Source organism: Anolis sagrei, chromosome X (assembly GCF_037176765.1).
Source record: "Anolis sagrei isolate rAnoSag1 chromosome X, rAnoSag1.mat, whole genome shotgun sequence".
NCBI classification, from domain to species: domain Eukaryota; kingdom Metazoa; phylum Chordata; class Lepidosauria; order Squamata; family Dactyloidae; genus Anolis; species Anolis sagrei.
In genome coordinates, this window is record NC_090034.1 from 27,154,574 (window position 1) to 27,276,469 (window position 121,896).

At 42.7% G+C, this 121,896-nt stretch overlaps 1 protein-coding gene across 5 annotated transcripts; it reads left to right on the top strand.

Moving 5' to 3' along the window:
- Positions 1–8,539: 8,539 nt before the first annotated feature.
- RAB11FIP3 (RAB11 family interacting protein 3) lies at positions 8,540–121,317 on the top strand. 5 transcript variants are annotated; one of them, XM_060786226.2, is made up of 17 exons: positions 8,540–8,712; positions 8,940–12,057; positions 39,464–39,557; positions 53,133–53,230; positions 77,366–77,553; positions 84,761–84,937; positions 91,231–91,365; positions 93,472–93,540; positions 96,668–96,703; positions 101,242–101,335; positions 105,113–105,216; positions 107,122–107,262; positions 109,730–109,811; positions 112,693–112,830; positions 114,479–114,634; positions 115,532–115,672; positions 117,623–121,317. In XM_060786226.2, exons 2-17 carry the CDS (start codon positions 9,472–9,474, stop codon positions 117,734–117,736), a joined length of 4,353 nt encoding a protein of 1,450 aa, XP_060642209.2. In that variant the 5' UTR covers positions 8,540–8,712; positions 8,940–9,471; the 3' UTR covers positions 117,737–121,317. The 5 variants fall into 5 exon arrangements, with proteins under 5 accessions (XP_060642209.2, XP_060642210.2, XP_060642211.2 ...); XM_060786227.2 differs by lacking the exon at positions 93,472–93,540 and having other exon boundaries at positions 8,541–8,712; XM_060786228.2 differs by lacking the exon at positions 91,231–91,365 and having other exon boundaries at positions 8,541–8,712.
- The last annotated feature ends 579 nt before the right edge of the window (positions 121,318–121,896 follow it).

Consider the following 121,896-nt stretch of genomic DNA (forward strand, 5'->3'; position numbering starts at 1 on the left):
TCTGAGTCGTAATTCACAGCTCAATCTCTCAACCACTATGTTACATCTTTAACCACAGGCTTTGGAGGAGTTGCTTTCTTGACTAGATTCCACCAAACATTCGAAGAGATGCCGTTGCTATAAGAACAGATAGACACTGGAATACAAATTTAATAGGCTTCCCTTCTCCAGGGGTCTTGTAACAGAGGATGGATGGGCATCTTTCCAAAGGGTTGCAATTCTGTATTGCATGGCAGAATAAGGGTTGGACTACATGGCCCTTGTAACCCCTTCCAGCATCATGATACTGTGACTATAGTCCCCAGGATCCTTTGCACAGCATGATTAGTCACCAGGTGAGCCACAGAATCCTTGATGTTTGGATGCAAATGTCCAAAACAATAACGCAAGTGTATTACTAAATCAGGCAATTTTGCACCAAGCAATTTAAAATCTGCAGATGTACAAATAGGATGATGACTCTTACAAAAAGCCACGTTTTGCCATTGCAGTGTGTTTGGGATGGGAAGGATGCTTGCTTCCCTAGAATGAAAGGTTGTCAAGGGAACTGTTGCTAGGCAACTAATCCTCCCTCCTCTGGGTAACCAAAGAGATCCCTGATGCTGGGAGGAGAGGGGAGGAGAGGGGAGGAGGGGTCTTCCTTGTTGCTATAGCAACCAACAGGTGAGCAGAGAGCATCATTGCCTGCCACTGGAAGGACCCACGCCCAAGTCATAGCCTTCGAGAGCATGAAAGTCAATGGAGGGCCAAGATTTAGCCATTTACATGGCTGCACACCTATGTAGGCTTGGGTCTCTGCAGAATTTGGAAAGCTTCAACCTTCATCTGGATATATAGCTATATATAGATCTAGACTGTGTCTATGTGTGCATATGAATTCTGAAAACTCTCTGTGTGCATATGAATTCTGAAAACCTCAACTTTTATAGATAAATAGATTGATAGACAGATGGACAGAGGTTTGGATGGATGGACGGACAGATAGATATCCAGACAGACAGACCAGTTTGGATAGATAGATATAAGCAGACAGCGTACGGATGGATGAATAGATAGAGGTTTGGATGGATAGACACAGACATACAAAGGTTGGTTTGGATGGATGAATAGATATACAGATAGAAGTTTGGATGGATAGACAAGTTTGGATGACTGTATGGATGGATAGACAGATGTTTGGATGGATAGGCAGAGAAGTTGGGATGGATAGACGCAGGTTTTCAGAATTCCTCAATCATCTTCATTTTTTAATTTTGAGAATTTTGAAAAACCTCAACCTGAATCTACAGATACTATACAGAGATATAGAATTATAGGCTGACATTTTCAAAAGTGTGTGTGTGTGTGTAAACCACAACCTCTCATTCATGCACACACATATCTTCTCTCTCTCTCTCTCTCTCTCTCTCTCTCTCTATATATATATATATATATATATATACATATACATATATAATAGTATTTGTATCCCTCTCTCTCTCTCTCAAGGAGACTCAAAGTGGCTAACCATTGAAATGACACAATGTATATATTAAAACCTAGCAGATGTGAATATAATAAAATTAAATATGAGAGTTATCTAAATACATAACTGACACCAACAGAATCATTAAAACGAATATATATGTGTGTATTGTGTATATGTATAAATATGTATACGATATGTGTGTACATATATGTGTGTGTCTGTGTGTATATATACACACACATATGCAAACATACTGAGATTTTCAGTGTTTATGAATGCACACACAAAAACTTCAACCTTTACATACATACACACACACACACATTCTGAAAACCTCATAAATATCAATAGAAAGGCTAACGTTTTCAGAATCCATATATTTTATATATCCTCAAACACTCTGCTTCATTCGGAAGAATGCTCTGCTCGCAGAGCTCAAACAGTATTGTATTTCAGTGTTGATGTTGACTTTTGTGGAGAGGTGGCCGCCAAGAGAGCGGAAATGGTCAACGTGTTCTAATGTTTCACCATTAAGCTATATTTCTAGCCTTGCAGAGGGCTTGGCTGGTGACTGCTGGAAGAGCACTTTGGTTTTCTTGATGTTCAATGAGAGGCCAAGCTTTTCATATGCTTCTGCAAAGGCATTTAGAGTGGCTTGTAGGTCTTTCTGAATGCGCATAGGCTACATTATCATCAACATATAACAGATGTTGTTGTGACCTTGGTTTTAGCTTTCAGTCTGCTTAGGATAAACAGCTTGCCGTCTGTCCGACAGATTATTTCCACACTGGCGAGTATGCAGAATATCCTAATTTAGAGGCAGTATACTATAGATCACCAATTTTTCACAGAACAGAATAGCTGCCTTTGGGCGCGGGGATGGGTGGGGGGGGGGGGGGAGAGAGAGAAATCAATTTTAGAACCACTCAAGCAGTCAAACCAACTTCTTTAGGTGTTGATGCACCATCGGTTTGGTTGCCAGGACTGTTCTGTAATTGTGTTTGGGAATGTGCATTCAACATTTGGGATTAGAAATTATGAAGATATTTATTTATACCCTGCTTTTTCTTTCCACAAAGGAGACGGACAGCAGCTTGCATTAGAATAAAATAGCTTTATTTGTCATTGTGCTATCGTACAATAAAATTAAATGCCTTCCACAGCACACACCACAAAACACACCCATTCCTCTGCACTCCAGCCACCACTGCACAGCCCCCAATGCCACATTAATACGAAGCCATGGAATTCAACATCGCCACAGATCTAGGATTAAAGCTATCCTTCAGTCTGTTGGTCCTTGCCTTTGTCACCCTGGACTGCCTGCCAGATGGTAATGATTCAAAGAAAGAATGATCTCCCAAGATCTCCAAGAATGCTCTGAGCTTTCTTAAGGCTGTGGGATTATAGAGTTCTTTCAAAGAGAACTCTATCTATTTATCTACCATTTTATCTACTATTCATTTTCCCTCCCTCCTAATCCATCCATCTATCAGCCTTTCTTTCTATCTATCGACCTTCCTACCTGTCTACTACTCCATCCATCCATCCATCCATCCATCCATCCATCCCTACCTATCAATGTACCTATTTATTTATTTAGGGCTTTCTCAACCTCTGCAGAGAGACTCAGGGCGGCTAACAAAGCGGGACCCCATTGCAACCACATCAAAACATAAAATATACAATTAACAGCAATGTAATAATAACAACAGTATAAAACAGTATAAACAGTATAAAACCGTAAAAACAATATAAAAACAGACAACAAATAGTCAGCGGTCACTGATTTAAATCATTATCCAAGGGCAGTCCATCAGTTCTAAATAACAACACGTCAGTAGGTCAGCCTATTCTCCAAAGGCCTGATCCCATAGTCAGGATTTTACTTGTTTCTGGAAGGTCAAGAGGGATGCAGCAGATCTAATTTCACTCGGGAGGGAGTTCCATAGCTGGGGGGGCCACCACAGAAAAGGCCCTGTCCATTGTGCCCGCCAGATGCAATAGCGACAATGGGATAATGAGCAGGGTCTCCTCAGATGATCTTACCTATCGACCTATCTATCTACCCATTTATCTACCTATCTATCCATCCAACCACCTATCGACCTATCTACTAATCCATCAATCAATTTACCTATTGACCTACCTATCCGTCCATCCATCCATCCATTTCTCTACCTTTCTATCCATCCATCTACCTATCTATTGACCTATCTTTCTACTAATCCATCCACCCACCTTTCTATCCATTCATCCATCTATCGACCTATCTACAAATCCGTCAATCTACCTATCGACCTACCTATCTATCCATCCATCCATCTACCTTTCTATCCATCCATCCACCTATTGACCTATCTTATCTGTTAATCCAACTATCCATCCATTTATCTCACTTTCTATTCATCCATCCATCTACCTACCTACCTACCTATCCATCCATCCACCTATCTATTGATCTATCTATCTACCCATCCATCCATCCATTTATCTACCTTTCTATTCATCCACCTATCTATCTACTAATCCATCCATCCATCTACCTATCTATCAAGCTTTCTCTCTAGCTACTAAACTATCCACCCATCTACCAATTGATCTTTCTTTCTTTCTTTTCTTTCTTTTCACCTCATTCCTTCAGAGATAGGCAGACTCATCCCTTCAGAGATAAGAAGCCCCACCACATTTGTATCATTTGCAGATTTGGTAATGATATTGCTATGATGGAGACATACATTCGTACACCATAAAAGCATTCAAAAGCTATCCCTGATTTACGAAAGTTGGAGGAAGGTTTTAGGGAAGGCAATACACATACACATACATACATACATACATACATACATACATACACACATACACACACACACACACACACACACACGTATATATTTTTCTTGCTTCCTTTCCTGGTTTGTTTTTGTTCTGTTTTTTCCCTCCCCTTTGAATATATGGGGGTGTGAGTCGGGTTACATAATAAATCCTTGGGAGAGCGGAGGAGAAATAAGCAAAACCCTGGCATTTGCAAGCTGCAGAGGCAGCCCACGCAACAGTGGGGCCTGAGGCAGGAAGAAAACCATATATCATTTTGCTAGGAATGAATGGGTGGTCTATGGGGCATCTCAACCAGACAATAAGAGGCACTGCTTGCTTTCAACCTTCAGACTCCTCAGCCTTTGCTTTGACCACTCAGGTTGTTTACTAGCAGGACTAGAGAATTAACTCCTCTCTGGCCCCATCTACACTGCCATATACAATCCAGATTATCTGTTTTGAACTGGATTATATGAGTCTACACTGCCATATAATCCAGTTCAAAACAGATCATCTGGATTTTGTATGGCAGTGGAAAGCCAAGTGGGAAGCTGGGTTAGATGTTTAGCTTTTAAATGTATTTTTTATTGTATTTTAGTTTTGCATTCTGACACAAATATTTAATTGTTTTTATACAAAAATTATGTAATTTGTCTTATTTAAAATTTCTATGATTATTCTATTATTGTTATCTGCCTTGAGTCCCTGTGGAGAGAGAGGAAGGATAGAAATAAAGTTACCGTAGTAGTAGTAATAGTAATAACAATAATAAATATAAAATAAAACAAGAATGGCAACAAAATAATAATATAATGGTGATAAAATAAAAACAAAAAAATAAAAACATTATAACACATAGTAAGAGCAATAAAATAATAAAAGCAATATAATATAACAATAATATCAGCAAATAGAATAAAAATAGCAGCATAACAATAACAGCAACCAAATATTAATGAAATATAAAATAACATTAAATAATAGCAATATAATTTAAAATGATAGCAATACAGGAATAAAATAAAATATAAATGATTAATAATAGCACTATAATACAATAATAACAATAAAATAATAAAAATATAAAATAATAATAGCAATATAATAACAACAACAGCAATCAAATAATAATAAAATAATAGTTGCATTAGTAAAGGTAAAGGTTTTCCCTTCACATTAAGTCTAGTTGTGTCTGACTCTGGAGGGTGCTACATATCTCCATTTCTAAGCCAAAAAGCTGGTGTTGTCTGCAGACGCCTCCTAGGTCATGTGGCCAGCATGATTACATGGAGCCCCATTACCTTCTTGCAGAAGCGGTATCTATTGATCTCACATTTACATGTTTTCGAACTGCTAGGTTGACAGAAGCTGGAGCTAACAGCGGGAGTTCACCCTGCTCCTCAGATCTGAACTGCCAATCTTTCAGTCAGCAAGTTCAGCAGCTTAGTGGGTTAACCCACTGTGCCCTAAATTAATAATAGTCACATTATAATAATAATAGCAATGAAATAATAAAATAAAATAAATGATAGCAATATAATATAATAGCAATAACAGCATGATATACTAACCATAAGAGCAACAAAATAATAATAAAATAATAGTTGTATTATAATATAACAATAGCAATGAAATAATAAAATAAAATATACAATAATAGAAATATAATACAATAACAATAACGATAGCATAACGTAATAACAATAAGAACAATAAAAAGTCATAAAATAATAGTCTCATTGCAATATAATAACAATAATAGCAATGAAATAATAATAAAATAAAATAAAAGATATAATAATAATAGCAGTACAATAACAATAACAGCATGATATAACAAGAGCAAAAATAGTAATAAAATAGTAGTTACATTATAATAACAATACTAGCAATGAAATAATAATACAGTAAAATATATTATAGCAGTAATTACTCTCAGCTTTCCCTGGGCAGCTTCAAATGCAAGGCAATTGTTGGGCTGCTATGATTTTTCCAGTCTGTATGGCCATGTTCTTGTCTTCGTCATGTATGACCTTGAAGGAGATGGGGGTGGTGATGGCCGACAGTGAACTCTAGCCTGGTCCATGAGCTCACTAAGAGTTGGAAGCGACTGGACGAACAAACAACATGGGCATGTTCCAGAAGCATTCTCTCCTGACGTTTTGCCCACATCTATGGCAGGCATCCTCAGAGGTTGGCAACCCCACTAGGCAAGTGGGGTTTATATGTCTGTAGAATAATGTCCAGGGTGGGAGAAAGAACTCTTGTCTGCTTGAGGCATGTGTGTATGTTTGCAATTAGCCACCTTGATTAGCATTGAATGGCCTTGCAGCTTCAAAGCCTGGCTGCTTCCTGCCCGGGGGGGGTCCTTTGTTGGGAGGTGTTAGCTGGCCTTGACTGATTCTTGTCTGGAGTTCCCCTGTTTTTTGAGTGTTGCTCTTTATTTACTGTCCTGATTTTAGAGGGTTTTTTAAAAAAATATTGGTCGCCAGATTTTGTTCATTTTCATGGTTTCCTCCTTTCTGTTGAAGTTTGTCCACATGCTTCTTGTGGATTTCAGTGGCTTCTCTGTGTAGTCTGACATGGTGGTTGTCAGCGTGGTCCAGAAAGAACTCTTGTCTGCTTGAGGTAGTGTGAATGTTGAAATTGGCCAGGTTGATTAGCATTGAATGGCCTTGTAGCTTCAAAGCCTGGCTGCTTCCTGCCAGGGGGGGGCAATCCTTTGTTGGGAGGTGTTAGCTGGAGTTCCCCTGTTTTTTGGGGGGGTTTTTTTTAGTGTTGCTCTTTATCTACTGTCCTGATTTTAGAGGGTTTTTTAAAAAATACTGGTCGCCAGATTTTGTTCATTTTCATGGTTTCCTCCTTTCTGTTGAAGTTTGTCCACATGCTTCTTGTGGATTTTTGCTAGCATTGGGGTGGGATTCTGACTTTAGTGCAACTCAAGGTTTAGGTTGTAGTAGGTTTTTCAGGCTACATGGCCATGTTCTAGAACAGTGTTTCTCAACCTTCCTAATGCCACGACCCCATAATACACTTCCTCGTGTTATGATGACCCCCCAACCATAAAATTAGTTCTGTTGATACTTCATAACTGTCATTTTGCTGCTGTTATGAATCATAATGTAAATATCTGATATGCAGGATGTATTTTCATTCACTGGACCAAATTTGGCACAAATACCCAATACACCCAAATTTGAATACTAGTGGGATTGGGGGAGGGTATTGATTTTGTCTTGTGGGAGTTGCAGTTGCTGGGATTTATAGTTAACCTACAATCAAAAAGCATTCCGAACTCCACCAACAATGGAATTGAGTCAAACTTGGTATACAGAACTCCCATGACCAACAGAAATTACTGTGATGGGCATTAACCTTGAGTTTTGGAGTTGTAGTTCACCTACATCAAAAGAGCACTGTGGACTCAAACAATGATGGATCTGGACCAAACTTGGCATGAATTCTCAATATGCCCAAATGTGAATACTGATGGAGTTTGGGGAAAATACACCTTGACATTTGGGAGTTGTAGTTGCTGAGATTTATAGTTCACCTATAAAGAGCATTCTGAACCCTACCAACGACTGAATTGGGCCAAACTTCCCATACAGAACATCCACGACCAACAGAAAATACTGTGGTTTCTGATGGTCTTTGGAGTCTCCTCTGCTACCCCCTTGCGACCCCTCCAGGGGTCCCGACCCCCAGGTTGAGAAACACTGTTCTAGAAGCATTCTCTCCTGACGTTTCGCCTGCATCTATGGCAAGCATCTTCAGAGGTTGTGTGGATGCCTGCCATAGATGCAGACGAAACGTCAGGAGAGAATGCTTCTAGAACATGGCCATAAAGCCCGAAAAACCTACAACAACCCAGTGATTCCAGCCATGAAAGCCTTCGACATTAAACTCAAGGTTTGTTTGACCAGCAGAGGCATCATTTGGCCTTTGCTGTTTTGCCTTTTTACTGAGGCCACTCAATGGGTGGGATTCGAACCCAGGCCCTCCAAGAAATGGATCCATTCCTTGCAATGCCAAGCAGAGCCTTTGCTGCCTGGGCCACAGTGCGAGCCTGTAGGGAAAGCGCCTGAAAGGTGATGTCCTGACCAAAGGCGGGGAAGAGTTCCTTTGCAGCCTCCCCTGCCCGCTGGTGGGAGCTGTTGCCCCAGGATCGTCGCGCATCAGAGGCGGGACCATCCAAGAGAGAACAAGAGGGCCGAGCCTTCCCTTTCGTCGTCGTCGTCGCCCTCCTCCTCCTCCTCCTCCTCTTCGTCTCGGGCGGAGCTTGTGGCCAGAGCACCAGAAAGGAGGGAACGCGCAAGGAAGAAAGGAGAAAGAGAGGAAGGAAGGAAGGAAGGAAGGAAGGAAAGAAGGAAGGAAGAAAGGCAGACGGAAAGAAAGAGCCTGCCGTTGGATCTCCAGCCCCGCCGGTAAGCGAAGGAGAGGAGGGCAAAAGGGAGGGAAAGGAGGAGAGGGAGAAGGAGGGAGGAGAAAGAGAGGAAAAGGAGGAGAGGAGGAGGAAGGAAGAGGAGGCGGCACTTTGCAGAGGCCGGCGCGGCGTGGCTTTCTTCTTCTCCTCCTCCTCCTCTTTCTCTTCTTCTTTCCGTGATCTCATCCCTTTCCTCCCTTTTCCCTTTCCTTCCTTCCTTCTCTGCAGCTTTTTGGAAGGCTTTTCTTTCCCAAGAGGAAGAAGGAGAAGGGATGCGTGGCCGATGGGTCGGAAGCTCAAGCCAGGAGGCCCAGCGGATGCTCCAGTAGCCTTGCTTCCTCATCACCTTCCTCACCATCACCATTTGGGATTTCTTCTGGAAGGAAAGGCCCATGGGATGCTCCAGTCGCAAGACCGCCACTGCTTTCCGCTGTCAACAATGGCTTCTTTTTTAAGGAAAGGAGGATAGATTGGATGTCCACCGAGACCGCCTTTGCATCTCCACCACCATCACGTTCATCGGGGATTCAAAGGCCTGTGGGATTCCCCGGTGAGATCACCTTTCACCATCATCACCAACATCATCATCCTTCTTCGTGATTGATTGAAAACAAAGGGGATCCCAAACCTAGTACCTCCCTTCCCCAATGCAAAGGCCCCCTCTGCAGCGTCACCACCATCCCTTCTTCATTGTGATTCTTATCTAAGGGAGGGGGGCCCCCAAGGGCCCGCCGGTGCCTCTCTGCCTCCCACCTCTCTGATGAAAATGGAGCCAGATCTTCTCAGGACTCTGGCCGGTCCCGGGATGGTCCCGCATCCAGACCCTTTGCTGGGTTTGGAGGCCAAGCGGCACCTCCTCCTGCTCCAAGAGCCCGGGCCGGACCTGGTGCATATCCTGCGCCCGAGGAAGAGGAAGGTGGGCGAGGAGGAGGAAGGCCTACGATGCAGGGAAGAGGAGGAGGAGGAGGAGGAGGAAGGCTTGGAGGCCCAGAAGCCAAGTGCTGAGCATCAGAGGAAGGACTCTTTAGTTGTGGATTGGAGCCTTGGCCCGGCCTTGTTGCAAAGCCCCGAGAAAGGCTCAGAGGCCCAGGAGCCAGATGCCGAGCATCAACAGGGAGACCTGCATCCCTCTTCAGCTGGGGATTGGAAACTGGGCTCAGCCTTGAAGCAAAAGCTTAAGGAAGAAGAGGAGGAGGAAGGATTGGAGGCCCAAGAGTCAAGTGTTGAGCATCAGAGGAAGGACTCTTTGGCTGTAGATTGGAGCCTTGGCCCAGCTTTGTTGCAAAGCCCAGAGAATTGCTTGAAGGCCCAGGAGCTAGATGCCGAGCATCAACAGGAAGACCTGCATCCCTCTTTAGCTATGGATTGGAAGCTGAGCTCAGCCTTGAAGCAGAAGCCTAAGGAAGAAGAGGAGGAGGAGGAAGGCTTGAAGGCCCAGGAGCCAGGTGCTGAGCATCAACAGAAGAACTCTTTGGCTGGGGACTGGAGCCACAGCCTCGGCCCAGCCTTGTTGCAAAGTCTAGAGGAATGCTCAGAGGCCCAGGAGCCAGATGCCAAGCATCAACAGGAAGACTTGCATCCCTCTTTAGCTGTGGATTGGAAGCTGAGCTCAGTCTTGAAGCAAAAGCCTAAGGAAGAAGAAGAAGAAGAAGAAGAAGAAGAAGAAGAAGAGGAAGGCTTGAAGGCCCAGGAGCCAGGTGCTGAGCATCAGCAGAAGGACTCTTTGGCTGGGGACTGGAGCCACAGCCTCGGCCCAGCCTTGTTGCAAAGTCTAGAGGAATGCTCAGAGGCCCAGGAGCCAGATGTCAAGCATCAACAGGAAGACCTGAATCCCTCTTTAGCTGTGGATTGGAAGCTGAACTCAGCCTTGAAGCAAAAGCCTAAAGAAGAAGAGGAAGAGGAAGGCTTGGAGGCCCAGAAGCCTAGTGCTGAGCATCAGCAAGACTTTTTGGCTGTGGATCGGAGGCTTGGCCTAGCCTTGTTGCAAAGTCCAGAGGAAGAGGAGGAGGAAGAAGAAGGGGAGGAAGGCTCAGAGGCTCAAGAGCCAAGTGCTGAGCCTCAACAGGAAGACCTGCATCCCTCTTTGGCTGTGGATTGGAGGCTGAGCTCAGCCTTGAAGCAAAAGCCAGAGGAAGAAGAAGAAGAGCAGGAGGAAGGCTCAGAGACCCAGGAGCCAGGTGTTGAGCATCAACAGGAAGAGCTGCATCCAACTTTGGCTGTGGATTGGAAGCTGGGCCCGACCCTGCTGCAAAGCCCAGAGAAAGAAGAAGAAGATGAGGAGGAAGACCAGGAGCCAGGTGCTGAGCATCAGCAGGATGACACCTTGTCTATGGATTGGAGACTGGGCCCGGCCTTGAAGCAAAGGCCTGAGGAAAAAGAAGAGGAGGAGGCCCAGGGGCTAGGTGCTGAGCACCAACAGAAGTACCTGCAACCCTCCTTGGCTGTGGATTGGAGGCTGAGCTCAGCTTTGAAGGAAAAGCGAGAGGAGGAGGAGGAGGAGGAGGAAGGCTCAGAGAGCCAGGAGCCAGGTGCTGAGCATCAGCAGGATGACACCTTGGCTGTGGATTGGAGACTGGGCCCGGCCTTGAAACAAAGGCCTCAGGAAGAACGGGAGGAAGAAGAGGAGGAGGAGGAGACACAGGAGCCAGGTGCTGAGCACCAACAGAAAGACCTGCAACCCTCCTTGGATTGGAGGCTGACCTCAGCCTTGAAGCAAAAGCCAGAGGAAGGAGAGAAGGAGAAGAAGGAATGCTCCGAGGCCCAGGAGCCAAATGTCCAGCATCAGCAAAAGGACTCCTTTTCTGTGGATTGGAGGCTGGGCCTGGCCTTGAAGCAAAGCCCTGAAGAAGAGGAGGAAGAGGAGCTGCAGGTGGTGGCCTCCTTCTTCCGCTTGGTGGATGCTCAGAGTTTGCAACTGGTTGAAGGAGGCCTTGAAGAGGATGTTGAGGAGGAGGAGCAGGACTTGAGCCAAGCCTCTCTCCCAGCCCCTTCCCCAGACTCCCCTTGGACAGAAGCGATGGATCCCCCAAACTGCCAAGAGAGGCGGCGGCGGAGGGGCCGCCGGAGGCGAAAGAGCAGCAGCAGCCCCTCTTTGCTGGACTTGGCTCTGGCGGACCCCCAGTCAGGCTCTGCAATGGACCTCTTCCCCGCTGGCCCACTGTCCAACCCTAGCCTTGAGTTTGGTCAGGAAGAGGACCAGTGCTTGGCGGAGGAAGGCAAGGACTCCCCTTCCCCGGAGGAGGCCCCTCGGCTGCGGGCTGTCTTCGAGGCCCTGGACCAGGACGGGGATGGCTTTGTGCGTATCGAGGAGTTCGTCCAGTTTGCTACCGTCTACGGGGCAGAGCAGGTAAGGCTCCAAAGCACATGGCTCTGAGGTTGCAGTTGGCAAATTGGGTGTATTATCATCCTTCTGGATATGGATCTGCCTGTTCAGTGGTCGGGGATTCTGGGAGTTGGAGGGTCAATCAGCTGGAGGGTTGCTGCAGGTTGCGGAGGCTTGGTCAATGGCAGGGTGGGCCAACTTCGGCCCTCCCTCCAGATCTTTTGGACTCCAACTCCCACAATTCCCAACAGCCAGTAGGCTGTTAGGAATTGTGGGAGTTGGAGTCCAAAACAACTGGAGGAAGGGCCAAAGTTGGCCCAGACCTGTGATAAAATATTCTGTACCCACAGCTCCATTCTCAGCTTTGTTGAGGTCCTCCGGTGCAACTCTATCCTATTCTTGAACCAGAAGTCCTTCCTTTCAATAAGATTTGCTATTATTGGCTGTTTTGCCTATCCATGCAAAGTCTAGGAATGTGTATCTCTCTCTCACCCTACCCACAGATGTGGTACCATACAGGGAGACCCCAGGTTATGAACAAGAGAGGTTTCTTCTTCAGTTTAATTTATTTGTAAGTCAGGACAGGGACATTTTTAAAGTGTAACTACAGCCAAAATGCATATCCTTTAGTTTTGGATGGCATGGAGAAGGGTCAATACCCTTTTGGGATTTACTTTGCTGCCTGTGGCCCGGTTTGGAAGATTTCACTTCACTTTCTCTTCCTGTGAGAATGGGATTTTGAGAAATATGGCTTTTTGTGGAAACAAGGATTGGGATAAAGCTTCAGTGGAGACCCTGTTTCCCCTTGAACATAGCTCTCCCAGGAATGGATTTCCCTTCCTTCCAAGGGATAGATTTTTCTCACTTTGTCTCCCCTGTGTTCTTAACTAGGAGTTGTTTGTAAGTCGGAGATTTGTAACTCAGGGACTGCCTGTATATAATTTATATGCACACAAAGGCACACATGTGTCATATTGTTTTATATACATAGTCCCGTGTATCGTAAATGAGCGCATATCTTGTGTGTTCTGCGCAGTGATGCGTTTCTTATGTGCATGCTGGAAATTTGGGGCTGGGAGCTATTTCTGTAATTAGCAATGTTCTACTTTTGCTGTTGTGGTGCAATTGTGGTCCTCTTTCGACCATCGTTTCTATTGAGGTCAATGAGATTTGCATTTTTGGGGCTTTGCTTCCTGGAGCACAGAGTGCCAGTCCCCTGGTCTACAAATTGGGCTAGTTTTCTATATGCAAAGAATTCGGGGCCTGCTTTTATTTTTCTAAATAAAGAGGAACAATTCAGATATGCTGTCTTTCACCTGCAGGTTGAAGCACGTATCGTTCTCGCCTTGTTGTTATCATCATTACGGGTTGATACTTGTATTTAGATACAAGGTATGGGCAAATTTGGGCCCTCCAGGTGTTTTGGACTTCTACAATTCCTAACAGCCTCAGGCCCTTTCCTTTCCCCCCTCAGCCTCTTAAAAGGAAAGGGAAAAGGAAGAGGCCTGAGGTTGTTAGGAATTGTGGAAGTTGAAGTCCAAAACACCTGGCGCAAGGGGCAAAATTTTCCCATGCCTGACTTAGATGGTAAAAAATGGATGTTAATTTGCATTAGACACTTGAAGGACTTTCCTATCTTGTAGTCTTCACCCTTGTCTGTGTTTGCATGCATGCAGTGGTGCGGCTCCCCGTGGCTCCAAATTATATGGTAGCAATAGTAACATCTGCTTGGAAATTGATAGCTACTGTTGGGTTTCACCCCCTAGCTAACCTCAGTGTCATCTGAGCAAGAGAAATTGTGGAAAGCGAGGAAGCAGATGAGCTATTTTGGGATGACAGCGCCCAGAATCTCTCAGGCGGGGTTAGATCGGGAGGATTGTGTGAGTTGTAGTCCCCAAAACTCTTCCAAGCAGTGGAAGATTGACCCAGATTGGCTTCTTCCATCAAGGCTACTCTACCAATTAAATTATTGCCCAGAAAGGCTAACAGAGTCAGTTTAGCTGTGATTTGGCTTGATTGAGATCACCTGCTGTTTCTATTTGGCTGCCCAAAAGTTTGCTTTCTAGCAGCAAGGCCCAGCATTCTGCCACAGCTCCAAAGCACATTGCATTGTTGTGGTATTCATTCCAAAACATTTCTGAAAGGTTACTTTAAGGCAAACATTTCCTTTTTCAACCAAGCTTGTTTACCTACATTTGGGAACTTTCCTTTTTGTTGATACAAAACAAAACACAGCACGAATAGGTGCAGATTGGATGTGACCGCATATCTTTAAACCGCCCATTCACTTATGACTACCCCATGAAATTCATAGAGTTTTCTTAGGCAACAAAGAGATTTCATAGGGTTGTTGTGAGTTTTCCAGGCTGCCTGGCCATGTTCCAGAAGCATTCTCTCCTGCCATTTCACCTGCATCTATGGCAGGCATTCTCAGAGGTCTGTTGGAAACTTGGAAAAAGGGGTTTACATTCACACCTACCTCAAACAGATACGAGTTCTTTCTCCCACCCTGGACATCATTCCACAGATATATAAACCCCACTTGCCTAGTTTCCAACAGACCTCATAACCTCTGAGGATGCCTGCCATAGATGCAGGTGAAACGTCAGCAGAGAATGCTTCTGGAACATGGCCATACAGCCTGGAAGACTCACAAAAACCCAGTGATTCTGGCCATGAAAGCCTCTGACAATCATTTTCATTGGGTTGTTTTAAGTGGTGATTTGACATTTCCTTCCTCTGCAATATTCTCCTACGGCATATTCATTGGTAGTCTTCCATCCAAGTACTGACCAAGGCTTACCCTGCTTAGCTTTCAAGATCAGATGTGATCTGGTGCCCCTTTAGGGTATTTAGACTTTACTAAAAGTTATGTTTGTGGGTGACCCTTCGTAATAATAATAGCAATAATTGATTTATTACCTGCCTTTCCCAATGTCAAAAACATGCAAACATTATACAAAAAATTACACAGATTAAAAAAAAACACACAATATATATATATATAAAACTTTTTGCACCATATATATTTCACAGATACAGATTTGACATATGCTAGCAATAGAAGGTAACATGTAATATATAAAAGTAACACGTAGAAGAACACGTTTCATAGTGTCTCATTTCTTTTTCCATTAATCCATCCAAATCAAATGAGGAGGACCTTAAGGAGATTCCATCTGAACATTAGGAAGAACTTCCTGACTGTGAGAGCCGTTCAGCAGTGGAACTCTCTGCCCCGGAGTGTGGTGGAGCCTCCTTCTTTGGAGGCTTTTAAACAGAGGCTGGATGGCCATCTGTCAGGGGTGCTTTGAATTCAATATTCCTGCTTCTTGGCAGGGGGTTGGACTGGATGGCCCATGAGGTCTCTTCCAACTCTATGATTAAGATGTAAACGTACTATTAGCTTCATCAATTGTACCAGAAAATGTGTAGACCAGGTGTGGGCCAACTTCAGCCTTCCCTCCTGGTGTTTTGGATTCCAGCTCCCACAATTCCTAAAGCTTACCGACTGTTGGAGTCCAAAACACCTGGAGGGAAGGCCAAAGTTGGCCCTCACCTGGTCTACAACTTCCAAGAATATGTAGTCTCTCTTGTGTTTCTGACCGCACTTCCTGTCGCTGTAGCCAATGTTGGGGATGATAGAAGGTGCTGCTTTAAATGTTAGGAAGGCTCTGTGTTTCCCATGCATATTAAAGGTGACGTGATGGAATTGCAACCCATTACATTCTGCAGTTTCAGCTGCTCCCTATGGCCCTGAATCAGAGAAGAATGTGTTTCTCCAGCCGGATTGGCTCCCGAATGTGCTTACTTGCCTCTTTCCTTTGTGGCTCTTCTGCACGGACGGCTGGCCAGGAGATATGTGCCCAGAAAACTTGCTCCTTTGTGTCTCTGTTATCTTAACCCAAAATCATCCTGATCAAAGCAGCACAGAGTTTCCCCACTGGCATCTTTAGTGTAACATGAAAGGGAGACATTGTTTGATGGTTGACAGGCAGGGAAATGTTTAATATCTTTTCCCGTCTGGTCATTCTCCCTTGGATACACCTCAAACCATGCCTGTTTCTTCCCAGTCTGATTAGCTGTACACTGGGGGTGTTATATTCACCACGTGGTTATGCATAAATCTCTTCCCTTATCTCTACTTAAGTAAACTCCCCTTGCGGCTGTTTTAAAGCCCACATTTGTATTTCTTTCCATGTATCCAAATGCCAGCCTTCCTTTTAAAACAAATTTTTCATTATTTCCTTCCCAGATACCATTCAATAACTTGGCCATTTGAAAATATTTTAATAACTTTTTTCTCTCTCTCTTTTTTTAAATAGATCTTTTTCACTTTTCCATGATTTTGCTGTTGTCAATCTAGCTCAGGTTTGGGCAGACCCTTGATCATCTTTCTCTGGACACATTCCAGCTCAGAGTCAGCATCTCTGAATATAATATATAATATAAATACAGTGAATAAATAAATAAATAAATAACAAAACTGCCCCCCCCCCCATATATTTGCTATACCTGTATTTGCATGTACATCATAATGAGATATCTTGGAGATGGGACCCAGGTCTAAACAATACATTTGTTTTGTAAACACCTTATACACAAAGCCTGCAATGTTAAATAAATACATTCACGAAATGACACTATATACATTGAAGTACTGCTATCTCAGGCACCTATGTGGGCAGTTTTGGATTTTGGAGTATTTGGTAATTCAGTGTTCTGGAGAAGGGTGCTGGGTTTGCTTTTCCTGCATGAAGGCAGAAGGGGGTTGGACTGGATGACCTTTGGCGTCCTCTTCCCACTCTAAGATTCTATGATTCTGTGTTTGCTTCCTGAAGCCCCACAGCTGCAGGTGCCCATTTGGATCCATTTTTGCTACATTGACAATTTTACTAATATTTTGAACCATTGGTGTGACCTTTGCAGAAAGTCACTTTGTTGCAGGTTAAACCTGCTGTGCCGTGTGATGTAATCCAAATGCGGAGTAAAAAAAGAACACAGGGAGGAGTTCTGGCTTATATTAGCACAGATGCCACTTTGTAAGCTGTGTGAGAGATCATTATTACCTGGTCTGTGCACCGGTGTGCAATGCATTGCTGCAGGTTCGTTGCCCTTATTCTCTAGAAATCTCTGTGATTGGTTGCTTTAAAATCTGAATTAAAGTTGCTCTGTCTCCAGTATTAAAGTTTCAGTGAGATTGTGAAGAAATAACTACAACAACAACAGCAAGTCTACAACCTGCCACCATCTCCCCGAGGGGACTCCCCAAAGGGGAGGCTTACACATGTGACAAAATGCCCACAAGACTCAAAACAATAAAGCAAAAACACAATTAAAATAAAAACACAGCAAAACAAACACAACGGCTCCATTCCCCTTTCGTATCCCCTAAAACTGACAGTCTTCAATTAGCCTGATGCATAACCTACTCAACATGTCTATTGTTATTCTTCTTTCCTATGTATTATGATTTATCTTTGTTTATTCAATTCTCTCGTATTGTTATGTGCCTAGTTTATTTGTAAGCCACTCAGGGTGCCCCAGATGTTTTCCTTGCAATTCCACATCCCAGATGCAGTGCTTAATGGTGGATTTGGCGTTGTCATATCCAAGCGTTGCCATTAAGTCTGAATGGACTTGATGACAGATAATAACAACACCACATTATCTAATAGTATAGCAAATCATTGGTCTTTTAGTGGTAAGCTGTTAGGATTTGTGGAAGTTGAAGGCCAAAGTTGTCCCATTCGTAGTTCTACAAGGTCTTTAGCCTTCTCTGCTCAAGAGTACTGGTGTTTCGCTATACTCCAAATCCCACAATTCTATTGCATTGAGCCACAATAGTTAATGTGGTGCCAAACTGCATTAATTCTAGTGTAGACACACCATTGATTGGTGGTGAATGTAGGAGGTGCCAGAGTCATGTCCCAGGGAATCTGTATTACTTGTATCAATATGACAGGCATTAGAGCCATGCGTCTGAGGAGTACTAGGCTGGAAAAGGCCGGTAAAGGAGAGGAGAACACCTTAGAACTTCATGGATTTGGAGAATTCGACTCCTTTCCACGGTTGGCTGAACCGAAGGCCGGAGAGTGAAATTTCAGCCTGCTGCTAAGTGAGCTGTTGTTTGGCCCTGGTTGGGGTTGGCTTTCAGGAAATTCCCTGAGCTCTCCTTGTTTCAGAAGAATTTCGTAGGTTTCTGCCAAGAGCCCTACCCTTGTGAGAAAGGAGAAAAGAAACTGGCAAGGCTAAATAAGGAGGTAGCGCCTCTGTGTTTAACTAGGTTGCATGAAAGAAGCTGAATCCCCAGATGAGACAGTTTTGGCTGGAGAATGTTGCTGGCATCACAGGTCACCCAACTCATTCTTCTTAGGCCTTTGTTATGTAATTTGGTGCCACCCCCGCCACCCCCCAAAAATGGCATAGGATAATGGTTTGACATCATGGAGAGGAAACATGATGCTTAATAGAGTTTCACCATTTTTTCCCAGCCTCACCAAATGTCCAAAGACTGCAGAAGCACAGTTATTCTTGGCTCATCCTATTGGTAATATCAAAAACTGGAGTGAGGAACTTTGAGCTCTACAGATGTTTTGGACTACAGCTCCCAGAAGCCCCATAGAGCATGACTATGGATAAGGAATATGGGACTTGCTGCCCAAAATATGGGGTGCCAAGGATCCTTGCACTGGGCAAACCATGGTCTGTGCTACAACATCATTTGTGGAGACAACCATATTACACTTTGTGTTCATGCTTGAGTTTTAAATCTCCCTATTAAACATTAGTTTAAACATTATCCATGGCTATGGGAGAGAATTTGCACAGAGTGCAATGAATATGGGCTGATTTTTATGCTTCACTGTCAACAGCTGAGTTTTTGGACAGTTTTTGGAAACAGTCATCTGAGAATAAATATCTCCATTCTCTACCAGCTGAGTGACTGTCCTTATATTCTACAACTGGTGCTGATTACAATTTAGGAACTCTTTGTACACGCCCAGCAATTACAAGTTGCAAATTCTTCATGAAGGACTTGCGGTTTTTTATGCCGTTGCAAAAAGAAATTTGGCCACCTGCCCTTTACCCTTCTGTCAAGATCAGAAGTAGTTAATTAAGGTACCAGTTTAAAGTTCTTCCTTGGCTCTTGATGAGTTAGGTGGATCTGTAATTGGTTAAGTGAATGGATCCAAAGGGTGATTCTCCCCAATGCTTCCTCTTCATCCTGGAAAGAAGTGACGAGTGGAGTGCCACAATCAGGGTTCCATCCTGGGCCCAGTTCTGTTCAACATCTTTATTAATGACTTAGATGAAGGCACGATCATCAAGTTTGCAGACGGGAACTAATAGGTACAGAGAGCCAATATTCCAGAAGACAGGAGCAGAATCCAAAACTGTCTTAACAGATTAGAAAGATGATTGGGCAAAACTCACAAAATGAAGTTCAACAGAGACAATCCTAGTAGTAGGGTTATGTGCCTATCTCAGGGTACATGTTAAAACTCCAAAGAACATTATGCACCTTCCTTTCTTCTCTAGAGCAAAGCGATCAGGAAAAACACCATCTTGGAAATATGAGTTTGCTGCATAGTTCAGGGAAGAGGAAACTGGGTCGAAGCTATTCATTTTTGTGGTTGCGGTTTTAGCCAGAACAGTAGTTTGCTCAAGCCTCAGTCTGAAGTGTGTGTGTGTGACATTTGTGTGTGTAAGTATAAGCAGCCGCTGCCTTCCTCCTCTTTTTGAGTGCCCTCCTCCTCCTTGTAAAGTCAACAGTAGCATTGTGTTATCCTTGCCATTAGATTCTGGCAGTGAAAGCCTCGACTTGAAAGGACAACAAATTAACAAGACTTTCCAGTTCAATTCAGTCCTGTTTTTAGAAAATAAAAACAAAGGGGACCAGTGTTCAGGGCTGGTCGGATTGTAGAAGCAATCCAGAAAGCCATAAGGACCAATTTGGGGTGGCAACACCATTGACTGTGATGCTCACCTAGAGGGTCCCCATGCAAAGTTGCAAGAACAGAATGCAAGGTATATGTTTTGCTCTGTTGTGTGCACACAAGATGTCCAATAAAGTCATGAAAAAGGAGGCGGGGGGAGGGGGGGCAATGAAATAGAAATATTGAGACTCTTAAACCAATGGAAAAGTACTAAAGAGGCTTTTAGACATTAGATTTAGGGCTGCTATTTGCTCAGTATGACTTCTGCCTCTGCAAAACCAGTCCCTATGGTTTCACTTTCCCACATCAAAACAAAAAAAAAGTTCTTTCTAAGGACCTCCAGCAGGATTCAGCGGTTTCCTTCCACCAGATGTGGCTCCTTTGCACACTGATTCTTGCTGCAATCTGTGTTTGTTGTTATTGTTATTGTTATTTATAACCTGCTTTATCTCTGCTGAAGGAGACTCAAAGCGATTTAACATAAAAGCATAAACATACAATTCAATGTTCAGTGTTATTGTTGGGCTTTTATATCTTTTTGCTCTTAAAATAGGAGAACATCTAAATCAGTGGCTCCCAACCTTTTTTTTTCCTTGTTTGTTTTTTTTTTTTTTTTTACCAGGGATCACTTTAACCAAGGACCACTCTCCAACATTAGTACCAAAGGGGTTACAAATCAGTTTTTGGTCAACTTTAGATTCAGTTTGGGACGCTGATTCAGAAAATTGCATTGGATAGACCACATCAGCTCTAGTTTCTGATACAGGAGATATGCCATGGTCAGCAACAGGGAAGGAGTGGCAGGCTGTGTGAAAAGAGCAATAGTAAATAAAATAAAATAAATAAAGAGGAAGGAGGCTCACGGACCAGATTTCCGTCCTTGCAGCCCACTGGTGGTCCACAGCCCACAGGTTAAGTACCACTAATCTAAACAGAGTTGTGCCATCCTCCAAATTGAATGTATATATCTATCCTTCCTTCCTGGATGGATATCAAAGCTGAACAATAAAAAACACAGTATGCAGTAATGTAACTAAATGTCAACAAGTCAACAAGTGACTTGAAGGCACACATTACACAATCTGTATTCAAGTGTTTTGGTCACTACAGAGTATGATCCTGGTGCTTGGATACAAGGACAGAGAACACATGTGTTCAGTCCCCATTAGTTTTGTTCTTTTTATTTTCAAAGAAGGTTTAAATTTAGTAAATGACTTGCTGTAGCAATGTGGGAAAGATCAGTCATGAGTGTAAAATGTGTGTAGGGGTGGGTGGATGAATGCACAGCCATGGTTTGTTATGACTCATTAGAGGTCCCTCGCCAACGGTTCTGCAATAGTATTATACAGTCATAACACGGACCCTCGCTTTCTCTCTTCTCTGCCTGGGAACTGGGACAGCTTGAGAACCGGCTACCGAATTAGTCGAGGAGCTTCAGCGTGGCTCCTCAGAGAAGGGCGGTTGAAACAAAAATATTTTCATCCAAATGCATGCCAAAAGTTCTCCACCTCCTCCTGATGAGCAGCAATTACTCATTCTCAGATCAGTATTAAGCAGAACAAAAGGAAAAGGCTTTTCTCAGCTATGTTGGTTGGTAGTCCACCTGCATTACAGCTGTTTGGTGAAATAGAAAGCTTAAGCCTTCCTACTTGTTCACAGGCTGCACTCTGGGGTCCTAGCCCAGAGTGCAGCCCAGCCACTTACGTGACACCTTTTCATCCAAGTTGAAGATCTAGTTCAGGGGTCCTCAAACTAAGGCCTGGGGGCCGGATACGGCCCTCTGAGGTTATTTACCCGGCCCTTCCTCAACCTAAGTCTGAAAGCACACAACAACAACAACAATCCTATCTCATCAGCCAAAAACAGGCCCACACTTCCCATTAAAATATGGATAAGTTTATATTTGTTAAAATTGTTTTCATTTTAATTATTGTATTGTTTTAAGTGTTTTTTACACTTCAAAGAAGACTTGTGCAGTGTGCATAGGAATTCATTCATGTGTTTTTCAAATTATAATCCGGCCCTTCAACAGTTTGAGTGACTGTGACCTGGCCCTCTGTTTAAAAAGTCTGAGGACCCCTGATCTAGTTAGTCCAAATATAGCTCATCCAACAGTGTTCCTTGATTTGTGTTTGGGCTTTGCTGCATTTGGGGTTCCCTAAGTAGACCTGTTCAAGCTGGGTTTAGAAAAGGCAGAGGAACGAGAGACCAGATTGCCAATATCCGCTGGATAATGGAGAAAGGCAGGGAGTTTCAGAAAAACATCTACTTCTGCTTCATTGACTATTCTAAAGCCTTTGACTGTGTGGATCATAATAAATTGTGGCAAGTTCTTGGTGGGATGGGCATCCCAAGCCACCTTGTCTCTCTCCTGAGGAACCTGTACAAGGACCAAGTCGCAACAGTAAGAACTGACCACGGAACAACAGACTGGTTTAAGATTGGGAAAGGCGTACGGCAAGGCTGCATCCTCTCACCCAACCTTTTTAACTTGTATGCAGAACACATCATGCGATGTGCGGGGCTGGATGAATGCAAAGTTGGGGTGAAAATTGCTGGAAGAAACATTAACAACCTCAGATATGCAGATGACACCACTCTGATGGCCGAAAGCGAGGAGGAGCTGAGGAGCCTTCTAATCAAGGTGAAAGAAGAAAGCGCAAAAGCCGGGTTGCAGCTAAACGTCAAAAAAACCAAGATTATGGCAACAAGAATGATTGACAACTGGAAAATAGAGGGAGAAACCGTGGAGGCCGTGACAGACTTTGTATTTCTAGGTGCAAAGATTACTGCAGATGCAGACTGTGGCCAGGAAATCAGAAGACGCTTACTTCTTGGGAGGAGAGCAATGTCCAGTCTCGATAAAATAGTGAAGAGTAGAGACATCAGACTGGCAACAAAGATCCGCCTAGTCAAAGCCATGGTATTCCCTGTAGTAACCTACGGATGTGAGAGCTGGACCTTAGGGAAGGCTGAGCGAAGGAAGATCGATGCTTTTGAGCTGTGGTGTTGGAGGAAAGTGCTGAGAGTGCCTTGGACTGCGAGAAGATCCAACCAGTCCATCCTCCAGGAAATAAAGCCCGACTGCTCACTGGAGGGAAGGATACTAGAGACAAAGTTGAAGTACTTTGGCCACATCATGAGGAGACAGGAAAGCTTAGAGAAGACAATTATGCTGGGGAAAGTGGAAGGCAAAAGGAAGAGGGGCCGACCAAGGGCAAGATGGATGGATGGCATCCTTGAAGTGACTGGACTGACTTTGAGGGAGCTGGGGGTGGTAACGGCCGACAGGGAGCTCTGGCGTAGGCTGGTCCATGAGGTCACGAAGAGTCGGAGACGACTGAACGAATGAACAACAACAACAAAGTAGACCTCTGCATGGTAGCTGGAGGATCCCTCTTGTCATTTGTTGAAGGTAGCATTTGTTGGATTTTCTTGGTGGGTCTGTAAGTGGTTTGTATGTTGTGTTTCCTCATCATTTTCCCTATGCGGTCGGTGGTTCCCTTGATGTCTGGCAAGAACACTTTTGCTCTGGGTGGATCTTTGTCTTCACTCTCATGGCTTGTTCTAGGTCTTGCAACTCTTTTGATATCTGAGTCTCCATTGGCCTGTAGAGCCCGGTTTAGGTGGTTCTGTTCACCTTGGAAGAGGTGGGGTTCACAGACACCCACCTCTTCATAGACACTTGGGAAATGTCTGACATGTTATCCAATATGATAGCCAGCAGAGTAACCTTGTTTGCTGTGTACTAATTTTCTTGTGTTTCTAATAATGATGATAATAATAATAATAATAATAATAATAATAATAATAATAGATTAAGGGCTCCTTTACACAATGGGAAGGGGCAACTTGAGTGTTCAGAAACATCATTAGAGAAAACTCCTTGGTACAACTTGGATGGGGCCTGTGAATGGACCTAATTCATGTATTCAGCTGCCTTAAAGCACATGATATTATCTGTTTACCAACCAGCCTGAAAGATCCATGGGATTATGTTTTCATTTTCTTCTTGGTCTTTCCCCCCTTGCATGAAACTGGGGGACAAGAGTTTGTTGTATGAGTCAAGGTTAAATCTTACTGAGCTTTAGGAAATTTGGGAAGATTAATATATTTTGTCTCAGGGCACACCCGTTCGTTTGGAGCACCCAGCTTTGGTTTCCCAATATTGCGGGAAAGAAACTAAGAATGTTGTTCTTGGACTTAGTAAGGTGGCAGTTTCCTCTCTTTCAGACCCAACCTGCTTTAGGTTTTCTGGGCATCCTTTCCCCACCCTTTTGGAATCCACCCAACTAGTGATTTATATATAGAGAGAGAGAGATTTGTAGCTTTCTATAAGGAAAGCTCAATATGTAGAGTAAAATCCTCTCTGTGTTGCATTGGAATGTGAGTAACAACGCAGGACTTGTTTCCAAGGTACCGTAGCTTAAGGATCGTATGGGCTTTTCAGTGCCTCTATTCCAACTCAGATTTTGCCTGGTTTAAAATGTTCCTGTGTAAGGTGATGTTTTGTGGAAAATCTCAACAAGGCGGCTCCCCAGTGTGGCTATCCGAACCCACCCATCATGGAGAGAGAAAAACAAATAATATACTAATAATACGGAGATATGATTACCATATCATATCTCGGGGAGATGGGAGTTTTTATTTTAAGCTGATTCTATGCGCATCCTAAAGGGATTGTATTTAGGTTTGGGAACAAATGTTAGACCTTTGTTGATAACATCTTTCTCCTGGGTGGTTAATACTCTATTGGACCAATTCACTACTAGGTCTTCCATTTCACATTCGGAGCCTCTTGAAAAAAACTAGAATTCATGAATAAGTAGAATGTTGCCGAAAGTAGACGTGTGATGACACTATGTCATAAAGTCTCAACCCATTCAACAGTTTGTGAAAGCAACAAAAACATTCAAAGTAAGGGCTACACAATAAAACAGGAAATAACACTTTCAAACCAGGAGCAGATTTCCCCCCCAAATTTTGTTACATCATGTTGTTACAACAGTTGTTGAACCCACAGCTTTCCAAAAATTTCATGTTGGTTAATATGTTTTTAGACTTGCTTCACTTTGCAACTCAGTCATTCAGTCCTACTAGTAAACCAGCGGTTAAACCAACACCTTATAAGAGATAAGGACACAGATATAAATAGTGACAGTGAAATATATGGGGGCACAGCATATCCGAGAACATTGGTTGCTCCCCGAGAAGCTGTCATGCAAGAGAATGCTGTGCATCAAATCATTGTTTATTTGTTATTATGTTAAAGTATACCCCACTTTTTCTCTCTGCAAGAAGACATAAAGCAGCTGTTTGTTGCTTTTATTGCTTGTTTGTTGTGACGTGTGCCTGTGGCTGCATCTTCCTGTGTTTCAGTGCCTTTCTACTGAATTGGTGATGCACAGACTAAATTTCTAGGAATGTTAATTTTTTGAGATTGTAGCCCCTTCTATGTTGCCTTATATTCTACGATCTGATCCCAGACTATCTGACAATGGAGACTTGTATAACCCAGTTCAAAGCAGATAATCTGGGACCAGATCCTGGGATAGAGTAACCAACAGTGTATCTCCCAAAACAAGCTTTCCCTAGCTGTGGCACAGCTCCAGCCCAAATCCTTTTTGATGTCTCAGTGCCAACGGAAGGGATATACAGTCGGCTTTTTCAGTGCGGGGAGTTGGCCTCGGTCTTTATACGGCTTGCTTGTCTACTTTGGCTCCCGTTCCACCCATTCCTTCCTGTTTCGACTTTGACGGAAAGCGTACCATTGCTTTCTTAAGGGCCAAGCCAAATCCATATGGTGAAGCCCTCCATTTAGGACGGGGATGTTTGCTTTACTTCATAAGATGCCCATTCTCAAATGCATCTTTGTCCACCACCTTTATTTCTCCTTTATTTTTTAATTTATTTTAATCTTAGAAAAATCTAGAATCCCCTTTCAGTTTGCTTAGGCCCAGACAGAATAATGGAAGCCTTCACCTAAAGACAAAAAAATGCTTTAATGATTCTATGGAATAGAGGTAGATGTTTAGTTGTCTTTCTGATGAATGCTTACAGTTCTCTTTAAAAAACACTAGGCTTTGTATGGGAATTTTTGTGGTTCCCTAAGAGTGGCTGGTTCAAATTACAAGAGAAGCAATTCCGTTTAAACATCGTGAAGACCTTAACTGCTCAACATTGACATGGATTGGCTCAAAGGATGGAGAATTCTCCTTCTTTGGTTATATGTGAATTATTCTTCTTTAGTGTTGTGTGTGTGTGTTACCTCTGAAGTTTTAAAAATACAGTTCATATTTAATTCTGTTTTAATGTTTGCATATTTGTATATTTTAAATTGTATGTTGACGGTTTTATACTAAGCCGCTTTGAGTCTTCTGGGGGGGGGGGGGGGGGGAATAAAGCCAAAAATAATAAGAAGAATAAGAATAAGGCATAATACTGTTGCTCAGATGATTCATTTGAACTTGTACCACAAATACCATCTGCCTGTGACAAAGAAGTGGTGGGATCACAAGCCTGAAAAAATTACGAAAAAGGAACATATCAAACTATTCTGGGACTTCCTAATTCAGACTGACAGAGTTTTGGAGCACAATACTCCTGACCTCACAATCATGTTAAAAAATCAAGTATGGACCGTCGATGTTGCGATCCCAGACGACAGCAGGATTGAAGAGAAACAACTGGAAAAGCTGACACAATATGAGGATTTAAAGATCGAACTGCAAAGACTCTGGCACAAGTCAGTAAAAGTGATCCCATTGGTGATGGGCACACTGGGTACAGTGCCTAAAGATCTTGTCCTGCACTTAAACACAATCGGCGCTGACAAAATTACCATCTGTCAGCTGCAAAAGGCCACCCTACTCGGATGTGCATGCATTATTCGCCGATACATCACACAGTCCTAGACACTTGGGAAGTATCCAATGTGTGATCCAATACAACAGCCAGCATAGTGATCTTCTTTGCTGTGTACTAATCTTGCTGTGTTTCTAATAATAACAATAATAATCACCATCACCACCATCATCATCTCTACACATAATAAAAGTGAAAATATGTATGTGTGTGGCTGGAGTGCCCACTTACACAGACAAGATCCTGCCTCCACAAATGGCTATTGCACACACAGGGATTGTGGTCCAAAATCATCAAGCTGTGAGACGGATAGAAGTTGAGGTGGCGGTTTGGAAGATTTCATTGTATGGAAGTGCTAACTGCAAAGAAGGCAAGGCCGTGTCATTCACAGCGTAAGAAGAAGTACCACAATGCCTTCTTTGCACCTTTTTCCACTTTGGGGAGGTAGTAGGCAGCGGGCCGCATGGGGTTGGCTATGTTTTGGTGGCATGTTGAGTATTTGGGCAGCTGTATTTTGTTGGAGAATGCAATTTTTAAAAAAAATACGTGAAATGCTCCTCTTGGGCTTTGTGATCTATGGGATACACCACCTCTACCCCATTTTACAAGGATGCTTGGATAGTATTTTAACTACATAGAATTATAGAATCATAGAATCAAAGAGTTGGAAGAGACCTCATGGGCCATCCAGCCCAATCCCCTGCCAAGAAGCAGGAATATTGCATTCAAATCACCCCTGACAGATGGCCATCCAGCCTCTGTTTAAAAGCTTCCAGAGAAGGAGCCTCCACCACACTCCGGGGCAGAGAGTTCCACTGCTGAACGGCTCTCACAGTCAGGAAGTTCTTCCTCATGTTCAGATGGAATCTCCTCTCTTGTAGTTTGAAGCCATTGTTCCGCGTCCTAGTCTCCTAGTCTACAGAAGCAGCCTATTGTGCAAAACCACACAGGAAGGAATAGAACCCAGATTTTGATCGGCTGTTCTAGTGTTGGATGGTGAACACTTCAAAGGGGATGGGCATCTGCTTTTGCTGCTTGTCTAACTAGCCATTACTGTAACTGGATAGGACCTCTGGAGGCCATTTTTAATGATTAATTAATTGGTTGTGATTGGAGTAGAACAGACACTTGCTCGTGGCTAAACGCGGTGGTGCATAATAACTGACTTTTGTCCCTGGCTTCTCGGCTGTGCTAGTCAACAGGATGGATGAAACCTCTGTTGCTATGGCACCTTTTTCAATGAACTGTGCCATGGATACCTTCTCCAGTTCTTGTACCTTTGCTGTTGTTTTCATGGAGATCTTTGTGGAAATGTATTATCCAGCCACTAACTGTATAATTTGTAAAGCTTTTCCCCATAACAGAATGAAAACAGTTGTTGACCTGTATTAGGAGACTTCAATCCCATCCAAAGTACACCCGTTCTCAGCAGGAGCCCATCCTAAACTTAGCTATTTTGTGGTTGGTGTAAAGTAGAACAATCAGCAGACAAACCTGGGGCTATCATTTAGTTCAGAGATATCAAACTCGTTTTCACTGAGGGCCACATCAGCTTTATGGTGGCCATCAAAGGGCCCTTGGATGGGGAATCCATGAATACAGAGGACCAGTTTTTTTGATGTAGTGGTTCGTGCTCCTTAGTTTTTACCCAACCTTTGAGTCCCCAGATTTTATTGAATGCCAATTCCCATCTCTTTTGATTATCCACCATACACACTGGATAATAGGAATGGCAACCCAACAGCACTTTGGGCTCTGAGGTTGGGGAAAGGTTAAATGACATTTTGAAGCCAGACAAACCTTGTATCTCAATCCAAACCCAAGTATCCTGACAAACAGGACAAAGTGCGGCTTTCCAGATTTTCTTGTATCCCAACTCCCATCAGCTCTTGTTGTTGCTACTCTGCTGCTGAGTATGCATGCCCAGTGTGGAACACATCCCACCACGCTAAAACAGTGGATGTGGCTCTTAATGAGACATGCCGCATTATCACGGGGTATCTGCGCCCTACACCACTGGAGAAATTACACTGTATAGCCGTAATTGCACCACCTGACATCCGCCGGGAAGTAGCAGCCAATAGTGAAAGGATCAAGGCAGTGACATCTCCAGCTCATCGCTTGTTTGGGTATCAGCCAACACGTTAATGACTTAAATCAAGACATAGTTTTCTAAGATCTACAGAAACACTCGCTGGAACACCTCAGCAAGCGAGAGTCCAAAAGTGGCAGGCTCAAACCCAGAACCTCAATCAATGGCTGATACCAAATGAGAGACTCCCCCCTGGGCACACAGAAAACTGGGCGACTTGGAAGGTGCTGAACAGACTGTGCTCTGGAACCACGAGATGCAGAGCCAACCTTAAGAAATGGGGCTACAAAGTGGAATCCACGTCATGTGAGTGTGGAGAAGAGCAAACCACTGACCACCTGCTGCAATTCAACCTGAGCCCTGCCACATGCACAATGGAGGACCTCCTTGCAGCAACACCAGAGGCACTCCAAGTGGCCAGACACTGGTCAAAGGACATTTAATCAACTACCAAGTTTGCAAACTTTGTGTTTTGTCTGTCTGTCTGTTTGTTTGTTTGTTTTGTTAAAAATGTAATACAACTGTCAGGTTGCTCCTGATACGATCAATAAATAAATAAATAAATAAATAAATAAATAAATAAATAAATAGTTGTGATATCTACTGAGGAGGAAGACAAGAGTTGTAATTCAACATCTGGATGAGGGCCACATAGAATGAGAGGGAGGGCCAGATTTGGCCTAAGGGACTTGTGTTTTATATATGTGCTTTAGCTGAACCAGCAGTAACAGGCATCTGCAGGAAGTTCCTTCTGGAAGTCTCTGTGGATTATGTCCATCCATCTATTGGGAAATAGGCTCAGGACCTTAGAGCAGCAGTATCCAACCTTGGGTCCTCCAGGTGTTTAGGACTTCATCTCCTAGAAGCCCTGCCCAGATTGTCCAATGTTCAGGAATTCTGGGAGCAGAAGTCCAAAACATCTGAAGGACCAAAGGTTGGACACTACTACTACTACTACTAGCAATCAGTGCATATCAAGAATAGGCCATCGATAGCCTTCCAAGATATGGTTAAGGCATAATTTTGTAAGTGGGCAATACTGAACCAGATAAATCAGTCTTGTTTGGTATACTAAACCAATATTGGTTATTTTATTATTATTATTATTATTATTATTATTATTATTGACACAAAAACACAGTATGTCACAGCAAACGTGATATATATGCTGGATTTCGTATCACAAAATCACAAGTTGAACACTTCCCAAGCGTATAGGACTGTGTGATGTATTTTTGAATGATGCGTGCAGATCCAAGTAAGGTTACCTTTGTAGTTGACAGATTGTGATTTTGTCAATGTTTATTGTTTCCAAATGCCGGCTGAGGTCTTTTGGCATGGCACTCAGTGTGCTGATGACAACTGTTATTGTTACTATTATTATTAGTTTTCATGGAAATGTACACCGTATAAAGCGTGTAAGCTTCTCAGTACCCACCTGCAAGTTAGAGTAAGTATCTAATTTATCTAGTTTTGTCCCTTAAAAGCTCAGTAAACAGTTATGTAGTGCGGAGGGAAGCAAAACCTAGGGAAAGTACGCACAATGTTATACAACCGTTAGACAACATTTTGAAGAGGCTTTTCTTTTCAGTCTTTAATTCCATTTCCCCTTCTACGGGCGACAGAAGTAAAAGTTATCAAGAACAAAAGAATATTTCTAACTTGTGATTTGGTTTTCTCCTTTATTTGAGGAACTTTATTGCATTCTATTTGCTGCCTGGTGGATGAAAATACTGAAGGCCCTTGAAGTACAAGATTTACAAGATGTACTGATATGAATAAAAAAGCTTGTGGGTCCAAAGAGAAGCAGAAGCCAGTTTTAGGTTTGCAGAGCAAACCAGAGCAGTAATAATGGCAATCTTGTTCTCTGTTTAGGGAAGTAATTTTCTTTACTAAATTGGCTTTTTGTGTTGAAAGTGTTTTGTTCCATGTTCATGCTGTGTCATGATCAAAAAACTGAATTCACCCAGAACATTCCTCCTCAAATAACGCTTGCCTGCAGCCAGCAACCCAACTAGATTTTCCAGAAACAAGTATTTATTTACAGTATATATATTCTGCCCTTCTCACCCCGAAGAGGACTCAGAGCGGATCACAGAACACATATACAGCAAACATTCAATACCGATTATACAATGGCAAGACAAACAAAGATATACGTGTGTGTGTGTGTGTGTGTGTGTGTGTGTGTAGGCTTTCCCATCATCGGCATCTTGGAGGCTGTGCTTGGTTCCAGCCACGAACCAGGGAGGTGGGAGGTGCTGTTGCTCCACCTCTGCCGAAGAGCTTTGTTTATAAACTTCCTCCTTTGATCAAATCTCCAGCATTTTTCTGGCATTTCCTTATGGATGCCTTAATACCTCCCCACTTTTAAAAGTGGTACCTATTAATCTACTCACATTTCTTTTTGATCTGATAGGTGGGCAGAAGCTGGGACTAAAAGGCTCACCCTGACCCGGGCTACAAACTGTCAACCTTCTCATTGACAAGATTTACTGCATCTCGCAGTTAGCCTGCTGTGCTAAAGCCCGGCCCAGTAACTAGGATAGTTCATTCCTGGCGTCTGTAATCATACTGATATCTGACAAATTTCCAGTTTTCTCATAAGTCCTTGTCTTCTTTAATTTTATTCTCACAGCAGCCCTATGTGGTTGGTCACATTGTAGATAACATTCATTCAAAGGGGACTAAACCTCCCCATTCCCAGTTTACTTTGCAATCTTGCGTTCTATCCACAGAGTCCATGAAATGTTGTAACTGCAAAGCTATTGTTGTATTATCAGTATCCTCCCCCTGGATGATGGTGATGTATATCATGTTTGTTTTGCGGTGTCAAGAGTTCAAGTTCATCATGTTTATTCCCCATGCTCTGGATTAGTGGAGAGCAGCCAGGGGCAAACTTTGGCCCTCCAGGTGTTTTGGACTTCAACTCCCACAATTCCTAACAGCCGGGTTATGCTGAGTTGAGAGATATCTAAGATCATGAACTATTCTCCATAGCTTCTTATGTAAGGTTTCTCCCCTCTGACTGCTGAGTTCTTGAATTTTTAACCCAATTCTGATAGGGATCACATCTATGCCATGGCTTCCCCCCAGCAAAGCCTGGAGAATGCACTGAAAGTGAGAAAGAAACTTCCAAATTGGCCAAATGGTAATGCCAATCAGATCTGCATGGTCGGACTTTCTGGGATCTGCATTTCCATTCCTGCCTGTCATTTGTGGCATTATTCCTTAGTGTGATATTTGCCATCTTAGGCAACTTACAATGCCAGGAAAGAGATTATATTTTTTTTCCATCTGGAGAGAAAACAGCAGTTTAATATGTAGCCCGTATAAGCTTAACACTATCCGATTATGGGCCGCACTGCCATATGGGTGCCGGCAGCATGTACCTGCAAGATATTAAGCTTGCTAGTTGGCCCGCTTTTTGCAGGCATAACTGTATTATCTCAATAAAATCTCATTTAAAACCTGGCACAAGCTGGCTGGCAATGATCCCCCACCCTCAATCACATACAAGCATGTCATTGAAAGCCATTGCTGAGGACACATCTTCTTTTCTTCCTTTTCTCCTCCTTGGTCCTTCACAGATCTAGTTAAAGGCAGGATCTGGGCAGACTGGACATGACAGACCCAAAGGCAGCATCTCCACAGGGAATCTGAAAAATGCAAGTGGCGATGCATAAACACCATTGTTTTCTAGTAGGACTTTTGTGAAATGAGTGGGTCATGGTGCTTAATGTATAATAAGTTTCCTTGATCAACACAAATGGTGGAGTCTCTTGAGTCTGGGACATTTAGCCCAGTGAATCACTCTCAGTAACACAATTTTTGTTCCTGGGTTATCAATGTCATTTCCTAACTGGTTCTATGATAAAAATATGGGGAAGGTTTATTAAACTGCCAAAACTTTGTCTTTTTTGAGGGGGACATCATCCTGTGATGACACATTTTGCTCTAGTTTTTCAGTAAATGCCTCATCAAATCTCAACCAATTCAGCCTAGTTTGTGCCACAAAAACCAAGTAAAGTTCGCCCAGTTAAACAGAAAATAACACTTTCAACCCAGGAACAGGATTTTTTTTTCAAATTCTGTTACATAGTGTAAAATGTCCTGGAATCCCTAAATGTATTTATTTTGAACAATCCCCAGAAATGTCATTTCAGTTGTCATCGGCTGGTGCACAGAAAAATAGGAAAATAGTCAATTAAAACATTGTAGCACAGGTATTACATTATTTTTCCACATAATCGCCATTCAGTTGTATACATTTTGTCATCCATGGGATGAGTTTTTGATGCCTGTGTCATAGAAGTTTTCCTCTGCCGTTTTCAGTCAGTTAGTCACTCTGATTTTCATCTTGTCATCATCAGAAAAAAAAAATTCCACCCAGGTGTTCCTTCGATTTAGTGAACAGATGATAGTCACTGGGTGCAAGATCAGGGCTGTGAGAGGGGTGGCTTAAAACATCCCAACCAAATGAAGTCAACAACTCTTATGTTGCATGAGCGGTGTGCGGAAACGCATTGACATGGAGGAGACTGACTCTTGCTGTCGGCTTCCCACAACATTTGTTTTGGATGGCTCTGCAAAGTCTTTTCATGGTCTCACAATATAATCCATACCCATTTTGTCACATGCTGTCTTCACATTTTGTCCTTTCCATAAAATAAACTGATTTTGTGATGAATCGCAGCAGCGTTCATGCCCTTAGCATTTAGGTAGCATATAATAGCGTGAACTTCCACTTGGAGGGAATGAGGGCACTCACCTCTAAAGTTCACCACAACGCCAGTCAATGAGCTACTGATGACTGGCTTCCTGCTACATTGCCGTGATACCAACTTCTCTCTAAAAAATTCCCTGTGAGAGCTACGTGTCTTGTAACTTTACTTTCCAGATAACCCTTGTAATGATGATGATGATGACGATGATGATGATGATGATAATTTTTTTCGTGTCAGGAGCGACTTGAGAAACTGCAAGTTGCTACTGGTTTGAGAGAATTGGCCATCTGCAAGGACGTTGCCCAGGGGACGCCAGGATGTTTTGATGTTTATCATCCTTGTGGGAGGCTTCTCTCATGTCCCCACATGGGGAGCTGGAGCTGACAGAGGGAGCTCATCCTCACTCTCCCCAGATTTGAACCTGCGACCTGTCTGTCTTCAGTCCTACCGGCACAAGGGTTTTTAAATAATAATAATAATAATAATAATAATAATAATAATAATAATAATTTATTTGTGCCCCGCCCCATCTCCCCAAGGGTTCTCAAACTAAACAAAAAATACATAATTGAACTTAAATAAACATAGTAGAACTCATCACACACCATTTCCATAAGCTGAAGTAGGCATCCAACATCTAGGATTGTAATTGTATGGTCCTCCCAGTGCAAATCTATTGAAGAAATCTGCAAACAATCAAATGGATAAAATGTAAACACACGAATGTGGAGGGCCAGTTGTAGGTGTTTCCAAGTAGAATAATAGTCAAGCCCGGAGATGCTGTGTGGGAGTTTTAAAACAAACTGTTTCTAAACAACAGTTTAATTGTCAGCGAACACATTCTAGGGTTTTGTTTTTGCGTCCTGATCTTAAACTGTAGTCATCACCTTCTCGTTTTGGGAGTTTTTCTTCTGTATGGGAACAGTGCGTTTTTAATACCATAATTTTCCATAGGAAAACGCAAGCGCTACAAACGTTTCTGTGGTTTGCATTTTGCCTGTTTATGCTTTAAATTGCACATGTTTTGAATGCCACAGAAAGGAAGCTGTGACTGACACCTTCTGTGTGCGCAGTTGGAGATTTTTGCTCACCAAGTCACAAAGCTACTGCAATAAAAGGTCAAAGTGTCGGGAGTTTTTCGTGTATATAAATAACAACCACCCTCAAGCCTTAAAAAAAAAGGTGAAATTCTTATTTGGAACTGAGATCTGGATGTGCATCATTGGACACATGCAGGGGATTTGTTCAGTACTCCTGTACATGGGAATTCACTTTTATAACTTCCTCTTATTATGGCCTGGGTGTGAAACAGGACCACCCTGAAAGAAGGAAATGATTTTATAAAGACTTGTCTCTAAATCACAGCAAGCTGCAGAAAATCATACTGACCAGAAGGTTGGTGGTTCAAGCCGCGGGTCATGGTGAACTCCCACCTTTAGTCCTAGCTCCTGCCTACCTAGCTATTCAAAAACAATAATGTGAGTAGATCAATAGATACCACTTCAGCGGGGAGGTAAAAGATGCCCATGCAGACATGCTGGCAATTTGATCAAGAAGGCATCCACAGACAACAGGTTCCTTGGCGTGCAAAATGGAACAAGAGCACCTCCCCATGGCCAGTCGAGCACAGCCTCCAGATGCTGGAGATGGAAAGGGGGAAGCCTTTGCCTTTGTCTGTGTACTGTCTGTCTTTGTTGTTAGTTGTGTAATTGCATTTTATTTATTTATTTATCATGTCAGGAGCAAACCAAAACAGTTGTGTTGCATTAAAAACAAACAAACAAAACACAAAGTTTGCAGACTTGGTATTCTATTAAATGTCCTTTGACCAGGCCACTTGGAGTGCCTCTGGTGTCGCTGCAAGAAGGTCCTCCATTGTGCATGTGGCAGGGCTCAGGTTGCATTGCAGCAGGTGGTCTGTGGTTTGCTTTTCTCTACACACACATGTCGTGGATTCCACTTTGTAGCCCCATTTCTTAAGGTTGACTTTGCATCTCGTGGTGCCAAAGCACAGTCTGTACAATGCCTTCCAAGTCACCCAGTCTTCCTTATGCCCAGAAGGGAGTTTCTCATTTGGTATCAGCCATTGATTGAAGTTCTGGGATTGATCTTGCCACTTTTGGACTCTCGCTTGCTGAGGTGTTCCAGCGAGTGTCTCTGTAGATCTTAGAAAACTATTTCTTGATTTAAGTTGTTGGCATGCTGGCTGATACCCAAACAGCGGGTGGGCCAAAGATATCACTGCCTTGGTCCTTTCACTATTGGCTGCTACTTCCCAGCAGATGTCAGGTGGTACAATACCGGCTAAACAGTGTAATTTCTCCAGTGGTGTAGGGCGTAGACACCCCGTGATAATGCGGCATGTCTCATTAAGAGCCACATCCACTGCTTTAGCATGGTGAGATGTGTTCCACACTGGGCATGCTTACTCAGAAGCAGAGTAGCATAGCGCAAGGGCAGATGTCTTCACTGTATCTGGTTGTGATCCCCAGGTTGTGCTAGTCAGCTTTCGTATGATATTGTTTCTAGCGCCCACTTTCTGCTTGATATTCAGGCTGTGCTTCTTGTAGGTCAGAGCATGGTCCAGGGTAACTCCCAAGTATTTGGGTGTGCTGCAATGCTCCAGTGGGATTCCTTCCCAGGTAATCCTCAGAGCTCGGGATGCTTGTCTGTTCTTATGATGAAAAGCACATGTCTGTGTTTTAGATGGATTAGGAATCAGCTGGTTTTCCCTGTAATGGGCAGTAAGAGCACTAAGAGCTTCGGAGAGCTTCTGTTCAATCATCTCAAAGCTCCCTGCTTGAGCAGCAATGGCATGACCATCAGCATAGATGAAGCTCTCCGTCCCTTCTGGCAGTGGCTGGTCATTTGTGTAAATGTTGAACATGGAAGGAGCAAGCATGCTCCCCTGAGGTAGGCTGTTCTTCTGTTTTCGCCATCTGCTTCTCTGGCCCTGGAACTCAACAAAAAAGCTCCTGTTTTGTAGCAGGTTTCCTATGAGGCGGGTGAGATGGTAGTCCTTTGTGATATTATACATTTTTCTCAGGAGGAGGCGGTGGTTTACAGTATCATAAGCCGCTGACAGTTCTATGAAGACAGCTCCTGTGATCTGCTGCCTTTCAAAGCAATCTTCTATGTGCTGAGTCAGGTTCAGCACTTGCGATGTGCAGCTTTTGCCTTTCCTGAAACCAGCTTGCTGTGGAATCAGAGATGGGTCTATTTTTTCCATAATTCTATGGAAAATAAGTCTCTCCAGAACTTTGTAAAGATGGCATAACAAGGAGATTGGTCTGTAGCTTTCTGGATCATTATGGTTTTTGCCTGGCTTCAAGATGGCTATGACTTTTGCTTTCCTCCAGATTTTGGGGATCTGACAGGATGCAGTGCAGTTGTTCATCAGCTCCAGCAGCCAGCACCTTGCTTTTGGACCAAAGTTCTTAATTTGTTCCATCCATAGATCATCCAGACAAGCTGCTTTGCCATTTTTACATTTATTAAGAGCCATGTCCAATTCAGTAGACGTAAAGGGTTCATGAAGGTTGTTGTTCTCAATCCCTGGTTGTCTGGCTATTGGTTTCTTTCCTACTTTGGTGGCAAGGTTGGGTTTCCCATTCTTCAAGAGCTGGTGTGCTACCTGATCTGCTTTTATGTTGGTATGGGTATTAGTTTGTGAGGGGTCATCGCTCAGCCGTCTTAGCAGCCTCCACGCCTTCTGGCTGTTCCTGCTCATGTCGACCTCTGTGATCAGCTTTATCCACTGTTCTTTCTTGGCTTCAGAGATGGAGGACACAATGCTCTGCGCTGCCTAAAGAGTTTGTTCGCTGAATGGGTCTTCGTTGTGGAGCCTGTAAGAGATTTCCAACAAGGCAGCTGTTTCGGGAGTAATGCCCTGAAGGAAGTTGGTTCTGCAGACTCTCGGTCTAGAGGCCCATGAGAAGGTTTTTACTATTTCGATAAAATGCTCACATTCCTCAGGAATTGGTGCAACTGATATGATCATGTCATCTAACATGCCTGAGAATTTAGTCCAGTTTGCCTTTCTGAAGTTGAATCTTCGTTTAAATCGAACTTCCTGAGGCCTTATAGTTGGGAACAGTTGACATACTATTGGTTGGTGCTGTGTGTTTGGTATTGGTGGTCCCACTGATTTAGTGCATTGCTGCACAATGCTGTCACTCACTAATAAGAGGTCTGGGTTATATCCTCGGTGCCATCTCCCACTGTTGTAGGATGGTGGGAGCTTACTATCATGAATGAGTGATAGTTTGTGCAGTTCAGACCAGGAGAGGACAGCCTCTCCATTTTTATCCTCGTGAGCATAGCCCCATACACGGCTATGGCTGTTAAAGGCACCAATTATTACCGCCCTTTGGTGCCTGTCAAAGTTCTCGGGGGAGGAGAAACAAAACTCTTCATTTGGAGGCTTGTATACAGAGGTAATTGAGATGTTATTAAGCTCTACTGTTATAACCTCTATATTGTTTTCTTCAGTGTTGTGGGCACTGCTGACTTGGAGGCCTGGTTTGACAAAGACGGCGCTTCCAATCTGCGCATGTGGTCTTTCTGCTACTAAGACCATTCCTGGAACTTTTGGTCATTTCTGTTGTTTATCCCTCTGTGTTTCTTGGACACACAGCACATCACATTTCTTATTTCAGCACAGTTCATAGAGCAGTTGTTCTTTGGCAGCTGACATGCCTTCAATGTTGATTGAGTTTATTGTCATGGTTGGTCCTGAAAAGGTCTGTTGGTTGGTTTGCTTGTTTGGTTGCATGCTGCAAGTTGCTTCTGGTCGCTTCTGGAGTAAGAAAATCAGCCGAGTACAAAGACGTTGCCCAGGGGACGCCCGGATGTCTTGCAATCCTGCAAGGAGGCTTCTCTCATGTCCCCCAATAATTGCACTTAATCTTTGTCATATATGTATTCTGTAATCCGCTCTGAGTCCCCTCAGGGAGATAGAGCAGAATATAAATAAAGCATATTATTGTTATCATCATCATCATCATCATCATCATTATAGCGAAGGAAGAAGGGGTAGGTGGCTCCTTACGCATGCTTGTATCAGAGAAAACTTTGAGACAAAACTTGTGTGTGCTTTCCAAATTGTGTGTCACGACACATCAGTGTGTTGTCTGTAGTGAGTAGGTGCAATATATAGCTGTTACCAGAAACTTCCTGAGTCTATGTAAAATGAGCAACAAATCTTATATGTTACAATATATAAATGAAAGGTTTTCATGAGATATGCCGTATCCCCATATTGTTAATTATTATCATTTGTGGATGTGTCCGTATCTCTCATAAAAGGTTGGTTTAACCCCTGGTTTGCTAGTAAAACTGAATGACTATGGCAGAACAATGCATAAGCGGCTGAAGGGGAAAAGGAAGGGGCCTGAGGCTGACCGACAGTTAGGAATTGTGGGAGTTGCAGTCCAAAACACCTGGAGGCCCGAAGTTTGCCCATGGCTGTTCTAACAGGTTTGACTGATTCATCTGAGGTCAGGGAGGAGCCAGGTTGGGAAATGTTGTGCCCTGTGGTTGCGTGGATATTTCAGGAGGAAAAGAGGTGAAAAGTGAGCTTCTGGCATGGTTTTCTTGTTGGAGGGCAAAAGTGTGGTGGTAGCTCGTTCCTTGGAGGCTTTAAAACTATGAAATGGAGGAGCAATGGAGGCTGCAAATGTTAATGCAAACACGGATCCTTGGGTCAAATCCATCCCATGTGATTTCCCCCCTCCAACATGAAAACAAAGGGACAGGTTTGTTTTGGCTGTGCAAAACTCTAATGTTAATTTGTTTTGTGATTCCAGGTGAAAGACCTGACCAGATTTTTGGACCCTTCTGGCCTTGGCGTAATCAGCTTTGAAGACTTCTATCGAGGCATCTCTGCCATCAAAAATGGAGGTTAGTTTATTTATTTTTATTTTTTTACTAGCTACAACTCCCATCATGCCAGGTTAACCCTGAAAAACACAGTCAGTACATAAAGTTTGTTATGTTGGCCAAGTTTGCTCTAACTGCATCATCGGTGGGGTTCTGTGTGCTCTCTGGCTGTAGGGTAAACTACAACTCCCACTATGGTGAGTCAGTCCCCTCAAACTCCTCCAGAAAGTTGAGTTATTCATGGGGGTTCTGTGTGCCAAGTTTGGTCCAGGTCCATCTTTGATGGAGGTCGCTGTTTCTCTTGTTGTGGGTGAACTACAGAAAGGAAGGCCAGTACCTCCCCCTCCCCAAACCACTTCAGTAATCGAATTTCAGCATATTATGTATGTGTGCCAAGTTTAGGTTCACAGTCCTCTCTGGATGTAGGTGAACTACAACTCCCCCAAATCAAGGTGAATTTCCCCTAAAGACCGCCAGTATTTTTTGCTGGTGATGGGGACTTTGGTGAAGTTCAGAGTGCTCATTGATTGCAGGTGAATTATAAATCCCAGTACCTACAACTCCAAAATGTCTAGGCCAACTCCCTGCAAAATCCTTCAGTATTCAAATTTGGGCATATCAAGTATGCATGTCAAGTTTGGTCCAGATCCATCATTGTTTAGGTTCATAGTATGCTCTGGATGTAGGTGAACCACAACTCCTATAAATCCTCCAAAAGATCTCTAGTATATTTTGTTGGTCAGGAGGCTTCTGTGTGCCAAGTTAGTTCCAGATCCATTGTTGATGGATTTCAGAGAGCTCTTAGATTGCAGGTGAACCATACATCCCAGTACCTACAACTCCTATAAATCATGGTGAATTCTTCCCCAAACCTCTCTAGTATGTTCAGTTGTTGAGCAATTCCTCTATTTTCTGTGTGTCATATAAAAGAATAGGAAAGGGTTACGGGAGAGGCAGTGGACGGGGTCATGCAAATTCCACACCAATGGAGAGAATAAGAAACAACGGGATGTTTGTGGTGGAGGAAACACATAAAATCTAGTATTATATTGTCGCCAAATGAAAGCCCTTCACTTGGGTGGTGGGCAGTATGGTGTTTGTGGAGGACATTGGCAGGCCTCTTGTACATGTTCATGGCACTCTTTATAAGCTGCAATGTCATTGGGGGGAGGGCTGTTGGTGTCTCCTGAGTAATGGGCGCTACAGCTATTTGTGGAGGCAGGTGCTTGTCTTTGTAAGTGGACACCCCAGCCACACACACATACATATTTTCACTTTTATTATGTGTATATATAGATGTATGTGGATACAAGAGAACCTCTGTGGGTCAGCAAATTGGATGGAAGTCCTTCCTCTACTTCTTCAGTCCTTTGCAGTGAGACTCATCCTGACTCATTCCTCCTGGGATATTCTCAACCTTTTATTCTTCTTTTATAAAAGAGGTGGACCAAAATAAACCAAAAGGGAAAAAAAGAAAGCATGTAGGCAGTCGTTTCCTATTGAGGAGGAAATTTGTTCCCTATTTTCAGTGAGTTTGGCTAATATTGGCTTGGTGAAACTATGGTTTAGTGCAGTCTGTCGCAACTCAGGATAATCTAGAAGTTTAGAATTTCCCATACAAATATAGATTACACCCGGTAATATAATTTTTATTCTTGGGTTATAAGTATCATTTCCTAACTCATATTGCTAAAACATGGGAAAAGCAAATTAAACATCCCAAACTTTGTTTGTGCGAGAGGGATATCTTGCAGCATCTTTCGCTATAGTTTCCCAATGAATATATCACTGAGTCTCAACCAGTTCAACATGGTTTGTGTCAGCCACAGAAACAAAGTTTCTGGAGTAGAACAACTACTTTCACAGTAAGTGCCACGCAGTGAAACAGGAAAATAATACTTTCAAACCAGGAACAAAAAATGTTTCAAATTGTGTTACACAGTGTTATTTGCGAATCTCTATTTACACCATTTTCCTGATCACAGATTGTGGCTAATAACAAACTCTACTTAGTAAGCCCACTTTAAACTTGTAGAAGTTTGTTATGCTGAGCTTTGCTTGGAAGTAGGTGGTATTGTGGGAAGAAGTGCAATGCCTTGTATAGTTTCTTATCCAAAATAAGCAAAGAGCAGCATTGCTAGGATTGCTGTTGTGTGACCAGCGAAGAGTTCCTGATACTTTTCTGATCAATTTGGGTTCTTTGCCCACTTTTCCATCATGCAAATGCACCCAGAAGCCCCAGCCAGCAAATGATAAGGGCAAAGGGAATATTCATTCAGAACATCAGGAGCATATTCTGCCTCCTTTATGTGTTGGACTTCAACTCCCATCACCTCTCATTACAAGTTAACACTGACACCAAAAAAAGTGCAATTCCTGGTGATTTGGGTCTCTGACTCCTTTCAGTTTGATGCTTACAGGTCGCATGAAGCACCCAGGGTTTGCTGACTAACGTTGTGCCAGGAAGTGCCAGGTGCCATTGACAACAAATAAAACACCTTTTAAGAAACACCTGCCTTTTCTTGAGAATCTAGTGACATACATTCTCATCACCTTTCACTGCACAGTGTATCTGCATTGCAGTTTGCTTTCTCTCTCTACTGAACAAAAACTGGAAGTTGCTCTTTGGCACAGAGAGTGCATGGATGTAGCTATATTTTATAATACTATATAGTATGAAAGCTCCTTTGATGGGTGGTTGGGTGGAAACGACAACTGCAAGGGGGTGCAGATTTCTTTCTGAAGTGCATACAGCTAAATGTCTTGCACCTTGTTAAACTGCATTGTTATGAGTCTACACTGCATTTTATGAAAGTGTAGATAGGGGCAGAGAGGGTGTCTGCCTGATTTTTCTGGAATGGGAGATCCACAATGGGGATCTTTCATCCATAATTCAGTCATTCTGCAAATAGTGGAAGTGAGAGATCTCAAAGCCTGGGGCAGATTCGCACGTGGCAACGTGTTCTTCCAAGGACTTCGACTAAATTGCTTTTCAGCTTTCATGCGGAATGCAAGTGATCTTTTCAATGAATCAACTTCGCAAATTTCCAAATCCCGTGCTGGTAAAACATTTCCTGTGATAAAACAGTGCGGCCTCTCCTGGGACCAAGCCAGGCACCCCTTTCCACACTGCCAACCCCTTGGAAGGCCCTCCCCAGCCGTGTTCCTGGGGCGCCTCCTCGAGCAGCAACATGCTGGGGCCCTTGGCCCAGAACAGCAGTGGTGTGTTGTCGGCTTGCTCGCCCATGACCGGCTGCAACGCACGGCAAAGAGGAGGAGGGCGGTGCTTGGCTGACGGTGAAGGATGACAACGCCACTCCTACCTTTTTGGCGGAGGCCTCCCAGAGACAACCCCCAGGACTCCAAGGAAGAGGAAGAGGAGAAGGAAGGGAGCCAGGTACTGGGCCTTAACCCAGCCCAGAGACAAGCCCCAGTGTAAGGCCCCCCAGCGCCTGGCTCCCCTCCTCGTCCCTACATCGAGATTTTTCACTTATCGTGGAGGTTTCTGGAATGGAACCCCCGCAATAAATGAGGTAACACTGTAATAATAATAATAATAATAATAATAATAATAATAATAGTAATTGCAACATGCCACATATACCATCTGTCTGTGAGAAAGAACTGGTGGGATCACAAGCCTCAAAAAGTTACAGAAAACAAACACGTCAAACTACTATGAGACTTCTGAATTCAGACTGACAGAGTTTTGGAGCACGATACTCTTGACCTCACGATCGGAGGGAAAAAAAACAAAATATGGATCGTCGATGTTGCAGTCCCAAGTGACACCAGAATGGACAAGAAGGAACTGGAAAAGGATTTAAAGATCAAACTGCGAAGACACTGGCACAAGCCAGTCAAGATGGTCCCAGTGGGGATTGGCACACTGGGTGCAGTTCCTAAAGACCTTGGCCTGCACTTGAAAACAATCAGTGCTGACAAAATTACCATTTGTCAGCTGCAAAAGGCCACCCTATTCGGATCTGCATGCATTATTCACTGATGCATCACACAGTCCTAGACACTTGGAAAGTGTCCAACATGCAATCCAATACAAAAATAGTTTGCAACATGCTAATCTTTCTTTGTATCAGATATTATTTATTTATTTATTTGTAGACTGCCCTATCTCCCCAAAGGGAATCATGGGAAATGTTAAAAGTGTGAAAAATGCTTTAGGAATCGCACCGTTTTGCAGGGCATAAATATCAACGGTTCAGCAGGGAATTAAGTCTTTCGGTTTCCTTTGATTCCTTTTTTTTTTTTTTTGACATTTTCTAAAGTCCCCAGCAGATAAAATGCTTGACATGCTTGAAAATGTATTGGCATTGCCTGCGCAAATCCCTTCCATCTCCTCCTTTGCATACTGAAATTTTTGTTTTTGCCTTTGTAGCATGGGACTTGTGCTTTTACGTCACTCATCTCCTGATTAAGGACTGTGCAGCATAACGTTTTAGGATATTATACAAACCAAGCAAATTTGCATAATGTGCCCATCCTGTAGCATCACATTTTATTGTTGGTGTCAGTACTGAGTACAGACGGTACGCTTTTTTAAAAGACTGAAATAATGTTCCTTCCTTGCTATATCATTTTCTGCCATATGGGCTTCCATATATTCTGTCGCAGGCACAAGGATGGAAATGCATGCCTGGAAAGCTAAGCTATGCCTGAATCTCAGGACTCCCTTTGCTGGTAAAGAACTATAGCATTCATTCTGTTGAAAGCACTGCAGCAAAATATGTATGCCCAAAGAAATGCATGCATGCTTTAAAAAAAAAAAAGCTAATCTTTTACATAATTTAGGTTCTCAGTTTTACATACACTGCACTTTCTTGGATCTCTGGCAACAACAACTCAGTAAGTGCATCAAAATGTTCTTTTTACAGCGATTACCAAAAGGATTTATTTCTTTATCGTGTCAGAAGCAAATTGAGAATATAGTTATAATGTATTAAAAAAAACAAAGTTAAAAACTTGGCATTGTACTAAATGTCCTTTGACCAGAAGCTGGCCACTTGGAGTGCCTCTGGTGTTGCTGTGAGAAGGTCCTCCGTTGGGCATGTGGCGGGGCTCAGGCTGCATTGTAGTCAGTGGTCTGTGGTTCGCTCTTCTCCACACTCACATGTCATGGGCTCCACTTTGAAGCCCTGTTTCTTGAGACTGGCTCTGCATCATGATGCCAGAGTGCAGCCTGTTCAGTGCCTTCCAAGTTGCCCCATCTTCTGTGTGCCCAGGAGGGACTCTCTCATCCAGTCTCAGCCACTGATTGAGGTTCTGGATTTTAGCCTGCCACTTTTCGACTCTTGCTTGCTGAGGTGTTCCTACGAGTATCTCAGTAGATCTTGGGAAGCTATTTCTTGATTTAAGGTGCTGGCGTGCTGGCTGATACCTGAATAGAGGATGGGCCGGAGATGTTACTGCCTTGGTCCTTTCATTGCTAGCTACTGTTTCCTGACAGATGTCAGCTGGTGCAATACCAGCTAAACAATATATTTTCTCGGGTGGTGTTGGGCATCGACATCTTGTGATAATGTGGCATGTCTCATTAAGAGCCACATCCATTGTTTTGACGTAATGAGATTTATTCCACACTTGGCATGTATATTCAGCAGCAGAGTAGCAAAGTGCAAGGGCAGATGTCTTCACGGTGTCTGGTTGTGATCCCCAGGTTGTACGAAATTATTTCTAGCACCCACTTTTTTCCTGATAGTCAAGCAATTCTTCTTGTAAGTCAGAACACAGTCCAGAGTGACTCCCAGATCTTTTGGTGTGCTGCAATACTCCAGTGGAATTCTTTCCCAGGTGATCCTCAGAGGTCAAGATGCTTGTCTGTTCTTAAGATGAAAAACACACGCCTGCATTTTAGATGGATTAGGAGTCAGCTGGTTTTCCCTGTAATAGGCAGTAAGAGCACCTAAAGCTTTGGAGAGCTTCTGTTCAATGATTTCAAAGCTCCTTGCTTGAGCGGTGATGGCACAATTATCAGCATAGATGAATCTCTCTGTCCCTTCTGGCAGTGGTTGATCATTTGTGTAAATGTTAAACATTGATGATGGAGCCCCTGGTGGTGCAGCGGGTTAAACCGCTGAGGTGCTGAACTTGCTGACTGAAAGGTTGGTGGTTCGAATCCGGGGAGTGGGGTGAGCTGCTGCTGTTAGCCCCAACTTCTGCCACCCTAGCAGTTCAAAAACATGCAAATGTGTAGATCAGTAGGTACCCCTCCAGCGGGAAGGCAACGGCGCTCCTGCAGTCATTCTAGCCACACAACCTTGGAGGCCTCTACAGACAACGTCGGCTCTTCAGCTTAGAAATGGAGATGAGCACTACCTCCCAGAGTCAGACACGTCTAGACAATATCAAGGGGAAACCTTTACCTAAACATTGATGGAGCAAGCATGCTCCCCTAAGGCAGGCCATTCTTCTGTTTTCTCCATCTGCTTCTCTGACCAAAAAGATAGCTTCATAGCTCACAGACATTTCAGTGCAGTTCCTAAGGAGAAGTCGAAGCCATCCCGTATACATGTAAACCACATAAATAAACAGACTTCCTTTTTCACACTAAGTTTAGACATTAAAATCATGGTGCACTATTTCAGCAACTGTCTTGGAAGACAACTTTTTGGAAGCATTTTAAGGCTTCTTGAGCGTTGTTAGACATTGTTTGAAAGGAAAGTCTAGGGGTTGCGTATCTGGAAGCAGTCATGCATTGCATATACAAACGTCTTGTTCCCTATATGTTGTACTTCTGGTACATGTATGAAGCAACCCAATGAGAAAGCATTGTGTATTGAGGTGAAGAAACACAGCACTTGCATGTTTAGCAAATGGTCTTTGGCCCTTCTGTTCATACAAGGCATGGCACTCATCAAGCATCATACATAGGGCTCCTCTTAAGTATGAAAACAGACCTGTGTGAGTGTGTTTTGTTGCTGTACAAGGCAGAATATCAACCTATGCTCATTTTCTTTGGCTTCATACCCGCAGCTAGCTAGCTAGCGTAGAAATACCCATGCATGTCTAAGCTAATGTTGCAGATGATCTTGTGCATTGACCTAGTTATTTTTTCCAAGAGGAGAAATAGCAAGTTTGGGCGATGATGTCGGCTTTCTTTTATCATGGCAAACTCAAAATGAGAATGGCAGGAACTACATGAGATTGTGTTGCTTTGACACTGAAGCCCAGAGGCTCCATGGGGACAAGGAAATCGAAGACACACTTGCTCTCCCTTTTGATCCCTCCCTTTTCTCCTTTTGCTTCTCTACTCCACTAACTAGTCAGCAGCAGTAGCAACAAGCCATAGTTATGGAAGAAAGACTAGGGTTGGTTGCTTCTGGGTGATCCAGTGCGACAAGTATTAATAATATCTCATTAGGTAGATTCTGTTCTTAATAGCTCAAGGCTGAATTTCATTAGCTTCGGTGATGGATGGGACTGAACTTATTTAGCTTTGGTTATGCAGTCGTCCTTCCACATTTTCAGGTTAAGCATTCAAGGATTTGACTACACTATGTCACACGATTTTTGTTCCTGAGTTATCAATGCCATTTTCTAATTGGTTCTACAGGGTGAGGCAGCATAACTTCCTTTTTTAAAATGCGCGCCATTCAGTCGGTTGAAGTCGTAGTGGAGCGCTAGTGGTCTCGTTCAAGAGGCGGGAGTATAAAGTTTTGTCCTGACACAGTACAGTCGTCATCATGCATTGGAACAGTGAGGAGCGTGCTTTTGCCGTTGAGGCCTACTTTTCGAGTGGATTTGGAGTGGCCGCCCCACTCTCCAGATTTGGCCCCTTGTGATTTTTTTCTATGGGGTTTTTTGAAATCCCGTGTTTATGTGAACCGTCCAAGGACCCTTCAAGATTTGAAGACCAACATCCAGGAAGAAATTGCCAACATAACACCTGCTATGCTGGCAAGAGTCATGACAAACGTCAGAAATCGGTTTACTCAGTGTATGGAGAATGGGGGACGTCACCTACCTAATTTGATCTTCAAAACTACGTAAAACAAAAATTTAGGTATGCGCCTACATTATAAAAAAAAATCTGATTCATACAATGGGTTTTATTAAGTTTTGAAAAAAAGGAAGTTATGCTGCCTCACCCTGTATCATAAAAACATGGGGAAAGTTTATTAAGCTGCAAAAACTTTGTTTCTGCAGGAGGGAGATTATCCCACAGCACATTTTGCTCTAGTTTTTCAAATAATATCTGATAAGAATCTCAACCACTTAAATGAATGAATGAATGAAGCTTTATTTATATCCTGCCCCATCTCTCAAAGGAACTTGAAGCAGTGTACAACAAAACAATAACATAACATAAATAATAAAACACATAACAAGTCAAATAATTTAAAATCACCAGAATTAAAAGGTGTCATAATTAGTAAGATGGAATATAACTGAGGATTGTTACACCATTAATATAAAACTATGTTAAACTTAAGCATAGTGAAGGTAAGGTAAAGGTTTCCCCCTGACATTAAGTCCAGTCATGTCTGACTCTGGGGATTGGTGCTCACCTCCATTTCTACGCTGAAGAACTGGCATTGTCCATAGACACCTCCAAGGTCATGTGCCCAGCATGACTGCATGGAGCACCATTACCTTCCTGTTGGAGAGGTACCTATTGATCTACTCACAATTGCATGTTTTCAAACTGCTAGGTTGGCGAAAGCTGGGGCTAACCACGGGAGCTCACCCCACTCCCCGGTTTTGAACCGGCGACCTTTCAGTCAGCAAGTTCAGCAGCTCAGTGGTTTAACCCACTGCATCACCGGGTGCTCCATTAAGCATATAAAACACAAAACATAATTCATCCTGGTTTGAGGCAGCCTCAAAACAACCAAGTTTCCAGAGTATATCAACTACTTTCAAAGTAAGTACCACACAGTTAAAATGGAATATCACGTTCAAACCAGAAACAGACTTTTTTTCCCAAATTTTGTTACATAGTGTAATTACAAGAGTTTAAAGCAGGCCCTGCGAGTTCGTGGGATAAACGTGAGGAAGAAAAAGGGTGTAAATAAAAGTTTGTTGTTGTTTTCTGGAAGTGCATACTGCAGACAATTGCACTCAGACTAGAAAATGCCAAGAAAATGATTAAACGTTTAGTAAGTCTCAAATGCATACACAATATATACTGTACTTTCCTGATGTTAGCAATAGTTAGCAAGGTTTAGGGGGACACTTGTAGAGGTCATGCACCCTTAATCCCAACATACAGTGTATTTGGCGAAAGCACTCTCAACGCTGATTTGTAGGAAGCTCTCCAGAATTTCAGACAGAGAATGTGACGACGTTTTCAAAAAAACAAGAGCAGTGGGAAACAATGCACTGGTTGGGACTGGAGCCGTACTCTCCCTCCCCGCTTCATATAGGAACTGCCTAGAACAATAGATGCTTTCAGGAGTGCAAAATCAGCTGGGAGAGCATTCCCATCGCTGGCCCCTGGGAACCACATCGCATAGTTGAGAGGGTTTTGTCTAGGGGAGCCTATGGCCTGGGCAGGAAAACAGGCGAACCCACAGGGTGGCCTGTAGAGTCTCGGATAGGAAGCCTTGATGGGTTTCTGCCACTAATGAGAAAGGAGGCTTTGTGGGGAAGGCACCTTGTGCTCCTTTGGGTAGAGAATCCAGGAGCTTAGCCTATTGTGTCACAGGGACGAGCCGGCGAGGTCTCCACGGCAACCTGGAGTGTACACAATGCGCCATATGTGCCTAGGGATGGGGATGGGAGCTGCGTCGAGGAAAAATGCGATAATGAGTTGAGTGGATCACTCAACCTATGCCGAGCTTGTCTGCTCGGTATGGTTTGTGTTGGTGCACATGGGGCTTGGCGGTTCAGGACCCCTGCCGTCACCAAGGTGGAGGGCCACTGAAATGCTTTGCAGAAGAATGGCAGTTGCGGAGGGTGGATAGAGCTTTCTGGAAATTTCATGTTGACTACACACTTTTAAGACCTGTACCGTTCCGTGACACAGTAATTAGGTTTTACTCGCAAACCGTAGCCCCTTTTAAGAGATATGGGCACATACATAATTCGTAATAACAAAATGTTTGGAAACACAACGTATCTAAAGAAAAACTTTCATTTGCATATATATTTAGATATATGATTTATTGCTTATTTTGCATAAACTCATTATATTCATGTGACATGTCGACACACTGCAGCTGACACATGAATGTGTCACGACATACAGTTTGGAAAGCTCTGATTGAAAAGAACAGAAAGTGGTGTTTCTCCCTATAGCTTTTGTGACATTGAGGGTGGTAGCTTGAAAACTACTTCCTTCTCGGTTCTTAGATTTGGAAGATTTGGAATTTGCCACTGGAGATAATTTTGTACAAAACAAAAGTGGAAAGGGGCCACGTCCCAAATGCAGCCAGACCACTATTTCGGTGTGGTTTGTGTTGCTGCACATGGGGCTTTATCACTGCATCTTGTTGGTGCCGATTCACATCTACTGATAGCATTGCCTTTGTGCATCTAAACACCCATTTGTGTATTTCTTTTTCTCTCGACCACATCCAAAACCAAAATAGAGTCGCATTGTCTGCCAGCTACTTAACAGTTGTTTACAAACTCAGTTCTCTATCTGCATCTGGTGCAAACAAAGGGAGACACAGTGATGGCTGTCTTTGTTTTCAATTGCAGGGCACAAGGGCAATCCTGAGTTAGGGGCTCTATCCTAGAGTTGGAAGAGACCCCAAGGGCCATCCAGTCCAACCCCATTCTGCCGTGCAGGAAAGGCACAATCAAAGCACTCCCAACACATGTCCATCTGGATGCTTAAAAACCTCCAGAGAAGGAGATTCCACTAGACTCCCACAGAGCACAATCCACTGTCTGATCGCTGTTACCATGAGGACATTTTCCCTAGCATTTAGATGGAATTGGTTTTCCATATTTAGGGGGAATGTCTTTTCCACCCAAATATTGAAAACAGGGTGACGCCATCATTGGGTTTTCTTTAGGCGAGGAATACTCAGGTACTTTCTCTGAAATACAAGTTCCTAGTATTGATTGGATTGATCCTGCTCAGCTTCCAAGATCAGATGGGATCTCATGCCTTCTGCAGAGAAAAATGTGGTACGAATAATAATAATAATAATAATAATAATAATAATAATAATAATTCCCTATACTGTGCACACGTGTATTTCCAAAAATTGGAGGACTATGGCAAAAGAGAACAACAGCGGTAACAATAGTGTTTGGTGCTCTTGGAGGCATTCAAAGAAACCTCGAAAAACACTGAAAAAAGCCTTAATTTGGACAGAACCTCAATCCAGAAAGAAGGCAGCCCTTCTTGGAACGATGCACATTCTGTGAAAATACCTCTAATGTCCTAGACCCTTGGGAAGAGCTCAGTATTCAGAGACGAACCCTAGACACTTGAACCTAATGTGCACGTGTGCTGTATTGTTATGTACATGGAAATATGATAATATATATTGTAATGTAATAATATATGATAATATAATCATATATGCTAATATATATATAATACAATAATAATATATAATAATATACCTCTAATATCCCAGGCCCATGGAAAGAGCCCGATATTCAGAGACAAAACCCAGACACTTGGACCTAATGTGCATGTGTGCTGTGCTGCTATGTACATGTAAATTAATAATAATAATAATCAAGTCATATGAGTCCAACACAAGGACCGCAGGCTAAATCTGGCCATCTAAGACATTTCATGTGGATTGCGAGGCTTTTGCTGGCAGGGCAGTATGCAGGCAGAGGCAGTCCCCAAGTTATGAGCAAGATAGGTTCTATAGGTTTGTTCTTAAGCTGAATTTATATGAAAGCTGAAACAGGGACATTTTTAAAGTGTAGCTCCACACACACACACACACACACACACACACACACACACACTCATGCATGCTTTGGATTGCATAGGAAAGGATGAACAGCCCTGTTGGGTTTCCTTTGCTTTCTGTGCTCCTATTTTGAAGATTTCACTTCACTTTCTGTCCCTGTGATCATTGAATAATTTGTCTTGTTGAAACAAGGATTGGAGATAAAGCTTCATTGGAAACCCCTTTTCCCTGTGATAATAATAACTCTTTCAGGAGTGAATTTCCCTTCCTTCCTAGGGAGAGAAACTTCTCACTTCCTGTTGTCTCAGCTCTGTTCTTAATTAGGAGTCATTTGTAAGTCGGATCTTTGTAACTCGGGGATGGCCAGTAGTTATATTCATCCAGTCTTACAATTACAAACATCCCCTTCAAAGCAAGCATAAGGCTGATGTGGCCTTGGTGAAACTGCCTTTTGACTTTAGGGTATTTTGGCCCTTAAACAAGCAATAGGGACGTGTCATTCATCTTGTTCCAGATTAGCATGATAGCAGTAGCAACAGAACCCTGTTTCTCGCAATTTTGGTGCCAACATTTGCAAGCCCTCTAAGGAGAAGTTATTGTACCCCAGTTTGCAGAACCAGCAATATATATAAAGAAAGATGCCGGTGAGAAATCGGCTGTTTGCATGCTCGTGTTTTCAGCATGACTTATAGTGCTGCCCTCTGCCGTCACGCATCCTGGTTACGAGATCCCATTTGTCAGGACGCCATGTGTTCCACTTTGCCCATGGAAAGAAGGCTAATTCTGATAGACGAGGCATCCTTTTTTCTTTTGCAGGGAAGGGCAGTGCTGATAAGAGACAGCAACCTTCAAATGTGGAATCCTAGTTTTCACCATGACCTTTGTTTTTTGCAAGAGCATTCCTTTTTGTGGAAGAAAATCTGTTGGCTGAACCGATTCATCTCCTGGGGCAGAAAAGAGCTAATCTAGGCAGAATTAAACCAATATGACCAAGATGGTAGTGGTGGGGATGGAGAAGGGTTTTCAGATAATATACTGCCTGAGAAATCGATTTCCTATATTCTCTCTTGAATTTTTACCTAATGTCTAATTATTAGGAAACAGTTTAGATATTCCTGGCATCTGTTTCATAGAATCCTAGAGTTGGAAGAGACCTCGTGGGCCATCCAGTCCAACCCCCTGCCAAGAAGCAGGAAAATCATATTCAAAGCACCCCTGACAGATGGTCATCCACTCGGGGACAGAGAGTTCCACTGATGAACTGCTCTCACAATTAGGAAGTTCTTCCTCATGTTCAGGTGGAATCTCCTTTCTTTCCTGTAGTTTGAAGCCATTGTTTCGTGTCCTAGTCTCCAGGGCAGCAGTTTCAGTTGCTATTTTTTCCTTACTTCAAGTCCATTTTTTCTAGGGCTGTATGAATTTTTTATATCTGCTTGCATACACCCCATACCTTCCCTCGTCTGACATTAGTAATAATCTGTAGGTATAAATATAATTTGGCCTAACAAAATGTAGCAAGGAATGAATGGTAAAGCAGGACCCTGTCATTGGCAAAAGGCATGGCAGGTGGGGATGGTTCTGTGCGCATCATGCATCCAACATGGGCTTCAATGTATCTGGTTGAGCCAGCTGAAGGATGGACGCCTGAAAGAATCCCTCATTGGGAAAGGCAGTGTTTCTTTCCTGCTAGATACTATATTCAACCCTAGCCATGGTTTAATCCATTGCGTTTGCGTCCCCTTTCTTGCAGTGGATCCAGACAACCCGCTCTGCGCCATGGGCTATGATGCGCATGAAGAGGCACCTTCGGCTTGTCCAGATGAGTTTGATGACTTTGTAGCATTTGAGGTAAGTGGGGCCATGCCCCTCCGCACACTGCCAGCTCAGAGAGAGAGGTGGAGATCACACTCACATTGAGGCTTGTTTTGAAGGACCCAGGGGTACATAAGCTTAAGGTGTTTAAACACACACTTTAACTTCTTGCTATATGCTGATGACCTGATTTTATTGTCATATTCGCAAGTTGGGCTATGGAGGCTGCTGAAAAAATCTTATTCTGTTGTCATAAGAACTACCTAATTATTAATAAATTGAAGTAAAAAAATGGTATTTGGCTAATGACATAATAGACATAGATGGCTTCTGGACAGTGAACCAATTGAGCAAGTTTGCATTTTTATGTACCTAGGAGTTGTTTTTTTCTGAGTCTGGTTCCTGGCTGCCACATCATCAAAGAGCTCAGACAGAGTGAGAGTACGTTCAAATGTCCTGCTTAAATTAAAAAATCATAACCAACCAAGATCTTTAGACCCACTTCTTAAAGTATATAAGGCTTACATGGAGCTGAAGTTTGGGGCCTCAACCAGGTAGTACCATTATTAGAGCAATCTCAATCACAGTACTTACAAAGTTTTCTGGAAGTGGATAAAAGGACCCAAGCGGCCGCAATAAGAGCAGAACTGGGAGTATATACAGTTGATGCAGATATCATCATTGCAGATGTGATCAAGGTGTGTGATGCCAGTTGAAAGTCGTAGCATCCTCATCTCCATAACACCAAGGCGGCGTTCTGCCTCCTTTGTTGCCGGCCAACATTTGGCTCCATATATTGCAGCAGGCTTTACAACAGTTCAGTAGATTTTTGATTTCAGGCAATCGGGCATCTTCTTCTTGTGGAGTACACCTGCTACTGAGCGCCATTTTATCCAAGCCGTGTTAATCGGTGTGGTGACTTCATCAAAAACATTGCCATCTGAAGTGATCATTGATCCAAGATACTTGAAGGTGTTGACTTCAAGTATCTAACCTTCTCAAACTGCATTTCCCAGAATTTGGCTTACCGCCTTGTGCCGCCGCCGCCTCCTTCTCCGCATTTGTTCTCTAAAGAGATTGTGAAATAAAAAGGGATTGTTGGGAGTTGAGTCAACCCTGTGAGGTAGGCAAAATTGAGAGGAAGTAACTCCAAAGTTTACATAGTACGTTTCCTGTTATTGTTGTGGTTGCTGTTATTATTTCAAAGGCTGGATAGGTATATGTTGGATGTGTTTTGACTGTGCTTTTCTTGCCTGGCAGAATAAAAGAGGTTGGGCTCCCTCTGCCTTGTGCAAGTACTTAACGAAAAGTAACAAAGAATTCATTATATCGTTATAGTTACAATACAGACTACTAACAATTTTTTAGAAACACTTTCGAAACAATTATCCGTGCCCCCCTTATTAAATCGATTTTGGCTTAAAAATGCATATTTGCATCAACGTATATCCCTGCATTCAAGGAAACCATATGCTGGTGTGGACCGCTCCGGCGCATGCTTGGGAGTTCTGGACTCATCGCCAAACCTGGAACCCCAGATATCACTTCACTTCACTTCACTTTATTTCTTAATTAGTCTCTCTCCACCAAGGTGCTCCGAGCGACTTACAATCTAAAATAGCATTTACACAATATAAAAACATTCAACATAAAAAAATTCAACAGTGACTGTTTGGCAAATTAGATCTGATTACTTAAATGCACAACCAAACAGCCAAGTCTTGAGTGCCTTTACAAAAGGTTGCAACTCCGACATTGCTCTAATGTATGGAGGCAATGAGTTCCACAGAATTGGAGCATAAGTCAAAAAAGCTCTACGCCTTGTAGCTTCCAGGTGTACCTCCCTAGGGCCCGGTATGTATAGGAGATTTTCCTGGGTGGATCGAGGTGACCACTGATGGAGAAAAGGAATGAGGCGGTCCCTAAGATATAAAGGTCCTTGGCCATTTTGAGCTCTAAATGTCAGGATCAGTATCTTGTAAGAGATCCGATGTTCTATTGGTAGCCAATGCAGTTGTTGCAGAATCGGTGTAATATGGGATCTTATAGATGATCCCGCTAGCAGCCTGGCCACTGCATTTTGGACCATCCGAATCTTCTGGGTTGTTGACTTCGGAAGGCCGGCATATAAGGGCGTTGCAATAGTCCAGCCTCGTGGTGACTGTTGCATGGATTACTGTTGCCAATGCTTCTACCAAAAGGTAGGATGCCAATTTCCTTGCCTGACGAAGATGAAGAAAGGCCTGCTTACTTATGGTAGTGATCTGGGCCTCCATCATCAGCGATGAGTCCAACACAACCCCAAGGCTTTTAACAGTGGCAGACGGAACCAGAGCTTCCCCATCGAAATCAGGCAGAGACTGGGTTAATTCTGGTGGCTGGCCGGGCCAGAGTATCTCAGTTTTTGCAGGATTGACTTTTAGTCTGCTTGCTCGTAGCCAACTCATCACTGCTTCCAAACACAGCCTAAAGTTCTCAGGAATCGCGGTTGTTCCAGGTTCGAGACGCAAGAGTAGCTGGGTATCATCTGCATACTGGTAACACTCTATGCCAAAGCTCCGCACCAGTCCAGCAAGTGGCCGGACGTAGATGTTAAATAACGGGCGAGAGGATAGCACCCTGGGGAACTCCACAGCAAAGGCCGGAGCTCTCAGAGCTTTGGCCTAACCACTCCACCCTCTGTCTCCGGTCCCGGAGGAATGAATTGAACCATTTCAGGGCTAAACCTCGTACACCAGACATAGCCAATCGAAGAATCAGCAAGTCATGGTCCACGGTATCGAATGAAGCTGTGAGGTCCAAGAGTACCAATAGCGCTGATCTCCCTCGGTCTAACTGATGACGAATTTCGTCAGTAATAGCTACCAAGACAGTCTCTGTCCCATGACCTGGTGGCCAGGGGAGCATTTGCACAATTAAAACGTGTGTCAGCTGCACCTATACCTTGGGAAATCAGACTTGGCCACTGTAGTCCATGCTCTGGTTACATCCCGTATAGACTACTGCAATGTGCTCTATGTCGGGTTGCCTTCGAAGACTGTTCGGAAGCTTTGAATAGTCCAATGGACAGCAGCCAGGTTGATCACCGAAGCGGTGTACAGGGAGCATACATCTGTTGTCTAAAAGCATCAAATAGTTGTCATATGTAAAGCCACCTTGAGTTATTAGTTACCAAAAAGTAAATATTTTATTTACTTTATTTATTTTATTTGGGCCTCAGCAGCACTGTTGGTTGGGAGTATTTTTAAAACCCTTCATTTCCCTGCTCTCCACTACTTGTATTACATACTGTGTATGTGCAAATTAGCATCATGGTCCTTTGATTTGGGAAAAGAATAAGAATTGAGCGATCAATGCTGCCCTCTGCCGAACAATCAGTGCAATGCACACGAGCAATGAATGTATGCAGATATAATATATACACCTTCAAGTTACAGGTTGATTTATGGCAATTTTGTGAATTTCATAAGGCTTTCTCAGGCAAGGAATACTCAGGCCCCATCAACACTACCATATAATGCAATCTGAACTGCATGATGTGGTCAGTGGAGACTCATACGATGCAGATTGAACTAGATTGTTTGGGTCTACCTACACTGCCATGTAATCCAGTTCAATGCATTCTGAAACAACATTATATGGCCGTGTAGATGGGGTCTCAGAGATGGTGTTGGCATTTCTTTCCTCTGAAATAGAGCATACAGCACTTGGTATCCATTGACTGTCTCCCATCCAATTACTAACCAGCACAGTATCCAAGTCCTGGTGCTTCTAGGTACAAGAAGAAGGTTTCAATAATACTGTTTAACACGATTTCTGTTTCTGGGTTCTAAATGTCATTTCCTAATTGGTTATATCATATGAAAAATATTTATTAAACTGCAAGGACTTTGCTTTTGCAGGAGGGGCTTCCTGCAGAACATTTTGCAATAGTTTCCCAACAACTCTCATCGAGTCTCAACCCATTCAACCTAATTTTTGACAACCACAAAAACAAAGTTTCTGGAGTAGAACAACTGCTTTCAAAGTAAGGACCACACAATTAAACAGGAAATAACAGTTTCAAACCAGGAACAGAATTATTTTCAAATTTTGTTACATAGTATAATTTATGACATATAAAGGGGCCGCAGTAGCACAGCGGGTTAAATCTCCAGCTGTAGAAAATCTTGCCAACTGGAAGTTTGGCAGTTCAAAGCCATAGGTCAGGGTGAGTTCCTGCTGTTAGCCCTAGCTTCTGCCTACCTAGCAGTTCGAAAACAATAATGTGAGTAGATCATAGATACAGCTCTGGCGGGGATGAAAAAGGTGCCCAAGCAGACATGCTGGCAATTTGATCAGGAAGGCGTCCATGGACAACAGGCTCCTCGGCATGGAAAATGGAACAAGAGCACCTCCTCATGGCCGGTGTTGAGCATAGCCTCTAGATGCCAGGGATTAAAAAGAGGGAAGCCTTGCCTCTTCCTATGTACTGGTTTGCAAATTTTCAGTTCTGCATGCTTTACCCATCCACTCATGATTTTTTAAAATTGCAGCATTTGAATTCCTTTTCTCTGTTCAGCTGTTAAAATGCTGGTCCATATTTTAATTGTCCATCATACAATTAATTTGTTGTTAATTGTATAATGGCATTCAATGTTTAAAGGTTAGGTAAAGGTTTTCCCCTGACATTAAGTCCAATCATGTCTGACTCTGGGGGTTGGTGCACATCTCCATTTCTAAGCCGAAAAGCCGGCATTGTCTGTAGAAACCCCCCAAGGTCACGTAACCGGCATGATTGCATAGAGTGCCGTTACCTTATTGCCGGAGTGTTACCTATTGATCTTACATGTTTTCGAACTGCTAGGTTGGCAGAAGCTGGGGCTAACAGCGGGAGCTCATCCCACTCCTCGGATTCAAACCTGCGGCCTTTTGGCTAGCAAGTTTAGCAGCTCAGTGGTTTAACCCACTGCACCACCGGGCAATGTTTGCCATATATGCAGTCTACAATAGGCTCTGAGTCCCCTCGGGTAGATAGAGAGGAATATAAATAAAGTTTATTATTATTATTATTATTACTACTACTACTACTACTACTACTACTAGCTGTACTCGGCCACATGTTGCTGTGGCCCATTGTGGAGAGATGGGAAAGAAAGAAAAGGGGAAGAGCTGGTTTCTAAGCTATCAATACACAACTGAAGTGGCAAAGTGTCAACCTAATACAGGCCCCTTTCAGTCTCCTCGAGCCCAAAGGGTTATATGGATGTGTGGAAGGGCCCTGGGTTACCTACACTGCCATATAACCCAGTTCAAAGATATTATACAGGTGTTGTTGTTATAGACATATATATATATTTTATAGGCATATAGATATTATTATTATTTCTGGATCCCAGTAGCAGTGTGTTTGCCCTCTTTGGTTTTCCTGCCTCATAGATCTCGGCAATAGTGACTCAGATAACCTTCCCGGGTTGACATTTCGTCTTGAAATTGGCCAACCATCAAGAACACCATGTGATTCTGAGCTATGTCCCACAGTGTCCACCTTGAATTATAGTTGCTACAGACATGGAGGCATACTCTTTTATTATGAGAGATTATTATTTGTGAGTTGTATTTGTGTCCTTCTCAAGGACATCATAAGAACTATACGGATCAGACTGAAGGACTATCTAGATCTGCATTTTTTGGGGACAGTGACCAATCAGTTGTCTGATTTCCATCTGGAGGTGACTTCTCCTACGTTTTGTTCTCCATCTATTATAATCCTTGTTGCCCCTTTTCAAACCTGCACCAACTTGCCTATATCCCTTTCAAAATAATTGCACTATTTTTGTTCCTAGGTTATCACTATCATTTCCTAATTGGGTCTATCATAAAAACATGGGAAAAGTTTATTAAAGTGCAAAAATAGCAGGAGGGACATCCTGCTATAGCACTTTTTTCCCTAGTTTTCCAATGAATATGGGCCAGGTTTTAGTACAGCAGGTTAACCACCAGCTGTAGTAAATTTTGCCAATTGAAAGGTTGACAGTTCGAAGCTTGGGTTAGGGTGAGCTCCTGGCCTTTAGCCCAGCTTCTGCCTAAGCAAAATGTGAGTAGATAAATAGGTCCCGCTTAAAAGCGGGGAGGTATTTAACACCCCCATAAGGAAATGCCGGCAATTCGATCAAGGAGGAAGTTTACAACAGCACCCCCCACCACCACCACCACCACCACCACAACCACACACACACACAGTGGCTGGAACCGAGCACAAGCCTCCAAGATGCCGATGATGGGAAAAGCCTATATATCCTCTATCTATATACAATTGTCTGTCTTGTCAGTGTATAAACAGCATTGAATGTTTCCCGTATATGTGTTCTGTGATCTGTCCTGAGTCCCTTTTGGGGTGAGAAGAGCGGAATATAAATACTGTAAATAAATAAATAAATGTATATCTCATCATTGAGTCTCGACCACTTCAACAGAGTTTGTGCCACAAAGACAAAGTTTCTGGAGTAGAACAATGACTTTCAAAGTAAGTAGCACACAGTTAAACAGGAAATGACACTTTCAAACCAGGAACAGAAAATATTTCACATGTTGTTACATAGGTAAAGGTAAAGGTTGTTCCCTGACATAAAGTCCAGTCGTTTCCAACTCTTGGGGTTGGTGCTCATCTCCATTTCTAAGCCGAAGAGCCAGCATTGTCCATAGACACCTCCAAGGCCATGTGGCCGGCATGACTGCATGGAGTGCCATTACATGGTGTTATCCAAGGTTGTTTCAATGTGTAGGGCAGTATTTCTTGGCATTTTGTCTCTTACTGGATATCATTTTGTATTTTGCCTAGCTTGTTTTTCTTTCAAGGTCCTTTGGAATTATTTTCCAATGTGTTTGATACCCTCCCCAGCTTCCCTGCTTCCTGTAAAGTACACATGTGCCTTCAGGTCCCTTGTTGACTTATGGCAACCCTATGGATTTTTCATAAGGCTTTTCTTAGGCAAATGATACCCAACAGTGGTTTTTCTGTTCCTTCCTCCAAAGGACAACCGACGTGATCCATTGGTGTCTTGTCCAAATGCTAAATACTAATCAGGGCTGGCCCTGCTTCTGAGATTAGTCAGGATCAAATGCCTTTAGATACATTCAGTATAAATATTGGACATAACATACAGCTGTCCCATAAGGCTAGCTTACATGCTTTTCTTATTGCCTCCTTCTTTATCCTCATCACAACAATCCTGCAAAATAGGAAAGACAGAAAGTGACTAATTTAATGTTGCCTAATGATTTCCATGGCTCATTGGAGACTTCATTCTGAGTCTCCCAAGTTTGAATCAAAACATTCTCACTATTATGTCATGCTGACTTGGTAGCCCTGTGTAACACTGGGGGTTGATGCTCATCTCCATTTCTAAGCCAAAGAGCCAGCATTGTCCATAGATGCCTCAAAGGTCATGTTGCCCGCATGACTGCATGGAGCACTGTTACCTTCCCGCAGAAGCGGTACCTATTGATCTACTCACATTTGCATGTTTTTGAACTGCTAAGTTGGCAGAAGCTGGGGCTAACAGTGGGAGATTGCCCCACTCCCTGGATTCAAACTGCTAACCTTTCAGTCAGCAAGTTCAGCAGCTCAGCGGTTTAACCCATTGTGCCACCAGGCATTATTATTGGAAATATTGTTTCCTGTTTAACTGTACAGTCCTTACTTTGAAAGTAGTTGTTCTACTCCAGAAACTTCGTTGTTTTTGTGGCACAAACTAGGTTGAATTGGTTGAGGCCCGATGGTGAGATACTCATTGCAAAACTATCACAAAATGTACTATAGCAGGGTGTCCTTTAAAAACAAAGTTTTTGCAATTCAATAAAAAATGTCAATGTTTTTGTGATGGAACCAATTAGGAAATGGCAGTTATAACCCAGGAAATAATTCTTGTTATACGTAGTCCTCCCAGACAAACAAGACTCTTCAGCCTAGGGATGGATTACGATGGCTATTAGATCTTGGAAAATAAGGTACCGTAGTCATTTCCATACATGAACTACAAGTGTTTAATTCTCAGTAGCCCCAACCAGTATGGTTGGAGGCTGTGGAAGTTGTGGTGAAACAATGTCTGGGGATCTGCTCTTGTTTTGCTTCTGAGCTTGCAGAGATGCCGAGCTGGCCATCTTGCTGCTCTTATCGTGTCAATGTTTTATTTTCTAACAAAGTGGCAGGTACTTAATGTTCTGCTTTTGGGGCAGAAATATGTGTGTGCATGTGTATGTGTGTGTATGTATGGGGGGAAGTCAATGTTTTACAAAGTCAAACATTTGTTTTCTTAAAACAAGACAGTTAAGTACTTGGCACAGATCACAAGGATTAAGTGGACCTGGAAAGTAAAGTCCAAGCTTTCTCGGATGACTTGCTGTGCAGATGCAGAAATGTCAGATACTGTGGATTGTCTAGATCACAACTTTCCAAACCTTTCCATGCTGATGACACACTTTTTAGAGATGCATCCTTTTGTGACACAATCATTTAGTTTTACTAGCAAACTGGAGGTTAAACCAACCAATTATAAGAGTATCATGCAATATAGTATTTAATATATTGCATGACACTGGCCATCTGTCAGGGGTGCTTTGATTGTGCTTTTCCTGCCTGGCAGGGGGTTGGACTGGATGGCCCATGTGGTCCCTTCCAACTCTATTATTTTATGATTCGGTATTATATTGTATATTATATCATTAAATACGATATTTTATATATGTGTGTGTGTGTGTGTGTGTGTTCCATATATATCCTCGACATTTCTTATGCCCAGCACTTGATTCTTGTGTAATTTCCTGTATCGCATGCAATTCATCACAAACATCATTGTCAACAGATTTTCTTTTCTTAATTATAAATGTCCCCATTTTAGTGTTAATTGCTGCAACCCTTTCCACAAATTGTGCAAATTATACATTCTATAGCAGTACCAACACCTGGAAAAAGCACCAGTACCCCACTTCTGTCATGATAAAACCCCTCTGGAGTTTTGAAGTGGAGGCTGGATGGCCATCTGTTAGGAGAACTTTGACTGTGTCTTCCTTAATGGCAGAAGGGGGTTGGGCTAGATGCCCTTTGGGCAGTTCTTTAACATCTTCAGGAGCACTAGATTTGTTATAGCACTAGGTGTCTAGTATACGTGTTCAAGCATAATCTTCATCCTATAGGATCTTCAAGATTTGGGTACCTGCTCTATATAGTGGCCAAGATTGGTGATAGGAACTTAAAATGACGTCAAGATAAATTCACAAGCAGGAAGCCCTGTCTGACTGTATTATCAACAGTCATCATTGACCAACGGTGAATGGTCACACAAATATGCCGGCTGTCGGCAAGATAGTTCACACATGCACCTGGAATCCTGTTGGTGTCATATATTTGCATAATCTGCATTGGATATGTTTTGTTTCTGTGGGCCTGGCATTTCTCTTGCTCCTCCTTGAATGGGAAATCCTATTTATTTTCCATTATAAAAGAGCCCATGTTGGATCTGATTGCAGACATTCTTCAAAACTGTGTTGTCAAAGGCTTTCATGGCTGGAATCACTGGGTTGTTGCGGGTTTTCTGGGCTGTCTGGCCATGTTCCAGAAGCATTCTCTCCTGATGTTTCACCACCTCTATGGCAGGAATCCTCAAGATGTTGTGAGGGTTTATATATGTATCTGTGGAATAATGTCCATGGTGGGAGAAAGAACTCCTGTCTTATGGAGGCAAGTGTGAAGGTTGCCATTGGTCAGCTTGATTAGCACTGAATATCCTGGCAGCTTTATAAGCCTCGCTGCTTCCTGCCTGGGGGAATCCCTTGTTGGGAGGTGTTAGCTGGCCCTGATTGTTTACTGTCTGGAATTGCCCTTTTATGTTTTAGTGTTGTTCTACATAGGGACCCTCAAACATAGCACCCAAACAGGAATAAAGGAACATGAAAGGCACTTCAGACTAATTCAGCCGGAGAAGTCCACCATAGCAGAGCACTTGATGAACCAACTTGGACACAGAATATTATTTGAGAACACAGAAATGCTGGACCTCTCTGACAATCATGTCAGATGACACAGAGAAGCCATTGAAACCCACAAGCATGTGAACAATTTCAACTGAAAGGAGGAAACCATGAAAATGAACACAATCTGATTATCTGTATTTAAAGAAATGTCAGGAGAGAATGCTGCTGGAACATGACCAGACAGCCTGGAAAACTCATAGCAACATTCTTTGAAACTGTTTGCTGGACAGAATGTTTCGATTAACGTGGCCAAATTTCTGGCAGTTACTGGTCCAAACAAGTAACATTTCTGGTTCAGCATCTGCCTAATATAGCACCTTCCCCATATATCTTTGGCAGGTTGATAAGCTAGATGTAATTGTTCCTCATATCAGGTATTAAAGAGAAATAGTTTTGCTGGTGTGTTTGTAAGATCCTTGGTTTATCTAACCGCAGTTGATAAGGCAGGGATTCCCTGCAAACGGGTTTCACTGTTTCAAAAGGAAAAGCCTATGTGTATTTATTTATTTATTTATTTATTTAATTATTTTACTTGTATACCGCAGTTTCTCAGCCCAACAGGCGACTCAACGCGGTTTACAACAAGGATAAAAATCAGACAAAGATATACAATTTAAAACCCTAATAGCATGGTATACAATATTAATATAACAATAAACAACACAATACATCTCATAACTAGAGTCGTGATCCAGTTCGTCGTCCGTTTTTCCATTCCTGTATCATAACATTCATTGCACTGTTGGTCCGAATGCCCGCTCAAACATCCAAGTTTTTAATCTTCTTCGAAACACCATTAGTGAGGGGGCTGATCTAACCTCCATGGGAAGGGCGTGCCACAGCCGGGGGGCCACCACAGAAAAGGCCCTGTCTCTCGTCCCCGCCAGCCGCACCTGTGAAGCAGGCGGGATGGAGAGCAGGGCCTCCCCAGAAGATCTTAGGGTCCTGACGGGCTGATAGGCAGAGATACGTTCAGATAGGTAGCATGGGCCAGAACCGTTTAGGGCTTTATAGGCCAACGCCAGCACTTTGAATTGGGCTCGGTAGCAAATCGGCAGCCAATGGAGCTGGTGCAGCAAAGGAGTTGTATGCTCCCTGCGCTCCGGTCCTGTTAGTATCATGGCTGCCGATCGTTGGACTAACTGCAGCTTCCGAGCCGTCTTCAAAGGCAACCCCACGTAGAGAGCGTTGCAGTAGTCTAAACGGGATGTAACCAGAGCGTGGACTACTGTGGCCAAGTCAGACTTCCCAAGGTATGTGTACCTCTGCCTATGTACAGTTGTCTGTCCTGTCAGTGTATAACATCTTGCTGTATACGTGTTTTGTGATCCGCTCTGAGTCCCCTTTGGGGTGAGTAGAGCAAAATATAAATATCGTAAATAAATATCGTAAATAAATAAATAAATAAATAAATTAAAAAAACCAGACTATCAGTTACCTCTCTTGAGAGACTGGCTATTTTGAAGTCTCCCCGCAACGATTACCTAGTTAATACTTATTTCCTTTCTGATTTCCATGGAACTAGTTACAATGAAATATTGTGAACACAATCACTGTGGAAGTCCCAATATATCTATTTTAGCAACAATTTGTATATGACATTGGTCACATCTGCATTGTCCAATGCAAGGCTTCATTGCAGGACTGTTCTGGCTGTGTTTCTCAGTAGGATTGCAACCTTTGGAATGAACTTCAAAGCCCTAAATAAATAAAGACAAAACAGATGCAACCGCAGTATACAAATTCCAACACAAAGGCTTTTCTCTTTGTTCTCTCCAAAGTTCCTAACTGAGAATGTATTGTCCTTGTGGTGTGTTTTAATGTAATTCCCAATGTAAACTGGACCCTAAAGTGAACCTACCACAGACTTTTCTTGGAAGATTTGTTGAGAGGGATTTCCCTTTGACTGAGGCTGAGAGTATGTAACTTGCAACTATGCATTCCACTTACTTCATTTCACTTACTTTACTTCAAATAGATAGATAAATGATTCCATAAGTCAATTAGACCTGGTTCTGAAAAATTACAAGAAATTGGGTTGTTGTAGGTTTTTTTCGGGCTATATGGCCACGTTTTAGAGGCATTCTCTCCTAACGTTTTGCCTGCATCTCTGAAAAGCAACATCAGAGGTAGTGAGATAGTGAGAATGCCTCTAGAACATGGCCATATAGCCCGAAAAAAACCTACAACAACCTAGTGATTCCAGCCATGAAGGCCTTCAACATTACAAGGAATTACTTTAAAAGTAACGTCAATTCCAAACCCCTTCAGGGTAGTTTGCACTGCTATTGGTTGTGATGTTTAATGTCTGTAATGTTTGAAATAAACTAACGTCTATTTTTCCACTTCTCAAAAGGAGGCAAATAATAGTTCTTTGGTTTGGTTACTTGGAAGCTTTGTTTGCTTTGTTCTGTTAGAAATGTAATATAATTGACTGGTTGCTGATGACTTGATAAATAAATAAAATACTTGGAAGCAAAGGAGACTGGGCACGTGAACCATTTGAATGTCTTCCACAATTTAGGAAGAGCACATTCCCATGACTATAAACTGATATTTAATATTTGTATTGATATACTACAAAAGGAATAAAATTATTTAGTTTAGTAGTGCTTAATAGTTGCAAAAAGTTTTAGCAGTGCTTCATTGTTACAAAAAAGTTTGATACGGTTTAAATTGTTGCAAAAACATTGAGCAGTGTTTTTTGTTGCAAAAAGGTTTAGTTGTGCTTAATGTTGCAAAACCTTTATTTATTTCGTATTTAAAGCATTGTATAAACATATAAGTATAAAACTGATAAAATAGAGGAAGCACAAGCGGCTAAATAATTTTAGGCCAAAAACGGGCAACAGTGACCACATTGTCTGGAGCTTTAAACAATTCTTCCTCTGTGCATGAGGCAGGGCACTGTGGACACAAGCATACAGATGCGGAATTGTTTGTTCTGCTCCGCAGTCTCACAAGGTGGAGAGTTCTTCTAGGTCATGCCATCTGACCAGGTTGTCTTTTGATCTGTCCACTCCACTTCTGAGTCTGTTCAAGGACTTCCAAGTTGCCCATTCTTGGTTTGCTCCTGGAGGAAGACCCTCGTGGCGGCGGGGGGGGGGGGGATCTAGTTGGGATTTCCTGGTTTATCTGCCCAGAGGGATACTCCTGCTGTTGCTGAGGGAACATTAAGAGAAGTGGTGGTTCTCATAAAGCTTTTCCTTGATATTATTCTACTGGTAGGAGGCTAATAGTCAACCTTATTTCTCTCCCAGTTGGCAGCAACTTCCCATCACACGTCTGCGGGGTAATGCCAGCTAGCTTATAGAGTCTATCAACAGGTGTAGGTTTGAGACATCCTGTGATTATTCTACACGTCTCATTCAGTACTATATTCACCTGCTTTGCGTGGGCAGACTTGTGCCAAACAGGGCAGACATATCCAGCAGTTGAGTAAGACAAGGTCAGAGCTGATGATCTTATTAATTTTGGGTCTGCACTTCATGTGCTGCTAATAAGTTTCCACAGGATGTTATTGTGTCAGCTACTTTGTGCTTGGTGTTCATACAGTGTTTCCTAAATGTTAGTGTTCGATCTAAGGTGACACTGTGATATTTGGGATGGAAACAGTGTTTGAGCTCTTGGCCTTCCCAGATAACTTTCAATTTCCTGTTGGCTTCATGATTACATAAGTGGAAAGCACACTTGTGTCTTGGCAGGTAAAACGTAATTACAAGTAATTGGTCATGTCTAACTAGTAAAGGTTCAAGTTCTGAAATGCATTTCCATTTATTTCTCCTTAATTCCTGACTATCTATTTCCTTACTGACATCGTATTATGTGAAAGGAGGAGTAGGAAAAGGTGCATTCTCAGGGTCTTCTTGGTGGCTGCTCCCATACTTTGAAGCTTCCGTCTAAGGGATGCTTGCCTGTTATTCCTCACCTGAAAGGAGACCTTTTTTCTTCTTCCAGCTCTTTGGGGTTTTTTTGTCCTTTATAAATCTGTTTTATTTAATAGTCATATAAGAGCAACAGGAACATACACAAGTATTTGAAGTTTACAAACTAGATCTTTGACAAGGGAAAATGGTTTCATGACATATGTATGCAGTTGCTATTAAAATGTCATGCATATATTTATATTATTGTATAATATTTTATACAACGATACAAATGAAATATTTTTCTGTTTATGAATTTGAAACACAGGGTCGATTGGTTTGTTAGCTAAGATAAATAACATAAATAACACTGTCAAACAACACATTGGAAATGATGACATTTTTCTAGGCTGTGGGTTGAGTCATGCTGCAATTCATGCTGTTTGGGAAGATCTCAGTGAAGTTGTTCAGTAGATTAAAATGAATGCATATTTAAATACCATTTAGAAGCCAGTAGTTTTTATTTTGCTAAAGCTTGTTTATATAGATTTGTTACATTTGGCAATATGAAGAAAGAGGGAGGGGGGACAAAGAAAATTTATCACTAATTGCAGCATCTAGATATATAAATGCTTGCTATAAATAAAAACCCAAGAGTTCTAACGGTTGAAAGCACTGGTGGACCAGAATGAGAGGACAGGTAGGAAGAAATACAAAGGGCAGAACTACATGTCACACTGGATGCAGAACTACCACTGATAACATCATGCACTGACTGTTTCCTCTTCTACTGCTCCTCCCACCCAGTAACCTGTGGCCTGCTTACCCTTCCTGTAATGCTGTCACATCAGGTGGTCCCCACCACAATCCATCAAGCCTGCTGGATAGGGATAGGGAGCCACATAAACATGAGAACATCCCAGCATCATGAACATGTTGCCAATCTTAAGCATTATGGGCAGAAAGGATAACAATTGACAGAGGATGACATTTTGGCAGGTATCAGCTTGGACATGTAGCTCTGCTTCCATCCCTTTGTTGACATGTTTGGAAAGTACTTTTTTAACAAGCATGGGCTGACTTGGGTCTTCCAGGTGTTTTGGACTTCAACTCCCACAATCCCTAACAGCCATAAGGCTGTTAGGAATTGTGGGAGTTGAAGTCCAGAACACCTAGAGGACCCAAGTCAGCCCATGCCTGTTTTATAATAACTATATAGTATCAAAATGCAATTTGTTTGTGCATGTTCCAACATTTTTTCCTTTTGCGTCTTCCTGCAAACTGCAAGTCTGTGCTAGAGGCAGGACATAAGTCCACCAAATGTGTGACCTGTGAGGATGTTTGTTCTTTTGCCTTTTCCTCCCCTCCCAAAAAAAACATCAGAAGCATGCATTATATTATTGGGAACAGAGCCATCCTGGTGAAAGTGGCAGGGAAATACAAGAGGTCGGTTGGGGAAATAGAGAGGGAGATTACCGCTCTGGCAGAGTTGATCAGGGGCGCCCAAGAACAAAAGGAGCTCTGTTGAGAGGCCTGAGGTTAGTTGGTTCGGTTCTACTTCCTGATCCTCACTTTTCCTCCTCCCCTCTGGGTGTGCGTGCTTTGCTCTTCAAGGGAGGTAAAGACTCAGAGGTGGACTTTCCCTTCGATAGCGAGAGAAGAGCAGACAGGTAAGCCTTTCCCTCTTGGGCTGAAAACTTTTCTAAGTTGAGCCAGGTTCCTGTCTTTTCCGGATCCTGCCATGGAGGGTTTTGGAGCCCAAGTTGGCATGGAGTGCCTGTCCACCACTGTCACTCACTTTTTGTAATGATCACAAATAGTTGGAAAAGGATTCTTTGCACTCCTGTTAATACATGGAGCTGTGGTTTCATGTTCTACTAAGCCTGGTCAGGAAGGAGTAAGGCTCGGCTGCCCACTCTGCCTTTAACGGAGGAACCGGTTTCATCTGAAAAGGGAGTTTGCCCCCAGGCTGTGCACATAAACCCTTGGTTTCAATGGCTGTCAGATTCATGCTCTGTGGGAAATATCCACAGCTGACAAGGTTGAAAGCTGTTCTCCCCAGTGGTTGTTTTACATTCTGGATTGGGACATTTTCATCCTCCTTAAAGGAATGGAAAGGGTCTTTTTATCTACTGGAATGAACCAGGCATTTGAAAGGGGGTGGGAAAATTATGTGTCCTGACTGGGTTTCAAGGAGTGAAAAGCCATCTTTTTCAACCATTAACTACAAAGGGTTTCTGTTGGAAGTAGGGGGAGTATAGTGCTCTACCTCTTGTTTCCTAAGACATTTGCCCTTTATGTTCTTGCTGTTACTTATTCAAGTCGGGTTTCGAAATGAAAGGAAGGGGCGAAAAAGTATTGTCTTGTCATAATGGTCCCATCCCATTCTAGTCCAAGGCTTGGGGATGACAGAAGGTTGAGAGGAGACACAAGAGCCATGTTTCAATATGTGAAAGGAGGTGGCCCTAAGGAAGAAGGAGAGGTGCAATAAAGCCAGGGGTTCAATTTACATGAAAGTTAATTCCACCTGAACATTAGGAAGGACTTCTTGACCATAGGAAGAGATGTTAAACAGTGGAACTCAATGACTCAGAGTGTGGTGGAGGCTCTTTGTAGGCTGGATGGGCCATCTGTCCAAGTAGCTTTGATTGTGCTTTTCCTACATGGCAGAAAGGGGTTGGACTGCATGGCCCTTGTGGGTCTCTTCCATCTCTAGGATTCTACGATGGAAGTTGTCATAGGATGACAGAAAATATTGGTTGTTGTATACAACCAATTTATTTATGACAAGCTTAAGGGGAATGTATCAGTGTCTTGTAGGGCTTCTTTGGCAAGCTATATTCAAAGCCTCCCTCTGAAGCGGAGAGAATGTGACCTGGGTAATTGTGACATTGTGGGATTGAGATGTGGGAAACCCAGCCTCTGGTTCCCTCCGAGCTATCCAGTTCACTGGTTGAGAGTTACTAGTCCCTTGATCCATTCATTTTCTCTGCCTGACCTTCCTCTCTCTACTTAGAAGATATAATGGGAATGAAGATAGTCACCTATAGTTCCTTGAGTTTATTGGAGGAATAAAATAAAAGGGAAAGTCCTAAGATCACTCAGGTTGATTCTGGTAAAAACAATGGGTTGCGGTGACTTTGTACTTCCGTATCCGTGCGCGTTTGTGTGTCAACAAAAGATCTTAAGGTGGACGATGCTTGGCTTTGGGAATGCAAAGAAGACTTAAGGAGCAGGGATTGAATTGTGGCTTCCTACCAACTGTTAGGAATTGTAGGAATTGAAGTCCAAAACACCTAGAGGGCTGAAGTTTATCTATGCCTGAGCTATGCTGCCATTCACACTGCACAGTTATACCACTTCAATTCCACTCCAACTGTCATGGCTGCATGGGACTTGTAATTTAGTAGTACTCTTTCCTGGATTACCCTGTGATTCCATAGCATGGAGTCAGTGTGCTATCGAAGTGCTGTAGTTGCAAAGTATGAATGGGCCGATTCTTTCTGTGGTGCAATAATAATAATAATAATAATAATAATAATAATAATAATAATTTATTTATAGACCACCCTCTCTCCCCGAAGGGACTCAGGGCAGAGGGCGGTTTACAGCACAAAAAGGCAAACATTCAATGCTCAGACAAATGTAAAAAAAAACACAATTACAACAATGCAATATAATAAACATAATAATGACAGTGAACTTACTGTATAAAAATTGATGTCAGAATGAAAAACAAGATACATAGAAACAGGTTACACTAATCACATACTCAACATTAGGGAAACGTAAAGGTTTTCCCCCAACAGTAAGTCCAGTCGTGTCCGACTCTGGGGATTGGTGCTCATCTCCATTTCTAAGCCAAAGAGCCGGCATTGTCCATAGACACCTCCAAGGTAACGTGGCCAACATGACTGCATGGAGCACTGTTATCTTCCCGCCTGAGTGGTACCTATCGATCTACTCACATTTGCATGTTTTCGAACTGCTAGGTTGGCAGAAGCTGGGACTAACAGCGGGAGCTCATGCCACTCCCCGGATTTGAACCTGTGACCTTTCAATAAGCAAGTTCAGCAGCTCAGCTGTTTAACCCACTGCACCACCGGGGCTCCAACTCAGCATTGAAACATCTCAAATGATAAAAATAGTTAAAATCAATGTGACCTAATAGCTGACAGCCCATAGTTTTTAAACTACAAACTCCCCAAAGCTTGGCATGCCATTTAATTACTCCATAAAGTGCAACCTAAAATATGACTTCTATCATATTATTGTTGCCCTCCAGAAGACATAAGCCCTAGTAGCTGTTCCCAATTTAATGGCCTTCCAGAAGTGATCTGAAAGACATGATCTATGTTTTGGTCCAGCATATTTTGAGGATGGGTTTGAGATGGCTCCTGTATTTTTAGTTTGGGTCGTATAGGTCAGTTGCCCAGCCATTTAGGCTTAGTTTAAGCTGCAAACAGGAAAAGTTGTGGCCTGTCCCCCTCTTGATGTGCTCTGATGGAAGGATTTTGACAAAGAAATGCCTTATCTCCCTACATTTTGGGAAGTTGGAAACTTCACACGGATCCAGATGTTCTACTGACCCCTTTTGTTTCTGCTTTCTGAGCCAGTGTTGCCAGGAAGAAGAGAAAAATGGGATCAGTATGTTAATCTCTTCTTTTTAACCAGGAAATGCCTGTGTCACCATCCTGGTTTAAATGGATTTTGTGCTGCGTTTAATGTTACAATTGTGTTTCTAGGTTTGACCCATAGAATTGCACTGGAAGACCTAGAGATTTCTAGAGAGAATATTGCCATCAAATCCACAAAAGTCAAAACTGCAAATATGGTTAATTGTGGACCTCATCCCATGCGGGGGAGAAAGCAAGGGAAACATCTTACTGGAGCATTTTGTTGCATTCTCTCTGTAAGGAAAACAGATAATATATTCACCCTCATCACACACAATGTACTTTTGTCCATTTCTCCAGTATTCCTCCTCAGTCTGAGTGATCACATGGGTGAGTGTAGTTCCCACCTGTATCACTTTCTTTCTTTCAATAAAAAAAGATAAACTTTGCAATTGCGGAAGTCCGAAATATAGGTCTTTAAAAAGGTGGAAATATCGCAACAGCAAAGTGGGGACATTTCAAAATTGTGCCATTCCTGAGAAATAAATACATTTATAAAATTACCATAAAAGAATCATGCAAGATGATTATCACGTGAACCAGGAGCTCTGAAGACAATTGCTCTCTGACTGTGTAATCCTCCATTTCTGAACACTTTTGAAACCTACAGGTGGATGGAATCCTACAGGTGACTGGCAGAAGTAGTTTAGTGTCATACATTGGATTTACTCCACCTGTAAACAGTTTTTAAAGTGTGTGGAAGTGTGGGATGTGTGGCTCTGAGTCTTCAGTGTCTGACTTTATGAGTGGCCAAACAAGCTAGGAAATTAGCGTTCCTCTTTGAAGACCTATTCTCTAGCAGTGTGGGCAGCAATACCATTCAGAAGCCCTCTGCAAACAGTTTGCTTAGTGTTTTGCCAATAAAACTATTCAGATCTGCTGGAGTTGGGGCATGCTGAGTCGATGCAACCCTGGCTCCTGCTAGTTTGGTGACCATGGATTTCATTCCAATTTAAACAGTGGAGGATGTAGATAGGACCTTTGGAAAGGTGAGACCCATTGCCTGTGTGCTGCTGGATCCGTCTTCGGTCTTGGTTGTTTAAGAACTCTTTGGAACGCAGGGCTATCACCTGGAACACCCTGGGAATACTTGCAGGATTTTGTGAAATGCAGCAGGATGTCATGCACATCGCAGTGGCTCTAAGATATGACAACAATTGCGCTTTGGTTTTATTTGGAAAGCAAAATGTAAATGCACAGGTTGGTTTATTTGTTGTACAATTGTGCTCCTGTGTCTCCCCTTCCTTTGGGGATGGTAGGCTGTCTTGTCACCCGTGCCCTGTTTGGTTGACCCTGCACAAATCCCTCTGTCCCTCCCACCCTTTAAAGCTAGCATTTGTTTAGCATGGCAGGAAAGCTTGGATAAGGGATTTATCTGTGTGTGGAGGGGATGTGCTGAGGTCAGGTCTGTCTGTCGCTAATGCAAAAACAAACTTCCTCAGCAAAGGAATCTGCAAAGTGTTTTGTAAAGCCCCCCCCCCCCCCCCCCCAGGAAATTGGCTGTCTTTTCTGAGGCCATAAATGGGAGACCTGTGCAAAGGTGGGGCAAGGTGTTTTTGAACCAGGCAAGCACTGACTTTATCTCTTTCTTTCTTTCTTTCTTTCTTTTTTTGTTTTGTTTTGCAGCATGTTTTTTTTTTGGGGGGGGGGGATTTAGCTTCTCGTAAATGGATATCTGAGTTAGGTTAGGAATGTGAGCCTGTCTCTGCAGAATCTTGACTTGGGGTTTAATATTTAATCAAGGCAGGTAAACAATGACTGCAAAAGCAGCCAGGCATGACTCTGTGTTGGAAACACAATACTGGTTGTTGGGTGATTGGCATTTTGACATGGACAGAGGCTAGCTTTCTGCATTGTGTAGCGGGGAGGGACCATAAGCCAATAATCTATACGCGCGTGCACACACATATAAGCATCAAAGTTTGTCTCTGCCTGTTCATATGTCTGTACCACAAAGGCCCTTGCTAGATGAAGTGGTCCTCACTGGAAAAGAAAGATGATGTGTATGAAGGAAGGAAGGAAAGAACCACAAAGAGAGCCATGTTGACATGGAGACATTGTGGGGTTGTCCCCTCTCAGAGCTGGGGAATGGAGAAAAGGAAGGAAGGAGAAAGAGAGAGAGAGATGAAGGAAGGAGGGAAGGAAGGAAGGAAGGAAGGAAGGAAGCAGGGCGGGGGGGGGGGGGGGAGTCAGGGTCTTAGCTAGAAAAAAATCCATAACACAAAATAATTTAAATATATTTTTATTTAGACTTAATTAAATCTATTTTCTATTTTAGTTACATAATTTCAAGTCTTGAAATAACTGAAAATGACTGTTAATTGATAATTTATAGTTACAAAATAATGCCACATCTGTTGGAAACACAGATGTTACAACAACATCTGTTGGAAACACTTAACTGTGTCAATACACTTTGACAGAAATCAGGCTCCATCAATAAACTTTGGTGGATATTCAAGAGTGCAAGTCCAGTCCAGTCCAGTCTTTCTTTCTTATGTATGTTTTCAAATGTTTAAGAGTTGAAAATGATTCTCTCTCTCTCTCTCTTTATATATTGGCATATCTAAAAATCAAGACTAATGACCCATACATATTATCAGAGTTTTAGAAACTACATAATCTGGTACTAATTATTCAAAAATTAGTTCAAAGTTTAGGAGAAATTAAAGTATAAACTTTTAAAGCAAGCACAAATTATCACAGTTGCTATATACCTGAAAACATCATAAAGTGTGGGTTGTTGTAGGTTTTTTGGGCTATATGGCCATGTTCTAGAAGCATTCTCTCCTGACGTTTCACCTGCATCTATGGCAAGCATCCTCAGAGGTTGTGAGGTCTGATGGAAACTAGGAAAATGGGGCTTTTATATCTGTGGAATCTCCAGGGTGGGAGAAAGAACTCTTGTTTGTTGGAGCTAGGTGTGAATGTTTCAATTGGCCACCTTGATTAGCATTTGTTAGCCTGACAGTTTTTAGGTGTGGCTCGTTAGTGCCTGGAGGAATCCTTTGTTGAGAGGTGATTCCTGATTGTCTCTTGTCTGGAGTACCCCTGTGTTTGAGTGTTGTTCTTTATTTACCGTTATAATTTTAGAGTTGTTTAATACTGGTAGTCAGATTTTGTTCATTTTCATGGCTTCTTCCTTTCTGTTGAAATTATTCACATGCTTGTGGATTTCAATGGCTTCTCTGTGTTGTCTGACATGGTGGTTGTTAGAAAGGTCCAGCATTTCTGTGTTCTCATATATTATCCTATATCCAAGTTGGTTCATCAGGTGCTCTGCTATGCTTGACCTCTCTGGTTGAAGTAGCCTGCGGTGCCATAAGTGGCTGCGGGGGAGAGGAAAGGGCCTGAGGCCAGTGATTTGTGGGAGTTGACGGCCAAAACACCTGGAGGGCCAAAGTTTGCCCATGCCTGGTCTAAATGCTTCTTGAAATTGAAGAGCCTTAGGAACCTATTGCTTTTGAACTGGCTTTCAGGGTTCCTACTTTTATACTTAATGATGGCTTTTAAATATTTTCAAATAAGAAGTAGTCAGATGCATTGTATTTTAAAAGGAGTATCCCTTATCCAGTCATCAGAAATTCTTCCAATCCAAATACGTGAGATAGGGATACCTTTTTGGTTCAGTGTACACAAACTTTTGTTTCACGCAGAAAAGTATTGGGAATATTGTGTAAAAATTACTTTTGTCCAAGTGTATGAGGTGTAAATGAAATGCGAATGAATTTTTTTATTTGGACTTGGGTCCTATTTCTAAGATATCTCTACATGTACAACCAGATAATCCAAAATGTTCTGGTCCCAGACATTTTGGAGAAGGGATGCTCAACCTGTTTTGGAATGTTGAATGGATCCTGATCCATCGTATTCCAGAACTGGGGGCTAAACGTCTTGGTGCAAAATACCATTTGGAGTGAACCTTTTTGCTGCCAGTCTCCTCTTGGGTGTTGGCCATTGCTTTGGCCATTCCAGGAAGTAGCCTGAAACAAGTAACATTGTGTTCCTTGCCCAGAGCCGCGTGTCTCGGTCATCTTTCTTTACAAAGCAGAACTTTGCGATGTTTATGAAATCATCTTCTCTGACCTTGATCAAGGTGTGTACCTTTTGTTTGTCCTTTGAGAATTAACCTTCTTGAAGGTGTGCAAATGAATGTTAGAGATAACCTCCAGGAATCCTTTGCTAGGTGTTTAAATTCCCTTTGGAATTAGAAATGGCATCAACTTTTTTTTCTCTCCCAGCAATAATTCCCACCCGTTGGGAAGGAAAGGTGCTTAACATTCATAAGGTTTTGAAACATAGGCAAATGGCTGTTTGCAATGCTGACAGTTGAGACATTTTTAGAAAAAGTTTAATACCCAACAGGAAGCGTTAGGAAGAGTTTTTAATTCCCAGCATTTTCCCAAAGCTGTTGGGTGTAACATGATTTCTGTTCCTGGTTTATAAGTGTCATTATTGTGCCCGGACTTTGGTTTTAACTGGTGTGTTTTTAACAACTGTTTATTTAATGTTGTTTTAATAAATTTGTTGAATGTTTTTATGATTATGATGGCACCGAATGGTGCTTGCTGTGAGGCTGCCCTGAGTCCCCCCTCAGGGGTGAGAAGGGCGGGGTACAAGTGCATGAAATAAATAAATAAATATTTCCTAATTGGTACTATCATTAAAACATGGGAAAGGTGTATTAAACTGCAAAAACTTTGTCTTTGTGGGAGGGATATCCTGCTATAGCACATTTTGCTCTAGTTTTTCAATGAATATCTCCTATGGCAAGATGTATGGCAAGAACACTCTTCCTCTGGGTAGGTCTTTATCTTGACTCTCCTGGCTTATTCTTGGTCTTGCAGCTCTTCTGATGTCTGTCATAGAATGAATACCCATTGGCCTGTAGAGCCCGGTTCAGGTGGTTCAGTTCACCTTGGAGGAGGTGGGGTTTGCACAATCTCTGTCACGATGCCAGGTCTCCGGTATTCAGGCATAGGTGAATGAAGCAAACACCCAGTTTCTATCAAACAGTTTAATTAAAGCAGCACTTACTTCCTGGCTGTTTTAATAGTCCAAAATATAAAACATAAAGATAGCACTCAGCCACAGAATATAAAACAAAAACTGATAGCAAATGCTACACCATAGTCAAAGGGTCCAGTCCAGTGGTCAAATACCAAGAGTTCAGTGAGTAAAGTCCAGGGATCAAGAATCTATACTGTAGTCAAAAGCCAGCCCAAAGATTCAAGGTTCCAGGGTTCCAAGGGTTCAGGAGACAGGTCAGGACACCAAAAATCCACAAACTGGGGAGAAAACCAGCAGCATCTACCACCAAGATAAGACAAATAACTTTCTCTGAAAGATCAGCCCCAAGGTTAGCTCCTTAAATCCAGTAACATCCAGCTGCAACCTATCCCTTGCATGCCTCCACCCTTAATTGCTGATACCTGTAAACTCTTACTTACAAATTACTCAGTCCTTTAGAACCAATACTCACATCAATCCTTCAATCACCAACTGCTAGGTCTGCCACCACCAGCCACCATCAACTGCAGGACATGATACATGACAATCTACCAGGATTCTGAGACTGCCAATCCTTACATTGTTCTTTGTCCCTTTTTGTGCCACAGGCCAATGAGGTGACAGACAGTGCGTACATGGGCTCAGAGAGCACCTACAGCGAGTGTGAGACCTTCACGGACGAGGACACCGGCACCCTGGTTCACCACGAGATGCACGACGACATAGAAACGGACAGCGCCATTGACTCCGCGGTGCACTCAGAGTTCACAGACCCCATTGAGGAACCCGAGAATGGGTAGGTAATTTCCCCCTTGGTTTCTGAAGTGTACAAGAGAAGAGAGAACTTTCATTGCTGTATCTGTTTCAACTCCCTTTGAATCTCAAGAGTGTAAACAAACCAATAAACAAGCAAACAGGTTCTTGTTAAGCCAGTCCTTAAGAGGCACAAAGGGGGTGAAGACTTTTACATAGGTCCATGTATACCAGGCACGAGCAAACTTGGGCCCTCCAGGTGTTTTGGACTTCAACTTCCTCAATTGCTAACAGCCTCAGGCCCCTTCCACTTAAGTGGCTGAGTGGGAAAATGAAGAGGCCCGAGGCTGTTAGGAATTGTGGGAGTTGAAGTCCAAAACACCTGGAGGGCCCAAGTTTGCCCATGCCTGGTGTATACTCTCTCCAGTTATTGCAATTCCTGGTCTTGGTGTTGTTTTACCTGTTTGTTTTAAGGGAGTGGACGCTTTATGCCTGCTCAACTCTGTGGAAGAGCAGAGGAAATTCAAAATTTCATAATTCAAAACTATGTAATTGTATTGTGTTATGTACATAATATTATTTTTATTCTGTAAAGGATATTAATATCATGTTTTCACTCCTCCCAAAGGGGAGTTTAAAAAAAATGTCTATGACTTTGAAATTCTGGAAATGTACATCTGTGCCCAAGCTTAAGCCGGCACCTGATTTTCTAGCAGCAGCCAGATGTCTTTGGGAAATGGACAAATGGATTATGGCAGCATTCGTCCTCTTCACACCAATTGTGCTCTTTCTCAGCGAAGCAGCTGCTGTTTATGCATTCAGCTTGCAAAGCCCGGTTGGTGCAGACAGTTCATTGAGGTTAAACACACCCCCTCTCCATGCCTGTGTCCAAAATGTTTTGCTTCAGTGGGTCCCATCACATTCTGCACCTGTGCAATGATTCTGGTTTAACTGGCGTCCAACCACATCCTGGGATTTGTAGTTTGCTCAGAGGTGCCTCCCTAAAGTGCTCTCTTGATGTTTACCTAGAATGTATCCATGGTAGTGGGAGTGTCATCATCACGCTGTATATAATTCCATAGTGTGAAAGGACCCCTACATAGAATGCCTGGAATAAGACATCCAGCCACTTGTTCCAAGCAAGACACTGGAGAAAGCCGAGCTTTTTGAAGCTGGAGTGAAAGAGTGTCCTGTCGTTGGAGACGCTGAGGATTAAAGCGGCCGGCTGGGGGTGAGGGGCGGGATTAGCGGGCTGCCACTTTCTTTGCTGTAAAGATCCGGGCGGTTGCTAACCCTCCGCCTATAATCGGCTTCCTTCCGAGCTGCAAAGCCACCAAAGGGCCCCTTTTTGAGGAGAGAATAAACAAGCATGCCCGCCTGGGTCCGCTCGGATCGACCTCCACCTGGGACCATGGCTCAGTGCCTGGGACTCTCCTGCCTGTAGGTACAAAGGCATCTGTCTGTCTGTCTGTTTGTCTGTCTGTCTCTATCTGTCTATCCCTCCATCCACCCGTCTATCCACCCATTCATCCGTCTGTCTGTCCATCCCTCCACATACCCATCTATGCATCCTTCCATGCATCCGTCTATTCATCTATCCATCCATTCATCTGTATGTCCATCCATTCATCCCTTCACCCATCAATGCATCCATCCAACTATTAATCAATCAATCAAATTTTATTTCTGTCCCGCCCCATCTCCCCATGGGGACTTGGGGTGGCTTCCAAAATAAAAGACAACAATTCAATGCTATGAAAATACACAGTAAATCAAAAATTACAGGGTTTCCATTGAGAAAAGGGGATCGAATGTGCCAGTGTGCCTCTAGGCCCATCATTGAAAGGCAGTGGGGCTTCACTTGTCTCTCTTCTGCCACCTTCTAAAATGCTAGCTAGACAAAAATATTGTTTCTGCCCTCATTTATTTCCAAGGTTTTTAAATAATAAAAATAATAAAACTTTATTTATAGACCACCATATCTTCATGAAGGGACTCAGGATGGTTTCCAATACACACACACACACACACACACACACACACGTATACACATACACATGGCTAATATTCAATGCCTACAAAGAACATATGAACAAATTACATCAAAACAAAATACATCAACAATATACACACAACCTAACTATAGACTTAGTACCAAATAAATTAACCAAAAAAACAAACAACTTAAATAGACCCATAACCAACATAATCACATAGTATAAATTAAGAGGATGAAACATGTCATACTAAGGCCTTGTTAAAAGGTGGGATCATTTCTGGGTAGGATTTAACATATCTAGATGATGGTAAATATTGAAACATATTAGTCTTCCTTCCGTATGCCAAAGTGCATAAGTGTGTTTTTGGCAACTTTTTAAAGGCGAAGAGGGAGGGGCAGTTTTAGTTCTTTTAGAGGGAGTTCCAAAGGTGGGGAGAGATCACAGAGCAGGTCCCCTCTCTCGTTCCCACCAGCCACAAACAAAGGGTGCCTCCAGGCCACTGGGGCCAGGCTACCTCTATGCAGATACCCTCACTTATTGAGTTTGCAGCTTCATGGCTACTCAGTGCTGTTCAGGCTTGCTAATTGCAACATTCACACTTGCTTCAAACAGACAAGAGTTCATTCTCCCACTCTGAGCATTATTACACAGATATATATAGACTCCACTTGCCTCACTTCCAACAGAACTCTGAAGATGCCATTAGCCACAGATGCAGGTAAAACATCAGGAGAGAATGCTGCTGGAACATGGCCACACAGCCTGGAAAACTCGCAGCAACCCTACTGTGGTATTGTTTCTGTGATAGGCATGCTAACTGAGGTTTCCTTCGGTGCTTGCCACCCTAAGCTCCATTGTGAGCTACACAATCCTTAAAGACCTATAACTTTAGCCTTCCGTGAACACGGGCAACAATTATTTGACAGCACCATTGTGTTCACAGCCAGTTGCTTACCTGCTAGCTGACCTTTTGCTGAAGATCTTTCTGTACAAAGTACGGAAATGAGCCCTTGGAGAACTGTTATGCAGTGTGGTGTGACACAATGGTTGTACTCAAAGCCTTCTCCACTTGATAGAACTTGTTGCAGTTTGTGCTTTGCCACCACAGCAATAAGAGAGTTTGGGGCCACCTGCACATTACACTGAGGCAGCAAAGGAGCACTTGAAGTTTCATAGGATGCTAAAATCCAGAAGTAAAGCTTCCTAGCAAAATGGTTTGGGTGAGAATCCTTTACCATCGTTCATAGAATCAGAGAATAATAATAATTTATTTATTTATATACTTTATTTGTATACCACTCTTCTCAGCCAATTAGGCAACTCAGAGCGGTTAACAACAAGTAGCGGCAAAAAAATTCAATCCAAACATCGTACAGCCATTTAAAAGACAGTTAACACAATAATACAATAAGCAATTAACATCAATAACCATCAATAACATCAATAAACTACACACTGGCGTCTCATAACTAAAATCATAATCCAAGAATAATAGCATTGGAAGAAACCACATGGGCCATCTAGTCCAACCCCCCTGCCATGCAGGAAACACACAAGGAAAGCACCCCTGACAGATGGCCTCTGTTTAAAAGTTTCCAAGGAAAGAGCTTCTAACAGACTTAGAGGCAGAGAGTTCCACTGCTGAACAGCTCGCACAGTCAGGAAGTTCTTTTTTAAAAAGTAATCATATTGCCCAATTGCAATGCGCAAAAAATCCCTCATGCAAAAAATGTTGGAAAAGACAGATGAAAAGAAAAGTGATGATGTCGGAGTCTCAGATCTACCCTTTGTATCTGATGTCCTTTCTGTTGGTTCAGATGGATTGAAGGGATCTCCATGCGGGCTGAGGCCAGTCGCACTCTAGGCCATATATGGACTTCGGATAGAGGGCCAGAAATAGCTGGTACTAAAATTTCTGCGCCTTTAGCAGTAGAAAAGCAACATCACTTCAAGTGCATAGTGCATGGAAACAGGGCTTCCCTGAAGGAGAATAAATGCCAAATCTGTCACGTGCAATATCTGGATTGAAATAGGTCTCCGGCAATTGACCTGACTACGGCCTAAATGAACTGATACTTGGTGGGGTTTTAAATCTATTTTTAATATATTTTAATCTATTGGTTGTTTAATTGTGTTTCTATGTTTAGATGTCAATCACGTTTCTGTGGATTTTTATGGTTTTTATGGATTATGTCTATGATGCTGCTGTTTATTGTTGTAGGTTATGTTTTGGCTTTTTGCATGTGCACTGCTTTGAGTCCCAATCCAGGAGAAAAGTGGGATAGAAATAAAGAAATAAATATTCACAGCAAAAGTATATGTTAAAACTATCTTGTTATATCTTACAATATCCACTTTAAACTTAATCCCAAAACAGAGCAGCAAATCTGCGTGTGTGTATCTGTCTGACCAGCCAAAGATTGAAAAACTGAGCAATATAGGGTATAGTTTTTACAATGTCTTTCTGTATGTTCTCTTTTCCCATTTTTTCATTGATACTGTTTTTTCAAGTATCTTTTCCTGTTTGTTATAGCTTTGTTATCAGCACTTGGAGAATAGGGAAATGTTGGAAACACAAGCTGACTCCTCACATTTCCAGGAAGATCGCACATCTCTTCTGTCTATCAGTATCAGTACATTTCTATTCCTTCAGCCAGCAATAGCACCGAGTTTCCTGTTTTTGAATTACATGGAGGTTCAGGGCCACCAAGTCTCTCTTTTTCAGTCCAAAGTTGCCACCCTCATTTCATTTAGACAAGGACTTCCTCCAAACCCAGAGTTCACCATCTGTTTCAATCATACGAAGATGCGACATCCTAGTGAGGCAGAGGATCTTTATTCCAATTCCCAAGGAAGCGAAAGAGCACCACTTGTCCAGCACTGCTTGGCAACTTCTTGCCTGGACCAAGAGAGCAAAACTACCATCCAAACCTGTGGATTTCCCTGAACAAGACTTGCGCACAAGACTTGTCCTTTGGCTTTTCAGAATAACCTGCCACTGGCAACTCTCCATGTTAAATGCCACCTTCTGCACCCTTAATAGGATTACCTTAGGTAGCTCTGAAGTGCAGTAACCGTTTAATCGGCGCATCGGACCATGAAGTTGACCAGTCTTTAGCATTAGGTCAAAGGCTCTGTTGTGGTACTAATATACAAATCCCTTTCCAAACCCTTTTACTTTATGAGAACAGTGCTTGGAAATGACAAATTCCATGTAGTGAGGTATTCGAATACATAGTCATTTTTGTGCATTGATGGCCTGGCGTTGTTACCTTTTTGCCTGCCGTGAACAAGGCTGTAATCCATTGCTTTGTAGTGCAACATACGGAGTGTCTGCTTGTTACACATTGTGTTAGGTGTGTTCTCATTCACTCAGAGCCATTGGAGTGGGAAAGCCTCATGTGACCCCTAATTTTTGGAGTTACATGGTGAGCTATTTATTTATTTATTTATTTAGATAAAGGTAAAAGGTTTTCCCCTGACATTAAGTCCAGTCGTGTCTGACTCTGGGGACTGGTGCTCATCTCCATTTCTAAGCCGAAAAGCCAGTGTTGTCCATAGACACCTCCAAGGTCATGTGGCCAGCATGACTGCATGGAGTACCGTTATCTTCTTGCCAGAACAGTACTTACTGATCTACTCATATTCACATTTTTTTGCTAGGTTGGCAGAAGCTGAGGCTAGCAGCGGGAGCTCATGCTGCTCTCCAGATTTGAACCTGTGACCTTTCGGTCTGCAAGTTCAGCAGCTCATTGCTTTAACCCACTGTGCCACCGGGAGCTCCATTTATTTATTTACAGCATTTATATTCTGCCCTTCTCACCCTGAAGTGGACATAAGGCAGATCACAGAACATATACACGGCAAACATTCAATGCCGTTAAACAGACAGGACGGACAACAGATAGAGGTATTATGTCAGCATTTTCCCCAACTTTGGTGTCCTGGAGGTTGTGCTCTATTCTGGCCACAGGGGGGTGATGTCACTCCATCCTCTGTGACCTAGAGCCCTTGATCACAGGCTTCCTCCTTCCTTTGATCGCCGGCATTTTCTGGTATTTCTTTTATGGTGACATAAAATATCTCCCCACTTCAGAGGTACCTAATTTCTTTATTATTGCTATTTGAAACACAACAAGATTAGTACAAGCAGACAAAATCACTATGCTGGTTGTTGAATTGGATCACACGTCGAACACTTCCCAAGTGTCTAGGACTATGTGATGTATCGGTGAATAATACATGCAGATCATTTTGCAGCAAAAGGGTGGCCTTTTGCAGCTGACTGGTGGTAATTTTGTCAGTGCCGATTGTGTTTAAGTGCAGGCCAAGGTCTTTAGGCACTGCACCCAGTGTACCAATCACCACTGGGACCACCTTGACTGGCTTGTGCCAGAGTCTTTGCAGTTCTATTTTTAAATCCTCATATCGTGTCATCTTTTCCAGTTGTTTCTCTTCAATCCTGCTATCACCTGGGATTCAACATCGACAGTCCATACTTGGTTTTTTAACATGATTGTGAGGTCAGGAGTATTGTGCTCCAAAACTCTGTCAGTCTGAATTCAGAAGTCCCAGAGTAGTTTGACATGTTCATTTTCCGTAACTTTTTCAGGCATGTGATCCCACCAATTCTTTGTCACAGGCAGATGATATATAAGGCACAAGTTCCGATGATGATGATGATGATGATTTTTTTTTGTTGTGTCAGGAGCAACCGCTCCTGTTGTGAGAGAATTGGCCGTCTGCAAGGACGTTGCCCAGGGGACACCTGGATGATTTTTGATGTTTTATCATCCTTGTGGGAGGCTTCCCTCATGTCCCCGCATGAGGAGCTGGAGCTAATAGAGGGAGCTCATCCGCCTCTCCCCGGATTCGAACCTGCGACCTGTCGGTCTTCAGTCCTGCCGGCACAGTGCTTTAACCCACTGCGCCACCGGGGGCTCCATGATGATGATGATGATGATGATGATTATTATTATTATTATTATTCCAGCACAGTAAACCCAGACAAAAGGACTACAGCAGCCAAATACCAACTGAATTCAAATTGAATTCCTTCAGCAAAACTTCATAATGATGTGTCTCTCATACACCTGCCTTCCTTTGCCACAGAAGCATCATAACATCAGGAAGTCCAGCCTCTGGAAGGCTCTGCTCACCTTTGCCTTGGTGCTTTGGCCACTGGTTTGGGAGCTTGAGTGCAGCCAAGGATCGGACCCTTCTTTTGACTCTTTGCCTTTCTGCCTACAGATCTCCCTCCCACGACTTATCCTTGACCTCCGACATCAACAGCCACTCCATCGTCACCGTCATTACTGGGGAGGAGCACTTTGAGGACTATGGGGAAGGGAACGAGGGGGACCTCTTCTCCGAGAGCCTGTGCAATGGAGAAAGCGGCTTCAGCAGCTCGTCTTTCCTTTCTCCCAGGTAAACATGCCAACCTATGTTTGTATTGCTGGATTCCAGCTCTTGTTTTCCCTTCCCTCCTTAGTCACAGTGTCCAAAGCAACTGTTACGTCTAACTACCAGCAGTCTGCAATCTAGTTCTAAACTCGTAGGTCTTATAGCACCGAAATGTATCATGTGGCCTGGCAGTTATTCCAGTATAAATCCAGTAAATCACTGAATGCACAATGCCTTTTTGGAGTCTTTCATAGCTGGAATCACTGGGTTGCTGTGAGTTTTCTGGGCTGTCCGGCTATGTTCCAGAAGCATTCTCACCTGATGTTTCGCTCACATCTATAGCAGGCATCCTCAGAGGTTGTGAGGTCTGTTGGAAACTAGGCAAGTGTGGTTTATATATATGTATGTATGCGTGGAATAATGTACAGGGTGGGAGAAAGAACTCTTTTCTGTTGGAGGCAAGTGTGAATGTTGCAGTTGGCCACCTTGATTATCATTGAATGGCCTTGACCCTAAAAATGAACAAAATCTGGGAACCAGTATTTAAAAAACACCAGAATCAGGACAGTAAATGAAGAAGAACACTCAAAAAACAGGGGAATTCCAGACAGGAAACAGTCAGGGCCGGCTAACACCTCCCAACAAAGGATTCCCCCATGCAGGGAGCAGCCAGCTTTGAAGCTGCAAGGCTATTCAGTGTTAATCAAGGTGGCCAGTTGCAGCATTCACACTTGCCTCTAACAGACAAAAGTTCTTTCTTCCACCCTGGATATTACTCCACGGGGATTTTACATAGAATCATAGAATCAAAGAGTTGGAAGAGACCTCATGGGCCATCCAGTCCAACCCCCTGCCAAGAAGCAGGAATATTGCATTCAAATCACCCCTGACAGATGGCCATCCAGCCTCTGCTTAAAAGCTTCCAAAGAAGGAGCCTCCACCACATAAACCCCACTTGCCGAGTTTCCAACAGACCTCACAACCTCTGAGCATGCCTGCTATAGATGTGGGCGAAATGTCAGGAGAGAATGCTTCTGGAACATGGCCATACAGCCCGGTAAACTCACAGCAGCCCACTGAATGCACAAACTCTGAACTAGCTCGGCCTCTTTATATTCTGTCCCTAAGCTCAACTTTTCTGTTTCCTGGGAGGAAAAGGGTGGCTTGGTGAATGATGGGAGGGTCCAAACACAAATTCTTGCAGGGGCCAGTTGCAGTTTGCCAGGCACCCAAGTGCCTTTGGGGCATGGTGTGCTGTAGTTCTCTTCATCTTGCATCTTGTAGTTCCCTTCATATTGCACCTTTGCATTTGGGCTGCCCATGCAGAGAATTTTATAAGCAGAGTCAGGAATCGCAGGGTGGAAACCAGAAGGTATTTTCCTGCTCCAGCCAAAAGAATGCTACTTGTACTATGAGCTGGATATGATTGAAGCGGCGTGAAAGTTGAAAGTTGGGGTATTCCACCACACTTTCTTGCCAGAAAGGAACGGTTGCATCATCTGCTCCATATTTCACCCCACTCCTGGGGAAGTGGCCTGGTTTTCATGCCGCCATTTCTGGCTTTCAAAAGGAAGTTTCTTATGGGCTTATTATGTCCTTACGGGTGTAAATCAATTCATGTAGCCAAGTGTTGGGATGCTCTGTATCATATCCCATAGATAGCATTGGGAACTGCGGTCAGTGGGTCTTTGAAAGTTGCCTGTCTCTGAGATAGATGCATTTTCAGTAACTAACTGAAGCACATTCAGTAATTAACTGAAAATCATTAATGGACAAGAAAACGGCTGGAGGGAAAGCGTCAATCATTGATAGCTGTTAAAGACTGCAAGTGCCCAGGTTTTTTTTTTATGCCTTCCGAATGGGAGAGAATGTGTTTCTCTCCCACTTAGTGAACCATTGACAAAGAGGAGGCTAGATCTGGCATAGGCAAACTTGGGCCCTCCAGGTGTTATGGACTTAATAATAATAATAATAATAATAATAATAATAATAATACTTCCACTCTATTTCCCTGAGAACACATATATGGCAAACATTCAATGCTATTATACAATTAACAAGGAAAGACAATATAGAAACAGAGGTAAAGGATTTCCCCATCTTTTCCATTTCCAGCATCTTAAAGGCTGTGCTTGACTCTGGCTGCCGGGGAGGGGGGTGTTGTTACTCCATATTCCACGCTGAGGAGCTTTGTCATTCTTAGATGTCCTCGAATCACAGGCATGTCCTTATGGTCGCCTTTTATTATTTCCCCACTTTAAAGCAGTACCTATTTATCTGTTTTTGATCTGCTAGGTGGGCAGGGAGCTGGGGCTGATGACGGGTGCTCACCCCGACCTGGGCTTGAACTGCCAATCTTTTGATCAGCAGGATTTTCTGCAGCTTAGCAGTTTAGGTTGCTGTACTAAGCTCAGCTTAAGCGGCTGAGGGTGAAAAGGAAAGGATCTGAGGCTGTTAAAAATGGTGAGAGTTAGAGTCCAAAACACCTGGAGAGCCCAAGTTGGCCCATGCCTGGGCTAGATCATCATAACCTTTGTTATGATAGGAGTCAAAGGAGTGTGGAGTAAACCTGTTTGCAGTACTACATGTGAACTGGAAGAAATGTCTGATTCGGGGCTGGAATTCTAACCAGGTTTTGCTGAAGGAAGTTTGTATATTTCTGATGCCACAGTTTGGGTTTGTCTACTAATGGTTTGTCTACTAATGAATTCCCTGATCTGTTCAAAATATATCATATCACCTGGAATGTTTCTGTGACCTCATGGGTTATATGTGTTTCTTCTGGGCATGGATTCCTTCCTCTGTTCTAGGAGATTGGACTGAATCAAGCCATCCTTCCACAGATTAACCTAGCAGTACAAAGTAGGAATAGCAATGTAAAATGGATTGCATGCCGATTTTGAAAATGGACATCTACAGGGATGTTACAATCCAGCGAGAGAGAAATACCCTTTCCAGGTTTCACTTCATGTTCGGACTCTGTCGTTAAAGAAATGATCTTGCTTATTGATCTGGAATGGTTGATAGTGGTTATATAGCGGGAACGGTGAGGGTTGTCTCCAAATACATCTGGAGGCAAGTTGGGGAAATTGACTACAGAAGATGATAGAAGGCCGGTGTCAGCGTCAGGGTTTTGGAGACTGTCTTTTTTGGACTACGACTCCTAGAGTTTACCAACCAACCAGCACATCCATTCTGGCAGGTAAATTATGGGACTTGAAGTCCACCCCCTACTTTCCCAAGTTTGCAAGGAAGGCGTTTTGACCCTTTCATTGCCCAGAAGAGGCAGCGATAGCCATTTCCCATGGTACTGTGTATCATGAATGTTTGTTTCTCTGCTTTTCCTCCCGCTGTCCTCATGAAACACATCCCTTTACTAATAAAGCTCAAGCGGGTGCTGCATCTTCCCTTGGAACACTTCATTAAACAGGTTCCAAAGCAAGAACCTCCTTTAACCCTTTACAAGAAAAGTGAGTTGGAGGAATTAAAAAGCTGGATCAGAAATCAGTATCTTGACGCGAAGCCACGATAATGTAGGAAATGCTTTTATTTGGAGACATTGAGTTGAAAGCCCTTGGGTTTTGCATTAGGCTGGAATTCCCTTTAGTTAATCTGCGTGGGTGCCAGGAAAATAAATCTTTCTTGAGATCATATGGCACAAAAGCCACCTCACTGCCTTTCTTTCCAGGAGTCTGAATCTAACCTTGTTCTTGCCTGCTCACATTTCTGTGCGTCTATCTGTCTGTCTGTTTAATTCAATCTCCTGGTCACTGTTTTCACTAATAACAAATCTCCGATTGGACCGTGTGGCTTCCAGAAGTTTCTCTCAATGGAAAGGGATATGGAGCACATGCATGGCTCTCTAAGCCAAATGTTGAGATTTGACTGCAATTTTTGGGGGGGAAGAGGTCAACAATTCTAGTCCCAAGCATCAGAGAGAGCTGCCAGAGACCATTGGGACTGCGTTGATGCTTGCAAAAGTGCCAACCATGTCTAAGCTCCACTTGGAGACCTTATTAGCCTTCCATGCACCAAAAGCTGTCTTATGTCCGAGTGGCCAGGCTTCAACAAATGAAATCAACTTTATGTTTGAGAAGTGCAAAATTACTTGCCCAGAAGGGATTTTTTTTTAAAGTCTGAGGCCATGAATATTTTGGAGTAACAGAACCAAAGAGAATAATGGTCTCCCAGTAGATCCTCTGGCCACATGTGTCCAAGAATGAGGTGGGCACCTTGGTCAATTTTAGCCCATTGTGGAAGCGGGTGAAGATTGGTCCTCTGGTCTAACCGAGCTAGCTGTCCAACTCATTCTAGGACAAGGGTGGGTAGAGGAATCATAGAATCATAGAGTTGAAAGAGACCACATGGGCTGTCTAGTCCAACCCCCTGCTATGCAAAAGGCAGTGTGAATGCCCTTGATACAAACATGGAGTGGTTTTGCTGGTGTGGAAAGGACCAGAAGTTCATTCCTGGCTTCATCTCCCCTCCCATTTGTACTCCTTTACCCTCTCGGTTAGGAGCTCCTAGTGGTGCAGCGGCTTAAACCACTGAGCTGTTGAACTTGCTGACCAAAAGGTCAGCTGTTGAGATCCAGGGAGCGGGGTGAGCTTCCACTGTTGGCCCTAGCTTCTGCCAACCTAGCAGTTCAAAAACATGCAAATGTAAGTAGATCAATAGATACCGCTTCTGCAAGAAGGTAACAGCGCTCCATGCAGTCATGTCTGGCCATATGACTTTGGAGGTGTCTATAGACAACACCGGCTCTTCAGCTTAGAAATGGAGATGAGCAGCAACCCCTAGAGTTGGACACAACTAGACTTAATGCCAAAGGAAAACCTTTACCTTTACTCTCTCCATTGCTGTGGAGGAGGAGGAACCATCCAGGAAGACACTCCTCTTTGCTTTCATAACAGCAAAAAAAAAAAAAACAAACCAAAAAAACCAAAAAAAACCACTCCCCTCCTACTGATGGTGACCCAGGTTCCACAGGAACCAGTGTGCTGCGGCTACCATGTGCCACACCTTCCTGACCATTTAACCATCCAGCAGTGTCCTGCCTTTTGGTGACTTGATGTTGCTGGAACTGCTTTAGTTGGCTGAGATGCCAGGTTTTGGACATGGGACCATCTTTTCTGTGTCTCCTGGTGCAGAGAAAAAGGGGGGTATAAATAAACATAATAATAATAATAATAATAATAATAATAATAATAATAATAATATATTTTCTGTCCCTGAGCTACAGCCCCCTTTGGACCATCAGCTCATGCTTTGAGCAGGATCCATTTTCTCTAAGAGAAAGTTTATCCTTAGTCTAATTATAAAAAGATAATCCACAGTTCTGCTCTGCCCTGTTTCCATTCTCTTGTTGATCTTGCTGCATGAAGTTTGGGTCAATCTGGAATGGAGATGGCTAGCTGTTTCCAAGGGCGCCACACTGAGAGCAGAGCATTGTGTTTGAGTTATTTTGATGTGCTTCCAGTTGCTCAAGAAATGCTCGGAGGTGACATCCAAGTTGGGCCGCTTGTCAGAGAGTCCTCCTTGGAGAAAGAGGCACTCTCCAAACTGCTTCCCTGTACCACATTTGTTACCTACTAATCCAGGCCTGGGCAAACTTCAGTCCTGCCTCCAGAGGTTTTGGACGTCAACTCCCACAATTCCTAACAGCCTCAGGCCCCTTCTTTTTCCTCCTCAGCTGCTTAAGTGGCTGAGGAGGAAAAGGAAAGGACCTGAGGCTATTAGGAATTGTGGGAGTTGATGTCCAAAACCTCTGGAGGGCCAAAGTTTGCCCAGTTCTTCTCTAATCGCTTTGAGTCCTCTTCAGGGGAGATAAAGCAGAGTATACATAATAATAATAATAATAATAATAATAATAATAATAATAATAATCACCTTGAACTAAATTCTCTCTCCTTGACAGTTGTCTTGGCACCCTTTTAATTTCTCCAGAAAAAAGTGATTTTTCTGGTGTCATTATAGGCAACTGAGCCTAGGCTTTCAGCAAGAAGAGGCACCCAGGACAAGTATTGGCTCTGCTGGTCTTCTGCACTAGAAACAGGCAGTGACTCACTTCCTAATGATCTCTGATGGATGTTTGGGACTGACATTTCTTGGAATGACTTTATCTGGCTTTTATCCTTTAAAAAACCCACCAAAACCAAAAACCTCCTCTTGTTCCTAAAATTTATTTTCAAAAACGGGTTCCTTGCCAGAACGGATGCAGTTCATCAACTTTTGGAAGCCACAGGTGGAATCCAAGCTTGGCCTGATGTGTTCTGTTCTCTTTCCTTTAAAAAGAATGTCACTTGTGATTTTTCTAGCACCAACCCACTTGCCGCGAAACTGCACAGCATTATCACTGACGAGGCGTTTGAGTTTTACTGTACCCAGTGCCACAAACACATCAACCGCCTCGAGGATCTCTCTGCTCGCCTAAGCGATCTTGAAATGAATAGGTAACTGTTGGGAGCATGGCGCCGCTCTTTGAACGCATGATGATTTCTGTTCCTGGGAAAGGAAGGACTCTCATTTAGCTTGATACCTTTGGGCCAAGTGTGTGTACTGGCTTCTATTTAAGGCAAAGGCCAGTTTTGTCTTATGTGATTGGGCGGCTATTAGGGATGCTCTTGATTCACATGATAGCCTCTGTCTCGCTGACTCCGACACCTGGGGCAAATCTCACCCACTGGTGTTGAGGCTTTTATGAGCTCATTTTCTCAAGCAGTGCTTACACTGGTTTTCCTCACTTATGCGAAGTGGTTGCAGACCCTTCACTGTACATCGTGCATTTCATCAGTTCCTCCCACCTAAAGCCCAACTCCCTTTTCTTAGCACAAAGGTGGATAACTCTGGCCTTCCATGTGTGGCCAGATGCTGTTTCCACAATCACTCACCGTTGGTGATCTTTGCAGGAATGGCTGGGACTTGCAACCCAACAGCCCATGGAAGAACCACACATTCCTCACCTCTCACGTCATATCCACTATTTTCTTGCATGGGAGATGCCAACCCCACATTCATGAATGGGGGGAACCAAATGCTGCTTTCTCAATCGCAAGCATTTTCAGTGCCTGGCAATACAGTATATTAAAAGAGTTAACCCTTCAACTTCAGAAGTGGACATTTTGGAGAGCAAGGGGTGTCAGCATTGCTTGTGAAAATCCATTTCAAACCCTTCAGAAATGGCAACTATTCTTGGCAATACTAAAGATCATAGCAAGAACATTTGTCATGAGAATCCTTCCTTTTGGATGCATGCATTTTCTTCCTTTACAAGAAACCCTCTTTGCGTGTTTTACTGTTGTGTACACAACCCGATACCTCAATGCCCACTTTGTGGCTTTCTTTCTTTGAGTGCCAGTCTGGCGAGGTTAGCAAAGGATGAAGAGGCTGCCAGCTGGTAAGAGATGAGGATTCAGGAGAGGAAAGGAGAGCTTTAGGACTTGGATATTAAGGAGGAGAGAGCCACTTGCTCAGTATTGTGTGGTCACTTGTGGGTAGTGACTAGAGGAACATGTGGTCCTCCTAAATCTGGTAAATTTTCACAAGGAAAAGATTGTATGAACATGTGTTATATATAGCTTGCTTTTGCTTGCTGCAACGTGAGTGCCTTAGAAAATGCACACAAAATGGTAAGTTACTTGTGAAGCAGCATTGCACCTTCAAAATGTAAAGGTAACCTTTCAAGCCATGCAAGGTTCAGAAATAATGGGTTCCTCAGAGCTAATCTGTATGTTCAGAGACTTCTAGGTGGAGACAAATAGCAGACTAAAGGTCTTCAAGCTTCATGTAACTTGACACAAACAGACGATCTCTCAGACACAACAAATACCCTATGATTAGACAGCTGTTCATATGTTGAAGGCAAATTGTTCATTAACTTTGAGCAGGGACAAAGAGAAGTATGATAATTATCAGTGTAGAGAAATGCAAGGTAATAAGAAAAAAAGAAGAGCAAGAGACTGCTTCCACAAGATCTGAGAAATCAAAAGCAAATTTAAACCAAGAATAGGATGGTCTACAAGCAGCAGAAGAACATATTACACCAAGTCAAATAAAAAGAGGATGCAAATGATATGCTGAAGAACTGTATGAAGGAAATGAAAGGCATGGCTCCCTTGGAAAAAAATTAATGCTTGATTACATGGGAGCACTGAGGAAATGGGAAGACCACACTGTAGATGGTGGGACTCCATGAAGGAAGCTGAGACTCTGAGTTTGCTGTTGAGGATAAAGGACTTTGAGAGCTCTCTTTCATAGAGTCATCAAACTCAACTTGATAGCACTTTACAACAAACAAATAAATACACTTCTTTAGGAAGCTATTTCTATACTGGGGGGAAAATAAATGTCTGAATGAAGACAGACTCCCCAATAGTTAGTCGCTTCTCAAATGCAACTTCTATCCCATTGGGAGTGTGTATGGAAAAGACAGGAATAAACTGGGTTCTCTGGAGCCATCGTAGAGAAGACCTTTCCAATCAGAGTGTATATTTCCCACCATTGCTGGAATTGCCCCCTTCTTCCCAACTCCCATCCTGTCTGTTTTTTTTCCTTCCAAGGGTCAATTCACACAATATGCAGGGCAAAGATGTCTTGCTGCCTGTGATGCCTGCTGCCAGAGAACTGTAGTGAGTCCTGGATGCACATTCATCGTTGCATGAACCACAAGTGGCACAAACAGTGTATGGGGGTTGGTTGATGTTGCGTCTTGACATGTGCAAGCCTTACTTTCCTGTTGAAACAGAGATTGTGCATTCTGGCACAGATGGACCCTCCCTGTCCTGCTTGTGTCTCTCCGTAGTGTTCTGCAAACCACTATACGTGTATGTGTCAAAAGCATATGTTTGCACTGGGTTGCAGACCTGCTCATTCTCACATAGACACTCAGAGAACTTTACTTCTTGGTGTTAATGTGGAAGCCACAGATTGGTTTCTGATGATGAACAGCATGGCTTCCTATAATAAGTTATTGGGGGGGAGAGCAACAAGGGGTGGGGTGAATGTTACATTTCAAAAGCAATACAACAAACCTGAATTATGTGATTAGTAATGCTTTGAAGGTTACTCTCCAATTGTGTTTTTGAAAATGTTTCAACAAGATTTTTGTTTTGTTTTGTACCATGTTCTTATCACACCAAGTATTTTTTTTCTATCTAAAAGTACAGTATATCTACTGCCACCCCATATATATGAGACTAATATCTACAGTTTCATATATCCATATCTGACCAAATATGCCCTCTTTGGGCACTTCTAGGTTCTCTATGGCTCTTGTGTTCTTGTGCCTGAAGTCTTTCATTTCAATAGTGCACGCTAATGCCAATAGTGTTGTTGTTGTTGCTGCTGCTGTTGTTATTATTTTTCTCTCCAACAAGGAGACTCAAAGTGGCTTACATTAAAAGCCTTTCACTGCAGTTTAAAATCTACAAATACACAAACATTAGAAATAAAAATAAATAGTATTTTTTTAAAAAAAAATCCAGTTAAAATCCATTAAAAACATAACCAAAGCTTGCAATGTATCCCCCATGGATATGACTGTCATGCTATAATGAGAAGTGTTTTTTAAAAATATGAAATGGGGCATGAAGTGACTTCTGACATTGAAATGAGTAATTACAATGAATTATTTCTAAAATATTGTTATGAGGAACAGGTGCAGACGGCTTCTTACAAGTAATGCTTTGGTCTGTATGTGAAAGCATCGTTGTTCAGAGTGGTCCTGAAGGACTTCCAGAGAGATCAGGCATGGGCAAACTTCAGCCCTCCATGTGTTTTTGACTTCAACAACAATTCCTAACAGCCTCAGGCCCTTCATTTCCCCCCTCAGTTGCTTAAGTGGAAAAGAAAAGGGAAAAGGAAAAGGAAGGGGCCTGAGGTTGTAAGGAATTGTGGGAGTTGAAGTCCAAAACCTCTGGAGGGACGAAGTTTGCCCAGGCCTGAGATAAATGTTTGAAGCAATCTCGTTGTCTCAGGAGCCTTTTGCTGAAAGAAGACTCATCTGAAAGAAGAATCCTTTCTAGAATCCTCTCGGACTTTTGCTCTTGGATTCAGTCCCTTCTTCTCCTGTCTGTTATGGACATTTCCCTTCTCTGTCTGCATTTCTGCCCTTCTTCCTGTCTGCAGAGGCTTCTGCCCGAAAGGACTGTCCAGCTGCTGTCCAAATTTTTTGGCGAGGGGAAATTTGTAGGGGCCGGCCATTCATTCTTCGAACCATTGACATTAAATGCAAATGAACTATTTTATGAAATTTTGGAAATTTTCATTTCTTCACACAAAACACTAATAAATCTAAACAAGTTTTTTTATAAAAATCACTCTGCCTTTCCTCTTTGAAGAACACATAAAACGAAGAAAAAGTCCACCCGGGAGACTAAACATATCTAGGCTCATTTGAAACATTACATATTATTCACTATTAAACGCTCACCTTAACTTCTAAATTCAAAACATGTGAACAGGAAAACAACACTAACAGTTATCTTATTCCAGAGGGCCATATGAATCTGTGTATCTCTCGTTCTTTCGTTTTCAGTTAACTATCAAAAATTTAAAAATCAAAATACGTTATTTGATTTTGAATCGGATATTCAAAACAAAAAAGGCACGTTTTTCATTATTTCAATTTTAGACTTGGATCTAACATACGAAATGTAAAAATGGGTTGCTGGACCAAATTTGATTTAAATATTTAATCTATCAGGTTGACAAGACCTGGTTTGATTGTAAGTTGAAAAACAAAAGAACAAATGACACATGGATTGAAAAGACTCAATACATAACCAAAACTGTGGTTAATACCATCTTCTGGTAAGATAGAAAATAGCTTTTTGGAACATGTATATTTTATACTGTGGTCAACTGTGCTGGCGGGCTACATATTTTTTATTTACTGTATTTTTACCCCGCTCCATCTCAATCCCGAATGCGACTAAGAGCAGCTTCCAAATTGGCATTAATTCAATGTCACAATAAATGCAAACACACAAATATAATATACATTATACATTAAAATCAGTAAAAAAAATCATAAAAATCATAACATATCAATACATTAAAATAAACTATTGCTTTTATGATAGAGGCTGTGGGCCGGTGGAAATTCAGACATGGGCAATCAGGCCCCAGGCCAGACTTTGGACATGCCTGCCTTAGGCGTTCCCAGACAGGTCTGCAACCTTCTTTACCTTTTTATTGCGGGCGTTTTTTTTTTCCTGAAGCACATAGAACCCAGTTATGTTCTGAGTGTCCTGTGTATGTAGCAGGCTTTCAGTGCACTCTTGGGGCACAGAAACCACTGTCAGCATGAACAGCCAGGTGGGTTTGAATGGAGCACGAGCCGGTGTCCTGGGCCAAAGTCCCACCAAACTCCAGTTCTATTCTTAGCCAAGATATCTGTTTTCAGAACGGAGCCTGTGAACGGCAGCTCGGAGAGATGATCATTTGAGCTGTGAGCGGAGCCATTGACGTTTCTTCGGGCACTGCAGACTTCTGACCACTTGGTTCTGATATGAAACTGCTATTAAAACTGTGTGTGCGTGTGGCCTCTGCCCAGGTTTTGCTATGCAGAGTGCACACGTTGCATGCACGGGGCGTGCTGTGTTTTGCGGACTGGTTTTTTGTTTTGTTTTCTGTATGGTGCTGTTAACTGTAAAGGATATGGCCTTGCTGCTCTGTCTTCGCTTGCTTCCTGTTTCGCTGTTGCTCGTTGGTGTCAGTTTTCCCTGACTTAGTTTTCCTGTTTTCCTTCCACAGTCCAAATAAGAGGCTCTCGAGCAAGAAGGTAGCAAGGTACGCAAACGCTTCTTTCACTTCTCTCTTCCTTCTAAGGACTCTTGACAGCTTTCTGTGCACAGGTGCTCCTCTGTACTGAAGTGGTGGCTAGCTGTTTCTCTCTTGTGGCAGATGTAGTCCCTGCTCAGTCACTGCATAGGGCAGTTCTAGGCTTTCCTTTTGAGCATGGTTATCTTTTGCCGTATTGAATGGAGAACTCTGCTTTGAGGTGTCCCCCGCCTTAAATCACTTATTATTATTGTTGTTGTTGTTATTGTTATTGTTATATTTATTCCCCGCTTTATCTCTCCCAAAGGAGAATCAAAGTAGCTCACATAAAAAGTATGACCACACAGTTTAAAATATACTAATATGCAAAACATAACAGTATTAAAAATTCAAGTGATTTGAAGGTCTTCTATATTTGGAGGTGTGTCCTTGGCCTCACACACCTAGGAGATGGCTTTTTCCCATATCTCTTGTTCTGGACCCTGAAATGCCCTGTGGTATGCTTGGGGTTCAGTGATAGCATGGACACATTGGTTGGAAAGAATAAATGCAGAGCTTAAAAGTGTTGCCTTTTTTTGGACTACCAGATCCCAGAATGCCCCAGCCACTGGGATTCTGAGAGTTGCAGTCCAGAAAAAAACCAAAACAAAACCAACTTCCTAGGTTCTAAGTCAATGATTGAGGGATAGTGCTTTCCCTGGCTTTCCCTTCCTTTTATAAATATGGCAGCTTCAAGTTAGGTTGGTCTTCAGGACTCAGGATTAGCTTGGAGCACAAGTCTAGTACTGTGAAGTGTTGCCCAAATAGAAAAGGTAACATTTTCAAGCTCTGATATAGATAGTGAAATATCCCCCACCCCTTCCAACAGACCTCTGAACAAACCTCTGAGGATGCTTGCCCCAGGAAATAATGCTGCTGGAACATGGCCATACAGCCCGAAAGACTCACAGCAACCTGGTTCTAAAGTAGCTTTGAGATGCTACTTTAGAGAGTAGAAAAGAACTTCTAGATTGCCTTTCTAGTTGGATGCTCTCCTCTCAGAATGAAGAACTGAGTTTTACTGACAGAACTATACTACTTACACTGTCCTGAAATATTGCTCCTTGACTATAGAGAAACTTGATCATTTATCCTTTTATCAAAGTGGCTACAGGTACAGGCTAAATTGTTGTGCTTAGTGGCTACTTGCCGGCCATCTGATGGCTGCTTTTCTATCCTTAGCTCAACTGACCTTCAGTCCTCTGGGCCCTATTTTACAGTCTATCACAGGCATGTGCAAACTTAGGCCCTCCAGCTGTTTTGGCCTTCAACTCCCCCAATTCCTAACTGCCTCAGGCCCCTTTCTTTTCTTCTCCTTTTCCACTTAAGTGGCTGAGGGGGAAAAGGAAGGGACCTGAGGCTGTTAGGAATTGTGGGAGTTGAAGGCCAAAACAGCTGGAGGGCCAAAGTTTATCCATGACTGGCCTATCAGGCTGATGAAAACCAGAATTCCTTAGAGCACAGAGTCACCAGAAGGTGGCAGAATGGGATCTTGCTGTTTGGTGAGGTACGAGAAAGCAAGAGAGTGAGTTATAGACAAAATGATTTGAGTCAGCTTTACTACAGGATAGAAATTGTGCTGTTTTTTTAAAAAATAACTTTATTAAAAAGTTTTAAAAGTTATATTAAAGGTAAAAAAAATGAATCAAGAAAAAATATACAGAGCAGAAACACCAAAAAATTCCAAGAAAAAAAGAGAAAGAATAAAGAAAATTAAAAATTGATGACCTCTGATCTATCCTCACCTCGCCAAACAAAAACAACATAGGCTTCACCTTCCAGGCCTTCCAATGTGGACTCCTTTCTCAAACAAAACACCCCAAACCCTCAAATAATTCTTCAAAAGAGAACATTGGCAAATCCTTGGCAAATCCTTGGCAAAAGGTGAATAAAAAGTTTCCAGCCTTTCAAAAATGTTCTTTCTCCCACCCTAGACATTATTGCACAGGTATATAAACCCCACTTGCCTAGTTTCCAAAGGAGCTCTCACAACCTCTGAGGATACCTGCCAAAGATTTGGGCAAAATGTCAGGAAAGAATGCTTCTGGAACATCGCCATACAGCCCAGAAAACTCACAGCAACCCAATTTCTTGGCATGTTTACGTCAACCAGATATGGTAGAAAGATCCTACTTGCTTTTGACATTTCCAGCAAGTGTTGGAAACCTCTTTAGGCATCTGAGAAAGCTTTTCAGGTGTCATACACTATCGATGGGGCCATAGTGATGCAGTGGGTTAAACCGCTGAGCTTCTGAACTCAGGTCAATGGTTCGAATCTGCAGGACAGGTTGAGCTTCTGTCGTTAGCCCCAGCTTCTGCCAACCTAGCAGTTCAAAAACATGCAAATGTGAGTAGAGCAATAGGTACCGCTTTGGTGGGAAGGTAACGGCACTCCATGCAATCATGCCGACCACCCCCCAGATTTGGACTCGACTGGACTTAATGTAAAGGGGAAACCTTTACCTTTACACCATCGATGCATCATTTTGTGAAAATTCTCTTTTAAATCATAACACAACGTACATTTTAACCCTTTGTTCCACATTTTCTCCCATTGGTCCAATGTTATATTAGGCCCAACATTTTATGCCCATTTAGACTTGCATTCTTCAACTCACTCGTTTGCCATTTCCCAGGAAATGGTGCTGGTTTTTGAGAAGTTCAAGGAAGTATGCACTCAAAATCCTGGAAGGCATGCAGAGCCCACTTTCAAAGATGGAGAAGCTAAGGATTACAAAAAAAGAGATTCCACCTAAATCTCAAGGGAGAATATTGTTACGATTAGAGCAGAATACATAACCTCTCAAACAAGGCAGTTGTGGGAGATATTCAAACAAGGGCTAGACATCCACCTTTCAGAGATGGAGTAGGTTTTCAAATCCTTTCCAACTCAATGTTTTTGAGTGGCTGCACACTCTTGTGCACCCTTCCAAACATTTGATAGCATTCCTCGATTCGTTCTTCATTACAAATCTTACTCAGAGCTTCGGAAATCTACATACTCAATGGAGGGATTCTGCAAGCTGTCATTGAAAAACTAACTTGCCTCAGCTCCGACCCTATTATCATAGGTTTCCCAATAGTCATGACATTGGAAGAAGCACAAGAGATTTGCTAGTTGCCTGGGTTCACTGTCCCCTTTGTTAGCCAACCAGGTAACATCCTTAATCACCAAACCAAGTGTTTTCCAACCAAAGTATGAGTCAGCTTTTGGAGTGCAACTTCCATCTTCCTGTTCTGAGATGATGGCAGTATTGGTCTAGTAGGATGCTTAGTCCGGATCTATGCTTTCATATAATCCAGTTTCTGAATCCAGATTATCTACTTTGAACTGGATTATATGAGTCTACACTACCATCTAATCCAGTTCAAAGCTGATCATTTGATGTATTGTTGAAGGATTTTATGGCTGGAATCACTGGGTTGTTGTAGGTTTTTCAAGTTGTATGGCCATGTTCTAGAAGCATTCTCTCCTGACGTTTTGCCTGCAGGTATCCTTAGAGGTCTGAGAATGCCTGCCACAGATGCAGGCGAAACGTCAGGAGAGAATGCTTCTAGAACATGACCATACAGCCCAAAAATCCTACAGCAACCCTGATCATTTGGATTCAGAAACTGGATTTATACTCTATAGCAGTGTAGATCCAGCCTTGGAAATTGCCAAGTCAAGGAAGGCTCCTGTTTACCTGAAGACTGCCATTCACTCTTGGTAGTACCTTTGCTTCACTCCAGGAAAAAGGACCCTGATATCTTTCCCTTTGGGCAGAGACTTACACACCCTCTCTATGATAAACCCATTACTGGTTAACAGCTGATCAATGTCTGGCTTGAATGTTGTGCCATAAAACAACCACCTTTGGACTGCAAGAGTGGCAATTTCAAGAAGTCTTCAAAATGCCCGTGGTTTCCACAGGGAGGACCTTTTCTGCCCCCTTTGCCTTCTCCCAGTTTCCTTCCCAGCCCCCCCCCCCCCCCCCCATACACACACACACTGACGTTTATCACCCCAGAGTATCTTGCTATATCTTGCAGCCATGAAGCTCAAAAGCACATGAAGTGGCAGAAAAGTCAGATCACTATCTGTCCATATTCCAAAGAGCAAAAGGAAATGGTTTATAAGCATGAATGCCTGCCACTCACTGAGTGCTCTGTCATTCCATATCGGCACTGGAGTGTTTGCTTAGTTTAGAGGGCCACGAGAAGACAGTGGTGGGTGGACAGCCACCATAAGCTATGTGCAGTGAATATATGTATGTTTTGATGTATTTTTAAAAACTGCTTTGGGGTCAAAGTGGACTTTTGAAGTTAACCTTCTTCCTGAAAGATGGTGTTGCTGTGGAACCCGCTGCAGAAAAAAGAGATGAGCAGCATGGAAAGGCTAGCGCAAGTGTGACCCTGTTCTCCGTTCCAATGATTCTCCTGATGGCGATGTTTCTTTGCATGGGATTGCCCTCTCTCTGGATTGGCGCCTTCTCTCTCTGGATCGGACTGATCTCTGTCTTTTTTAGGCACCTGCACCAGACGGGGAGTCTCACCATCGATGCTATGGAGGAGCCTTTCCAGAACAACACCCAGTGCCTGGAGGAGGATATCACCGACAAGGTCAGCCCCTTGCATATGCAGAGAACAGACACATTCCTTATCAGGAATATGTTCTCTTGATCCCGCAGCTAGGACTTGTCCAAGCTTTGTGTCCCTTTAATAGGTAACCTTTCAATCTCATTGTTGCTGCTGCTGCTTTCCATTTTGGAGAAAAAAACAAAAGTTTGTGCCCCATTGACCCCAAATGCAGCCTTGATTTGGATTTGTTTGCTGATTGTCATTTCTGGGATTGTAAGGCTCCAGGATTGGGGATCCTTTAGCAGCAGGATTCTATGTCTTCAGAAATGTATAATCCACCTCTAAGTGGCAGATAGTACCAGTATTCTTGCTTCTCCGAGTGTGAAATTTTTGGAAAACGGAAATCTCTATAACCTTTTTTTGGACATTTTATGATCTTTGGAAAGGCATGGCCTTGTTAGAAGTCACAACCTTTCAAAAGATGATGCCATAACCTCTTAGTAAAAAACATGACTTGTTAGAGTCTTAACTTATTGGGAAAATGGCCTTCACCAGCATTCTCTCATATATAAAACCGCCTTGAGTCGCTGACAGGCTGAGAAAGGCAGCATACAAATACAGTAAATAATGTGTGTGTGTGTGCGCGTGTGCGTACACATACACATACACACACAGCAGTTTCAGAAGTGTTCTTTTTAGTTGCCCAAAAACATCTACTCTCCCTTAAAATATATTTGCCTTTAAACCATGCTCTCAAGAGACAAAAATAAGCAGACTTCTTTAAAAGTAACATAGTTGGTTTACTCACTTATTCAGCATACAGGGACTTTGCATATGAATCCACTTACAGATAGGATTTGAAGTAGTTTCTCTTTGTAGGTAACATAGGGCATCTTTCTTAGAATCAACTGCTGTCGAGGATGCCAGGCTCGACAGCAATACGTGTGAAAAAGATCTTGGAGTCCTTGTGGGGAATAAGTAAAAACATGAGCCAACAATGTCACACGGCAGTTAAAAAAGCCAATGAGATTTTGGCCTGTATCAACAGGAGTCTAGTGCCTTGATCCAGGGAAGTCATGCTACCCCTCTATTCTGCCTTGGTCAGACCACACCTGGAATCACACTGTTCAATTCTGGGCACTGCAATTGAAGGGAGATGTTGACTCTAAGCTGGAATGTGTCCAGAGGAGAGCGACTCAAAGGATCAAGGGTCTGGAGAACAAGCCCTGTGAGGACAGAGCGGCTTAAAGAGCTGGGCATGTTTAGCCTGCAGAAGAGAAGGCTGAGAGGAGACATGGTGAGGGCCATGTATCAAGATGTGAGACCAGGAATGTCACAGGGAGGAGGGAGCAAGCTTGTTTTCTGCGGCTCTGGAGATTAGGACGTGGAATAATGGCTTCAAACTACAGGAAAGGAGATTTCACCTGGACATGAGGAAGAATTTCCTAACTGTGAGGAGAGCTGTTCAGCAGTGGGACTCTCTGCCCCAGATTGTGATGTAGGCGCCTTCTTTGGAGGCTTTTAAAGAGGCTGGATGGCCATCTGTCAAGGGTGCTTTGAATGTGATTTCCCTGCTTCTTGGCAGAATGGGGTTGGACTGGACAGCCCATGATGTCTCTTCCAAATCGATGATTCTAGGGGAACTCCGCCATTAGTTCACCCTTCCCTATGCCATCCAAAGCTTTAGATAGATAGATAGATAGATAGATAGATAGATAGATAGATAGATAGATGGATGGATGGATGGATGGATGGGCGGGTGGATGGATGGATGGATGGATGGATGGATGGATGGATGGGTGGGCGGATGGATGGGCATGTGGGCGGCCAGGCAGCCAGGCAGCCAGGCTGGAGTTACACTTTAAAAATGTCCCTGTTCTGACTTACATACAAATTCAACTTAAGAAGAAGCCTACAGAACCTCTCTTGTCCATAACTTGGGGACTGCCTGTAGATGAGAGTGATCCTCCTCCATTTTGGCTGTTTCAATACTTGCACAAAGTGGAAAAACCCCATCTTTCCTCTGGCTTCCTGTAGGAAGGGGCTAGTGCAAGTATGGGCAAACTTGGGCCCTTCAGGTGTTTTGGATTTTAATTCCCACAATTCCTAACAGCCTCAGGTCCCTTCCTTTCCCTTTTCCCTTTCCTTTTCCACTTAATCAGCTGAGGGAGAAAAGGAAAGGCCCTGAGGTTGTTAAGAATGGTGGGAGTTGAAGTCCAAAACACCTGGAGGGGAGGGCCCAAGTTTACTCATGACTGGGCTAGTGGGTGTAAACTCTGTATAGCTGGAAAAGCCAAAGCAGTTCTTGAAGGAAGGGACACTTCTGATCATTCCTTTGACCTTCCCGTTGCATCCCTTGCCAGAATGAAAACAGCCTCCAAAATAAACAGCCAAAGCCTGATTGGGCTAATCAGGCTTAAAGCTCTATCCTTTAATAGCCCCTTTCCCTGTCTATGTAGCCAACCATCGGTAGCATGTTGAGAAATCTGAACGGATCCAGCTATGGAGGCAGCGAGACAAATTGTCTTGTTTTTTGCAGAGCAGGGCAAGTCATTTTCATTTTCTTGAAATATTCCTGATTTCAGAGACTTGAAGCTTGGCAGGAGGAATCTCTGCAGCTCTGATTGTCGTTGTTGTGAGACAGATGCAGGGAATGTGTGGCTCAGCAGCATCTCCCATAATCCTTAGGATGAGGATGGTGGAAGTTACAGTTTGAAAGGCCACATGTTTATCATTCCTATCCTGAAGTCTGGGTCTCGCCCATTTTGTGTGGGGTGATGTAAGCCGCTTTGAGTCTTCCTGCAGGAGAGATAAAGCGGGGTATAAATAAATATAATGATAATGATAATAATAATCCTCCAAAGGTTTTGGCCCTGTAAGTGCCCAGAGCCTTAAAATTCTGCTTTTTTCAAATAAGAACCTGAGCATTGACTTGAGTGGATTAGGAAGAACAGTATAATCTATTTTTAAATGTCGGCTGGAGCTGAGACCGGGGAGCAAAGAATGACATGCAACATTACACATGGGGCTACTGAAGTTTATATTTCAATGTTCTTTCTTTTTTATGCATTATTATTATTATTATTATTACTACTACTACTACTACTTAACATATAAATTGTAGACAACATTGAGCAACAATCAGACTCTACAGAATCAACTATACATGTCACTCTCAGCCTGAGTTGCCCTTGGGCTGAGAATGGCGGAATAGAAATATAGTAAGTAAGTAAGTAAGTAAATAAATAAATGTTTGCACAATGAACAGAAGATGAAATGTTACAGTAGAATACATTGAAACACTACACGCTACACTTATAACACTAAGTTACATAAACAGAAGTGAGACGCTACTTCCCATTCGTATACTAACTCTATCTTCTCTTTTTTAAAATAATAATTCTAAAATTGAATTTAAATTTATTTCCACATATAATCCAACTCTTATGTATTTTTCCATCTCAAATGATTATTGCGCTCCATTCTTTTTGGAATATATACATCTAACTGATTATAATTTTACCTAACATCAATCCAGTGCGACTGCCTTTAGTACAAGAGTTGTAGGATTATTTTCTCCTGATTGGTTTTCCTTAATGTTCAATTATAAAATGATAAGCCACCACTTCAGTGAGTCTCATCAATTGAATGGGTATATTGGGCTTAGCAACAGAATTCAAGCCAGTGTTTTCAAATGGCAAGTTTATACTTCAATGTTCAATGTTGGAGTTAATTTGTATGAAGTGTGAATGCAATGAAGGCAGGACAGATGGGCCTTTGGGTGTTGAACTCTGGTCACTGGGTTGCCTTTTTCTGCAGGTGATCTTTCTGGAGAAAAGGGTGACGGAGCTGGAAAAGGACACGGCTGCAAATGGGGAGCAGCACAGCCGCCTGAAGCAGGAAAACCTTCAGCTGGTGCACAGGTAAAGGGCAGGGGGGCTGGCACTATTGCCTGCATTGTTGGGCTGCTTCAAATGATTTGGATTAAGGTTTAGAAGGCATGCTTATCAAGTTTGCAGATGACCCCAAATTGGGAGGGAAAGCTAATACTCCAGAGGACAGGGTCTGGATGCAAAATGACCTTAACAGGCTAGAGAGCTGATTGGCCAAAACTAACACAATGATTTTCAATAAGATGCTGCACTTGGGCAGAAAAAATGAAATACAAGTATACAGAATGGGTAATACCTGGCTCCACAACAGTCCATGTTAGAATGATCTTGGAATCTTCCTGGAAAACAAGTTGGACATGAGCCAAGAGTGTGATGGAGCAGCTAAAAAGGCAAATGTGGTTCTAGGCTGCATCAATAGGTTATAATGTCCAGATCGAGGGAAGTCATGGTGCCTTTCAATTCTGCTTTGGTTAGACCTCACCTGGAATACTGTGTCCAATTCTGGGCCCCACAGTTCAAAAGAGATATTGACTCTAACCTGGAAGGGGTCCACTTAATTACAAGTAACATGTTCAAAGTTCTGGAGACATGAATCCCTATGAGGAACGTCTTAAAGAATTGGTTCTATTTGGTCTGCAGAAGAGAAGGTTGAAAGAAGGAGACATGAGAGCCATGTATCAATATGAGAAAGGGAGCGGGCTTGTTTTCTGCTGCCCTTGAAACTAGGACTCGGAGCAATGGGCTCATATTACAGGAGAGACTATTCCACCTGAACATGAGGAAGAACTTCCGGACCATACGAGATGCCCAGCAGTGGAACTCTCTGCCTTGGAGCCTGGTGGAAGCTCCTTCCTTGGAAACTTTTAAACGGGCTGGATGGGCATCTGTCAGGGATAATTTGATTGTGCTTTTCCTGCATGGCAGGGAGTTGGACTAGATGGCCCATGTGGTCTCTTCCAACTCTATTATTCTATGGTTCTATCAATCTCAGAGGCTGCTATTCAAGGAGAAGGAACCTGTGATGAAGGCCAGATGGAAACCTTTCCATTGCCAACCTGGCTTTCTGTGGGCAGAGCTCTCTCTGTGTTTTCCTTGGCATGCCTTCCATTTCTGCAATAGAGCTTTCTCAGCAGGACTTCCAAGGCAAGGAGGAAGTTTTACAGTTTGAGGAGCAAACTCCCTTAGGTCCAAATATTCACAAAGGAAATTCAGGAATAGATTAAGGCAGTAGCAGAAATTATAATGCTGAGCTGCTGAACTTGATGGCCAAAAGGTTGGCGGTTCAAATCCAGGGAGCAGGGTGAGGTCTCGCTGTTAGCCCCAGCTCCTGCCAACCTAACAGTTCAAAAACTTGCAAATGTGAGTAGATCAATAGGTACCATTTCTGCAGAAAGGTAGCTGCGCTCCATGCAGTCATGCCAGCCACATGACCTTGGAGGCGTCTATAGACAGCGCCGACTCTTCGGCTTAGAAATGGAGATGAGCACCACCTCCCAGAGTCAGACATGACTGGACTTAATGTCAGGGGAAACCTTTACCTTTACTAGAAATGATATCCCTTCCTTATTCATAATAATACTAATAGGACAGTTTTTACTCTTTTTAAATGGCAGTGTGTTGCATCCTAGAAAGAATGAGAGAGCAGACAGTTCTAGAGTCTGTTAGGCGAACACGGCTTCATTGGGAACATGCAGTCATTCCTCCACATTAGTGGATTCGTCTTTTATAGATTTGATTCTATAGATCCCCTAAGTAGAGCCCCTTTGTAGGAAGGTTTAGGCCTTTCAGTGCCATTTTATGGTCCATTTCTGACATGAGCAGCCCTCAATAGAAACATACCTAAGTCGTTTCCCTTTTGGTGCCTGTACAAAAGGCTTTACCTGCAATTGTAGCTGAACAGACGCTCACCCCAAATGCTTTCCTTTTTCTGGTTAGAGCAAATGCCTTGGAGGAGCAGTTGAAAGAGCAGGAGCTGAAATCGGACGAAATCCTCATGGAAGAAATCCGGAAGCAGAGAGAACTTCTCAGCAAAATGGAGCGGGAGAAGAGCATTGAGATCGAGAACCTGCAAGCCCGGTAAGGCTGCTGCACAGCATCATTTGTGAAATGATGGCCATGGCTTGAATTTGGAATCCAACAAAGGTTTGGGATCTTTTGTGTGAGAAGCGCAGTATTTGGGAAATGGGTAGCAACAGCAGAGGCTGATAGACGGGCTGCAAATGAGATCCCCCATTTGTTGCAGCATTATTGTTAATATTATTATTTACATCCCACATTGTGGGTGAAAATGTCCTCGCGCATTTAGTGTGCTCTGATGATCTCATTCCAGCCGATGTCTCGCATCAGCACCATTCAGCGTAACCAATATTAAGGAGTTGTAGGAACTGTAGATAAAACACTAACAGGGCTAAACAAAGGTCTAGAGCAGTGGTTCTCAACCTGTGGGTCCCCAGATGTTTTGGCCTTCAACTCCCAGAAATCCTAACAGCTGGTAAACTGGCTGGGATTATTGAGAGTTGTAGGCCAAAACACTGGTCCAGAGTGTGCAAAGCCCTGGAAGGATGTGCCACTACCTTTTCTAGTAGTAGTTTAATGTAATGCTTACACCAGGCATGGGCCAATTTTGGCCCTCCCTCCAGGTGTTTTGGACTTCCACAATTCCTAACAGCCATATTTACTAGTTTGTAATGCTCATCTTTTTTGGCTCAATTGTTTAGCCAAAAAGGAGACGCACATTAGGTTTGATGGTACATTACAATAACATGCCAAAAGGTGCCCGTATCCCCCCATCTTTGCCTCTCCCATCCTTTTATTTCTTCCTTTCTTCTTTTCCTTCCTTCTTTTCCTATTCCTTCCTCATCTTTCTTCCCATCTTTTCCTTCCTTTTATCCCTCCCTCTTTCCTTTCCTTTATTTTCCCTTCCTTTCTTTCTCTTTTCTTCCTCTCTTATTTTCCTTCCTTCATCTTTCTTCCCTATCTTTTTCTCCATCTTTTCCTTCCCCCTCCCTCTTTCCTGTCCTTTCCTTTCTCTTCCTTTCTTCTTCTTTTCTTACCTTCTTCTATCCTCTATGTACTTTCTCATTTCTTCCTTCTCATCCTCCTTTTTTTCCTTTTCCTTCCATCTTCCCTCCTTCCAATTTCTTCCTGTCTTCCTTCCCTTCCCTTCTTCCCATCAATGGTTATCTGATTTTCTGGTGTTACGTTTAATTGGAAGGAATTATAAGTGCACAGCAATTGTAATGCACACCTTTTTTGGAACTAGTTACAAAGAGTGCACTTTTTGCCACTGTGCATGACCTTCACCAGCTAATCTTTTGGTTTCAGGGTCCTGAAAATTGAGATGCGCTTTAGATTCAATTGCAATACACTATTAAAATACTATACATAAACCATTAAAATGCTACATGAACCAATGGTGAAATATGGCCTTAAAATACTACATACATTACTATATGAACTAGCTTTTCTTCCATAGTGAAAAATCAATCTATCGATCAAAACTTTATTTATTTCTCACCCCATCTCCCTGTGGGGACTCAAGGCATCTCACAGACATAAAAAGGCAAATATCCAATGCCTTGTTCTGTAATAAATAAGCAGTACAATTTAAATTAAATGCAATTCTAATAGTATAAAACAAATAGCTATTAAAGCAATAAAAACATCCTATAAAACTCATTAAAACAACAACAGTAAAGGGGAAATTTCAAAGCCGTTTCCATAAACTGTTTCACATTTCATAATACCATGTACTCAATCATTCATTTCACCATATGCTTGGGAACAATAGGAAGGTTTCCAGTTGTTTTCTGAACGAGGGCGGCAATGGGGCTGTTCTGATGCCTTTTGGGAGGGAGTTCCAGAGGCGGGGGACAGTTGTAGAGAAGGCGCCTCTCTTGTCCCCACCAGCCGGGTTTGGGATGGAGGTCGAATTGAGAGAAGGACCTCTCCTGATAACTGTAGCATCCGGGCAGGTTCATATGAGGAGAGGTGGTTGGTTAGGTAGTCTGGACCTGAACCGTTTAGGGCTTTAAAGGTAACAACCAGCACTTTAAATTCCTCCTGGTAGCAAACTGGGAGTCAGTGGGGCTGCTGCATCATGGGAGTTGTTTGCTCCCTGTACAGTGCTCCCATTAGTAACCTGGCTGCTGATCTCTGCACCAGATGAAACTTCTGAGCACTCTTCAAAGGCAGTCCCACATAGAGCACTCGGTAGTAATCCAAGTGGGATGTGATTAAAGCGTGGACTACCGTGAACTACCGTGGCCAGATCCATTGTCTCCAGGTACGGGCACAGCTGGCACACAATTTTGAGTTGTGCAAAGGTACTCCTGGTCATTGCCGACACCTGAGCCCCTGGAGTCAATGGTAAATCCAGGATCATCCTCAAGCTGTGTATCTGTGTCTTCAGGAGGAGTGTGACTCCATCCAACACAGGTTGTATCCCTATACCCTGATCCTGTGAGTAACCACAGAGCTTGTGTTAGCCAAGAGACAGAAAATCTTTTCTACCTTTTTAAGTGCATTTTTTGTATTGCCGCAGATTGCAACAGCTGGATGATGAGAACAGCGAGCTGCGTTCCTGTGTTCCTTGCCTGAAAGCCAATATTGAGAGGCTAGAGGAGGTGAGGTTCCTCTCCCCCCCCCTTTTTTAAATTTTATTTATTGTAGCTTTAACATATTCAGTATTTAAACATTCTTATACTTATCACTTCCCACTAACAATTGTACAGAACATGTATGTCTTGATACTTATAATATTTCATTCTCCTGCTTCATTACATCCAATCACTCAGTGCTAACCCTTCACCCCCGACCAGCCAATTACAATACTTATTCCCAAAAATCAGTTGTTTCCATTACAGGTTTGGTCCCCTTACCTTCTATATATACATATTCTATCAATTTCCCCCAAATCTTCCCAAAATAATCTTTTTTTGATAATCCTCTTTTAACCTTAATGTTTCCTGTCAGTTTATCGTTTATTGCGATGTCCCAGATCTCCCTATACCACTCTTCCAATTGGCACTCCCCTCCTTCTTTCCATTTTTTAGCTATTAATAATCTTGCTGCTGTTACCAGATTGGCAATTAATTATTTTATCTCTTTTGGTATTTTAACATTGTCAATAAATGACAGCAGTGCTATCTCCGGTGTTCCTGTTGGGTGATTCTTCTTATTTCTTGAAATACATTTTCCCAAAATTTTTGAACATATTTGCAAGACCACCACATGTGTTTATATGTGCCAGTTTCTTGACAGCCCCTCCAGCGCTGCTTAGAATGTTTCTTGTCAATTTGATTTAATCTGATTGGTGTGAGGTACCATCTCCACACCACTTTGTAATAATTCTCTTTTATTCTTATTGACATATTTTTTAATATACACATATTCCACATTCCTTTCCAGTTTTGTGGGTGTATTACTTTATTACAATCTAACTCCCACATCTTTTAAGGTGGTCCTCCTCCTGGACTCCTTCCAGCAGCATTTTGTAGATATCACTTGTTATACCTTTTGTTTTTTCTTTTCCTTCCTTACTCCCCCTTTGGCTAATCATTTCTTCAAATTTGGTAAATTCTCTCTCTCTTTTATATTTCTTTCTTATTTCCCTTAACCATCTTTCAAGTTGTAGAACTTTATACCATCCAATGTTCCCTCCTGATAACTGGACCTTTATCTCATCTATATTTTTCATCTTTGATTCCCAATCTTTTAATTTCGTTATTCCTTTTTCCTTAAATTCACTTTCCAACTCCTTTTTGAGATTTATGGGAAAATTATGGGGTTATGGATTTCACGGTTGTGTGTCTAAGAATAGAAGCAACTGGGGTGAAGGTGGCTGCGCCAAGTGCTGTGTTGCACAGCGATGCAGGACTCGTTCATCCCATAATGGCTTGCCATCATCACCTTCCCCTTCAGAGCATTCCACGTTCCCTTTGTTCTTGCCAGAGGTCCTTCTCACATGATAACTTGTTTTCTCATCAGTCTTTACCTTGTGATACTTTTTTCATCTGGCCCTTTTACACTCCCTGAGACAAAGTGCCACATTTTCGCTTGATGATACCTAGGACTGCCTGATTATGCCTGACCTTTATTATTTGAATGTTGCACTCATGTGTGTGTTTGCCTAGAATAAAGCTAGACAGAATGTAGTATAAATATCATATGTATAATGTAGTATAAATGGAATATAGATAGATAGATAGATAGATAGATAGATAGAGATAGATAGATAAGAGAAAGAGAGCGCAATATAGTATATGGATATATTATCTTGTGTAGTATAATATAGTATATATAATAAGTATAAATGGAATATAGTATTATATGAATATATTAAATTACAAATATAATATAATTATAGTATATATGGAACTCCCCCCCCCCCCCCAGTGGTGCAGCAGGTTAAACTGCTGAGCAGCTGAACTTGCTAACCGAAAGGTTGGCAATTCGAATCCGGGAAGCAGGCTGAGCTCCCACTGTTAGCCCCAGCTTCCGCCAACCAAGCAGTTCGAAAACATGCAAATGTGAGTAGATCAATAGGTACTGCTCCAGCAAGAAGGTAATGGCACTCCATGCAGTCATGCCAGCCACATGACCTAGGAGGTGTCTATGGACAACGCCAACTCTTCAACTTAGACATGGAAATGAACATCACCCCCCGCCCCAGAGTCGGACACAACTAGACTTAATGTCAGGGAAACCTTTACCTTTTAAAGTATGCATAATATAGTATAAATGGAATATAGTATATTATATTATTTAGTATAAATATATTATATATAATATAGTATAAATAGAATATATTATATTATGAATATATTATTTATTAGAGTATTTATATAGTATAGTATAAATTGAATATAGCATAATATGAATATAGTATATAGTATATACAATATAGTATAAATAGACTATAGTATAATATGAATATATTGTATTATGAATATAGCATAAATATAGTATATGTGATATAGTATACATGGAATATAACATAATATGAAGATATTATGTGTCATAAATATAGTATATATAGTAATGTACATTTATACGTTATTTGTTATTTATAAAATGCATTTTCTTAACAAAAAATGGGGGGTTTTGAGAGCTTGAATGGGTTAACATCCTTTCAGTGGATTTCAATGGGGAAATTCACTTTGAGATCTTGAGTATTTTGAGTTAACAGCTTGGGCACAGAACAAACTAAACTCTTAAGTCAAGGTATCACTGTATTATTATTATATTTTACATAATCATAATGAATGCCTATGAAAGGGGGAAGGTGAAGGCTGGTGGCTTTTTCAATAGTAGTGCTTGCAATCCATTTCTGCTTTCAGCATCATGAACTGCAGGTAGGCAGCATGTATCCTTTAATGTAAACTCAAATGGGATCAAATCCAGATCTTTCGGCATGCATTTGCTTTCCCACTGAGCTCCTGAGTGTTTCAAAGTGAAAGGACTCACAAACCATTTCTCTCCCATGATTTCTCTCACTTAATTTAGGAAAAGCGCAAGTTATTGGATGAAATAGAAGATCTCACAGTGCAGCTAAATGAGGAGCAAGAGAACAAGAAGAAACTGGGAGATAAGCTGAATCAAGAGAGACATCAGTTTCAGAAGGATAAAGAATCCACACAGGAGGTCAGTCAAGTTCACTACAAATCAGGGCCTTCTGGAAGTATAATGGACCACAAAACTGTCCTGGCACCATCATTATCATGATCATGATGATTGGGTTGCTGTAAGGTTTTTTTTTTTGTTTTGTTTTTTTTTTTGCTGTATGGCCATGTTCCAGTAGCATTCTTTCCTGAATTTCGCCTGCATCTCTGGCAGGCATCCTCAGAAGTTTTTTTCAGAGGTCTATTGGAAGTAAGGCAAGTGGTGTGTGTACGTATGTGTGTGTATACACACACACACACACACACACACACACGGTGTGTGTGTATGTATGTGTATATGTGTGTATATATTTGTGTATATTTGTGTGTGTGTGTGTGTATATAGAGAGAGAGAGTGGAATAATGTCCAGGGTGAGAGAAAGAACCCTTGTCTGTTTGAAGCAAGTGTGAATGTTGCAATTAGCCAGCTTGATTAGCATTGAGTAGCCTTGCAGCTGCAAAGTCAGTCAGTGAGGGTATCTGCATAGAGGTAGCCTGGCTGTTGCTTGCCTGGAGGCATCCTTTGTTTAACTGGCACCTGGCTGTTTGCTGTCTGAAGTTGCCCTGTTTATGAGTGGTGTTCTTTATTTACCGTCTTGATTCTGGTGTTTTTTTAAATACTGGTAACCAGATTTTGTTAATTCATTTTCATGGTTTCCTCCTTTTTGTTGAAGTTGTCCACATGCTTCTTGTGGATTTCAATGTGTCGTCTGACATGATGGTGGTTAGACTGGTCCAGCATTTCTGTGTTCTCAGATAACATTCTGTGTCCAGGTTGGTTCATCAAGTGCTCTGCTATGGCTGACTTCTCTGACTGAATCAGTCTACAGTGCCTTTCTTGTTTTTTGATTAGTGTCTGGTCAATGCTGCTGCGTTTGGGGGTTCCTATGCAACTGCAAGGCTACTCAATACTATTCAAGCTCACCAAATGCAACATGCACACTTGCTTCAAACAGGCAAGGGTTCTTTCTCCCACCCTGGATATTATTCCACAGGTATAGCTACACACTCCACTTGCTTCATTGCCAACAGACCTCTGAAGATGCCATTAGGTGAAATGTCAGGAGAGAATGCTGCTGGAACATGGCCAGGCAGCCCAGAAAACACACAGCAACCCAGTGAATCTGGCCATGAAGGCTTTCGACAACATATTATGATATTTTTTAATATCTCGGCTATTAGAAAATGTGGGAGTTGAAGTCCAAAACACCTGGAGGGAGGCAGAAGTTGGCCCATGCTTGTACTAGAGTACTTAGGCTTATAAATATATAATAATACTAAAATTATTTATATCTAATAATTTTATACTAAATCTATTTATATACCGTCCTATCTCCCTTAGGGTACTCAGGGCAGTGAACAACAAAATCAGCAAACATTTAATGGAGTACAATAAACATAAGTAAATACCAATCCCACTCAAATCCCAAAACAAATACACATTTAAAGCAAAAGTAAGAATAATTAAAACATATGATATTATATAAAATTTACAGTTCCATAATAACCACTGAAAAACAACAGCTTGTTTGCTTCTTTGTAGTCAACACTGCTGTTGTGTATATGAGCCTGAAACAAGTGGTATTTTTTCAAATAATAGTCCTTTCCTCTTCTTACTCCTTGCTCGGCAGCTGATTGAGGACCTAAGGAAACAGCTGGAACACTTGCAGCTCTTCAAGCTGGAGGCTGAGCAGCGAAGGGGCAGGAGCAGCAGCATTGGCCTCCAGGAGTACAACAGCCGGACGCGGGAAACGGAGCTAGAGCAGGAGATCAGGCGGCTCAAGCAGGTAGGTGGGAAGAAAGCCTCTTGTGGCATGGTCTTCGCTGGCATGCTGAGTCTGTAGTGCATTGCCCAGGGTTGCCCCAGTCGGTTGCAAACCCACGCCCTGGTCTCGGACCAATGCTACAGTTGAGTGCCTATTCTCTAAGGCAGGCACAGGCAAACTTCGGCCCTCCCTCCAGGTGTTTTGGACTTCCCCACAATTTCTAACAGCCTTAGGCACCTTCTTTTTCCTTTCCTTTTCCAGTTAAGCAGCTGAGGGGGGAAAGGAAAGGGCCCAAGGCTGTTAGAAATTGTGGGGAAGTCCAAAACTCCTGGAGGGCCGAAGTTTACCCATGCCTGCTCTTAGGCATGGTGCAATGTCTTCCTATCCAAAGTGCTTCGAGGCAGATTTGCTGGAGGGAGTCCCTTCTCATAACCAGGATGTTGAATGTATGTCTCACATCTTATTGTCCTGCAGTTTTTACAAACAGGCTCAGCTACATATTATTAACCCACTACTGAGCAACCTTCCTTGTAGATCAGCCCAATTCCAAGTAAAGTTTTTACTAGGAGATAGTTTTCTCCAGGTGACCTTGGCTGTTGCCAAGTTTCTCTCTGATTTAGCCAGGGTAAGACAACTTCCTGTATGAGACGCAGGTTGAAACTTGCCTTGTATATATTTCCAATATTTTTAGCGATGTTCATAGACATTTAGAATCACACAAGTTTATGAATCTGCTATGCTGAGCCAGGTGGCAGAACTTGACAGAGGTCTGTGACCTCAAAAACAGCACTCTCAGCCAGAACAGAGTTTTCAATGATCGGATTCTGCATGAGGTAGTTTCATTTACTTCCTCCTTACTTCCATCATGGAAAGAGCTGACATTTTGGTTTCTGCATTTTGGTTTCTGCTTGTAAACAGGACAACCGAACCTTGAAGGACCAGAATGATGAACTGAACGGGCAGATCATCAACCTCAGTATTCAAGGCGCCAAGAACCTCTTCTCTGCGTCCTTCTCGGAGTCTCTGGCTGCAGAAATCAGCTCGGTTTCCCGCGACGAGGTACCGTTGTTGGAGGGCCTCCGGGCAGGGCACTCCTTTCCTGCCAATTGTAACAGAGAAATTACATTCTTTAGGATCTGAAATTGAAACATCTCAAGATGTTTTAGTAATTGAACTCTGACGTGCTTTTAAATTCAAAATGTGCCAATTAGGGGCTTTGGAACACCCTAACTTCCATGTTTTTCTCTTGTCGCCAGACTAAAGTCTCTGCTTGCCAGATCCAAGTGCATCGTCCTTTTATAAATAAACTAATCAGAAATGTATTTATTGATGATCAAAATATTTATTCTACTATCTACCATATGGCAAATGGTAGATATTTATGATACATATTTATTCTACTATCTATCATTTGGCAAACAGTAGATCTGAATGCAGCTGAAGGAGTGGATCGATGACAAATTGGATAGGATAGGAAGATATTTATAACCTGGCCATTTCCAAAGATCTAACAGTTGATCAGACTTTGTATAAAGCGGTTAAAATAGTTCAAACTATTTAAAACCAAGTCAACAATTAGAAGTAGTACACTTCAGTGGAAATCCTGGTGATGAGCCCCACTTTTATAAACAGTTTGAATGATGTAACAGGGGATATGCATATAAAATTTGCAGATAAATGCAAATTTGGAGGGGTAGCTAATAGGACCATGATCACAACAGATTGTCTAGTTGAGCCAAATGTAGCAAAATGAATAAATGTAAGCTACTACATTATGGCAAGAAAAGGTAAACAGAATGTAGGATATGTAGGACCTGGCTTGACAATGCTACATGTGAAAAAGATCTAAGAGTCTTAGTAGACCATAAACTAAACATGTCAGCAGTGTAATATAGCAACCAGAAACACTGGTGTAATTCCAGGCTGCGTGAACAGGAGTATAGTTTCCAGACTGAGGAAAGGAATAGTAACACTCTAGTCTACTGGTCAAACCTCACGAGAATATTGATGGCTAAGAGCAGTAGTTCTCAACCTGTAGGTCTCCAGATGTTTTGGCCTTCAACTCCCAGAAACCCCAACATCTGGTAAACTGGCTGGGATTTCTGGGTGTTGTAGACACCTAGGGACCCACAGGTTGAGAACCACTGGCTTAGAAGATTGGGTATGTTTACTTGGGTGGAATGAAGAGTAAGAGGTGACATGATGGCCATGCTTAGCTATCTGTAGAGATGTCAGGTAGAAAATGGAGCAAGCTTGTTTTTTTACTGCCCCATGAAATAGAAAACAAATTATTGAATTCATGCTGCAATTCATCGAAGTGTTAAAAAGTCTTCCAATATTTGTGCTAAATCCCAACGATATGTAAAGCATTGGCCATTTGTAATCAATATCTGGTGAAGACTAACACAACACAACAAAAATAAATTTCCCGGTATTTTTGTTTTTAAGAACTGTTTCTGGGGTTGTTTGGGGTGCTGATTCAGAAAATTGCATTGCAGAGAACCGCATCAGCTCTAGTTTCTTAGATATGGCTATCATGATTTTTGATGGGTGAGCAGACGGTGACTGGTAGATGGCATATTTCTGCACCTCAGGGGAAACTGGTGCCGTTTTTGGAATCAGCAGGTCTTCCTTGTTTGCATGCTTCAAGTCGTCTCCGGTTGCTTCTGGGTTGAGAGAATCGGCCGTCTACGAAGACGTTGCCCAGGGGACGCCCGGATGTCAGCAGGTCTGATAGACCCAGAATCAGGGCTAACATCTGAGGCAACCAAATGTGTGTTGGCTAGCGTCATCTCTTTCAATACAACCCATTGTCTTTTGTTACTTTTGCATTTTTTATAAGGTACTTTAGGGGTGAAGGAATGGTTTTTGGAATTGTTCTTTTGATATTTCATTATGGTTTGCTCTGGTGTTTCAGAGCACAGTACTGATAATTGCCCTACGGTGTTTGAGCAAGCTTGGCCATAACCGGGAAGCCTTCCAGTAATGAATGCCCTTCTTTTCAAACAGCTAATGGAGGCCATTCAGAAACAAGAAGAGATCAATTACCGACTTCAAGACTACATTGACAGGATCATTGTGGCCATCATGGAAACCAACCCGTCGATCCTGGAAGTCAAATAGAAGCCTCAGCGCTGTGGGCTTGCGATCCTGATGGTGCCTGTCTGTCAATGATGGATTTGCTGCTCTAGGAAGAGAACACTGGCAAAAAAAGTCTTTGCTCTGCAAAGAAGGCACAGGAAGCCTCACATCGGGATGGGCTGGGTGACAGATCCTGGTGGACTTGAGGGAAGAAAAGACCCGCGGTTGAGCCGGCCTCCTTTCCCTCCAGTGACTGATGGGGGTGAGATCGGGCTTGGTGGAAGGGAACCTCGAACAAAGGAAGTGGCCACTGAATGAGATGTAAAAGGGGGTGGGGGCGATGAACATGAATGCACACCAGCAGCACCTTGCTTTGAGAATGTAGCGGACAGAGTGCTACAATTTGAAACCCATTCCCATCACCTCCCAAGCCATTCCACCTGCAACAGGTAGAGGAATTAAGCAGAGAAGGAGGGGAGGGCCGCTAAGCTTCTCAACATGGCAGTCGTGGTGGGGTGATAAAGGGACCAGAGGCCCCAAATGCCTTGCCCATTCATCTCTGCTTGACCATTTCTTCCTGAGAGTTCACCAAGGCGTATTGGTTGCACTTGGCAACACATTCCTCCGTAGCATTGTAGAGTTTCTCCAAGAGGTGACGCACACAACATGAAGCGTGGCTGTGACTTCTCCTTGTTTAGCCAAAGGAAAAAGAGACAGGGCTGCCTTGGGCCCAGGCCTTATCTAAAAACCTTGGTGTTTCTCTGGCTTTCAGAAACAACTTGTTTCTTTTGGAGCAGAAAAGCATTTTTCAGGGGCCTACCACAGGTAACTTAGGGGGTGTCTTGATTTTCCTTCCTTGGGCCAGCTGCCTTAAAAAGACAAGACTTGACCGCCAAACAAAATTGTGGGGAGGTGAGGAGCTGCTGAAAAGTGGAGGGAGTGAGACCCCTGGTGCCATCTGGTTGACGACTGAGTGGCAGCTGACAGGTGGCCCTTCAAGGCACCTGTCCACCAGGTGATATGTATTTGGCCTGCTGGGTCCAGCCGTCAGGAAGGGGGGATGCTAAGCCGATGATAGTGTAGCACTGGAGGCAGGCCTGATTCCCCCCAGTTTCTTTCCTCAATGAAACCACTTCATTACGCTGTCACGGCACACCTTTTTCTTTACTGCAGATTGTCCTTTTCTTTGCCTATCTATTTGGTCACTTTGAAGCAGGAATAACAACTGGGAAAGAAAAGGGGGAGGAGGAGAGAAGCCAGAAGACAGAAGTAACATTCCCAGCTACTGGTACAACCATGTTGGACACATCAAAACATTTTGCTAACTATGGATGAAGACTGTGATATCCATTCCTCCCTCTGGTGCAAGAATTGGCTCTAAATGTATGAACCATGACTGATTTCTGCATATCTTGGGGAGAAATGAAAGAGTTGTGTTGAATCTTATTCTCTCTTGCTCTCCCCTCCTGCCTATATATATATATATATATATATCTCACTAGGATATTCTGGGGCAAAAGTGGTGTTTTTCACTCATTTTCACCCCCCACCCCCGATTTATGGGCGGATGTCATATTGCCAATACCTAAAAGGCACACTATTTCCACTGAATTAGAGGGTTACATTGTTTTCTGTATTTTTCAAAATGTGGCCTTGGGACTTGGTTTTAGAGTTCTTGCTTATTTGGAAGTTTCCTCTTCTTAATGCACAACTAGGAACAGACTAGTCTTGAAACTTCATTCAGTGGCTCTTGTTTCACTGTGTCTTTATTGTGAAAGAGGGAGGAAAAGCACTCTAAAGCCCAGTGCAAGGCTACAGAGTGGTCCAAACTGGGATTCTCCTCACAAGTTAAGTTCTGGAATGGACTGGAGAGCGGGAGTCTTTTATTCATGCTTCTTCTCTATTGGGAAAAGCATACTCTCCTCTCCCCCTAAAAAAGACACAAACCGATTGTGCTGCATCGATGATGAGGTAGCAGTGCCTTCCATACCTGCCTGAGCCACGCACGCATCCAGTTCTCATAGAGAGGTGGCATTGTTGGCATTTAATACATCTCTTTCCTCTTTGCAATCATAAGGTGCTTTAGTCCTCAGTCCGCCATGTGCAATATAAAATGACACCACCTTTTCCAAAATTTCCAAGTGGATCGAGCCTGCATGGCTGTGACAGACGGCAATACAGAGGATCAACTTCTTCACACCCACAATACCCAATCATCCTTTCATGTTTAGCAGTTCCCCAGCTCTCAATCTTTTGATCCCCTTCCTTCAGACACAACCTGAACAAAAACAGAGCAGCCATATCACAGCTTATGATTTAGGAATAATATCTTCATCGTTTTCTATTTTGATGGCCATCTCCAGTCCTGTGTTGGCAACAAAGAGCATTTATAGAAAAAAAACGTGGGGCTGAGGACACTCCCGTTGAAGGCTCCCAACTGAATTTGGGGAGTACTTTCAACTTTCTGTGTTCATATAAACCTTCGAGTAATGTCTTGGTAGATGTAAGGGCTACCTTTGTCATTCTACTCTGTTGTGTTTATGGCCTCTCAAGAGGCTCTGTAGATGAAGCAGAAGCCCCAAAGCAGGTTCAAGGTGCTGCTCTTCTACCTGAGAACAGCTGTCTTCTCCTGTCTGCCTCCCTCCAAATTTACAGTTCTTTTATCTCTGCTTTATTGGAAGAGATTCCTCAGTGACATGCAATCTTCAAAAAATCCACGTTTGGTCTTCACGGACTACCAGAGCCACACAGATCCTTGCTAGGCCATTCCCAACCATTCCCTTACCACCACCAAAGCAGCATTTTCCTGCTAGAACATGTTTACTTACATTTTGTAATAAAACATGAGCGTTCAGTTCTTTTCCTCTATGGCCATCTGGCCCTTCCAGTGTTGTTTCCAATGCAGGCATGTTCATATAGAGCAGGCATGGGCAAACTTCTGTCCTTCCTCCAGGTGTTTTGGACGTCAACTCCCACAATTTGGAATTATGGGAATTGAAGTCCAAAACACTTGGAGGGCTGAAGCCTGCCCATGCCTAATTTAGCAAGAGAAAGAGAGAGAAATCCATGTACTGTACATTTGCAGAGGAATTCTGGGTGTAAATCTGTGTATACTTGGAGAGGGAAAGATTTTTCTTCTTTTTCTACCTGGTAGAGTTAGGTATTTTTTTATAGCTTGAAGGCCGATCAACTTTTTTAATACTTTAAAGAAGAAGAGAGTGATGCATCTGTGTATAAACACACACAAATCTATCTCTCTATATATGTATGTATGTATGTATTTATAATGTACAAATCTATAAATAATCAGATCTGCCTTCCTTGACTTGGGCACAGGCGTCTGTGAGATCAACACACACTCCTCTCCCGGCCTCCTGGTTATTGATCACAAAAGAGGTACTGTAATGTAAATAAGTCACAGGAGGGAGGGGGGAAACGAAACCAACAAAAGTGGAGCACTGGCTTGCACACACTGCTTTAATTTCCTGAGGAAAAGAAAAAAAAAGTTCTTCCCTGCTGGTATGTGAAGGAATTTCCAAAAAGGAGACAAATGGTCTTATTTGTCATATAACGGGTGTACTGACTCTTGTCTGATTAAAACCTGTTACTGTCTCTTTGCTGGACATTTGGCTCTCTGTGTGTTTGTTCTGTGTTTTCTTCTCTTTTTGTGCTCTGGGTTCTAGCCTGCCACTTTTGGACTCTCGCTTACTGTTCCTGCAAGTATCTCTGTAGATCTTAGGAAGCTGTTTCTTGATTTAAGACCTCAGCTTACTGGCTGATATCTGAAGAGAGGATGGGGCGGAGATGTCAATACCTTGGTCCTTTCATTACTGGCTGCTACTTCCCGGCAGATGTCAGGTGGTGCAATACCGGCTAAAAAGTATAATTTCTCCAGCAGTGTTGCGCATAGACATCCTATGATAATGCGGAATGTCTCATTAAGAGGCACATCCACTGTTTTAACATGGTGAGATTTATTCCACACTGGGCATGCGGAGTCAGCAGCAGAGTGGCAAAGTGCAAGAACAGATGTCTTCACTGTGTCTGGTTGTGATCTCCAGGTTGTGCCAGTCAGCTTTCGTATGATGTCATTTCTAGCACCCACTTTTTGCTTGATATTCAAGCAGTGCTTCTTGTAGGTGAGAGCACGGTCCGGAGTACCCCCAGGTATTTGGGTGTGCTGCAATGCTCCAGTGGGATTC

What these genes read in the sequence shown, in the direction of transcription:
- RAB11FIP3 (XM_060786226.2), top strand. Translation starts at nt 9,472, where the DNA reads ATGAAAATGGAGCCAGATCTTCTCAGGACTCTGGCCGGTCCCGGGATG. An exon ending in CCGTCTACGGGGCAGAGCAG is followed by an intron (nt 12,058 to 39,463) that starts GTAAGGCTCCAA and finishes TTGTGATTCCAG; the next exon opens with GTGAAAGACCTGACCAGATT. An exon ending in ATGACTTTGTAGCATTTGAG is followed by an intron (nt 53,231 to 77,365) that starts GTAAGTGGGGCC and finishes TTTGTGCCACAG; the next exon opens with GCCAATGAGGTGACAGACAG.